The 105,128-nt window shown below is 50.1% G+C and overlaps 2 protein-coding genes across 2 annotated transcripts; both read left to right on the top strand.

Moving 5' to 3' along the window:
- The first annotated feature begins 17,835 nt into the window (after positions 1–17,835).
- ABCC8 (ATP binding cassette subfamily C member 8) lies at positions 17,836–95,830 on the top strand. Its single transcript, XM_043582353.1, has 39 exons — positions 17,836–18,090; positions 19,301–19,442; positions 24,322–24,443; positions 30,085–30,251; positions 31,906–32,148; positions 32,971–33,159; positions 40,308–40,472; positions 43,554–43,709; positions 48,800–48,934; positions 49,289–49,451; positions 59,146–59,186; positions 60,326–60,471; positions 62,167–62,272; positions 62,427–62,543; positions 62,928–63,003; positions 63,653–63,758; positions 72,209–72,241; positions 73,994–74,029; positions 74,735–74,833; positions 75,914–75,998; positions 76,653–76,733; positions 78,617–78,754; positions 80,208–80,333; positions 81,238–81,337; positions 81,572–81,813; positions 81,905–82,071; positions 83,379–83,448; positions 83,950–84,107; positions 85,885–85,977; positions 90,178–90,280; positions 90,850–90,963; positions 91,298–91,418; positions 91,573–91,703; positions 92,673–92,751; positions 92,962–93,070; positions 93,493–93,596; positions 94,374–94,507; positions 94,990–95,052; positions 95,587–95,830. The coding sequence occupies exons 1-39, from the start codon at positions 17,943–17,945 to the stop codon at positions 95,722–95,724; spliced, it is 4,746 nt and encodes a 1,581-aa protein (XP_043438288.1). The 5' UTR covers positions 17,836–17,942; the 3' UTR covers positions 95,725–95,830.
- A 3,501-nt stretch (positions 95,831–99,331) lies between these two features.
- KCNJ11 (potassium inwardly rectifying channel subfamily J member 11) lies at positions 99,332–103,750 on the top strand. Its single transcript, XM_043582352.1, has one exon. It carries the CDS (start codon positions 100,350–100,352, stop codon positions 101,520–101,522), a length of 1,173 nt encoding a protein of 390 aa, XP_043438287.1. The 5' UTR covers positions 99,332–100,349; the 3' UTR covers positions 101,523–103,750.
- The last annotated feature ends 1,378 nt before the right edge of the window (positions 103,751–105,128 follow it).

Here is a 105,128-nt window from a genome sequence, read left to right as displayed (position 1 = left end):
GGCTTTATGTCTCCTCAGAGAAAGATGGCGGGAAATGAAGCCACGAGATAGGGACTTTGCTCAGTTCCAGAAAGCATAGTTGTAGCCAGGAGTCCCAGAGGATTACCTTTAAGTATGGGATGCCCCAGGTTCACTCAGGGACAGCATGACCACAGCTGCTTCTCCTGAAGTCACTAAGACAGGATGCTAGGGAGGGAGGCAGGGGCAGGGGGCCTATTCTGTCCATGAAATTCCATCCAGTGGAAAATCATGGAAGGGGGCAAGGGCTTGAGGCAGGAGGGTATAACTCCACGGGGTTGGCAGGGGGTAAGTCGAGGCCCCCCTGATTACAGGGCCCAGGGATGCTCTCAGACTAGCTCCAGGGAAGAGAGGGGTCACCAGGGTACTCCACAACCGGGAGACATGGTGTGCCCAGGTCTCCTGAGAATTGGAAATGGAAGGTGGTTCTGATTCAAGGTGTTTCGGAGCAGCAGCATTCTCCATTGAGGCCTTCTGTCTCTGCCGCCACTTCCCCTATGTCCTCAGAGCTCAGCTTGAGCTTGGCCATCGTCACCTTCCACCTTTTAGCTGTAGCTCCACCAAGCCACATCGGTCCCCCCTCCCCCACCCTAATCTCCATTTCCCAATTCCAGATTCCCCAGGCAGAATCTTATTGGGCCGACTTACCTGAGTGGGTGACCCTGGGGCCAGGGACCAATCGTAGTTCCAATCAGCTGAGGTTGGGCAGGGAGTGGGTCGTGACCCACCCAACATGACTGCTGAGGCGGCAGGGACTATGTGTAGCGAGTCATGTTCAATGGAGGGGGCAGAGAGAAAAAGAGAGAGAGAGAAACTGCTGGCCTTTTTGATCTTAGTGGAGACAAGGCCACAATGACCTCCTAATAGCTGGTTTCCAGAGACAGCAATCACACTGAGGAATTCTCCGTTTTTTCTTATCTGGCCTCTAACCTGGCTCTGGAGACAATTCCAAGATGAAGGTAAAAGGAGGGGGTTCATCTCTGCTGACATCTACTGCGTGCTGGGCCTGGGCTCGACCCTGGGGTCTGCCATCTCAAACTGCAATGACTGGAATTGATCCACAGCCCCCCCTGAGGAGCCTAGAGATAACAGCCAACACTTAGATGGCATTGACTGTATGTCACGGACTGTTCTAAGCACTAAGTTCATCTGCTCCCCTTAACTCTATGAGGTAGATACCACTGTTGTCACCAACTCCATTTTATTAAGAGAAGACTGAGGGACGAAGAGGTTAAGTGACTTTTGTTAGGTCACATGGGAGGAGGTAGTGGAGCTGGCATTCCAAACCCCGGCGCTCTTGCTCAAGGGACCGTACCTTTCTCCACTGTATGTTGTATGGGGCCGGGCAACCCTCACTGGAACATATCAAGTTCTAGATTGTTGTTAGAACAATTCTCCCCACACGTGAAGAACAAATAGCGTTTTGCTGTTCAGTGATGATTACTTCCTCTTGTGACCCGCAAATACTGCTGTAGAAACCTTTAGCTTGTTGATGCCCGGGATCTCAAATTCATCTCCCGCTATTCTTAGTTACTGGTACCTTAGAGTGAATGAGTTTATCAGAGCTTATCAGGACTTGATGAGTGACACAATAAAGAGGGCTTTGAGCCCCTGGTGAGAGGAGCAGGGTAGGAAGGTATGCCACTGCGCAGGGTGGGAAGAGACAACGAAGGGAGGCCGGGGACTTGGGTGATCCAAGCCCTAAGCCATAGGTTTGTTTAGAGCAGGGAGGGTGCGTGGGCTACAACGAGCTTCAGCTTCCGTTTTTACGAGGCCTGACTCCATCTTCATTATCATCAAGCAAATCAATTATGCATTGGAAAGTGGTTCCATGTTAAACCCAAAGCACTCAGCTCTCCCCAGCAGACAGTGGCATTAACCAGGTAAGAAGTGGGAAGCTCCAGAGGAAGTGTATCGAGGTGGGATCCTAAAGCAGCTCCCGACCTTCTGTGGGGGCCATGAGGAGCTCCGCTGAAGCTAGAGTCCACCAAGGGGACTGGGCCGGACGTGAGATTCCACGTCAGTGTCCAGACAAACCCATCCGGGCCCAGGACCATGCACGGCCTACATTGCTACTTCTGTCCCGGGGCTCTGGCCAGGCAGCCACTAATCACTGATCAAAGGTGGCCCACAAGGGGAACCCCATTTGCCACCTTTGAATCTAACCCGCATCATTGGGTATTTGGGAAAATTGAGGCCAAGGAGGGGATGACTTATCCAGGGTCCGCCTAAGTTGGTGGCACAGCTGCCATTTCTACTACACTGCCCGGTGGGAAAAATAACTAAAAAGGCTGGGAATTCAGGGATGCCTTTTGACTCTGAACTTTTAGCATTTTATCCATCTCATTGAAGTTGCTTCCCACAGCCAGTCTCTGGGGATACTAAGCCGGCTTTGAGCCTCTCACCTCTGCATCTGGAAGTCAGAGTAAAAGGGTCAAGTTTACAGCCTCTATGCTTCCAACACTCCCCTTTAGGGCCTGTGCGGGGCTGGGAAGCTGGTTTTCACCCATTCCAGCCTAATTCCCCAGGCTGAGATGTGGATAAGAATCTGTTTCCAGGGTTGAAAGCCCTTTTCTCCCCCTGTCCCTTCTATGACTCTTCCCAGCTCCCTGGGGCCCGGACTGGCCATGCCTCTGTGAGAACGGGAGGGAGCAGGAATGACCCCCTGGGAAAGTCAGGTGGGGCTGGCAAAGGGAGAGGGCAGAGGGCCAGAGAGCCTGCCATAACTGTCCTCATGGGACCTAGGATTTGCAGCCTATGGACCTACCCACAGGCCTCGGTAGGAGTAAGATTGCTACTAACTTTTAGGTGTTTACTATGTGTCGAGCACTAAGTGTATAGTGATGTTTAATCATTGTAAGACATTACTAAGAGGTAGACAGACCGTGATGTTCTCTTCACTGAGGATACTGAGGCAGCAATACTTAAGTTACATGTCTGAGGTTAAATAGACAGTAAGTGGCAGAGCCAGGATGCAGACTAGGCTCCAGAAGTCCGTATCATTAACCATCATGCTATACTACCTGATGAGAAAGAAACGACACACGGAATGTGGTTTGGGGAGGATTAGGGAAAACTCCAGTCAGAAAATAATTCCTCTATGCTTCTAACTTCTCTCTGCTTCGTGGTGTCCTTCACACTGCAGAATGAACCCACCAAAACCTGGCTCTCCTTCAAACTCTCCACGGCTGTCCATGCTGTCCTCAGGACAAGGTCACACCCCTCTGCCTGGCATTCAAAGTCCTACATTACCTGACAACTTTTCCACTCTGGTCATTTGCTACTTGCTTCTTTCACTGCACTCTGGTTTCCAGGGCCGGTCACGTTCTATCCCTTCTCTGCGTCTCTGCACATGTTCACTCTACCTTGTCCTCCTCGTGCCCAGGTGAACTTCTATGCATCCTCCAAAGCCCAGGTCAATTGTAAAAGGGGAACACTGGGCCTGGCATCGAATAAGAGCTCAGTCAGGGTGAGCTCCTGCTTCCTCCTGAGATGGACCCGTTGGGTTGTGACAGAAATCCAATTCAAGATGATCACGTCAGTGAAAAATCTAAGAGTATTTGATGTCATGTCTGGCTGGATCAAGTGTTAAAGCAGTGACATCAGGAATCTGCTGGACCATCTGAAATTGTCTGGGATCTTCAGAGAAACACACACACACATGAGAAAACATGAGAGAAAGATTTTAAGGAATTGGTGCACACAATTGTGGGGCTTGGCAAGTCCAAAATCTGCAGGGTAGGCCAGTAGGCTAGAGACCCAGGGAGGAGTTGATGGTGCAGCTCAAGTCCCAAGGCAGTCTGAAGGCAGAATTCCCTCTTCCTCAGGGGATATCAGTCTTTTTTCTATTAAGGTTTTCAACTGATTAGACCAGGCCCACCCACATTATGGAGGATAATCTTCTTTACACAAAATCTACGAATTTAAGTTTACTTATTTATTTTGAGAGGGGGGAGGGGCACAGAGAGAGGAAGAAAGAGAATTCCAAGCAGGCTCAGAGCTGTCAGCGCAGAGCCTGACGTGGGGCTCGATCTCACGAATTGTGAGATCATGACCTGAGCAGAAGTCCAGAGTTGGGTGTTTGACTGAGCCACCCAAGCACCCCAAAATCTACTAATTTAAATGTTAATTTCATCTAAAAAATTCCCATACAGCAACATCCAGATATATCTGACCAAAATGTCTGGGTGCTGTGACCTAGCCAAGTTGACTCATAAAATTACCCATCATACCATTCCTTGTCTCTACCCTCCTCTGGTTTGCTTCATTCTCAGATGAACTCTTCCCATGTGATGTCAAGATGGCCCCCAGCATTCAAAACATATTCTATAGCTGGTACAACCTCAGTGGAAAAAGCACATTTAGTTAATAGTCTCCACTCAATCCTGAGGTCTTATTCTGGTTAGCTTGACTTGGTGGTAAGGCCTTCTTCCCTAATTGGCCAGGCCTGAGTCACATGTCCACCCATGTAGCCCCACCAGCGCCCCAGAGTCTGAGTGAAGGGAAAGAGGGGTTCCAAAAGGAAAATTAAGATAGGGAAATAGATCTGGGCAGGCGCAAAGCGGAGTCCACTAAGGTCTCCCAAATCTCCCTTTCTCTTGCTGTTTTCCTCCTGTTCTTCCCTTATCTTCTCCCTGTGATCTATTCTAGGAGCAACTGTGGTTCAAGAGGCCAGAACCCTCCCATGGTATGTGGAACCCTCATTAACTCCCAGCTGCCCGGCTGGTTCCTCAGCCACCACCTGGGGACAAGAAATGCAGAAATGAAGGGTCTTCTGTGACCACAGAACTCCCAAGGGCTGAAAAACAGGGATTCCAACACTTGCTTCCCAATGTCCTGGGAAGTAAGAACTGTGTTATTTTATTTTATTTTTTATGTTTCTTTATTTTGAGAGAGAGAGAGAGAGCGTGCGGACACGTATGGGGGAGGAGCAGAGAGAGAAGAGGGAGAATTCCAAGCTGACTCCACACTATCAGCACAGAACCCCTGATGCAGGACACAATATCATGAACTGTGAAGATCATGACCCAAGCCAAACCATGAGATCATGACCTGAGCCAAAATTAAGAGTCAGATGCTCAACCGACTGAGCCACCCAGGTGCCCTGAGAACTGTGTTATTTTAGCTTTACCTCCCTTTCTTCAATTATAAAAGAGATATAAATACTACCTGCTACGTACAATTATACAAATCAAAAGAAATATAGATAAGGTGCTTAGAACCAGTTCTTGGATCCCAAATTACATTAATTTTTTAAAAATCTGGCATAGATGCTGTAGAAGAGGAGTTTGGGGTTCATTTTACCCCTCGAGGATGGGGCTTCCCAAAGGTGGGCTCTTTGTTCCTTACTCTGCTTCTGTGCCCCCCCCCAACAACTAGAGCAATTGGGAAGAACTATGGCCCCTCTCGAAATGTTAAGTGAAGAGAGCCCTCCATGCACCTTCCCTTTTTAGGTAAGCAGCACTTACTCCCCCAGCAGGCCACTAGCTGAGTGTGTGTGTGTGTGTGTGTGTGTGTGTGTGTGTGTGCAGGTTGGGTTTTTAATATGAATCTTTATTAATTTTATCCTGAGTGTGCACAGGAGGTATTCTATAACAGAGACTGATTTCCTATCAATTACTTTATAGTAAATGACAAGTGTGTTGTGCCCCCCTCCCCCTTGGCTCCGGGCCTTACCCCAGGGTGATGTGATGAAAATGAGATGCAAAAATCTCTACATGAGTGGTGGGGCATTCCATAGGCAAGGGATGGAAAACAAGGGATTTTCCCCACGTATAGACAGGAGAGAGGTGGCCATCCCGCTGCCCTCCAGAAAAAGGAGGGCAGAAAAACTTCATTTCTTTGAGAAGGGATGGAAAGCATCATGGATTCTCACCCTAGACTTTTATTTTTTTTCAATATATGAAATTTATTGTCAAATTGGTTTCCATGCAACACCCAGTGCTCATCCCAAAAGGTGCCCTCCTCAATACCCATCACCCACCCTCCCCCTCCCTCCCACCCCCCATCAACCCTCAGTTTGTTCTCAGTTTTTTTTTTTTGTTTTTTTTTTCAATGTTTATTTATTTTTGGGACAGAGAGAGACAGAGCATGAACAGGGGAGGGGCAGAGAGAGAGGGAGACACAGAATCGGAAACAGGCTCCAGGCTCTGAGCCATCAGCCCAGAGCCCGACGCGGGGCTTGAACTCACAGACCGAGAGATCGTGACCTGGCTGAAGTCGGACGCTTAACCGACTGCGCCACCCAGGCACCCCTGTTCTCAGTTTTTTTTTTTTAATTTTTTTAACGTTTATTTATTTTTGAGACAGAGAGAGACAGAGCATGAATGGGAGAGGGTCAGAGAGAGGGAGACACAGAATCTGAAACAGGCTCCAGGATCTGAGCTGTCAGCACAGAGCCCGATGCGGGGCTCGAACTCACGGACCGCGAGACCATGACCTGAGCCGAAGTCGGCCGCCCAACCGACTGAGCCACCCAGGCGCCCCTGTTCTCAGTTTTAAGAGTCTCTTATGCTTTGGCTCTCTCCCACTCTAACCTCTTTTTGTTTTTTTTCCTTCCCCTCCCCCATGGGTTTCTGTTAAGTTTCTCAGGATCCACATAAGAGTGAAACCATATGGTATCTGCCTTTCTCTGTATGGCTTATTTCACTTAGCATCACACTCTCCAGTTCCATCCACGTTACTACAAAGGACCAGATTTCGTTCTTTCTCATTGCCACGTAGTACTCCATTGTGTATATAAACCACAATTTCTTTATCCATTCATCAGTTGATGGACATTTAGGCTCTTTCCATAATTTGGCTATTGTTGAGAGTGCTGCTATAAACATTGGGGTACAAATGCCCCTAGGCATCATCTCACCCTAGACTTTTAGAAGGTACACACGTAGGGAGATAAAGCTCTAACCATCCTGGCACCTTAGGGGCTTACCTTAGGGACCTGGTCCTGGCTGCAACACTTTGGCCCTCTTGGGGAGATAAGAGAAGTTTTATTATCTTTTTTTGTTTTAACGTGGTAAAATACACAGAAGATGAGTTTACCATCTTAGCCATTTTAAGTGCATGGTTGACTTATTCAGCACATTCACATTATTGTGCGGCCATCACCACTACCCACTTCCAGAACTCCTTTTCTCCTGCAGACCCAAATCTCTGTGCCCATTAAACGATAACTCCCTGTTCTCTCTTCCCCTCAGCCCTTGGCAACCACAACTCTTTCTGCCTCTGAATTTGACTCTAGGTACTTCACCTAAGTGGAATCATGCAGTATTTGTCTTCTTGTGACTGGCTTATTTCACTTAGCATGATTTTCTCAAGGTGTTCCCACGTTGTAGCATATTTCAGAATGTCCTTCCTTTATTCAGGCTGAATCATGCTCCATTGTGTGGATACACCATATTTTGCTTATCCATTCCTCTGTAGATGGATGCTTGAGTTGCTTCCACATTTGGCTGTTGTGAGTAACGTTGCTCCAAACATGGGTGTGCAAATATCTCTTTGAGACTATGTTTTCAATTACGTTGGACACACACCCACAAGTGGAACTGCTGGGTACATCTGATTATCCTTTTGGATAAGAGCAATTATTTGGACAAATGGCTACAGATCTAATTCTCATGGTACATAAAGAGCAAAATGCTTCCAGGGAAAGTGAGAACAAAAATTCCCTGCCTTTATAACTTATACATTTCCGAGTGTCAGGAGGGTAGGGCATATTCCAACAGCACTGAGAAATCAAAGAAATTGTATTTCCCCACAGTCCACATGCTGGTCACAGGTGGGCAGGAAATGGAGGTTCTTGGCAAGCATCACAGGCAAGTGATGTAGGCAGTCACCCGAGGAAGTAGAACTTCTCCTCTCTGCCTAGATGCTGCAGAGCTGACCACTCTGGCCACAGACTCTTCATCAGTCAAGAGCAATCCTGAGAACAGCAAGTCAGCTCCGACTCTACTATTAAGGTCCCATCACTTACTTGACAGATATCATGGAGCAAAATTCTAGCTGATGTGGCCCCAAACCCTCAGCATAGTCCAACAGCCACCCTGCAGCAGCCAGTTCCTAATTCGGTGTCCACAGATGGACTTACGGAGAGTTTATGAACACCAGCAATTAAATCTCCTTTTGAAGAAGTGATCTAAAGCTTTTATCGTTTTCAAAAGTGTCTGTGACCCAGAAGAGGCTAAATCCACTCTCATAAAAGGGTGCCAATGAAAACAAAAAGCAAAAATCTTAATAGCAAGGTCTTAGGAACTCCCGAAAGATTGAACAGCGAGCTCCTTTTGTGTAAGCCCTGTATTCACCACAACTAGTAAGGTGCCCAGCACACAGTATGTGCTCAATAAAGACACACCAACAAATGAATGAAGAATCTGTCAAAGACAAAGAAAATGCACCTTAATGATGTAAGTCAATGAGAAAGTTGAATACAACTTACAGACATCAATTTTTCACCTAGCTGAGCAAGCACACAGCTGGTTTGTCCAAGGGTAAACATTACCACTGATTGATTCTTTCGCTCATTCGTCCGCTCATTCATTCATTTAGCAAATATTTATTGAGGTTGAGCACCTGCTCTGTGCCAGAACCAAAGCTACATGAGACAGTCTCAGCTCTCAAGCAGCCCCCAGCATAGTGGGGCAGGCAGAACCACAAATGAATCATCACAGTACTGGGTGGTAAAGGCAGTGACACGGACTGCACAAGGGGCTGGGAGACCCAAGGCAGGGACCTTTTAGTGGTTGAGCTTGGAGGAGGCTCAGGGAAGGCTTCACCAAGGGAGTGACATTTGAGCCCAGTGCTGAAAGCTGAGAAGCAGGTAGTCAGTGGGTGAGGGAGCCTGTTTTTAGCCTCCATGGCCGGTGCTGGGCACACACAACAGGTCCTCCCTTACTATGGATTGTCAAATGAAGAGTGCCCATCTGTAGGGGAAAAGTCTATGCAGGGAGCTCCTGAGCTAAATTCCATCACTAGCAACCCAGCCTCCATTATTTTCCACGACTCTTCTCAATGTGCCCCCGCCCAGCAAGACTCACTGGTTCACTCACTGCATCTGGGAAGTCTTCTTCCAACCCTCCCACCTTTACACACTGATATCCCTCCCCAACCAGAGTTACCCCTACTTCTTCACCCACATAGGCTGGACCATCCCTCAAGACCACCTTTTCCCCCAAAGCTTCCAAGAGTCTACCTCTCCAAGATCAGTCACCTCTTTTTTTTTTTTTTTTTTTTTTTAATAAATGTGTTTATCTTGTTTTCCCAGCCAGACTGGAGGCCCCTGAAGGCAGGGACAATCTGTTATTATTCTTTATCAGGAGACAATGTAGTAGAGAGCAACGGTTCTCAAATATTACACACACCAGAATCACATGGAAGAGTCACTAAAATAGACTTCTAAACTCTACTTCCGGAGTTTCAGATATAGTCAATTTCTAACAAATTCCCAAGTGATGTGGTCCAGGGACCGCACACTCTGAGAACCACTGGTATGAGAAGCACATGGGTTCCACACCCAGCTGAACCCGGATTTCAATCTAGGCTATGCATCTCACTGGCTGTGTGAGTTAGGGCAAGTCCCTTAGCCTCTCTGGGCCTCACTTTCCTAAGGACACAATAATACTTTGCAGGGTTACAAAGGAACCCAGCTGGCACCCAATGGACACCTAATAAATGCCTGTTAATTGATTGGCTAATTGCCTCAGTTACAAATCAAAGCATCCCTTTTTAAAAATGCTTTTTAAGTTTGTTTATTTTGAGAAGGGGGGAATCACAGAGAGGGAGGGAGGGAGAGGGAGAATCCCAAGCAAGCCCACACTGTCAAAGCAGAGCCTGAGATGGGGCTCAATCCCAAGAATTGTGAGATCATGACGTGAGCCAAGATCAAGAGTCAGATGCCGGGGCACCTGAGTAGCTCAGTCAGTTAAGCATTTGACTTTGGCTCAGGTCATGATCTCACAGTTTGTGAGTTAGAGCCCCACGTGGGGCTCTGTGCTGACAGCTCAGAGCCTGGAGCCTGCTTCGGATTCTATATCTCCCTCTCTCCCTGACTCTCCCTGACTTGTTCTCTCTCTCTCTGTCTCTCTCTCTCTCAAAAATAAATAAAATGTAAAAAAAAAAAAAAGAGTCAGATACCTAACCAACTGAGCCACCCAGGTGCCCCCAAAGCACCCATTTTTGAGCCAGGTTATTTCTCCCAATTAGGGGAGCAAGCAACACCTCAACACTCTCCTCCCCAACTCTTTTCCATCAGGGCCTGACCAGCAGAAGAATTTGATTTAATTTCTCCACTTCCAGTGGAAAAGGTGATGCTTCTCTCCACACCACTGGGCTCACTTTTTTTTTAAACAAAACTTCTCTAGGCTCTGTCCTTTGCCCAAGCCCCAGATCACCCACATCATTAAATGAGTATCTTCTCAAGGATGCACGGACTATCCAGAAAGCTTAAAATTAAATATATTCACCATTTTAAGTTTTTAATACATTCATGTTAGCTAAAAATAGATTTTGACTATGTGGGTCATGAGGGGAGTACTTCAGCAATGTTTCCTTCAAGCACGTAAATGTTAGGTAGTGGCTGTGTATTTCTGTCTCTCTCATCCCTAACTCTCTCTCCCTCCTCTCCTCCCTACTGTTCTGGTCTCTGCTTGCCTGAATGGAGAGGTCTTTCATCGCCCAAGCACCAGTGAGAAGGGTCTTCCTCCCTCCTCCCTGACAGAATCATAGCCGTAGGCATGACCCACACTTACTTCCATTTATGTGTAGAGATTCACCCGTGCACAAGGAAGTCAGCCATACACATTAAATACAGGCACATGCTCGGGGCGCCTGGGTGGCTCAGTCCGTTAAGCGTCCGACTTCAGCTCAGGTCACGATCTCGTGGTCCGTGAGTTCGAGCCCCGCATCGGGCTCTGGGCTGATGGCTCAGAGCCTGGAGCCTGCTTCTGATTCTGTGTCTCCCTCTCTCTCTGCCCCTCCCCCGTTCATGCTCTGTCTCTCTGTCTCAAAAATAAATAAAAAACGTTAAAAAAATTAAAATATATATATATAGGCACCTGCTCAAGCAGCCAAGTCTCAATAAGGACTGTGCGCTTGCTCTACAGACGCCACTGCCAGAGAAGTCCCCACGCACCACCTTGCACCCCTTTCCAACTGGATAACTTCCAATGCCCTTTTTTGCCTTCCTTGTTTACCCCACCCCCACCCCCAACTCACCCATTTCTCAGCAGGATGCTCCAAGTAGGAACTGGGCTCTGCTACCCAATTTGCTGGGGGTCCTGGGGCAAATGAGTTTTCCTCTCTGCCTTCTCACTTGAGTAATGACAAATATACCACCTGCCTTAAAGTGAGATGACAATCAAGCCAGATAATGCAGTAAAGGGCTGGGGCCCTTGTTCCGGCCCATTTAAGTTTTAGGTAGGAAATCAATTACTAAAAATCAGTAAGCATTGCAGCATTATTCACAATAGCAAAGACATGGAAACAACCTAAGTGTCCATCGATGTATGAATAAAGAAAATGTGGTACACACACACACACACACACACACACTTGCACAATGGAATATCATTCAGCCATAAAAAGAAGGAAATCCTACCCTTTGTGACAACCTGGATGAAACTTGAGGGCTTCATGCTAAGTTAAATAAGTCCGAGAAAGACAAGTACTATATGATCTCACATGTGGAATCTGAAAAAGCTGAACTCGGGGTGCCTGGCTGGCTCAGTCAGTTAAGCTTGCTGCTTCGGCTGAGGTCATGATCTCAGGGCAGTCCGTGAGTTCAAGCCCCACATTGGGCTCTGTGCTGATAGCTCAGAGCCTAGAGCCTGCTTTGGATTCTAGGCCTCCCTCTTTCTCTGCCCCTCCCCTGCTCGTGCGCCTTCTCTCTCTCTTTCTCTCTCCCCAAAATAAATAAATATTTAAAAATTATTTTAAAATTAAAAAAATTAAAAAGCTGAACTCATAGAAAAAGAGAACACATTGGTGGTTACCCGAGGTAGGGGATGGGGTGTGACAGGTGGAGGAAGTGTGTAAAGGTGGTCGAAAGGTAAAAACTGTCCACTATAAGAAAAATTAGTTTTGCTTAGGGAATGTAATATATAGCATAATGACTATAGTTAACAATACTCTATTGTATATTTGAAAGTCTCTAAAAGAGTAGGTCCTAAAAATTCTCATACAAGGAAAATATTGTATGTAAGGTGATGGATGTTAACTATAACTATATAACAATATATACATAGTTGTACCTTATTTTGTACATCCTAAACATATACAATGTTATATGTTAGTTATACCTCAAAAAAAACGGGGTAGGGGAGAAAGGGGGAAGACATCTTGGGATTTGGGGCAAGAAGCCCTCAGCTGGTCTGAAAATGGAAAAGCTTGCCATGAGGTCTAGTGTGTGCCAGGCTTTCTCACCTTCATGATCCACGAGGGAGGGATTATTCCTCCTGTCTTATAGTTGAGTGTCCGGAAGGTAGACTTGCCTAAGCTCACAAGTCTGGTCAGGGGTGGAGCTGGGACCTGAACTTCCCCTCTGTTCAGTGGACAGGAGATGAGATGCCTCGAAGGTGAGGAGGAAGCTGAGACCAAGACAGTTTGTCCAGTGGCACCCACCTCACCTGGCCTCAGCCCCAGCTCTGGCAGGCCCTCCAGGCCCAGGCAGCTGAGGCCTGCTGTGCCTGCCAGAGGGCACCTGTCAGGGGCCAGGCTGTGCCAGAGAGAGGCATCCTTTTTGGTGGAGCCCAGATGGAGATTCTGCTGCAGTGTGGCCTCGGGTGAGGACAGAAGCAGGCCGGCACACCTCATGGGACCCCTGTGATCATTCCCATTGGTCACTAATAGAAGTTGTCTCCAAAACAAATCACTACAGAGTCATTTGTGTGCCCGCTTCACCCACAGAAAGAGGCCCCAGTCAGCAGGGCCCCTGGCACTCAAGACCTCCCATCTGGAAGCAAAATGTGCAGATGGGCAGGTTTCACAGAGAAAAGGCAAAATGTGCAAATGGGCAGGTTTCCCCAAAGGTCTGTTCTTTGGTGCCCACACTCCCTCCTCAGGAGATAAAGTCTCAGGAGCAGAAGAATCCTCAGCAGCCCCAGCATCCCTTTGGGAAGTGGTTAACAGCACAGTCTTTGAAGTCAAGCATGACTGGATTTGAATCCTTTCTCTACCAATTCCCAGCTGTGTGATCTTGGGAAAAGGGCTTAACTCCTCTGACCCTCAGTTCTCTGCTAACAGTAACTACTAGGCAGTTATTCTGTGATGTAAAACAGGTAAAGTGTGTGACATGCACTAAGCACACCCAACAGATGTTGGTGAAGCAAAAAGGAGATAATCTTATTCTCTCTCTCTGTGCCGCTCTCCACCATCTGTCCAGAAAGGCAGCAGGTTTGAGGATGGTCAGCAGCTCAGGAAGGGAAATGAGGCATGCTTGAGAAACCCTGAGTGCGTACACAGGCTGAAAGCAAATGCTGAAATGCTCTGGAAAAAAAATGAGGCGTGTGTTTTTTCAGAAAGTCTGTGTGGAAGAAAGGAAGAGGAGATATAAGATATACACAAGGGAGAAGACCTTTGGGGGTAGAGAAATGGTGGAATTTTACTAAGTTTCTTCTGGGAGGTACGGGAATCATGTCTTTCCACCTCCCCTGGAGAGTTTAGTAAAGCCTCCACGTCTAAGCCATGCGATGGGGAGCTGGATATTTGGGGGGATGCAGTGAGAGAATTAATGTGACCTCAAGGGGCCTCAAGGATATAGAGCAACCAGGCCACGAATGGAGTTGCCCTTCTGGGTTATATTATTATAGTGAGCATGATCCTGGACCGAAACTTCAGTGGGCAAGAACAAAAATGTTACTGAATTTCTACTTCAAGCCCCCACTCCAGCAGGCAGGTAGTTAACATGGGGCTTTCTTGACATTTCTTCCCACCTCCCTGCCTGGTTCTGTGGTGCCAAGAGACTTGGGGAGGCTCCATCTTGTTTCTGTAGCAAACATCCATGTAAGTACTGCTGAGGGTCCCCTGCATCCTTCAGGCTGGTGGCTGTGCCCTGGGGCAAGGGAAACTTTCTTCAAAATAGTCCTGGTATGGATTTTCTAGCACAATCTACACACAGCCTTTCCCTTGCTGGGTAGCTTTCCCCCCTACCCTGTCCTGCCCAGTATACACACATACACAGCAGGCAGGCAAAGAGGCTGGGCACAGGTTCCCGTTCTCAAGAGCTCCCTCCCCTCCCCTCCTCTTGACAATGGGGCAGGATGGAGGTGAAAGGGGAAATGACTTTTCCCCGTCCAGGTTCCAGCCCTGACATTTTGTCTATAATTCAATTCTCTCTTTTAGTGATTTTACAGTCTTCTAAGTTTCCCTGCAGACACAGGCTTTGAACACACCAACTGTCTGCTTTCTGCTCTATCTCAGCTTCACAGCCACCTGCCCGAAGGGGGATGGGGTATGGAGGGGAGGGTGATGATATCTTCTCTACAGATACCCCTATTTTATTCTTACTTGTTGCATAGTATGGATGATAGCATAATTTTTGTTTTTGTTTGTTTTTAACCAGCTCACTGTGGATTGGGATTATTGAAATGGTTAATTTCTTGAAATATCCCCCCATTCTATTATGTCACCATTATTAACCTGATGACCCCCACTGCCATGGTCACCGACATACCTGGTCAGCCAGATAGAGACAAGGAACTAAAGCCTGAACAACATCAGGGCTGGAAGGGACCTTTCTGAAGGTGTGCACCAACCCTTTCCTGGCACAAAGGAGGGGAGGGGCCCTGCCTGCGGTCACACTTACCCAGTACACCAGTGGGCACAAGAATCCAGGTTTCTGAAATCCATCCCAGGTTTTCCATTTTGCCAGAAGGAAGGCTGAGAATTCTCAAAGGGGAATACCCTTGCTGGTAGCAAGCTTTTGGTGCCTGCCCTTCTTCTAGTCCTCCTCCCCCCATTCAGAAGCCTGCTACCTTGTTGGAAGTGGGAAAGCAGGAGACCCAGTGCCTCCTCATAGAGACATGTGTAGCTCTGTGTCTCCTTCTGTTGTAGAAATAAATGGTTTCATGTCACACAGGCTGTTCTACATATAGGCCTGGGACATCTTTCCATGTCAGAATATATATCCCTACTTTAGTCTCTGGACTGTCTCAGTATTCCACAGTATGGATAATACTATGTTTTTCGTTTGGTTTGTTTTAACCAGCCCTCTATTGATGACCAAAATTGTTTCCAAACAATTGTTTCCAAAATTATAATACATACTACAGAAGTCCTTCCATGCCTCCTTGTGCACCTGACTTTTGGAAAGTTACTTTCCAAAGTAACTCTAGCACCTACTTGGTGGGCAGTGCGATGAGCATCCTCTCCATACAGCTAGGTGTAGGAAGGTGGGAATTTGGTCACAGTCGCACAGCAGGCTTGTGCTAGAGACGGCAACCGTGGCGCCCTCTTCAGTCCCCAGACCCAACACCTGTAGTCCCAGCTGATGATCCCTTAAGTCCTTTACACTTGGGTCCAGCTTGGATTGAACTTGGCCTTCTGTTTATTTCAAATGGCCGGGAAGACCAAAGTGTGTGGGTTGTGCCAAGTACTGCATGCTGAATGTCAAGGAAGAGAAAGACTACTGGATAACCTTCACTGACTGAAGGAGTCCCATGGGTGGGCCCCTAGAAGATGAAGTAGGCTGGACTATCTTCCTGATCTACAAAGCATATTTATGCCCATGATCTCATTTTACTCCTCTGGAGTCTGTATTATTATCTTCTTCATTTAGAAAGGAAAAAAATGATGCACAGAATAATAACTTGTCCAACATCACACAAACGAGTAGTAGCAGAGCCAGGACTGGGGACTTGTTCTTTAAAAATTCATATATTATCAGCGCTAAAAGGAAAAATAGCGTTCCTGAAAGTGTGAAAAACTGAAATTGCAACTACAAAAATAAAATGGCGACTTTCAAATAGAAAGTTTGAAGAAAAAAAAAAAACTTGGAACAACAACAAAAAAGCTTTGAAAAAAAAATCTTGTTAGGTGACCGTGGGCACATCATCTCATCTCTCTGAACCTTCGTTGTCCTGTTTTCACAGAAAGAGAATGGTAGTAACAATAATACTAAGCACGGGAATGGGAGCTAATATATACTTCACTCTGCTCTAATGCAACAGTCGTTTCCAAGTCTGAGCTTCCCCTGCAGACTTGCATTCAAACACACATATTTAATATGGCTATAATAATATAATAAATCTTATAATCCTATGATAACACACGATTTTGTCTCCTAGTTTTTCACGTGACGTCATAAGTTTTTCCCACAGCCTCAAGCAATCCCCTTTTCAGTGGCTATTATCCCCTGGATTAATTAATTCCTGCTGCTGGTGCCAGAAAATTTACTGCCACCAAGTTTTCACTATTTTGGCGGATACTGGAGGAAACCTCTTTCGGCTTCAGAGAGGTTCCAGAAAGTCAGAGACTGAGGCTTTTGGACCCTAAGCTCCTGCCCTCCCCAGGCTGTTCACCCAACCCCACCGGCCCTCTGCCAGGGTGCCTGCTCCTGCCCTCATCTCTTCCAGAGCCTGAGGCAGAGCTGAGGCCTTGCCTGACAGCATCCTATAAAGACTCAAAGCAGCAGCCTCAGAGCAGGCGCAGAGAAGCTTCTAGGGAAAAGGCCTGGAAAGAGCTTCCCTTGGTGTCCCCCACCCCCTCCTGAGAACTGTGTATTTATGCTCCATACCTCTAACTCAGAGAATGCTTTTAAAATTCAACCTAAAATCCCATTTTCCCTTATTTCTTCTTACGACATAAACTTTTTTTTTGGTCAGGGACCTGGGGAATTTCTCCAGAAGTGTGGGACTGCATTGCATTGTCTTTTCAATTCCCCCAGGTCCTTTAACTCATCAAGCCTGTTGGTACCAGGTTAAGAATACATCCCAGTTGTAGGGGGCTGGGGGAGGCATTCTCTCTTTCCACCCGTCCTGGCTGCCTCCCACTGTTTTCACTGGGCTTAGTTTCATAAGTGCCCCTTTTTCAGTCTTGAGCAGGTACCCATTCACCTGACAGTCACTGGAATGTTTTAATGTATTAGAGGCATGCCTGACAGAGATGAGTGGGGGGCGAAAGAAGGGATCTGAGGAGCTGCGCTCAAGTTATGGTTCCTTAACTTTTTGGCAGTGAGACCTTGGCTCAATCATGTAACCTCCCTGAGCCTCTACTGCCTCATCAGGAAAATAGGAAAAATTATAACCTGTACTTAGCCAGAGTGTTGAGAGATCTCGTTTGCGAAAGCGCTGGATACACTGTGAAGCACCTAGGAGCGCACGGCACCTGGAACCACTTTTGAAAAATATTTGAAGTGTTTCCCAAATCTTCCCTGCTTTTCTTATCTTTGTGGGGTGAGGGCTTGCTCCACTCTGCCCCCACCAGGACCCTCTGATCTAACGACACCCACCCTCGCCAAGCCCAGGTGAACCCACATCTCAGCCCAGGGGCAGTGAGCTCGCCCTTCAGGCCCGAAAGCGCGCACTCAGCACCCATTCGGATCTTCCTCCTTTGTGCACCCCGCATCCCTCCCACCTAGATTCGAGCGTGCCCACCCACCCAGCCTGCTTCCCCCCTCTCCTGCAGCGCACGCGTGGAGCGGGGCACTCAAAGCGTCCCCGGTACATCTGGGCGCGCAGGCCACCACAGCTGGAACGCCCGGCCGCTCAGGCGCCTGGCCGCCCCCCGGCCCGGCAGGTAGTGCCGCGAGGCGGGGTGGGGGGAGCGGGAGCGCCGGCGGGGCGGGGCCCGCGGGGGTGGGGCGGGGGCCTGACTGCCGGGTCGGACCGCCGAGCCGCGAGGGACAGAGGCGCGGGAGGCGCGTGGAGCCAGCCGCAGCCGGAGCCGGTGCCGGAGCCGGAGCCGGAGCCCCAGACCGCGCCCGCGCCCGCGCCGCCATGCCCTTGGCCTTCTGCGGCAGCGAGAACCACTCGGCCGCCTACCGGGTGGACCAGGGCGTCCTCAACAACGGTTGCTTCGTGGACGCGCTCAACGTGGTGCCTCACGTCTTCCTGCTCTTCATCACTTTCCCCATCCTCTTCATCGGTGAGCGCGCGGGGAGCGGCGGAGGAGGGGAGGGTACAGGCGGGGAGGGAGGAGGAGGAGGAGGAGGAGGCGCCGCCGCGCACCACACCGCTCCCTTTCCCCCCTCGGGCCCCGAGACCGACCGGCAGTCGCCTCCCTCCCGGGGTCCCCTGCTCTGTGTTGTATCCCGCGGTCCCCGCACTCGCCGGCCCTGCCATCCCCTCCCTCCCTGAGGTGCACCAAACACAGGACGCTCGTGACTCAGGGGACCCCCAAGTTTTCCACCGCAGAGCCGAAGCTGAAATGGAGAACAGGAAAAGCAGTGTGGGCGCTGGAATGTTTGGGAGGGGTTCGGGCTGTACCCCCAGTAGTACAGTGTAGGGAGACAGGGCACCCCTCCCCCGAGGTACTCTCCCGGTCAGCCGAGACTGGGCCCAGGGAGAAGGGCAGCCTGGCCTCGGGAGCCGGAATGGAGGCCCTGTGAGCCCCTGTGTGTTTTGGGGCTGCGCCAGACAGTGATCAGTAGCCTCTGCAGGTCCCTGGGGGTCCCACGCGCCTTGGGGGAGAAGAGGCAGGAGCTAGGGACTTGGGTCCTCTCGTCTGCTACTCCATCTGGACCAGCGTCACCGCTTGAAAGCCCTCTGCAAAGTTGAGCACCACCGTTAGGACCATCCTGCGTGCCTTTTCACTGTGGTCCTCTTTGTCTCTCTTCAGAACCTTGAATTTTCCAAGCTGGCTAGAGCTTTGTCAACTCACGGGGTGTTCCCCATCCCCCCACCCCCCCCCACCCCCTGCATCTGCAAAACTTGTTAATTCACTCTAATGTTTTTAAAGGGCAAATTTTAAAATTCATATACAGCTTTTGGGAAGAAAGGAAAGATTGTCACAAAATTAAGAAAGGAAGGATGTGGCAGAGGCAGAGTTGCTAGTTATTGACAACTAGAAATAAGGAAGAAGCATATGTTCTCAAACAAATGGCTTATTTACATGATAATTTGTCATACAAGAGGTTAGTATATAAAATGAGTACCTGCATAGGAGGGCCTGCATGGGTCCAGGCTTCACGCTTGGACACTTAGGTCACAGGTACCAGACTCGGGCATTCTCATGCACAGGTGTACAGATGGTTACACTCCCCACTGTGGGCTCAATACCCAAGCACTCACCTGGGGTTCATGCACCCTCTTCCTGGTGAGCCAGGCTTCCCACCTCTCCATGGCTCTCCTTGCAGGATGGGGCAGTCAAAGCTCCAAGGTACACATCCACCACAGCACATGGCTCCACTTCCCTGGGCACAATCTGCGCTGGATCCTGACCTTCATGCTGCTCTTCGTCCTGGTGTGTGAAATCGCAGAGGGCATCCTGTCTGATGGGTGAGTACTCAGGAGAGTGGATCTGTCCTGAGGTGCTTCCCAGAAGGCCCGAGGAGACCCCAGCTCACCTGTATTCCATGAGACAGTAGCATTTGCTAATAAATCCAGCAACCATTTATCCAACATGTCCTGTTGGCTCTCTGTGCCAGATGCTGGACACAAGTGAGACCCAGGCCCTGGCCGCAGGGTAGAGGGAACATGGATCTGCATGCCAAGACCTGGAGAAATAATCCTAGAGCCTATTAGAATGCCCCAACGCCTGTGGAAGATGCCCTGCCTCTTCCTCAAGCTGCTAGAATTCCCTTCTTGGGAAGAATAAAAATCACTCTTGCTTAAGACTTTCCCTTGGTTCCCAGTTGTTTCCAGGTGCTCAGCCTAGTATCTGGGGTTCTTGCAGTCAGCACCCCCCACCGTCTCTAACTTCATTCCCAAGGCCTCCCCTCGCCCACCTTTCCTCTGGGCCTCACAGAACACTACTTACCCCTGTCACAGCACAGATCATACCATATTTTAAGTTTCTGTCTATTTGCAAAACTGTCTCCTCCTGAGTGAGAAAGTCTTCAGAGTTGGGTTTTATCCATCTTTATAGTCACAGCACAAGGCATGTGACAAAGCCGCATAGATATTTATTGACTCCTTAAGAGAAGAAATGAAATAATGGTACAAGTAAGAACTCTGGGAGGAGAGAGGAAGGCAGGACTGGGCAAGCTTCGTGACTGAGGGGCTCCTGAGCTGAGTCTGGAGGTATGACAAGGTCTGACAGCAGAGGAGTTCCGGAGAGGGAGGGCCGGTGAGTCAGGAGGGAGGGGGAATAAAGGCACTGAAAGGGAAGCAGGTTGGGGTGAGAGTAGTGCTTGGGGGCTGGAGCATGAAACACAAGCAGGGGAGTGATGGATGCTGGGGCTTGGAAATCAGGGTGGGGGCCTCTCCAGGAGGGCTTGGAATGCTAGGCTGTGTCTGGGTTGGGTTTTGTCAGCAGTTTGGAACAGAAGAGACACATGGTCGGCACAGCATTTTGGGGTGAGGACCCTGGGAGGTGTCCAGGGCAGCCTGGAGGCAGGGAGAGGCTGGAGGTAGAAACAGCACCTAGGAGGTGATTACAGTAGTCTAGGTGAGAGATGACAGTGCCAGAAATGGTGTGTCAGCAGCGGGGGTGCAGAAGGAGGAGATGAAGCAGCCATCTCATGGAGGAAGGCTGAGCGACTGCCTGGGTGAGGGGGTGGTGGAGGGTGGAGGGCATGTGGCTAAAATATCAGAAGTCCAACCACTCTGAGCTGGAATCAGACCATGTCCAGATTCCACTCCTGCCAGCCAGCAGCAGGGGGATGGGATCCCCCAGCCCATACACACTACCTCACTGTCCCACCCCCAGTGTCCCTGCATGCTGGCTCCAGCAGAAGTCTCTGGGACAACTGCTTGCCTTGGGGCTCCTCCCGGTTGTCAGAGTCCCCCAGATGAGCAAGAAGACTGGAATGCTTGCTGCCACATAACTAGCAGGTGACAAGTCCACCTCCCATCCCCCATCCAGGTACCCCTTCCAAAGCAGCACAAATGTTCAAAAGGGGAAGGATGCTTTGTGAGCCCCCGGCCAGAAATTCTCACTAGGTTATAATCAGTGTAGTGGCAGAGAGGAAAACACCCTGCCTGTGGAGGAGGTAGACCTGGGTCATCGGCTGGTGCTTCTGCTGCATATCAGCTACAGGACTTCAGAGCAGTCACTCAGCCTTTCTGGGCCTCACTTTCTCTACCTGTGAAATGATCATAATAATCCCTGCCTTGCCTGCTTCACAGGGCCATGGAGGATGAAATTAGAGTACAGACAGGGTGCAGAAATGGAGTAGCAGAGCACTGGGCAGATAGTACATCTCCCAGAATGAGGGAGACCAGAATGAACCAGGTCAGGGACTCCCTCCTGCCGGCTGCCAGCAGCCCCTCCTGTGTGGGGCTGCATCTGTATCCCCTATCTCCCCAGCTCAGTGCAAACTTCCATTTCCTCCCCAGGAGGCAGGCTGGCTCCTGAACTGGACACTTGCCACCTGGTCTTTGCTGGCCTCCATCTGTGGGCCCATACCCCTGGGCAGGCAAGCATGAAGAAAGGACATAGAAAGGGAGCAGACAAGAGGAGAGGCCACAGATCCTGCCCTGTGGGACCCCCAGTCCACCCTGGCCTGGGTTTGCAGACCTACCTGGGAGTCTAGGGGCAGGGGGCAGTGGAGGCTAGTTAAAGCAGTAGTCTTCAAACCCTGGCTTAGTTTAGGGTAAGCACATTTAGTGATTAATTAAGGCATCGTAAACCTATAGGGCTTCCTCTCTTCCTTTGGGTTTTGTTTTTGTGTGGAGCTCTGAATTTAGAACACCAAAAGCAGTACAAGTCAGGGAGGAAATACTTTTTTTAGCAATATAACTAGAATGTTTTCCTAGATCACGATACACTGGAAAAAACCCATATATAAAAAACTTTTACCTAATTTCTAACCTAATTCAGTGTATATTATTCAGGAAAGCAGCCAAAGTCTGTTTTGTTCAGTTATGTCATGAAATATTTATTTCAGTTATGGTTAATCTTCATCTTATTTACTTATATCAAATGTTTATCATTTCTACCTCCTATTGCAAAAATGAATTTATTTAAACTTATGATATAACATTTAACTTAAAAATGTGTGGAGTATAAGTTTTTTCAAAAACTTATTTCAAGGAGTACAAAGGCAGGAGTTTTGAAGACCCCTGAACAGGGTGTTGGCTGCTCCCAGTGACCCCATTAGTGACTGCCCTGTGCCTCCTGTATAAGTCTTTTGCTGAGAATATCCACTAACTAAGGTTTAAAAAGTATCAACATTTATGGTCTCATTTATTAAGAAATCTGGAGGCCACCTCTCTAGTTGGTTTGGTGACTTAGTGATGTCATCAGAGACCCAGCCTCTTCCCATCTTTCTACTTTATCCTCTGTGTGTCTACTGAATCTTTCCCCATGGTCACAAGATGGCTGCCAAGCTCCGGATATCACTTAGGAAGGCAAGGGCACGGGTGCCTGGGTGGCTCAGTCGGTTGAGCGGCTGACTTCAGCTCAGGTCATGATCTTGCAATCTGAGTTTGAGCCCAGCGACAGGCTCTGTGCTGACAGCTCAGAGCCTGGAGCCTGCTTCAGATTCTGTGCCTCGCTCTCTCTCTGCCCCTCCCCTGCACGTGCTCTGTCTCTCTCTGTCTCAAAAATAAATAAAACATTTTAAAAAATTAAGAAAAAAAAAAAGGAAGGCAAAGGCAAAGGGGACATGCTCTCATATGTCTCTTCCTTATGCATGATATCTTCCTCTGCAGACTTTCCTTTGCATCTCATTGGCCAGCATTGGGTTATATGGCCACCCTTAGACCAATCACTGGCAAAGGAGTGTGGAATTGCATGGCTGCTTGAACCAATCACCATCCATTCCCTAGGGCTGGGCCCACTGCTGCTAGAACAAACTTGTGGTTCTTTTAGCAAAGCAGGAGGAGAACATGTTATTTGATAAACAGCCCATAGTGCCTCTACACCCTATACACTAGTCTTACCAGACTACTTAGGGCCCCCTCATGGCTCTCCTCATGTCCTCCCTCCTTCTCTGTTGAACTCTAGTTCCCCCTTCAAAGTCCAGCCTGGTGCCACCTCCTCTGTGAAGTTCTCCTTGGTTGTCCACCTACTCTTGCGCTCTCAACCTTCAGTCCATCTGCAATATCACTTCCCTAGACTGCCTAGTCAGGAGGTTAGGTTAGTGACTGCCTAGTCACTTCCCTAAACTGCCAAGCATGGTTGCCCTCTCCCCACGGTCAGCTTCTTGAGGGCAGGGATGCTTGGCATGCTGGGCAGAAGGAGCAACGCAAGCAAGAGCAGCACCGAGGCGGGAAGTTGGAGGGGGCCTTCTGGGAATGGAGGGGGGGGGGTCTCAAAATGGCCTCAGCAGAAATAACGGGCTGAGGAGTGCTGAAAAAGTGGCTTGAGGCCATGTCACCTGGACCTTTGGTGCCAGGCTGAGCAGTGTGGGTTTTGCTTTCTGTAGGACGGAGCTGTGGAAGGGCACAGTTAGGCCAATTAAGTAATGAGCTTCCTCACCAGTCATGGGGAAGCCTGAAATCTGAGAGAGCTCTGGCTCCCTACAGGTCTTGTCACCAGACCAGAGTCCACCCACCACAGAGACCTCTGTGAGTTACAGTGGGGAGGGGATGAGCTGGTATTGGCCTCCATCACCATCCCAAGGGAAGAAACCAAAACTGTGACCTCTTAGCCTCTCTATGCCTCAACTGTAAAATGAGACTAAGGGTATAGACTTCGTGGGATTTCCTGAAGATTAAATGAGTTCATATACATCACGTGCTTAGAACAGTGCCTGGCACAGGGTAAATGCTCAATAAATGTTGACTATCAGTGTTGTCATTGCACCACCTGGGGCTGGGTCCAATGCTGATTTATGCTGTTCATGCTAAGTGGGGCTGTCACTAACAGGTGTACGGGTCCCTGTACTGCCCAAGGGACCCCAGGGACAGGAAGCCAGCTGTGTTCACTCCCAGAGAAGTGGTTCCAGGCTGAAGACTCTCCAGCTGTGACTGCCAAAGCTGGCTTCCCCATGGCAGGTTCTATAAGCACGAACCCAGGGAGAGAAGGTCATGAGTTCCAAAGCCTGGATACTGAGCCCTCATAGTCTCATTGTGTGGACTCGGGGGCCCCTAACTAAAGAGCATGTTTGGGATCTGTGTAGGCTGGGCAGAGCTGTCAGTATAAGAGGTGGAGCTGTGTGTATGATCCAGAGGCCCTACTGTGTGCTGAATCCGAAGCGTAAAGCCTGGGCTGCTCTATTGGCCCATCTACCTCCAATCTCTCTCTCTTTCTCCCTCTCCCCCATCCCAGGGTGACTGAATCCCGCCATCTCCACCTGTACATGCCAGCCGGGATGGCATTCATGGCTGCTGTCACCTCCGTGGTCTACTATCACAACATCGAGACCTCCAACTTCCCCAAGCTGCTGATAGGTAGGGGAGAGGGAGGGGAGGGGAGAGGGATGGTTACCTCCATTCATTCCTTCAGATAACGTTTTCTGAACACTGACCATGTGCCAGGCATTGTTCTAGGTGCTAGAGGTTCAGAAGTGGAGCTGAAACAATCCCTGCCTTCTGGTGTGGGAAAAGACAGACAGGCAAAGAGAGTGAATAAGCAAATAGGGAGGAATGATGCTGTGAAGAAAAGAAAGCTGAGCAAGTCTTTGAGTGTGATGGCTGTATTGCTGTCTATATAGGGTGGTCAGGAAAGATCTCTGATGAGGGTAAGCGTGCGGGTATTTAGGGGAAGAAATTTTCCGTGGTTTGGAATAGCAAGTGCAAAGACCTTCTGGTAGGAACAAACTGGCAAATAGTCCAGTGTGGGCGAAGCCAAAAGAGGAAGAGAAAGAATGGCAAGAGAGGAACAGAGAAGACACCTAGGCTTTGGGTCTGAGCACCTGGGCAAGTGATGGTGTTAATAACTGACATGGCAAAGGAGCAGGGGCTGGGGTTTGGGGAGCTGGGGCGGGGTTGGGACATGTTGAGTTTGAAGCAGCCAACCCATGTGTCAAATGAGCAGTTGCATAAATGAGCCGGGCACTTGAGGGAGGTCAGGACTGGAGATGTATACGTTCAGAGGTCACAGGCTTACAGGTGGCATCTAAAGCTTGAGTGTGGATGAGGTTACCTGGAGAGAGAAGACACAGAGCCCAGGACCCCAGAGTTAGAGCCTGCAGTTTGTGAACATTTAGAAAGATCCAAGAAGGAGTGCTTACTTAGACCTTCTGACACTATGTGGCTGGGGTCCCGGGGAATGACTATTGATGTTTGTTGAGCATGTACTGCGTGCCGGGCTTACATGCATTATTTCACTTGATTTCCACAATCTCCATATGGGTATCATTGCTATCCCCATTCTACAGATGTGGACACTGAACTCAGAGGTTACAAACAATGACAGCGAACATTCATTTAACACTTGCTATGTGTCAGATATGTCCTAAACATTTTACATATATTAACTCATTTGATCCTTATAACAACACTAAGAGGTAGGTACTATTATTATCTCCCCTTTACACAACAGGAAATTGAGACTCAGAGCTTAAGTGATTTTACTAGTCTGCCCTACCGGTCAAGGGGCAGAACCAGGTCTAGATCCCAGGAGTCTGGCACCCAAGGAGGCTCTTAACTGCTTCTGAGACTGTGTGTCTAAGGCTAATCAAACCACTTGGGCCAAAGGTATAAATCTGGAGGTCTACCTCTGTGTTCGGCTCAGTCTGCATGTCGAAGGTCAGGGCTGTACCTCTGACTGTTAGGCTGTGGTCAGACTGTGTGTCATTAAGTCAGGCTATGATTTTTAGGAGTCACGACATCTAATTGGCATCTGGAGTCTGGAACACTCTGTGCCAAGCCAGAGACAGCACAGTGTCATGAGGGGGCAGAGGGTATTTTCCCATGTAGGGTGGGAGCTGGACTCTGTCAGGATCATCCAGGTTAACCCCCTACCCAGGTGACCCCATAAGAGTGTGGTCGGGAGACTAGGGGGCACAAGTTGAGAGAGAGAGATGTTAAGTACAGACTTCAGAGATCCTCCCTCTTCTGAAGATTCAGAAGCATCTCCTCATGCAGAGAACCCCTCATTAACCCCAGTGCCTGATGGACCGTTGCCCCCAGAAACATCCTGTCTGGTCATTGGCTGAGTTTATTTTCTCACTCTCCGGAAAACATGTAATGTTCTTTCCTTAAAGCACAAATTACCACCTATCGATGGACCATTCTTTCTCCAAAGAACAAGGACTAACTCCCTCCACTCCCTTTTGGTAGAGCTTTGCTCTGCGGAGCCAGAAATTCTAGAACAGGGAAAAGAGGAGAGGAGTACCCAATGCCTGAGCTGCAGGCATTGAGGACAGTGGGTATTGGGGAGCAGCTGGCCCTCTGAGAAGACTCCTGTCTGCTCACAGGTCTGGAATCCTGCAGAAAGATGAACCCACAAAATGACCTTGGTCCTGAGGCACCAGATGAGATCAAGGAAATGTTCTATGAAAAAGTCACATTTGAGCTGAGAACTGAAGGATAGGTAGGAACTACCTGGGAGAAGGGAGAGGAGACCATTGCAGGCAGAGAGAACAGCATGTCTTGAGACAGGAGAAGCACGTTAGGAAATCTGGAAGAAAACCAGTGACTGGAATGCAGAAAGCAGAGAGAGCTGAACTTTGAAGGCTGGAGTGGCAGGTGGGAACCATACCAGGCAGGTATGCCTATCCTAATGCCCTCACCCAAGGATAGATGGCATTTGTCCCTCTCTGGGAAGGTTCACCATCTTGGCCTAGTTCCCAGCCCAGACTCAGGCTGGGGCAGACCCCAGGCATTAGCCTTTATCCCATGGCATTGAGGATTAGGGTGTGTGAGGTGTGTGTGTGTGTGTGTGTGTGTGTGTGTGTGTAACTTATACATGAAATTTATTACTTTAACCACTTTTAAATGCACAGTTTGTGACATTAAGTACATTGACATTTGTGCAGCCATCATCATCCATCCATCGAACCATCCATCTCCAAAACTTTTCATCTTCCCAGACTGAAACTCTGTATCCATGAAACAGTAACTCCATATTCTCCTCTCTCCCCTGTCCCCTCATCCTCTCAAAACCACCATTCTACTTTCTATCTTTACAAACATGACTACTCTAGGTACCTTGTATAAGTGGAAGCATACACTGTTTTGTCCTTTTGTGACTGGCTCGCTTAACTTAGCATAATATCCTCAAGGTTCACCCGTGTTGTAGCATGTAGCAGGTAGCATTCTGACGAATGTTCTTTCTTTTTAAAACTGAATAACATTCCATTGTATGGATATAATGCATTTCGCTTATCCATTCATCCGTCAATGGGCACTTGGGTTTCTTCCACCTTTTAGTTACTGTGAATAATGCTGTTAGGAACATGGGTGCATTGAGATCATATTTGATCACATACATTGCTTTACAGAGGCAATTCTGGAAGTGGGCAAGAGGGAAAGAGGAGAAACCATGAGAAAGCCCTCCAGGTAGTGCAGGGGACATATGATGGTGGCCACCGAGGAGATATGATGGTGACCCAGGTGGCCCAGATATTTAAAAGTAAAGTAGACATGGGGCGCCTGCGTGGCTTCGTCGGTTAAGCGTCCGACTTCGGCTCAGGTCATGATCTCACGGTCTGTGAGTTCGAGCCCCGCATCAGGCTCTGTGCTGACAGCTCAGAGCCTGGAGCCTGTTTCAGATTCTGTGTCTCCCTCTCTCTCTGCTCCTCCCCTGTTCATGCTCTGTCTCTCTCTGTCTCAAAAATAAATTAAAAAACGTTAAAAAAAATAAAAATAAAAAAAGTAAAGTAGACAGAACTTGGTAATAGGTGGGGTGTGGAAAGGGACAGGGAAGATGCTGGGGTAATGAGAATTCAGAACCTAAAACTTGCCCACAGCCCCCCTGTCACCACTGTCCTTTTCTGCTTTTCTCTCAGTCAAGCCCTAAGCTTTGGCTGAGGGCTGCGACGTCCAGCACTGTGGAAATAACCCTTGGGCTTAGTCCTGGATCCACCACTAACTCCCTGTGTGACCTTGGACACGACCTCAGACTCCATGAGACTCAGTTTCTGTATCTGGACAGGAATTGTAAGTCCCTGTCTAAGTCACAGGATTTTTATGAAGAGCAAATCAGACCACATCTGTTAAGACCCATGTGAGGCATATTTTCAAGTCTTGACTCCCAAAAGTGACCTTCATGAAGGGCCAAAGAGGTTCTGATGCTCAAGTCTTGTCTGGGGAGTGTAGGTGTGGGGGCAGGGTGATGGCCTCCAGCTGTGGGATCCCTGTGACCTCGTCACCAGACCAAGGTGAGGGGTTTATCATCCCAGTCCTGTCAAGAGGCGGGTAGCACGCAGAAAGCAGACACTTCTGCCCCCTATCCTAATGCCCTCACCCAGGGACCTGAGATAGATGGCATTTGTCCCTCTCTGGGAAAGTTCACCGTCTTGGGCTAGTTCCCAGCCCAGACTCAGGCTGGGGCAGACCCCAACTTTTGTCTCTAAGAGATGCCCTGGCATTTGTGTGACCAGGCTCATCTAGGGATGGAGGGCAGCTTGAAGGTGTCTCCTTCTCTGTGACCCCACTAGAGAGGAGCTCTAGGGAATGTAGGCTGACCTTATCTGCATAGGACTCTAGGGAGTGAGGGGGAAGGAGCTGCCTACGCTAAAGCAAGCATCTCCTAAAGGGGGGCTTATTATTGTTCCTTCCTCTGGTTGCCAGCTGACAGTGGTTTATTGGCAGGTGGTGGCGGTGAGAATTTAGAGATTAGAATCTACTGATAGCTTCTGATGATTATGGTCCCAGGTCTGAAATCTGGAGATAATAAAAATATTAACAGCTGATGTCCAAAGAGCACCACCCGCTGTGTACCAGGCCCACTGTGCTAGATGCTCACAGCAACCTTTGAGGAAGTGCTGTTATCATCCCCATTTTTATGGGTGAAGAAACAGAGGCCTGGATGGGTTAAATGATTTACCCAAAGTCACATAACTATTAAATTACAGGATCTGAGCCCAAATATATCTGGCTGCAAGGCCCTGTTCTAACCACCGTACACACTGCCTCACAGAACTGTGACTTCCTTTTTCTCATCCCCCAGTCCCCCAGGCTCCATGAGGAGCATCATCATGCTGTATGGAGTGGGCTCTATCCTGGGGACACTCAAGCTTGCAGTGAGCTCGGGCAGGTCACAACCTCTTTAGGGCTCCTTTATAGAGGAGGACAGCTATTAAATGAAAGAGTGGGTCGAAGGATCTTTAAGATTTTCCAGGCTTAGAAATTCCACAAGCAAACCACTATAGGACGGAGGCTCTAGGCATGGGCTCTGCATCAGGCTGGGCCAGTTCCACCTCCCGACTGAGCAGTTACTTAACCTTTCTGAGCCTTAATTCCTTTGTCTGTTAAATCAGGGGTGATGGCGCTTTTCCCCTCACAAGGTTGTTGTAAGGAATAAGTGAGATAATACTTAAAGTGCTTCCTTGGCATGGCGCCTACAACTTAGTTAACTTCAAGACATAATTTTCCTATTTTTCTTATTAATTACTGTAAAGGGAAATTTGGCTGACCAGCTTGACTTACAAAATTAAAAAAAAATTTTAGTGTTTATTTTTTTATTTTTGAAAGAGAGAGAGAGAGAGAGAAAGAGAGCGAGCAGGGGAGGGGCAGAGAGAGAAGGAGACACAGAATCTGAAGCAGGCTCTAGGCTCCGAGCTGTCAGCACAGAGCCTGACGTGGGGCTCGAACCCACAAACCGTGAGATCATGACCTGAAGCGAAGCCGGATGCTTAACCGACTGAGCCACCCAGGCGCCCTTTGACTTACAAGATTATTAATGTTTTGAACATACCTATCATGAATGTTTTAATGTATGTATACCATCTGAAAATTACACACATATATTCACACACACAGCCTTTTCCTCAGAAATGTGCTCTCACACCCATAACAGTGGCTTGTTCACACAGATACGTCCTCCCTGACATACTTCTTTTCTCTCCTTCTCTCCCACACACTTGCACACTCATGACTGCACACACATGCAAATCCACACACACACATGTCCTCTCCCCTGCAGCCCTGCTAGTCTACTGGACCCTGGCCTTCATCACCAAGACGATCAAGTTCGTCAAGTTCTATGACCACGCCATCGGCTTCTCACAGCTGCGCTTCTGCCTTACGGGGCTGTTGGTGATCCTCTACGGGATGCTGCTCCTGGTGGAGGTCAATGTCATCAGAGTGAGGGTAAGCAGACCACTCCTGAGCCACCCCAGCACCCATCTCAGGACACACCTTAGCCAGGGCGGGGCTTCTGATGTGGGCCTTCCCCTGGATGTGGGCCCCCACCCTGCTTCTTAGCCAAGCCCTAGAAGCAGTCAGCCTCCTTTACCCACCCCCAAAGGAGAGTTGAGGCTGGTGGGGGAGTTTTGAGAGGAACATTCCATCTGATCCCACTGCCCTCTACCTGAGGATCCCAGAGGGAATGGAAGTGATAGGATGTGTTAGCCAAGGTTGAAGGATTCTGAGTTTAATCCCATAGAAGAGGGAAAAGAGCTTCAAGTACTGGCTTCCCCCGAGCTCTGTTGTTGTTTCTGTTATTTTGGGGGAAGGGAGTTAATGTATTCATCATAGTTTCACATATACCTGAATGAGTAAATGTGGCTGCATACATGTCTTTGGTCTTGTTTTGTTATCATTTTTGCTTATTCCCTTTACCTCTTTCCTCTCTTCCTACTCTATGCTCCCCGGACCTTCCCCCCCTCCCCAAGTAACCCAGATAACAACCTAATATGTGCACTTCCATTCTTGGTTTTTATTAGTATAATATCATATACTTGTATCTACTTAAGGTTCTTTTTTCTCAACACATGTAAGAGTAAGGTTTTTCCTCTCAATATTCATTTTATAAAAATAGGATCATATTATACACAGTTTTCTGCATCTTGCTTTTCTCACCCAACAGATATCTCTTAGGACTCCCTCCAAGTCTGCTATGGCTAATTTAGTTTTCTTAATGGCTGCATAATATTCCATCATGTGGATGAGCAATAATTTATTCAGCCATTACCCTATTGATGGGCATTCACTGTGTTGCCAAGTTTCTGTCTTCACAAATAATGGTGTATTCAACATGCTTCTATCTTTATGTATTGCTGTTTTTATTTCTTTGGGATAGAGTCCAAGGAGTGGAGTTGCTAGTTCAAAGAGTCTGTGTATTTTAAATTTTAATCAATGTTGCAGATTGCCTTCCAGAAAGACTATAATCTACTAGCAATGAATACGACAACCGTCTCCCTTCCTCCAACAAGCAATGGGCCAGCCCCATTTGGGTGATAAGTGTGAAGTGCTCCTTGCATTTGCATTTCTCTGATACCCCTGTTTAGTTGGTGATTTACAGGGTACAAAGGCCGACCTCACTCCCTGCCTCAACTGACCCTCACAGCACCCCTGGGATGCAAGTACCACCCACATTTTAGACTTTCTAAAAAGGAAACTTTTTAGAGGAGACTTGTCCAAAAACACCTTGCTAGTAAGTGGAAGAGGCAGGTCTGCAGGGCTCCATGTCCTGCAAACCCGACATGAAACATGGTAATGTCCTCAGATCTGTGGGGAAGATGGCATACGGGAGATTTCTGTTCTTTCTCAGTCCGGCTTAGATCCAACCCAACCCAGCCAAGGGGATACAGAGCAGACCTCAATGAAGAGTTATAAGCCAGGAGGCCCTGGCACTGATGGCCAGGATGTGTGGAGGGACCCATTTCCTGGGAATAGGCAAGAGATGGCCTCCTATGTTAGAGGTCAAGGGTGGGGTGTCACAACCCCAGATCTTTTCTGGGGCAAAGTGGAGGGTGGTGAGAAGTTGTACTTACCTATCCCCTGTGACCCATGTGCCCCACAGAGATATATCTTCTTCAAGTCGCCAAGGGAGGTAAAGCCCCCTGAGGACCTACAGGACTTGGGGGTGCGCTTCCTGCAGCCCTTCGTGAATTTGCTATCCAAAGGCACCTACTGGTGGATGAATGCTTTCATCAAGACTGCCCACAAGAAGCCCATTGATCTCCGAGCCATTGGGAAGCTGCCCATTGCCATGAGGGCCCTCACCAACTACCAGCGGCTCTGTGAGGCTTTCGACACCCAGGCGGTCAGTGGGGGCCCTGCCTCACCATCCGTCCCCCTCCCTCTAATTTACAGTCACAGATGGGGACCTCAGAAGGCATCAGGTCAAACCCCTGGTAGGCCCTATGGAGGGGAAGAGGCTTGCCCTGAGTGACACAGTGAACCAGGGACAAGTCCAGAACTAAAGATTCATAGGACTGTCACAGCTAGAATGGCCCTTACACCCTTGTTGTCCACATGGGGGAAACTGAGGTCCTGAGAAGGGATGTGACCCCACTGCATTCCCTCATGTCCTATGTTCTTCCTTCTGGAGTTCAGTGACTTATAAAGGTGGGAACGTTCACCCATATTAAAGCAGAGATTTAGTGGCCTGACACTTGCACAAATTCTGTAAGTTGAGCCAAGTAGGGGTCTCCCTCTATCACTACCATGGAAACGGAGGCTCTGAGAAAGGCGCAGAACTGGCCCACAGCTGGTAGGTGGCAGAGCCAGTGTCCCAACTCCCAGTCCAGTGTTCCTTTGCTGCCTCTGCCCTAGCATAGGGAGGAGGGGTGGACACTGAGGCAGATGCAATGCAGGTGGTGACGAATGAGTGTGCCACGTGCTGTGCTCATCACATGGTCCCTGACCGGCTATGTGACCTTGATCAATCATCTGGCCTCAGTTTCCCCATCTGAACTGTGTTGGTGTTGGGAGGGCCCACCTCACCATGCACTTGATGGTTCAGTGATTTCTTCCTGGAGTTCACCTGTCTGCAGAAAAGTTTCCCCAGGCAGCAGGAACCAGGGACTTCCTGGGAGGCCAGATTCTGCCATTCTGACCAGGCCATCGGTCTCTCTCTCGGCAGCAGAAGGACTCGCAGAGCACACAGGGTGCCCGGGCCATCTGGCAGGCACTCTGCCGTGCCTTTGGGAGACGCCTGGTCCTCAGCAGCACTTTCCGTATACTGGCTGACCTGCTGGGCTTCGCCGGGCCGCTGTGCATCTTCGGGATTGTGGACCACCTTGGAAAGGAAAACCGCGTCTTCCAGCCCAAGGTAGGCCATCCCAGGGGTAGAGCAGGGCATCCTTTGGAAGATTTTCCCTTGTACATGAGAACGTGCAAGGGGCCAATGTGTGTGCACTTTGACTGCACTGGGTCAGCTCCTCACACACGCACAAAGCCCTTGGCAATATCTCCCTCTAGAAGATGCTCTGCATCTGGTTAACAGAAATGCCAGGGGGCAAGCTTGTGCCCCAGGAAGATTTATGATGCCCTTGCCATCTCTTCACCTTGCCATCATTGCCATAATTCCTCTCCCAGTTATTACTCATTCAGAAAGTTGTAGGAAGTACATTTGTTTACTCAGTGTCTAGGGCTTCTGTGATTTGTTGGATATGTTGGCTTAAGTTTACATCATCCTAATGGACTCTAAATAACTTCACAATCTGTCTTCTTCAGTTCTGTATATCCTGGCATTCAAGGCTCTACAGGGACATCTTGGAGGTTGCTGCTGGGGGTGACAAGAGGGAAACCTCCATGAGTTTCTCACCCCCGCCCCCAATTCCAGATTTCACTCAAAGCTGACCCAGTTTTATGAATATGTGGGCCTTTCCCATCAAAAATTCTTTTTACAAAAGGATTCCATGTCTTTTTTTTTTTAACGTTTATTTTTGAGACAGAGAGAGACAGAGCATGAACGGGGGAGGGTCAGAGAGAGGGAGACACAGAATCTGAAACAGGCTTCAGGCTCTGAGCTGTCAGCACAGAGCCCGACGCGGGGCTCGAGCTCACAGACTGCGAGATCTTGACCTGAGCCAAAGTCGGCCGCTTAACCGACTGAGCCACCCAGGCGCCCCAAGGATTTCATGTCTTAAAAGTACTTGAAACTCATTGGATTAGACAATATCCAATGGCCTTTGCAGCTTTAAAGATGCTACAGACTGAAATCCATTGGACGAAAGAAGCAGGAAATCTTTGTGGGGGTTGATTTTCCCTGCTAGGACAATGGCATCCCCTCTGGGGATGAGGGTGGGGTACTACTTTATTCCTTTATCTGTTTCTTTGCTGCCACTTAGGTTTAGATGGCCACAAAATGGAAAACTTTTCACGTGTAACAAGACTCAGAGTTTTATTTTCCCAGCAGGAATATCATTGTAAACTTTTAGCCACAGACAGTCTGAAAATGGTGCTGAGAATTGCTAATTAGGGACCTTAATGATTTATGACATTCCCTTGTGTAACACTATTCATCTCCTTGGCTCTAAGATCGCAGAGGGCATTTAATCCTCTGGAGGTTTATATTAAGTTTTTTAAGAGATATAATTAATCAGCTGAGCACTTCTGATCAGCAGTATGAAACACTCCAAATCTGTTTGTCTGATTTATTCAGCAAATATTTATTGAACCCTACTCTGTGCCAGGCCTGGTTTGGGCTGTGGGAATCCAGAGGCAATGGTTATGATGAGGACCATTCACAATACTGACAACCACGTCCTGACCACTTAACGCATGCACGGCTGCTTGTGGGAATTATGCATGTGTTGTCACATCTCATGCCCAACACAACCTTTCAGGGTAAATTTTTTTTTTTTTTTGGTAACAGCTTTATTGAGATATCATTCACATACCATATAACTTACGAAGTAGGTATTTTTATCCCCATTTTCAGATGAGGGACTTGAGGTGTGGAGAGGTTAGGTAACTTTCTTTAGTGTTTCTTGGTTACTTAGCGACAGAGTTGGAATCTGAACCCAAGTCTCTTTCACTCCATAGTATATATCCCCTACTATGAGGGGGTGTATACAGGGAACTGTAGGAAGAGGGAGTGACTAACTCAGCCAGTAGTCATGGATAGCTTCATAAAGGAGCTAGTATTTGAATGGGGCCTTGACATATGAGTATGAGTTGGCCAGGCTAAGATGGGCAGATTTCTAGTTCAACACGAATGTAAGGACTCTTCTTGCTTATTTCGACCTTGATGGCTTTTGAGCCTCTGAGGTATACTTGGCCCCAAAAGAGAGAGGAAGGGCCATCTCCTCTTGTCTACAAGAGTGTTACCTTCAGTTCTAGTCTGACCATAGATGACTCCAGAATACTCTACATTGATAACCCTGTAGCAACAGGGCCTGTTGTTACTATTGGGGTGGGGGGGGGGCGTGTCACAGGCCAGAGCCCTTGTCAGCTTGTCCACATTGTTGTCTTCTTCCTGTGTTTCCCAAAGCTCTGGTGGGCTTCTGCTGGTGAGAGAGCTCTGAGGCAGGATGTGCCAGAGAGGTAGTGAGAACAGCACTTAGAATTTTAGCTCATCTGAACGTTAGCTTTGTGGTCTCTTTTCTCTTTATTTGTATACCAGCCCTGGGATTTACCGCCCTCTCGTTGGAATGCTCTTGTCCTGGTTACTCGTCAGTACATAAATCCCTGAGACAGATGGCTCTGCCTCAGTGGCTGCAGGCCTTATCAGATTTAATATTTGTTCCCTGCAGCCCAAATACAATCAGCAAATTACAGACACTGAAACAAGAGGTGAAAGTAAATATAGTCTCCAGTGTCAGCAGCAAAGAATCCTCAACCGTGTGGTTGCCTGGGATATGGCTTAATTCTCATTTGGGCTTCTGGACCCAGAAAATGGGGCAGAGGGGTCATTTATTGAGGTCATTCGGTTCATCCCCCTGCCTCCCAATGGCTCTAACTCAGAGAGACAGGTGCTGTTCTGGTCTTTATGAACCTACAAGGACAGAAGCTCTCTAGCTACGTGTGCCAGCATTTAACAACCCTCTCTGTGAGAAAGCCCTTCTTTCCACTCAGCCTCGATCCACACTGCTGTAGTCTGCACAGCCGGACACGACTGTTTACATCATTGTCAGTGGCTGCCCTGTCCTCCCTTCCCTTTCCGGGACACTCACAGTTGGCAGGAATCACACCGCCCTTGGCATCTGCGAGGACAAACATTATCTCTTCTTTAATTCCACACTCCTGCCCCGTCTGCCACACCCCGGGGAAAGCTGGGACCCTGGCTGGGAGCAGCCCATGACCTCCCCCTCTACTGCCTCCTCTCCCACCTAATCCCCACCCACAATCTGTCACCTGCTGTGGATGCCACTGATCTGGCTGCAGGGCAAGGGAACTGGATTCATAATGAACTGCCAGCATCTGAAACCTGCCAGCGCTGCCCTAGGCCATTAGTTGAGCAGAGAAAGAACAGTCTGGGTTTGATCTGAGGGCCAAAGCTTCAAACAGCCTCTAACCTCAGAGGGGAAATGTGTGTAAGTTTGTGAGTGTATGTGTATTTCTGAATGAGTTCTCCTGGAAACTGTTTATGATTCTGTATGTATGTCCTTCTATTTGTCCTGTGTCTCTTGGTTTATCTCTTTCCATGTGTGTCTGTGTCCCTATTTGAGTACACGTATTTGTAACTATTGTTGTGGGTGACTGTGTAAATTTATATGCATTTCTGTGACTTTGTGATGTCAGTGCGTGGGCTGGTCTCTTCATGGCAATGCCCATGCAGCTGCTCTGGCCTGGCAGGACTCCCTTCCTCTCACTAACCCCTCTCAGCCACCAAGACTCAGCTCAGATGTCACCTCCTCCAGGAAGACTTCCTCTAATAGGGTTAGATTCCCCTCCTCTGTGCTCCCATAACATCCGGGGCTTGCACCATCAAAAACCCCTTGTCTCTTTCCCAACTTGACCCTGAGTCCCCTATGACAAGAACTGCATTATCTGACCTCCGGGTGCCCAACACCCAGCTCTATGCCTGACATTCAGGAGGCACAGGAGAAATGATTCTTCAGGGAATCATATAGAAGTTGCCACATATTGAGTGCTTATGCTTACTAGATATTTTTAGCTGCATTGTTACGTTAAATTCTCACAACAACTCTCTGAGTAGAAACCCTTAATGGCTTCATTTTACAGTGAGGAAACTGAGGCTCAGAGAGTTTGAAGAACTTACATAAAGACACAGTGGCTAATATATAATGATCTAGGACTCAAACTCAGATGTGGCTAACCTCTAAATCCAGGCTCTAAATCACCATAACTGGTTATAGATGGATGGTTGGGTACACTGGTCCATGAGTGTTCAAAGATAGTTGTCACTGTTTTCACCCAGGGTCTTCCAGGGCTGGGACCTATGGGCAATGCATCTTCTGGTTCCCGCCAAAATAAGAAGCAAAAGCCCATGTGATCCCTCTCCATTAAGCTCTAGAGAACAAGGGAAGGAGGGCTTTCCAGTCATATCTCTGGCCAGACAGGGATAATGAGGGTCAGAACTATAGAGTCAAGGGTCCTAGGTTCTAGTCCTACCTGTGCAATGAACCCAGCTCAACTGCAAAATGGAGAAATGTAGGGGCGCCTGGGTGTTTGTTGAGCTTCCAACTTCAGCTCAGGTCACGATCTTGCGGTTTGTGAGTTCAAGCCCTACATCGGGCTCTGTGCTGGCAGCTCAGAACCTGGAGCCTGCTCTGGATTCTGTCTCCCTCTCTCTCTGCCCCTCTCCTGCTCACACTCTTTCTCTCTGTCTCTCTCAAAAATAAACACTTAAAAATGGGAAATGTATAACTTCTATAACAAGTAGATGGGAAGGAAGAGCATATACATTGATTGATTTAAAATATGTATTGAGCACCCCCAGAAACAAACACAGTTTCTTTCCCTGAGAGCTTGTGAAAATGTGGGATGAGGGTATCTGATCTTCTGAAGCATTTAACTCCCACCAGATGTCATGTTGCAGGTCCTTGGCCTTTCCTCTCTAGCCTTCAAGGTGCTGGGCAATGTCAGTGCCCTCACACCCATTTAAACCTCCCCAATGCCTGCCTTCCTTGGGTAGTAGTGCCTCAGGTCTCTTTGGCTAGTTTAGTTCCCACTTCTTAATAAAAACTTAGCTATTCTGGGCTCCATATCTTTTATGTCTCTCTTTGAAGAGAGATCAATAATGTCCTAATGACTTATACCTACAGGAAGATTTTCATTTTAATAGGCCACGAAATTCTTGATCCAAAGAAATATAGTTTCTGACCCTGTGGTGTGTGTGTGTTATGGGGGGAAGGGGTCAAGGTTTTGCCTTTAAAGCTGCAAAAAAAGAATTTGTTGTTTTGTTAAAAATGTGAAAATGATGAGTGTATTTAACAAATGCCACCCGTATTCTCACCAACATACGTGATCAGTTGACTTTTCTAGTCCTCATTTTCCAGCCTATGTGTTTTCCGATCATTGTGACATAGCACATGCATGGCAGTCCTTGCTGCTTGAGAGCTTTTGTGATGATCAGTGTTCTTGAGTGTGTGGTATTCCCATGAGCATCATACCATACCTAACCATTCTCTGTGGTTGGACATTTGCATGGCTTTTCAGACTCTCCCCTTGCTGTAGTCCAGAGATAGAATACTTTTTTCACATACAGCTATTTCCTGGTGTGAAATTATTTCCTTTGGGGTAAATTCCCATGATGTGCTTTGTTGCTTTAACATAATGGACTCCATTCTCCAGAGCTGGGTCTCTGCAGAAGATGATAGAACCTAAGAATTCCAAAATATGTTGGATAGGACCAGGCTTTACCAAACCCACATGCCTTCTTTTTTGACTGAGAACCAGCTAAGTGGCCATGTTTCTGTCCCCCACAAGTCATAAGCTTGTAGCTGACAATGGGAGACTCAAGGTCAAAAGGCTGGATAAGGCTTTGGTAGTACATCTAGGGTCGTAGTTTTGGGATCACACAGGTTCATGTTCACATGTTGTCCCTTATCAGTGTGTGACCTTGAACCAGCCACATAGCCATGCTGAGACACCATTTCCTCATGTATAAAATTAGGCTCATAATGGCATTCTTCTCATTAGTGTATTATGAGAATGGAGTTCTGTACCTGGTAAATATTGTATCCTGCCTGTAGGATACGGGTCTCAACCCCTGCAGCCTAATTTTAAGGTCCATTTTGCTGCCTCCAGCCCACCCCCACCCTCTACCCTCTCTTTTCTCCTTCTGCCTTTCCCTCTGGTTCTTTGACAAATGAGACAAGAGTCAGGGGTTCAGGCCTTGGTAGGGCCTTCCTCTATGAGACCTCAGTGGTCTCTCTGTGTCTGCTTCCTGCTTCCTCTCTCTGTGTCTGTGAAAAGCCTCCTTTCCCACAGATCCAGGGAGAGATGATAGACGTAAGCTCCATGAAGCAGGGCTGGTTTAGAAGGCCCAGATCTTTTCTACTACCATTCGATAGCCCTGTATCCGAGACCCAGGAATTTCTGACTCTAGGAAAAAGACTCCTTTTAGAGTTCTGACCCCTTGGACCTGATCCTGGCCATAGACATGCCCTCAGCCTCCTTCTCATCACTATGTTCCCACCACCCTTTAGCCTGCAGCAGCTCCTGTCCCCTTTCAAATGGCTTTTGGAGTTCAGGGCAGAGTCTCAGAAAGGGGAGAGAGTGCTGTCTTCATGGAAACATTGATGTGGTTCTGCTGGGGAGCAAAGGTTTAATCAGGATCAAAGTTTTCCTGGGAGTTATTGATGCTGAATTTGGAAACAGGCATGCTGTTGTTTCCTGGTGTCTTTAGCAACAGAATCAAAATGTTTGGTTTTTCCCAGTGCTTATCATCTGAGATCTTGCTAGAGGTGCAGCAAGAGGACCTTCGATTTAAAAGGACGTCCCGGGACCCCACGAGGCTCAGGGGCTTCTAAAATCTTCTCCAGCCTATTATAGGTGATGACTTTCCATCTCGCCTGGGAGCACTACAGTTTTCCCATTGGTCTTTCTTCCCCAGAAATTTCTACAGGGCAGGCTGTCGGTGAGTGTAGGACAAGACCTCAGCTCATTCGTTTTTTTTTTTGTAGCAGAGAACACACGTTGTGGGATTTGTTCAGGCCGTTCTGGTTTTGGCTGCTCTGTGATTTGCTCTATTTATTCTTGTTCCATTCAGGGTGATCTCCCCTGGGCCCGGTGGCCACAAAGCTGAGAGTCATATTTATGGGCACGAGGTTAGAACTGGGCCACATTCTGTTCTCCTAAGTAGGATGATAAAGAGGGGATAGGCACCCCTCCCTGTGGCTAGAAGAATGTTTAGTTGGATTTATTAGTCTAATTTCCCTCATAAACAGCTGCATAAAGCTTTGCAAGCATGGAGGGTCTTATAGTAATGGCCACTGTGGCACAGTAACAGGTGCTAACGGCGGTCATTTTGCTAGCAACGACAGCCACCTCTGAATTCTCTTTCAGACGCAATTTCTCGGGGTTTACTTTGTCTCATCCCAAGAGTTCCTTGCTAATGCCTACGTCTTGGCCGTGCTTCTGTTCCTTGCCCTCCTACTGCAAAGAACATTTCTGCAAGCATCCTACTATGTCGCCATCGAAACTGGAATTAACTTGAGAGGAGCAATACAGGTACTTTTTGCAATACAGGCTAATTATGGTTTCACTTAGCAGTAAGAACCGCGTTATTCATCCTCATGGGCACTTAAGAATAATTCCGGTGTGAGTTTATCTTTTTGTTGCCCTTTAGCAGTGCTTTGAAACAATAACCATTGACAAAGAGGTGTAGGAAGAGTGGAAAGTGCCTTGGGCTGGACTCAGGGAGTGCAATAGTTCTAGCCCTGGTTCTGCCTTGCACGAGGTCTGTGATGTCACCTGCTTGGCCTAGAATGGGACAGATGTCACTAATGGGTCACCACATTCTTTCCAGCTGAATGCACATGCAGCGTCAGACTCCTTCCCCAGATTCTGTCCCAGGGGTCTGCTACCAGTCTTCTCTGGGTGCAAAAAAAAAAAATAAATGAGCTTGACTTACTGGGACTAGAGAGCCTCTAATGTCTATTTGAGCTCTTAAATCTTGGCCCAGCAATATTTATTTGAACTCTTAAACCTTGGACCTAGTCCCTTGGATCTAGGTCCTTCTTCCTTCCCCCTGTGGTTTCCTTCCCAGAGTGGGTTTAAAGGGTGATCAAAATCAGGAAGGATTCAGGGCACTTTTAGGCAAGGCAGTGACGAGAGTTGTCCAAGCCCTAGTATTCTCTTTAGAATTTTGGTTCAGCCATTGGAATGGGGAGACCCAGTGAGATGGTGGTTTAAGTAGGACAAAAGTTTGTTTTCCACACACAGTCAGGGCTGCTGTGGCAGCTGCACACTTGTCAGAGACCCTGGCTCCTTCTGTAAGGCTGCCAGCCTGCTCATGTGCCTTCTGCCCCATGGCTTCAGATGACTGTTGACATTGCCAATGCTGGGCCCACACTTAAACCAGCAAGAGAAGAAAGATGGGACAAAAGGAGGGAATGCTGCCTTCTTTTAAAATCATAACGCAGAAGGTACACATGTCCTTCTTCACCCCATCGATGAGAAATTGGCCACGTGGTCACACCTAGAGAGGCTAGAAAGTGTGGTCTTTGTTCCTGACAGCCATATATGCCCTGCTAGAAATTCTTCTCGTGAAAAGAGAAGAATGGGTCTCTCGTGAAAAGAGAGAATGGATATTGGGAGACAACTAGCAGATTCTGACATACCCAGAAATTCCCATGAAGTCAGTAGAACACTCAGAAGTTGTGACTACATCCCAAAGCCACATCACACTTCAAGACAGAAATATTTCTCATTTCATTATTAACATTGACTGGTCCTTGGGAGCCAGGATCAGAGGCTTTGCAGAAAAGGGACTGAGAGGAGAAGGGTATGACCTGGGCTGGGGATCCTGTCAGAGTCCAAACTCTGGTTATCTTAGTACAGGCCATGTGAATGGTGCCCCCTGGAGTTGTGCACAGATTGTGCATCTGTACATGACAACGCTGCCCATCCCCAGTGGTTTTTCACTGAGAAAACAGAATCATTTCCTCATCATGTGAGAGTGGTGGAAAGAGCCCAGGAAAATACAAGACCCTCTGAGATTCACAGGGGCTCAAAGCTAGGAAGAACAAAGTCATTTCTCAGTTCAGAAAACCTGTCTGAAAATCCCAGCCTCTGCACAGACTCTTCCATTGACTGGCAGGCACATACCACCATAGACAACAGCCAATTTTGTAGTCAGTTTGGTAATTAAATCTTTCTACTTGTAGGTCATAAATTACACACTAGCCCAGTATTTTCCAATTACGCTAAAAGAGCCAAATATGGTTTTTAAATGGATTAGCATGTAATTGTTCTTATCAAACTGTCTGAATCCAGGAGAGATAAATTCATATGCCACAAAAAGAAACTGCTGGTATTAATTATAAAACAAATTAGAAGAACAAACCTTTTTTTCAGAGATTTACATAAAATTGTAGATAAAGGTCTACATCTTCATGGGTTTGAGAAGAATGACAGTTCTTGAATAAAAAGTTATTAAGCCCCATGCTTGTATTATATATATAATTTGTGGACATAAACCAGCTATCAGTCAATTGTGGGTTTCTGTGTATCCTAGTCTTTACTTAATAATGCTTTATTTGATAGATTACTCTATGTTCCTACTTCACTAAAACTAAATTTACTATTATTCTTTGAAGACTGATTTCACATAACCTGGGCCGTGCCTAGATCTGTCCAAAAATGTCATTGCCATTATTTTAAACTGTACCCATGGTGTATATAAACTCAAAAAAGACATATGATAGGTTCATGCTTTAAGCAGACCTGATCCACAAGAAAGCTTGGGTTTCACAAAAGATGAATTTAGGACTGGGAGTCCACCTGACAACAGACTGCCCAATAGAATTTCATTTAAGAGGAGGCATCCCTAGGACATTGAAGACAGAAATGCATTTCTCCTTGTTTAAGAGCACATAACTTGAAAATTGCCATGTTTCTAGGAGGCACGATCACTCTGCACACAGAGCTTTTAGGATCAGAGCCCACAGGGAGCCATTTCCATGGCTGCTCCCCATCTGCCCTGAGGAGACAGAACAAGGTCCTCTGGGGGCAGGACTCCCATGGTGGTGGGGTTGATCGATACTTGTATGTCATGTCTCATGAAAGACCTTCCCAAGCAGATCCCTTGTTTTGTTTCAAGGCTCAGTTAAGACAAGACACGGCCTCCAAACATACCCCTCCCCTGGTTGAAGACAGCCACATTAAAACAGACAGCTGCCCCACTTTATCATTTTTATGAAGTGTGTTCTCCACTGGCCTCTGGCAAACCAAGAATACAACAGGACACGAAGATCACTTTTAAGATTTAAGAGCTAATTAAGTCCTGTCCCCAAGGGAGAGGTCTTGCTTTGCTGGGGAAGTAGCTTGCCATGCTGGCAAGGATTCCTCATGTGAATGCTGCCTTTCTGAATTGCTTGTTCTGTAATCAAAGGCCTTTGCCTCTCTGAGCCTCAGTTACCTCATTTGTAAAATTGGAACCACTAATGCAGTGCCCCCTTACAAAGCTGCTCTGGGGGCCCGTGGAGGAATGTCTGAGAAGGCACTGGCATATTGTAGACACATGGCATCTGGGAGACGGATTAGAATGATGATGATGACAAATGTGAAATACTCTGCTCTCATTTCCAGACCAAGATTTACAATAAAATTATGCACCTGTCCACCTCCAACCTGTCCATGGGGGACATGACAGCCGGGCAGATCTGCAACCTGGTTGCCATCGACACCAACCAGCTCATGTGGTTTTTCTTCCTGTGCCCAAACCTTTGGGCCATGCCAGTACAGGTAAGGGATGTGTGTCTGGGGTGGGGGTGGGGGGCACAAAGTCAGAATCTGCTGGTACATGCCCAGTGACTAGGGGCTCACCATCTTCCATTCCATGTTTGCCTGCACCTTCCACACCTTTGGGGTCTCCATGGTGTGTAGCCCTGGCTTCCAATACTCGCTCGCACTCTGTAAACAGTCTAGCTATCTCTCTTGTCATTTAGGCTCTCAAAAAGCAGCCAACCTTAAAAAAAAAAAACTATGGGATAATCATATGTGGAACATTTTTGCAGACATTAAGTTATGTTACAACAAAGTACTTAATCACACTGAAAAGTGTTCATGATGGATGTTTAAGCCAAAAAGGTTACAAAATAGTACATGCAGTGAGCTTCACGCTAAATTGAAATACATGTACGTGTGCACATTGGCACAGACTCACCCAGAAAAAAGAACTAGAAGGCCACATGGTGGGGTTACAAGTGACTTTTATTTTCTTTATGCATTTCTAAATTCTCAAGTAAGCAAGTGTTGTTCTTGAAGATCAAAAACATGATTATTTCTAAAGCCAAACAACCTTTGGGGATGGTTCTGAAGGAGGTGCATTCTCCCCCCAACGATAGCAGGAGAATCCTTGGCGTGGTTTTCCTGACTCCTGGTCTGGTCTGCTCTGTCTCTCATCTGGAGCTTTGACCATGGACTTGGCTTCACTCTGGTGAATCCCAGAACCCCTGCAGGCTCCACAGAGGCTGCCTGGTATAGAGGAAAGTGCCTGGACTTTGGTGAAACCAGTTGATTCAAATACTTAACCTGTCTGAGCCTCAATTTCCTCATTTATGAAAAGGGGATGATTCCTACCCTCTGGTGTTGCTATGACGAGTCAATTAGACAATGTAAGTAAAGCACCAAGCAGAGTGCCCGGCCCAGAGCAGTCACTAAGTAAATATCAGATCCCTGGAAATTGCAGACTTTGGTTTGAGTGAAGACTTTACCAGTTCAGAATCGATTGCTTCTTAGGACGCAGATTCCACAAAACTTTATCTCAAGTGATTTTTATTGGTCCTTCTTACCTGTAAAACTTATATTTGAGAGACTTTAAAGGAAAATAGAACAGAGAGTCAGCTAGGCATCTTGATGGGGACGTAGGACAGGGAATCTGATGGTCCTTTTTATGGGGACAGCCCTGTATGCCATCCCCCATTACCACTGATCCATGTCTAGACCACCGTCCTCCCCCCAGCTCTACCAAGATGGATTGGTGACTACAGAAGCTATAGAAAGGGGCACCTGGGTAGTTCGGTTGGTTAAGTGTCCTACTCTCAATTCCAGCTCAGGTCCTGATCTCACAATTCATGAGGTAGAGCCCCATGTCGGGCTCCATGCTAACAGTGCAGAGTTTGTTTGGGATTCTCTCTCTCCCACCCTCTCTGCCCCTCCCCCACTCATGAGAGTTCTCTCTCTCTCTCAAAATAAATAAATAAACTTTTTTTTAAAAAAAGAAGCCATAGAAGGGCCTGGAGAGTTCATCTAATATAGTTACCAGTCTTTTATCCACAAGAACACTTTCTATTATGTCCCCTTAAACAACCTCTTTTGAAAGATTTTGTCCACCAAAATCTTCATTAAGATTTCATTTGTCCACCAGATTATCATTACTACTATTTATAATGTTTATTGCACGTACATCATTGCTAACAATGCTAATACTAATAACCCTTGCCCCAGGGGCACCTGGGTGGCTCAGTCAGTTAAGCATCCAACTTCATTCAGCTCAGGTCATGAGCTCTGCTTCCATCACCCTACCCACATCGGGCTCTGTGCTGACAGATTGGAGCCTGGAGCCTGCTTCCAATTCTGTGTGTGTGTCTCTCTCTCTCTCTGCCCTTCCCCCTGCTTGTGCTCTCTCTCTCTCTCTCTCTCTCTCTCTCAAGAATAAATAAACATTAAAAAAATTAAAAGAAAAAATAATCCTTGCCTGCCCCAGCCTCTGTCACTTATGCAGTTAACCCTCCCAACACCCAGGGGGTGGTAGTTTTTATCTCCACTACTTACCTTTGTTTATTTATCATGAAGTATCATTTGGTTTTCCACTTTTAATTCCTTAAAGGCTGGCTATACCTTTGCCACTTAGAGCTTTAACCAGCCCTCAAGACCCAGTGTTCCCATGTGGAGTTGATCCAATCCTTTCAACCTAGCCAGGATCTTGTGTGCAGCCTGGGTCGCCTTTGGAAATACTGAAACTAGCTCAGGAGCCCCTCTCCTTTATCCCCGGGAACTCTCCTTGATTTGTAATCTTTTTTGGTCACATATACTTTTTTTGATAAAAGCTTCATTAAGATATAATTCACCCATTTAAACTGTATGATTCGGTGAGTTTTAGCATATTCAGAGTTGTGCGACCATCATTACAATTTTATTAAGTTTATTTATTTATTTTTGCTTAATGTTTGTTTATGTTGCGAGAGAGAGAGTGAGCCAGGGAGGGGCAGAGAGAGGGAGAGAGAGAATCCCAAGCAGGCTCCGCACTGTCAGCGCAGAGCCCCACACAGGGCTCGAACTCACGAACGGTGGGGTCATGACCTGAGCTGAAATCAGGAGTCGGTGGCTTAACCGACTGAGCCACCCAGGCGCCCCTAGCATTGTCACACTTTTAGAACACTTTCATCACCCCAAAGGGAAACCCGTACCCATTGGTGGTCACTTCTCATCCCCTCCCCCAGCCCTAGGCAACCTCTGACCTTCACATACTTTTGACAGTCTAATAAAAGCTTCTCAGAAAAACAAATGTGTGTTCACACATTTTGCCCATGATTTCAGGGGCTGGACTGGCCCCCTGAAGCTCTTGGATGCCGTGTTAAGGAACTCGGCAACAGTGGGGACTTCTTTGATTCCTCATCCCATGGGCACTGGAGGGGTGGGGCACACAGTGAGCCGGTAGCTGTGCCATATACCCAAGTATCTCCTTTCCGTGCTTCCCTAGTGACAGAGTTCCCATGAGGCCTGTTTGTTTGTTTGTTTGTTTAAGAAAAGGGTTGCCGCCTGGTTTGATCTCTATGGGCCAGGTATTATTCTAGGTGCTTATCATATATATTCATTTAATATATTCACAGAAGTCCTGCTAAGTGGGCATTAAAATCACCATGGTAAGGATGAAGAAGCTGAAACTCAGAGAGGTTAAGTAACTTGCCTAAGATTGCACAGCTAAGTGCTGAGACTGCATTCAAACTCAGGCTTGCAGACTCCGGGGACAATGATCTCCCCACTATTATACTAGATCACTTTCCTAACTTGTAAATAGGAGCTAACGTAGCCCTTGTATTCCCCACACTTGCTTTGCGTACTCAGAATCGCTGCTTTCTGATATATTCTCCTGTAAGGTCCACTCAGACCCCTCAGAATAGAAGAGTGGACAGAAGAATTTAGGGAGCATGACAAGGGGTGGGTGGAGGAGGAGGAGGAGCCTGGCATCAGCAGCAGCTGTGTCTCCAGGTCTTGTTCCAGCAGCTGCCAGCACTTGGACGTGGTGGGGGTTCAGGCACCGACCCCCAGCAGGTGCCATGGTGGTGACTCTGGGAGTGCTCTTGGAGCTTCCTTGGTGTCTGGCTCTACCCAAGCCGCTGAACAATATGCCCTGATGGCCTCCATCTGAGGACAGCTAATGAAAACACTGGATGCCAGGGATAATTTTTGGGTAGGGTGATGGAAGCGGAGCCTGGCAGGAGTAGGAGTTTCTTTATTTCCCAACGTGCTTCTCTGCACCCCCGTGTCAGCATTTAACATCAGTGAAACACTGGGAGGCAGGTGGTAAAGGGGTCACTTACCAGCCCCTAAGATCCTGCTAATACAAGAGGCATTCTGTGATTAAGAGAAATTACAAAACCGCCCACCTCTGCCCTCGAGGTAGTGCAAGGAGCTTAGTGCCAATTTGGTGTAGAGTGTAAGGCCAACCCAGGCAGACTTTTTTTTTTTTTCCAATTAAGGAAGACAGCACATCTGTTCCTCTAGAATAATCCCTGAATTTAGAGCTGTCTGCCTTTGAAGGCAACCTGAGAAATTGTCAGCTTGATGCTTCAGGGGCTGGCAAGAGTAATTTACACTTCTCATAAATATTCAGAAGTAGGCAGTCATTTGCATAAAGCCAGAATAATTCTCTTTTCAGAGAATACTTGCCAGATTCACTAAAACATTGAAGATACCAGCCTTCATGTACATATATGTATATGTATTATAGATTATAAAATGTATATGCCTCTAAGAATTATAAAAACTTGTATTTTCATCCAAAAACCACTCTATACGATGTCATAAATTTAAGAGATCATTTTCATTTTCTTATATATGTAATAATTGGTGTAATAGAAGACAGTTCATATTTTATTTTTAAAAAGATGCCAGGAGGGGCGCCTGGGTGGCGCAGTCGGTTAAGCATCCGACTTCAGCCAGGCCACGATCTCGCGGTCCAGGAGTTCGAGCCCCGCGTCGGGCTCTGGGCTGATGGCTCAGAGCCTGGAGCCTGTTTCCGATTCTGTGTCTCCCTCTCTCTCTGCCCCTCCCCCGTTCATGCTCTGTCTCTCAGTGTCCCAAAAATAAATAAAAAAAACGTTGAAAAAAAATAAAAATAAAAATAAAAAAGATGCCAGGAGCCTGAGAATGAAAACTGAACTCTCAGACCCTGGACCGGTTTTGTCTGGCATGGGTACGGCAGTGCTCCTTTGCTCATGTGTCACTTTTTCCCCAGTGTGAGGGAACCGTCAGCCTTGCCAGCCAGCCAACAGAACAAAAGGTGCTGTTACATTCATTGTGCAACCTCAGCTCTGAGACTTCCATCTGGAAGGTGGATTTGGAGAGAGTTAATGGTTCAGCAGGCTTACAGATAAATGCAGTTTGTTATCAGCCCAGAAAGCCACTGCTTGCATGAGAGCCCATCATGTTAATACCTCTTTCTGAAATTGCTTTGTCACACCTCCTCCTCTGGCCCCTGGGGACAACTCGGAAACCTGGGCACCAAGGCATGTCCCTCTCTAGGGGCCTGGGGAAAGGGGCTGCCAACACCGCTTCCCCCAGGGCGACTACCAGGTCAAAGGAAACTCACCCCCATGACCCTCCCTCAGATCGTCGTGGGTGTGATTCTCCTCTACTACATCCTTGGAGTCAGTGCCTTAATTGGGGCAGCTGTCATCATCCTACTGGCCCCCGTCCAGTACTTTGTGGCCACCAAACTCTCCCAGGCCCAGCGGAGCACACTGGTGAGTGAGCGTCCCCAGGGTGCTCGCGCCCCTTTTCCCCATCCTTCCCCCATGCGGCTGCTTGCTCCCTTTCCCTGTACATCAGCGAGGCTCCTCACTCTTCCCCCAGATGCCACCAAACAGCCATACACACATATATCCACACTATCGTTGACCTTAAGCAGGTTACTTGATTGTCCAGGCCTCCGTTTCTTTATCTGTGGGAGGGGATGAGTGGAGAAAGCAAGGAAGCGTCCCCATGGGCTCAGGAGCTGGGCATTGCCTGTGAAGTGATGAGGGCATTGACTTGGCTCCTTCCTCTTGGCTGGGTCAGGGGCAAAGGAAACCCCTCTCTGACTTGGTGACCCCTGGCAGGAGTATTCCAACGAGAGGCTGAAGCAGACCAACGAGATGCTCCGTGGCATCAAGCTGCTCAAGCTGTACGCCTGGGAGAACATCTTCTGCACACGTGTGGAGATGACCCGCAGGAAGGAGATGACCAGCCTCAGAGCCTTCGCTGTCTACACCTCCATTTCCAGTGAGTCTACCCCACCAGCCAGCCCTGTGTGCTGGGTGTCCAGGCTCGAGGGAGGGAGCAGAGGTGGCCGAAGCTAGAGTCTTTGTCATCATCACCCAATCCAGGCGAGCCTCCAGCTTGGAGCAGAGCCCCCGGAAGTCACAGTGTCCTCAGTCACGTGCCCAGCAAATGTATATCGACAGCCTGCTGCGGGCAGGACACTGTCCTGGCCCTCAAGACACAGTGATGACAGAGACAAAGAAGGTCTTTTATGCTCCATTGAGCTGATCTGTTATGGGGAGGCTGCAGTAAATGAATATATAGCAACAGTTTTGGATTCTCCGGAGTGTGAGGACTTCTTTTTTTTTTTTTAATTTTTTTTTTTAGCATTTATTTATTTTTGAGACAGAGAGAGACAGAGCATGAACGGGGGAGGGTCAGAGAGAGAGAGAGACACACAGAATCTGAAACAGGCTCCAGGCTCTGAGCAGTCAGCACAGAGCCCGACGCGGGGCTCGAACCCATGGACAGTGAGATCGTGACCTGAGCCGAAGTCGGAAGCTTAACCGACTGAGCCACCCAGGCGCCCCTGTGAGGACTTCTTTAAGTAAGTCAGACTGAGCTTCCCTTCCCTGCCCTGGATTCAGCTCCAAGGAAGCTTCTAACTACCTGGGGTATGAGGAGGAGAAAGATACTCACAGATGTAGAGACTGAATCTGTATTAACCAAGTGGTTAGGAAACCCCAAGCCCAGAACAGAGAGAAAGGGGGGAAAAAAGACCAAAACTGGTAAAAAAAAAAAAAAAAAAAACAACAACAACAAAAAAAAAACAAAAAAAAAAAAACCAAAAACCTCTTAGGGTCCCAGCAGACATATGTATTAAAACCACTTTCCAGAGAACATGGGGCTCTAGTGGCAAATGCTCCTGTAGAACAATAAGCTAATAATAAAGAAACAAAAATCCACCTGAGAAAAATGTACCAGCAGAGTAAGAGTCAGCAAGTACAAAAAAAAAAAAAAAAAAAAAAAAAGGAAAATTATTTCCTCAAACCTGGAAATGATAGAATAGTATGAAAGAGTTAGTAAGTATGTTTAAAATAATTAAAGAGCTAAAGGAAGGTGTAAAACCCACAAGGTAAAACAGATAAGTATCAGGGGGAAAAGAGTCAAAGGGACTTCTAGAAATCAAAAATTTAGTTATCGAAATTAGTTTGGTGGACAGTGGTCCCCAGGTCAAGCCAGGGCTTATGGAGATCAGGTGACCGATGGAGTCCTGGCCCAAGTTGATCTTACAGTTGGTCTAGTGGCTCCGTGGCCCCACCCTGCGGTGGTGGCCCCCGCCCAAGTGCATAATTGGGATGGAAGTAGTTAGCAGCTGCTATACCTCACCCTGGTTCCCTGGCCTGTCCAGTTTAAGAGCCAGTATGGTAGGAAGGGCCAAGTAGAAGCCCCCAGAGAGAAAAAACAAAAAACAAAAAGGAAACAAAACAACTCAAGTGTAAAGCTTAAATGAATTAATATAGCTGAAGAGGACATTTGTGAGTTAAAAGATAGATCTGTGGAGGGGCACTTGGCTGGCTCAGTGGGTAGAGCAAGTGACTCTTGATGTCAGGGTTGTGAGTTCAAGCCCCACATAAAGAAAATGTTTTCTGCCATTTGGGAAAACCATTTTACAGATGAGAAATGGAGGCCCAGAGGGGGTGTCCTCCTGAGGTCAATCCTGAGGTTAAAAGCATGGCTCAGACAAGATTCTTTGGCATCTTGTGCTATTTTTCACAAAGGGCTGGGCACCGACGTGGGGGTGAAAAAAACTTAGGACACAGTGGGGCACCATTACAGGCTATTTTCTCTGAGTAGAAGAGAAACAACCAAGAATGGGCTTTGATGGGAGTGGGAAACAGAGAAGGAAATTAGGAGAGATGGACACTACTGACAACCTCCGCCAGTTGAAGTTGGTTCTTTTGGTGTGCCAGGAAGAAGCGCAGCTGTGGGGGTCGCCAGTGGTGGGCCAGTAGTGCAGGGTGCACTGGCCACGTCTCCCAGACAGGGTCATGGAAAATAAGATAGCCACTCGGGTCATCTGTGTGTTCCTGGTGTTCATATTGCCTAGAGAGAGGGTCCAGTGGGGCCAGGTGGCCAGCACCCAACCTGAAGGTTCTCGCAGGGCAGGGCTTACACTGAGCACCCCAAGTGTCCCACTCTCCTGTGCCCATCCAGACCATGGTGCCCTGTGGCTTACCACGGTCAACAGTGACAGACCATCCACCATCCGTGGCACCAATCACGGCATCTTTCTGCAGAAAATCCTGCTAGGAACTGCTTTTCTCAGAATGCAGCTATGAACGTGGCAGGCAGTGGTGGCTTCCTGGATTCCTCACCAAGACACGCAGGTTACTGGTCTCTCCTCTTTACCCTCAGTCCTGAACACAGTGCTCAGGGCCTCTGAGCACTCTCAGGCTGAGTGCTCCACAGGATAGGAGAAAATGGGAAGGAACATCTCAAGAGGTCAGAGAAACCAGCCCCTGCAGCCCAGGCCCTCTTCACCCTCCTCTCTGCCACCCTCCTGCTCTGCCTGCCTCTGGGCCTGGTTGTGGTAAAAGTAACACCACACTGTGTAAAACCAATTAGACACCTGGCTCCCAGACATCTCATCAATGGGAACAGCTGCTGAGGTGGAGGAGGATTTCCGGCCACAGCCAGGTGACTTCTCCCAGCAGCAGCACAGCAGGGCGGGGTAGGGCAGGCTCCCTATTGCTGCGATGCAAGCTAGGGAAGGGAGGCAGTAAGAAAACGGCACTAGGCCCCCAAGATTCCTGGCAGCAAACTAGGGGCAGCCTCAGGTCATATAGTTGAGGGCAACTATATTTGCCCAACTACTTTGCTCCTAGGAGATGTATGCTCGATTCCTGCATTCCACACTATAACCTGGGATGTATTGCATATCAACAACATTTTACGATGCCTAGGTTCCCAGGCTAGCCTGCCAAAACCTGTCTAGTAGGTGTTCTTTGTCCCATGGGGCCCTCAGAAGCCAAGCCATGGCTTCGTGAAGGTCATGGGGCCAGGAGGACGTGGGGGAAAGGAGATGCCATGTTGTCAGGGGCTGAGATGACTATTTAGGAGTGAGGGACTCTGGAGCCAAGCAGGGGTTCTGTTCAGGGTCCCTCACCTGTCTGGGAATCAGTGACCTAGAGGGATAAACAGAGCATCCCAGGCTGGTCCCTGGAAGAGGACAGTGGAGGGAAAGGGAAGAGCCCTCCAGGAGAGCGTTGAAAGCTAAGTGCTATTTACTTGGTATTTGCCCTTCCTGGGATGGGTTTGTTAGTCAGCAGCAGGGAGGGCGGGGTGGGGGAGGGCACCTCCTGGCTGTGGGTATATGCTTTCAGTGTGTTTTCATTTACCTCCTCCCGGACTTCCTGCCTTCTGCTCCCTGTCACCAGGGATCAGGACACAGGTCATTAGGCTTGAGGTAATGGGGCATCTTTCATTCTCGTCCCTGGCGCCAGCCATGGGGTCCTGGCGCCAAAGAGGAACCCAAGAGTCATGTTTTCTGATGGTGTCCATCTCGGTGCTGCCTGCTGGGCTTTCAGTCTGGTCATCGAATGCCAGGCAGTCAGAGTAGCTCTGGTACTCTATCTGATGCTCCTGCCATCAGAGCCCCAAGCTGGGAATGAAAAGGAAATGGCTACAGTTTCCCTACCATCAAAATCCAGAATTGAAGGAAAAGAGATGAAAGTCACTCGGTCGGGGTTGAGTGAGCCCAGCCCCGTGCTAAGCACTGGGAGGGATGCAAGAGACAGTTAAGTTGTGCTCCTCATTTTCCAGGAGTTTTTACTCTGCTGAGATGTCAGTGCTGATGTACATGAAGCAGTGATGTACACGAAACTGTATGGACCTGCTCTGTGCTGGCTGCCTAGCGAGCTACGTGCACTTAATCCTCACAACAGCTTTGTGAGGTGTGTGGTTCCACAGTCCCATTTTCTTTTTCTTTTTTTTTAAATTTTTTTTTAATGTTTATTTATATTTGAGACAGAGAGAGACAGAGCATGAACAGGGGAGGGGCAGAGAGAGAGGGAGACACAGAATCCGAAACAGGCTCCAGGCTCTGAGCTGTCAGCACAGAGCCCGACACGGGGCTCGGACTCACGGACCGTGAGATCATGACCTGAGCTGAAGTCAGACGCTTAACCGACCAAGCCACCCAGGCACCCCACACAGTCCCATTTTCATGCGGCTCAGGAAGGTGAGAGGACTCTCCAAGGTCCTCAGCCAGGAAATGGCAGAGAACAGAGAAGAAGGAAGCCCGTGGGCTGGGAGTTCATGAGAACTTCACTCGAGAGGTGGCTTGACCTGCACCTCAGAGGAAGGGCAGGATTTCAGTGAGTAGAAGCTTAAATGGGGAAAAGCTGGAGGTAAGTGCTTTGGCCACTCCCATGAGAAGTCAGTTCAATCCTTATTTCCTTGCAGAAGCAGGTGATTCTAGATGTCCAGCCCGGCCATGAATTTGAGGACAAGCTTTGCAAGAGTGACAAAGGGGTTCTAGGCCCTACCAGTCAACCAACAGACATGCCACCAGTTCATTCTGTCCTTTGTTCAGCATCCATCCCAAGGCCTTCTCTCTGTCAGACTGTACCGAGGACTTGCGCATTAAAGAGGAGGCAAGCATGATCCTCTCCCTGCCAGTCCTGAGAGAGACCATGCCATGAACAGTGAGGCCAGAGATATGGGTCAGTTCCAAATGGACCACTTTTGTTTTGTTTCTTTCATCACTTATCTGATAAATATTTGGTGAGCTCCTACTATGTGCCAGGACCTGTGCTAGGTATGGGGGTGCAGTGCTGAGAAGAAATAGTGGTCCCTGCCTGCAGGTTCCTCACAGGCTGATAGGGAGGCCAGACGTGCAACCGTGTTGTGAGAGGAACAGAAAGGGGTATTCTAGATGCCCATAAGAGTTCTACCCAACCTAATCTCTAGGGGTCATGGGTGTCAAGGAAACCTTGTCAGGATGACTACAGGTTAGACAGATGAGAGGAAGAATGTTCCAGGCACAAAGGCCTAGAGGTGAGAAGGATGATGGTGTGTTCAAGACTTGAGCATAATTCGGTGAGGAGAGGGTAAGAAGACCAGATCATGCAGGACCCTGTGTGCTGTGTTCAGACCCCTAGGTTTTCTCCCAAAGCAGGAGAGCCACTGAAAGAGTTTGAGTAAAGGACAGGTATGTTTGCTGCCTCTTTGAGTATTCTGGGGTCAAAAGTCTTCTTTCTTCCCAGCTGGTTTGAACCACAGTCAGGTGGACCCTCCTGGGAGGGATGTAACCGGCCTCAAACCATGCCCTGCAAAACAAAAAACGTATCTCCAAACCCAACTCTGCCACAGACAGAGTTGTGGGGCTGGACAGGATGGTGCTGGTGAACCCCATTCTCAGGCCACCCCGCACCTGCCAGGGCCTGGCGATTCTTGGCAAGTCTTGCTTCTGTCTCTTCCGTGGAGGCCCCGGCTCAGAGCAGCCAGTGTTGCAGGACAAGGTGACCTCCGCACCTGGTCCCCCTTCCTCCTCCAGCTTCTGTGAATTTCTTCTTCAGTATCTGCCCCTCCTCCCACTAGCTGGGGCAGCCGATGCATATCCTGGCCTGCTTGGGCAGAGAGGTGGCTGAGGGAGAGCCAGGCAGGTGCATCTATGAAGGGGCAGAATCGGTGTGGCCACAGGGTCTCCTGCCACACTTCCTCCACTGCCAGCAGCCGAGCCACCTTTCCCTCCCCTCTGTAGACTTCAGACTGACTATCCTACTGAATGGGAAATAGCCCTGTGCACCTCAAAATACGCTTCCCCCTCTGGCAGGTGCAACCTGCATTGAGGCCTGGCTGTGAGCCCACAGCTGCTCCCCTGCCCTCCGTGGAGACAAAGATGAAGTTAACCAGAGGCACAAATGGCTGGCTGTGCCTCCAGACACATGGCTTCTGAAATATTTATCAAAGCTGTGGAAATAAAAAGCTCCTGGTATTGCGGTGCAGGCTGGCACCCACAAGGCCGGGCAGCATTCCTTGAGCAAAGCCATGGGGAGCAGCTGATCTGAGCCCTGCTTTGGTTTTGGTTGATTTGTTGTTTGCTTTGTTTGGGGAGGAGGGGGTATGAAAAGTGGCACAGCTATTCACTGCTCTACCCCCAGAACCCAGCACAAACACCTTTTGTGGACAGAGGAGATCCGCAAAAAATAATTTTTGAAGGAATACTTCCTTTTTTACATTTTTATTTATTTTGAGAGACAGAGAGAGTGCATGCAAGCAGGGGAGGGGCAGAGAGAGAGAGAGGGAGAGAGAGAATCCCAAGCAGGCTCTGTGCTCTCAGCACAGACCCCGATGCGGGGCTTGAACTCAGGAACCGTAAGATCACGACCTGAGCCGAAATCAAGGGTTCAACGCTTAACCAACTGAGCCACCGAGGCGCCCCTTTGGAGGAATACTTCTTAAAGGATAGTTGGAGAGGAGGGTGTTAAAACGACACCTACCCATATGTCTACACCATTACAGAAAGACTTTTACTTTCGAAGGTGGCATGTCAGGCCTGCCTACACGCAGCTAAACTTTTCCATAACAGTGCCACACTCACACATGATTTTCTACTCTTTTACTTTCGCTTAGAATTATTTCACAGTACTTCTGGCTCCCTAGCACTCAAGATTCGAGCACCATCATGTTCGTGTCCCCGCACCACCCCGCCCCTGTCCGGATCAAATCAAGATGAGTCAGCCCACCCCATGCCAAAGTTGGAGAGAAATGAACTTTCGGTCATATTTCCCACCCCTCCACCACCTTTAATGTCTTACAGGGCCTTATGTGGTTCAAGAAGATGGGTGCAGGGCCTCTGGTCTTCAACTTGTGACAGCTGGGACACCCTGCTCCCTTCCCCCTACCCTCACTAGGGTACAGGAGTGTCTGCTGAGCTCAGAGACCTCCCAGCGCCTGCGGCATCCCAGGCTCCTTAGTCTCAGACACTGACATCCCCAGTGCCAGCCATGTCCACCCCAGGGCCCAGGGGGGTGGTCTTCAGAGTGGCCTTGAAAACAAGCAGCTAGTGATTCCCTTCATCCATCTGCCACCCTGTATGGCACCCAGAGCTCCCTGAACAAAGGCTGTCCTTCCAGGAGAGGATGAGGGAAGTGGAAAATTACATTTTCACTGGCTAACATCTCCGTACAACAACAGAACAGGACAGAAATTAATTATGTCATATACATTCTCCATGGTGCTGCATCAGCATTGGAATACTCATTTTCAAATTTATTTATAGCTTGTCTCGTTCCTCAAAGGACTTCAGGCAGCTACAAGAATAAAGACAATAAAATAGGGAAAAAATAAATTTTAAAAATCACGACCAGAGAAAACATGCAGAACAAAATACCCATTATCACACATTTCTGACTGCAAAATCTCCCCCAGAGTCGATGTACCACTTTACTAAAACAGCCACTCCTGTTGGATGTTGCCAGTTTATTTCATTTTGGGTGGTTTACGGCTGTGGTTGTGGTTTTGTTGTGACAGATAGCGCTGCAGCTAACACCATCTTGCTGAGAGCTTCGTGCTTCTGTTAAGTGATTTTTCAAGATAAATTCCCGTGAGAGAGATTACAGGATCAGAAGGTCTGAACTTCTGCGGGGCTCTAGCTACGAAGCACCAGATTGCTTTCTAAGCACAGTTGAGCCAATTTGCAACCTAACTTCGAGCCTATTCTAGAGCTGGGAGTTGAGCCCCAGAGGTGTGGGAGGGGGCCCAGGGGTGGTGCACAGGTGCCTTTTCTAGCTTGAACCCCTCCTGTCTGGTAATTGATGGAGATGGGAAAGGGAGAAACCGAAGGAGGCTCCTGCCCTAAAGGAGCTTTCTGGAATAACTGGTCCTCGAGGGGATGGACGTGGCTACTCCAATGTTCAGAGCTATATGGTTGGTGATGGTCAAGGGCCCAGGCCTACTGGTGTCCTCCTCCCCCTCCCTCTTCACAGCCCACGATGGCTGTGCTATGTCCTACATCCCTGATCTGGGTTCCTTATACTGTAGGAAAACTGTGTTTAAAGTGCCCCCCCGCCAGAGACACAGAGAGAGCTGTAGCACTGTGCAGGGTACCTGGAGACCATGGCGCCTTCTTCAGGAAGGGTGGCTAAAGGTCAGGTATGATATTAGTATTGGTAAAAAGCCTTTTGACCAGAGAGACTAGCAGTAGCCCCAAGACCAGCTGTGTCTCCTCCATGAGATTGGGAGCTCTCCAATGCCTGGGGCCGTTTCCCTCATCAGATTAGGAATTCCCCCCAAATGGGCCCAATGTCTTTCCTGTCTGCTGGGGAACTCCCCGGGGCATGCTCCCTCTCTCCCCATCTTAATAGGGGTTTCCTGAGAGCATAGCTCTGCCCCCTTCCTCAGACAAGGACCCCCCTGTGGGCAGAGGCCATATTCTCCCACCCACTTGGGGTTCCACATCTCCAGCATACACTGTGTATGTACTAGCTGGTACATACAGGATTCTTGGAATAAGTGGATAGTCTGCTTCTTGGAATGGTGTTGACCATTTGTAATTCTTCAGTGTCTCCAGAACCTTTGCCATTCATTAGATAGGGGCCATGTGCACAGCAGGCTGATCTGGCTCCTGGCTCCTTCTGCTTTAATTTGGCTAATTATACAACCAGACTCTTTTCTGGGCTGGTCTGGAAGAGGCTCCTGGAAGGAAGGAGGAGGAGATGGGAAGGTGGCAGCAAAGATAGTCATCTCTTATTCCAGGAAGGCTGCTCTCTGGAAGTTTAGGCCCAGGGTTAGGGCTCTCTCCAGCATCTCACACCTTGGGCTAGAGGAGCATGACCTGTGGAGCAGAGCTAAGCTAGTAGCCTGTGAGGTCTGACATTCAGGCAGCATCCAGGTTCACAGAGCTGTTCCTTACATTATCCCCTCTTATTTGGAGGAATCCAGAGGGTGTGAACAAGTACACATTTATAAAAATCGGGTAAAGAAACCAAGGAATGGGAAAGGTAAATGACCTGCCCAAGGTCAGGGACTCCACCCTTCTCTGACTTGAAGTCCAGCTCCCTTTGCTCTCTGGGATCCCTATGAAGGGTCCGAGGGCCACACTTTAAACAGAACAAGGAGGGGACCTCTGTTGCAGCAAACCACCTGCCCCACCTAGGCAGGGACTCTAAACCTTAGAGCCTAGGGAGACCCTCTTTTAAGCTGTCCTTAGTTACTAATACCTCAGTGTGAATGAGTTTGAAATCCTTCCCAAGAGCCATGAGAGATAAGGAATCCTCTAAGCCTCAGAGAGAACCTGGCTTGGGGGGATACAGGGACCAAAGGCAGAGCAAGGGGTAGCAACCTAGTGCCCCCCAGGAACACATGAAGCTGACCTCACAGTTGGCCAAGGGCAGCCAATGCTCCAATCTCTTCTCTCACCACTTCTCACGGGACTTCCTTCCCGCTGACCACCTGGAGCAGAATAAAAGCATGTAAGCTTTTGTCTAAAGGCTCAGGTCTCAGACACATGGGGCAAGAGTCTTAAGGGAAGCAGGGTAAGGAGCTGGAGGGACCACAAGGCTAGAGTTCTGCCCCTACTCTGCCCAGCTCCACCCTGGTGGCTGGAGAAGGGAGCCCATGGGCTGCACTGCTTCCGGACCATCCTGGGCAGCTTCATTTTTAGCTATCTCATCCCTCCCACTAAACTTCCCTTGTGCTTCCTCCACAGTTTTCATGAACACGGCCATCCCCATTGCAGCTGTCCTCATTGTAAGTGGATCCCTTCTCCAGCTCCGGATGCGGTGGGTGGCAGAGAGTGTTTGCAGTGAGAGGCGGCCCAGGGTTTGGCCTCTCTGCACAAGGCCTTCGGATGATGCACTCAGCGGTGGGGCTGGAAATAGGGCAATAGATTGAAAGCCTGTAATGCCCAGCAGTGCCTCCCCGACCCCAGGCAGACCGGGGCCTCTGCCTCTGGGCCCAGAAGACCTGCGGCTTCGTCTTTAAAGAAATCTCACTTTCTTTTAAAAAGAGCTATCAAACTTTTTAATTATAAAAGTAAAGACGTGTTTATTGCAGACATGTTGGGAAATTAAATCACCCACAGTCCCACTGGCAACATCTTTAACGTGTTTCTTTCCAGTCTCTTTTTAAGGCACATAATGTGACATTTTTACAAAAATAGGATTGTGTCGCACATGCAGTTTTGTAACCTGCTTTTTAAAGTTTAAGAACACGAATAATTCTCCACATCATTAAATGTTGCAGTGGAGGTTTCCTAAAGCGATTTTGGCCAAAGCTGTGTGTGAGCCCAGCAGTGGGGGCCCGAAGTAGACCCCTCCAGAAAGGCCGAGCCCCCACTACCGCCCAAGGCTCCCATCCCTGGCGTCTGTGGCGGCCACAGTTCTTTAAAAAGATGCATTTTTTTCCCCTGGGGGCCAGTGTCCCTGAGCTGTGGCGAATTTACAGCCGTCAGACACACTTGGGAATTCACTTTTGACATGATTTATTGGGCTGGTTCTGGCCTGGCTCCTTGGGGAAGCCTGGGTCACAGAGGCTGCTGAGCCAGCCAGGTAGCCGAGGGTAGAGAGGAGGTGGTTTGGGAATGATCATGCCCACATTTTCCCTGACTGAGGACTGCTGTCTGAGGGGGCAGAGCTGACCTAAGCTGAGGGCTTCCCTCTGGTCATTCCCGGCAAGGAGGGGGCAGGACAGGGTGCAGCAGCCCAGCCCTCCAGCGTGAAGTCCTGAGCTTGCTGGAGACGTTTCCAGGAGGTGATTGAAGATGATGAAGGTGTCTCTAACAGAAAGCTCTCCTTGGGTCCCCTGTTCCAGCCCAGGGGCCGAGTGCTGCCAGTATGGGAGAGGGCCATGCTCTGAGTCACATACCTCGCTTGTCCTTCTATCCACAGACCTTCGTGGGCCACGTCAGCTTCTTCAAAGAGGCCGACTTCTCGCCCTCGGTGGCCTTCGCCTCCCTCTCGCTATTCCACATCCTGGTCACACCACTGTTCCTGCTGTCCAGCGTGGTCCGGTCGACAGTCAAAGCTCTAGTCAGGTGAGAAGAGGGTCCAGCAAGGACACGGGACAGGCAGCTCGTGTGGTGGCCCCAGGGCTTGCTCCAGCGACCCCTACAACTGCAGCTGTTTGGTCCAAAGTCATGCTTCCCCGTTGATCTGGGCCTCGCTGAAGGCGGTCATAGTTGGCCTGAGGGACATAGCCGTGTGTGGCTCCCCTCCATGCCATCCCTGAGAAGGGATTACCTAACTGGCTTACATACCTCCAAGGGGAGGAAACTCAATGGCACCTGCAAGACAACTCTATAAAAAAAGAAAGAAATTCAATGTTGAGCCAAAATTGGCACCTTCTCATAAATTCTGCCCATTGGTACTAGTTCCACCCTCCAGAGCCACCCAGAATGAGCACTGTTCCTCCAGCTCCTCGGATTTCAGAAGGTATCCACTGAATCTTTGTCTTCCTCAGGCTGAACATCCCCTCTTCTTTCCACGGGTCCCAGAGCCTTCCCGACCCTGGTCAGTAAAGCAGCTTTCCCTAAGTGCCTGCATGTCCTGTCCCCCCCTTAGCCTGCAACTCTGGGAGGCCCCTACGTCTGAGCTCTAGAGCCCCGTGGCCACTCTCCCAGAGACATCACCCTCTTGGGAATGAAAACCTGAGGGTAGAGCGTTGAGGTTTTGGCTGGGGAGTTCCATACCTGGAGTGAAGATCTCCTTGGACCACTGAAAGAGCTCCTTGAAAGCTAGGTCTTGGCATGCCTCTGGGGAGAGCCAGCTATGTCCTTTCCCACCACCAATGGGACCAGACAGTACCCAAGCCCCTTCAACCTTGAGAAAAGTGGGACCCTGGTCTCATGAGACCCTAGCATGTCCTAGACAAGCTGGCAAGAGGAAATCGCTGTTGGAACAAAGTCGCTGATGGAAGGAACAACTCACACAAGGAAGCTCTGGCCAGGGTTCAAGGATGGAAGGGGGCATAACTCAGCAGAATTGTGGTCAAAGGAGTATATAACCAGGGAGTAGTTAAACCAGGGCTGGAAGAAGATTAGCTCCTGTTTCCAGGCTTGGCTGTGCTGATTCAGTTTAATTGGCCATGGCATTGTGACTTCTAATGATCACCCTTCTACCCCCACCCCCACCCCAGCCCAGCTCTGTGATTCTGTATAGAAACCCAGGTCCAAGGATGCTGCAGCTGTTGGGATTCCCTTGTGCTGACCCAGAAGCATTTCCATATGCAGACACTCCTAATACCACTGTCACCAGGGTAGCTGAGGCCTTCTCCTCCTTGAATTGGGATTAATAACACCTCCCCCAGCAGGACTTAATTATATGCTTATAAAGCATTAAACACAGTGTCTGGCATATAGTATGTGCTCAGTAAATACTAGCTATTATTAATAACCAATCCCAACCCTAACTAAACTTAACACTGACCAACCTTAACTCTAACAGTAATGGATAAAGCCCTACACCAATGAACCAGCTTTAACATTTAACTACCCCTAAAACTAATCAATCTTACCCTAACCCAGACCCTAATTCAGTCTAGCTGACTGATAACATCAGCTGCCCACCATGGATGCCCACTGATCTGTCTCCCTCCAGTGTGAGTTTTGTGGGGACAATACCGCAGGACCCAGAACCTTCTCAGAGCCACTCTCTCAGGCTGCACCCTCCTCTCTCTCCCCTTCCCTCTGCCCCTGGCAAGGGTGAGAGGTGTCTCTATGCTTCCTTTGCAGTGTGCAAAAGCTGAGCGAGTTCCTGTCCAGTGCAGAGATCCGCGAGGAGCAGTGTGCTCCCCGGGAGCCTGCGCCCCAGGGCCAAACCAACAAGTACCAGGCAGTGGTGAGTGCCCGGCTTCCCCTTGCCACCAGTGTTTTTCTCTAGTGCCTGTAGCCTGTGCCCTGCTGTGTCCTGCCTCAGCTTCTCGTCATAGGAGGGGGGACTCCTGCACAGCTTCCAGCCCTGTGGGCCCTCACCTCCTCCTGACCATTCCCAGCCCCTTAAGGTTGTGAACCGCAAGCATCCAGCCCGGGAGGACTGTCGGGGCTTCACGGCCCCACTGCAGAGGCTGGTTCCGAGTGTTGATGGGGATGCTGACAACTACTGCGTCCAGGTGAGTCCTAGAACCTGCACCCCCACGTCTGGCCCCCCAGCACCATCTCCAGGAGGGAGCTTAGCATCAGAGACCTATATGCTGAGTCCTCTGCTCTGGAGGTCACCCTGCCTGCCTGGAGGGTCCATAGCAGTCCCAAAACCAGGGACAAGTTCTCCTTCTCCATTGAATGTGGGACCCCGTGACTGTCATCTCAGAGAGGGTGATTCAGGCAGGGGTCAGCAGGAGAAGGCCATTCCCCCACTCCCCTGCCCTAGAAGTGATCCAGGGACTGAAATCAGGGTTTCTAGCTTTCAGGGCGGGAGGGGAGGCAAGAGACCATTCACACTGAGAACCCAGCTGCCTTTCTATTCTTTTCCGGGCTGTGGGCTACCACCAATAAAGATCATTGGAGGCTTCTTCACATGGACTCCTGATGGAATCCCCACACTGTCCAACATCACCATCCGCATCCCACGAGGTACGGCCCGGCTCATGTCTCTAGCATGGTCTGGGAGTTCCCCTCAGGGTCATAGCTGAAGTGCCCCCTCCACATGTCCCACTGAATGACAGAGAGAGAAAAAGAAAAATCTGCATGTATTGAGCACCAGCTCAATGCTCACTCTTGGTGGGTACTCTGGGGTATGAACACTAGAGAGAGGTGGGCTACCCATGCTGGTGGGAGTCAGCAGCAAGGACAGGACAAGACAGCAGGACCTTGATGTCCAGCCACCTGCTGCAGACATATGGGTGCTTCACAGAAAGAAAAGCAGTCCCCAGTAGCCAGGGAATGTGCCATGAAGAGGTGGGGCTCCTGAGAATGAGCAGGGTCCCTCAGGCCATGAGGCAGGGTGGGTATTCTGGCAAAGACAGCAGCATGAGCAAAGCATGGAGGTGGGATGGAGATGGGACCCAAAGTGGCCTTTGTTGGGACCATAAAGAGTTGGGCCCACACTGGGGAGTGAGAAGAAGGATCTAGAGTTCCAGAAGGGAAGGCTCAAAGGGAGATTCTAGGTAGGAGGAAAGCAAATGGGGGTCCCAGGGTTGCATGTATCTGTCTGTCTTTCTGGGTGATAGTCATTCAGACTCCCTGGTGCCCTAGTCCCATTTGCCCCCCGCCCTCCCTGCAGGCCAGCTGACCATGATCGTGGGGCAGGTGGGCTGTGGCAAGTCCTCACTCCTCCTAGCCACCCTAGGAGAGATGCAGAAGATTTCCGGGGCCGTCTTCTGGAACAGGTACTAAATGCACCCTCAGGGCTCAGCTAGTGGGGAGAGCTAACAGTGGGCAGGCGGGCAGCCTTTCTTTCAGCCATCCTTCTCAGTTAAGGACGTGTCATGCCCATATTGAGCACTTGCTGTGTGTTCAGTGAGTACTCAATGAATGCTGTTAATTGTTATTCTTGTCAACATCTGTAGTACTTATTCAACCCTTACTATGTGCTGAGTACTTTGCTAAGTCCTCTGCACTCATATTTCATTTAGTCTTTATGACAACCAGCAAGGTAAGGACTGTGAACAGTCCTTGTTTTATAGATGAGGGTTCAACTATTTGCCCTAATTCACTCAGCTAATCATCGGCTGAGCTGGAACTCTAACTCAATTCTGCTTGACTCTAAATCCCATGCTCACTCACCTGCACTGCGTCCCTGTGTGGGGAACTGGAACACAAACATTGGTTTCCGGCCTGGTCATCAGCAAAGCCGACATAGACCATTCAGTGGGTGTTTTGAGGAGCCAGAGATAACCCAGACAAACGTGGGTTTCTGGACAAAGATCACTATCTTAATTAAAGAGCCAGAACCCCAGGCTGAGTCAACCATGGATCTATTATTTATAGCCAACTACTTCCAAAAAGCACTTGAAACTAGTTGATAAAAGACACATAGAAAATAGAAGCTTTTTAAAAAGGAAGAAAGGAAGAGCTGAGAAATGAAGAGGGTGGGAAAGGTATATAGAAACCTGGGCGGGGCCTGGCTTGGAGCTCTCCCCCATTGCCCCCCCCCCACCCCCCAGTAGCTGAGGGCAAGGGGGGCCTGAGAGGTTTGTAAAGCACATTCAGGGATAAAGTTTGCAGCCGATTCAGCAGAGGACAGGCTTTCCCCACAGCCATTTCTAGGGGGAAGTGGCATTCAAGAGGCCAGGTTTTTTTATCAGCCTGAGTGCAGAAAGACCTTGGGCCCAGTGTCTGAATACCTGTGTGCACCTCCACTTGCAGGACATTTTCCGCAGTGTCCCTGACTGGTGCATCCGATGGCAAGTTTCCCTCCTCAGTGATGCCATAGACTGGTAGACAAACCCTTTGGGATTTGTTCCTGTGACCTCTGTCTCTGGAATCTTAATTCCACCAGGGATTGTGGTGTGTTTGGGGCAGAGGGGTGTCTGCCTCCATTCCCCATCTTATTGGGGGAGTTCTCAACACAGCCTGACTGGCAAGGCCAGGCATTGGGGTTTGAGGTCACTTTGTCAGCCTCTTGTATCAATTGGCCCTTAGGGCTCTGAAGGGAGGAGCCCTTGCTTATTGGCTGACAGTGTGTCTTTGTGAAGGGAAGATGGGATTACAGAACCCAGACATTGGGGTTGCCCTGGTTTCCTGGGTCTGTGTCCCACTCAGCATGAGTCAATCCCCCGCTGGGTCTGGTCCCGTTGCCCCACTTTCTTTATCTCTTCCCCCAGCCCCCATGCTCAGGTGTCCCCACACCAGCATCAACACCTGTCTGTCCTCTGCAGAAGCGCTAGGCACACTTGGCAGAGGTGCAGCCCTGCCCTGCCTTGGCCCCCACCTCTTCTCCAAGCTTGGCCAACCCTCAGGGTCTGACTGCTGCCACCTCTGTCTTTGGAAACCTCTGCCCCAGCCCAAGGGATACAAGGGGCCTTTCTAGAACAGCTAACATTAAGCAGCTCTTATGTGCCAGATACTGTGCAAGGCACTTTATTTACTTCATTGTCTCAGTCACCAAGCTCTGTGAGGTAGGCATCATTCACCCCACTTAACAGTTGATAAGGAGATTGAGGTGAAGCAAGTTTTACCCAAGGCCACCCAGCTCTCAAACGGCAGAAGTGGGATTTGCACCTAGGTGCTCAAGCACATGGGCTTTCCACTGAGTGCTGAGAGAGAAGGGGTTCAAGAGCATGTGAACAAATAATTAGCCTGATAGTCCAAAAGCCAGCAGTCCCTACGGCCGTGACACCTACCTCCTCAGTGGAGCCACCACCCAGGTGCTCACAGCTCTGTCCTCATGGCACCACCTCCCAGCTCAGTTCAAGTCTAGGGGTAGGAGTGATGATGAAGAGGTTCTCACTCCTCCATTTTGCCCCCCTCCACGGTGTGGCTTCCCTCTCAAGCATAGCGAAGCACATCCCGGTAGCCTGCAGCCAACCCTCGGAAGTTGTGAGTCTTTGTTCACAACTCCACTCGGGCTCCAATCTCTCCACCTTGATGTATTCACTCATCCCCTGTTTACTGAACATCTGCTGGGTGCCAGACACTGGGCACAGCGACAGAAATGCAAAGATGATTAAGACATGGCCCCTGCTTTTATGGGAGGGGAAGGAGATCAGTGCCATATGATCAAGCATAGAGGAACAACATGGGCCTCTGTGGCCAAGGAGAGAAGGGTCATGTGGATGTGGTGTTTGAGCCTTGAAGGATGAGTGTGGTTTCATCAGATGGAAAAGGCAGGGGTAGGAGAGGAAGGTGTTCCAGGCAGGGGTATCGCCATGGGCAAAGGCTTGCTGATGTGAAAGAACATGGTTCTGGTACCTGGAGCACTGGCGGGGGGGGGGGGGGGGGGGGGGGGGGGGGTAGGGCGCGGTGGCAGAAGACAAGACTAAAGCGGTGGGCTGGGCTCAGTTCAGACACCCCTATATACCAGGTCCAGGAAGTAAGATATAGCCTGAAGGCTGTAGAAGAATTATGCTGGTGATAAAAGAAAGGGGTGGGGGGGTACTGGAGAAAGGGAGACCAGTTAGGAGCTCATTATAGTGGCTGGGAGGAGTCTGGACAGACATGACTCAGTTGTCTTCATCTGCCGTGTGCCTCTCAAAATCCTGGACATGTACAAGTTCTGTCCGGCTCAGCTCTCCTGGGCAATGTGTTGGTTAAGTGTGGGGGCTGTGTGTTGAGGGACCCTTTTCTTACACACAGGAGCTCCATGCCTCAGACCCGGGGCCCAGGTCTGCATGGGGGTGATGCACTTGCAAAGTGAGCCAAGAGCAAAATAATGAGCAAAATAGCATTTAACCTGGCAGCCTCTCCCACAAGTCTGTCTGTCTGCAGCCAGAGGCCAGGGCGATGCCAGGCCGCTCTGATGTTTTCATCCACGCCACGGCCAAGGCCGGGTGACCAGGCAGCCAGAAGGAGTTCAGGAGGCACAAGTCAGGGACCTGGGGGATTAGGAAGTGCAGAATGGAGAATGCTCTGGAGAGATTGGTTTCTATAGCCATTCATTTGTCCTTTCAATGAACAAATGAGAAATATGGCTAGGCAGATGAAAGCAAAAAGCTCTGGAGGCAGGCTTCATGAGTTCAAGTCTGGGCTCTGTGTTTTGGGAAATTCCATGACCTTTCTATACCAGTTTTCCCTTATTCCCATGGGGTTGATGTGAGGCTTAACCTAGCATGTAGTAAGTGCCCTATAAATATTATTATAAATATTATTGTTTGAAAATGTACTTCTATGCCAGGTTCTAAATCCCCCTGTTGCTCTTGAATTGCACTCCAGCCTGTCGCCCAGGAGAGATGGCAGTGACCTCCTTGGGCACAGAAACCATATATTATTTGTCTCTCTGTATCCACAGTGCCTTTGCTAAATGCATTCATTTGTTAAATGAACACACAACCTGGAACAATTTATGACATCCAAGAGACTGCCATCATAAATGTGTCTTTACATCTCCCTCCTACCACATACCTAGACCCAGGCTGTTCTCCTGACTCAGAATTCCACCACCCAATTCCCCACCAACGTTTGGAAAATGGGAATCCCCACTCAGACGTGGAATTTAAGAAACAAAACAAATGAGTATATGGGGGGGGGAGGGGGAGAGAGAAACAAACTATAAGAGACTCTTAGAGAACAAACTGAGGCTTGATGGATGGAGGTGGGTGGGGGATGGGCTAGATGAGTGACGGGTATTAAGGAGTGCTTGTTAATGATGATCGCTGGGTGTTGTATGTAAGTGAGGATCACTAAATTCTCCTCCTGGAACCAATATTGCACTGTATGGTAACTAACTAGAATTTAAATAAAAATTTGAAAACAAAAACAACAGCAAAAAAGGGAAGTAGGAATCCTATTAGCGCATGTCTCACAATGCATTATGATTACCTGCTGGTGTGCCTGTCTCTCCCATGACACTGAGCTCCTTGAGGACAGGACTGAAGAATTCCGTGTTGTACTCCAAGTGCCCAGCAAAGCATGTGCCTTTTGTGAACTTCTCTGTGCAAGTTACAAAGGAGAAGACCTACCCCCGGGGAGCTCACCAGTGCCAGGTGGACAGAGGCATGCAGACAGAGCCCTGGTGTGGGCGTACAGGGTCCATCGGGTGAGGTCCTGCATTCTGAGATTTACTGCAGCAGATTTACTGCAGCAGCCTTGGGCATATCCGGCACATCAGCCCCCAGCCCCTGGTCTCAGGGAGAACCACGTGGTTACCAAACATCCACTTTAGTTAAACAGTCACCCACCAGTGCCTGGCTCTCTGCTTCAATGCACTATCAACCCAGGAATTTGCAAACTCTCTCCTTAATATCTAAGAAGAAAACATTTTTATGAAAAGCTAATATTAGTAGATACACTCAAGTGAAATTCTTTCCCTAGAAATAAGGAATAGGGCCATTAATGACCACAGTAGAATGATTTTAAATGTCCCCAGGGAGCCAGCAAGAAGCAGGGCCCCAGAGAAAGCACTGGGGTAGGGAAGAGGGTTCCACTTCCTGATGAGCAACTACAAATCAGCCTCCCTGGAGCTCCCTGTTGCCTCTGCTCTCACCACCTGCTGAAGCTTCCGCTTGAACCATTTATTATTTCTGTTTGTGCCCACTCAGGAGGCCTGGGCCTTGCTTGCCCTGGGCCAGCCTCAGAATGCTGTCGCCTTGTGGTGGTTGGTATGAAGGCTGCTTCCTGAGACCCTTGATTCCCCCAGGAGATGAGAAACAGTCTCCTTTCATGACTACCCTGTGGTCCAATCTGCCCATGTAGATCTTGAAGCCTTTGGGGAATAGGGGTAAGGTGCTCAGGTAACCCCAGGTTTCCTGGAGGAGGCAGGTGTGGCAGTATGGTAAGCAGGCAAGACAAGGGGCCCTGCATGGAGGTGATGAGCCAGACTTGGTCTTTTTTGTAGTCCTGAGTCTGCCACTCACTTGCTGTGTGGCCTTGGGCAGGTTATTTTACCTCTCTGAGTTTTAGTTTCCTCATCCGGACAATGAGAAAAACCCTTTCCTCTCTCAGAGACTCGGCATTAGGACCCAATGACATTAATTGGAAAGGGCTCTGTGGTGAAAGGTAACGTTTCAAGATAGCTACAGGCCTGTCAGGGGCAAGATGAAGGGACCGTGGGGGCCCAAAATTCTAAGTTCCTCTTCCAACCCCTTCCCACCTCTTCCCTTTTTATTGGTTGCTGGTGTCCTAAATGAGTGGTGAGCTGTTCAATTTCTCCTCTGTGTGCATCTCTGGGACCAAGGATGATCCCTCCAGGTCTCCAACCCCACGTCCTTCCCTCCAACCGGCTATGAGCTGTTTTTATAATATGTTCTCCCAGTGTCACTGAGGTTTGTGCCATGACCCCAATTTTATACACAAGGAAACAGAGGCTCCCCTAAGGAAAGGGACTTGCAGAAGATTTCACAACCAGTGAGTAGAGAGGCTCCTCAGATATGAACTTCGGAGCCCATATTTTTTTTTTCCAGTTCTCTGCACTGCCTGCCCGCAGTTCCTGCCTCTTCCTCCCACCTAGAATTCCCTCCTTCTGTCCGCACTCTGTCATCCCCTCCCCCACCCTTGAGAGTTCTGCTCAACTCTGACTTCTTGGAGCCTTTCCTCACTTTCTCACATTTCTTCTCCTCCAAACTAAAATTTACCTTGTTCTCCCATTCCAGAAGATTGTCCATAAATTAGAAAAGATACGCAAGTATAAAGAAGGCAAAACCCACCTAATATCCCATTACCTAGAAGTTTCCAATCTTCTTTCTAAGCATTTGCATATGCATTTGTGGGTCCTTTTCCCCAAAATTTATATAATACTTTCTTGCTCCTACTTCTTTTTCTGGCCCTCGTGACTTTCTGACTTCTGTACCTGTCTGATTCCCTCTACCAGAATATGAGCCCTATGAGGGCGGGCTCTGTGCCTTGATTTCAGCTTGGTGTGCACACACCTGCCCTGCCCAGCACCTAGCTCGTTGGAGGGAAGGACGTGGGGTTGGAGAACTGGGGAGAATTGTCCTTTCAGCTCAGTGCCTGGTTTCAAAGGTACAGGCAGAGGAGGGATGGAATCACCCCCACACATTTAAGACCCCAGTAATCAATGAGAGAAAGTGCACGCCACATGTACCATTTTGTACTTTTCAGATGGAAACATCTACACACAAAGCCTTGAGGAGGTTCGTTCTAGGGAGGCTGGGGCTACACTGTAAAAAGGTAGAGATGAACCTGGATCCACACCCCAGCTTTCTTCCTTCCTAACTGTAACATTGGGCGCATTATACAAACTCTGAGGCTCAGTTTTCCCATCTGTAAAAAGGGGACAGTAACACCTCTTTAAAGTATATGGGGCGCCTGGGTGGCGCAGTCGGTTAAGCGTCCGACTTCAGCCAGGTCACGATCTCGCGGTCCGTGAGTTCGAGCCCCGCATCAGGCTCTGGGCTGATGGCTCAGAGCCTGGAGCCTGTTTCCGATTCTGTGTCTCCCTCTCTCTCTGCCCCTCCCCCGTTCATGCTCTGTCTCTCTCTGTCCCAAAAATAAATAAACGTTGGAAAAAAAAAATTAAAAAAATAAAAAAATAAATAAATAAAGTATAGTCCTGCGGATGACATGGCAAATACAAACAACTTCACACTGTGCCTGGCATGAGGACAGCCCCCACTGAGTGCTAGTCTCCCTCCCTCCCTTCTTCCCAAATGATTAAGATGTCAGTTAACAGCCTCCCTTTATTACATGTCTGTCACGTGCTAAGCAATGTAGGGGTTGGAAAAGATGCTCTTCCTGCCTTAAAATCCCACTGGGGATAAAAGACTTACACAGGAGCTGATTAGAGAGTAAGGTAGTCCATTATGAGGGCTAATTGAGCAACCCAGACAATGATACAAAATGAGTTAGGACCGGGCACTGGGGTCCACAGGGAGGCCACAGATGCACTTTCTTCCAGATAAATAACAGTCTTTGCAACTCTGGAAGCAATCAAGGCAAGGAAGCAATCAAGGAAGACTCCAGAGATAAGCTTATCTGGGCCTCGGCCGCAGAGTTGGCATTTGTAAGCTTTGGTTTTTTTTATCTGTCTCATGTTACCAGCTGTCCAGAAAGTCCAGCAATCTGATGGTTGGGAAACCCAAAGTTAGGTTGGGTTGAGAGAACGAAATGAGACCACAAAGATCAGAGAACAGAATCTGAGGGGACCTGTAACCACGTATCCATCAGGATCTCCTCTCAGTTCTGCTCCTCAGCAAGGGACAGAAAGGAATTCATCAGGTTCCTTGCTGCCTCTGTTTTTTTCCATCCCGGTATTCCTGACAAATCACAGTGGAGTGGTGTAACGTGGTCATTAAGAGCATAAAGCTTTAGAGTCAGATAAATCTATTTTCTCTGCTATTTGCTGGCTGTGTGGCTTTGGGCAAGTTACTTAGCCTTTCTGACCCTCACTTTCTTTGTAAAGTGGAGACAGTCAAAATAAACCTCTTTCGTATGATTATTTTAAGCTTTAAGAAAGATGATACTATTACGATACTTATCACAGTGCTTATGAAAGTTCAACAAATGTTAGCTGGTTTTAGTATGCCTAAAGTCAGATCTGTACGAAAACAGAGTGGATTATTTTTCCCCAAATGTGCATGTCAGAAGCACGCACTTTATTGGCAGAGGGCTACTTGTGGAAGGTTGAGTGGTAGTCTGGAACAGAAAAGAGTGCTGGCAAAGTTGGCCACAAAATTCAGGTCGCCTCACTCCGTGCTTTTCATAATTTTTTTTTACTATAATCCACTCTACATCACAGTCCACTACATTCATGCATTGATAGATAAGGGGGGAAAAATCCCAAGAAAATACACGTTAACCACATGCTGGGCACACTTTTTTTTTTTTTTAAGTGCGGTCACAGTTCACTTACTTTGGACCCAATGATTGGGTCCCAATCTACAGTTTATAAAATGATCCTGACCTTGGCAAAGTCACTTTCCCTCCCTGAGCTTTAGTTTTCCCCCGTGTTAAACCATCGTGACACCCAGCCAGCCTCACCACTACTCTGAGTCAGGGGCACAGATTTAGCTCTTGCTATTTGGAGGTGCTCATCTAGGTGCTGTGGGAGGGGCAGTGATTGAGAAGAGAGGTTTGTGTCCCTAAGGAAGCCACTTGGGGACACTGGGGAGGGGTGGGAGGGGTGGGGATTGTGAGGATCTCTCTCTCCAAAGACCTTTGTGATGGAGAGAAAGGCAATGGAGTGAGAAGTAACTGGTGTTGATTTTTCCCATTTGTACCCCAGCAGCCTTCCTGATGAGACGGGAGAGGACCCCAGGTATAGCCTTGGAACTGGGTTGGAAGTGGGTCCCAACGAAGGGAAGGGGCTGGGGGGCTGGGAGGGCTTGTGGGGTTGGGATACTGAGTGTGGACGGCAGGGTGCGCAGCCTACATGATTTCATCGGCACAGAGCCTTATAACAAGGCATGCTTTCTCAAAGACGGCAAAATCTGGTTCTTAGAGAAAAAAAAAACTTAGATGTTCCAGTCTGTGGCTCTTCAAAGGGCCTTATAATATATAAACAGATATACAATATATCTGTGGTTTAAAAACTTCATGGTGGGTGGGGCACCTGGCTGGCTCAGGGCTCAGTCAGTGGAGTGCACAAGTCTTGATCTCAAGGTTGAGTTCAAGCCCCACACTGGGCAATCAATCAATCAATTAATCATGGTGCATAGTCAAAAAGTAGTTTACTGCTTGCCACGGGTTGGTGGGAAAGAAGAAAGGGAGTAACTGCTAATGGTACAGGATTTATTTGGGGGGGGGTGATAAAAATGTTGTGGAATTAGTGGTGATGGCTGTACAACCTTGTGAGTATACTAAAAACCACTGATTTGGAAAAGAAATACACTAAGGAAAGGACAATTGAGGGAGGGGGGGATGTGTATAAAAAGTCCCTAGGGGATGATCCTGAAAAAAAAGTTGAGAAACAGGGCTATAAGAGAGGTAGATCTTCCCCAGGCCAGACAGGAAATTTGGCCTTATTGCTTTATGTTCAGTGTTCAGTCTAAAAAATCCAAGTGAACTAGATTAATGAGGCTCTGAGACACTGAAAACCTTCCCGAACCTCACATCTCCCAAGAACATTCAAAACACACTGGAGGTGGTATGAAGTCAGGGCTGGGAAGGGTGACTCAACTTTGTAAATACCCCTAAGTAGTTTCATAATTACTGGCCTTCCCTCTAATACCAGAATGTTTCACTTCCCCATGTTTTCTTTGCCCTTTCTCCCACCTTGTCCCTAAGTGCCGGGGTGTGATGACAGGCCCAGCCTCTCTCGCCATAGTAACCATGGTTCTTGAGCCAAAAGGCAGAGCTCATGGTATGTGACAAGTATGACCGTGTGGATGAGAACAGCGGTACAGAATAGCTGACACTAGAGCTGTTCCCGGCCATCCAGGGCATGCGGTCACTGCAGCTGACACATCTCTCCCAGCAGATACCCCAGATTCCACTCTTGTCTTCTGACAGGGCCACATGAGGCTTCAATTCATGCCTGGAGCCCTTCTCGGCCCTCTGGCTGCCACCCCGAGAGTTCCATGGGCCTTAGGTTCCCACGCACAAGCTGTGGGCCTGGCCTGGCTCCTGCCAGACAGCCCTCCCAGCCTCGGCTGTTTTTGCAGCCATGTCTGCCTGAGACCCAAGTCTGTGCATTTGAGCCCCAATGCAGAGGCTAGGTCTGGAGGAGCCACATGTTGGCCTTCATAGTCCTCTGACACAGAATTCCCCCCAACACACAAGATTACACCAATGCTGCCTTTCCCTCATTCTCCCTCTCAACTGGGGCCTGGGGCCCTCCGCACACCCTCCCCACACACACACTGGGGACGCTACACAGTGTAGGGCAGAGGAGGCTCCCCCAGGATGGCCGCTCCCCACTCTACACCCCTCCGTGCAGCATGTGGCTGCACCCCTGGTCACAGGGGCAAACAGGCACACTCATGCCGGGTTTGAGGGAGTTCAAAGGTCTGTGAAGAAGTTGGTCCACACACGTGAGCCCTGAAACTGTGTCTTTTCTTCCCTGCTGCAGCCCAGAGCGGGAGACGGTGGCCGATTCGGATGTGAGGTACTGTGACCTGGAGCACCTGCCCCGTGGGCAGACTTCCTCAGAGGGGCTCTCAGGCCCAAGGGAGCCACAGAACTCTTGAGGGCAGCCCCACACGTCCCAGCTCTGCTGTAGGGAAGAGGCCCAGGAGGGCTCTGTGCTCCATCAGATGGTTCAGAAGCCACTGCTGCTTCTGTGCATCAAGCGGTTCCCTTCACACCAGATCACTTTTATCTGGTGGTCATACCCACCCCCCTTTTTTTTTTGGTCTTCAAAACCTGTATCACACTACATGTGGTTTCCTTGGTTCTGCTTTTTTAAAAAGTTCCACTTGGAGAGTTATCTGCTAACATCAAAATCAAGTGATTTGAGGGCCACTCGGGGAAGAAGGAAATTAGGGGTCAAGTGTTTACTTGGTTTGGTCACACTTCAGGCTCCTCCCAGCTCTGGGTAGAGACTCAGGAAGAATAGACTGCAGGGGTGGGACAGGCTGTATGCAGGGCAGGGCAGGGTTGAGGTCCTGTCCCCTCCCCCCCCCCGCCCCGGTCTGCTAAGACCCAGGCACCCAAGCCTGCCTCTGGCCCTGGGGAAAGAGAGGCCACCAGGGGCCACACGAAGCTGGCTTCTGCCAAGTGCCCCTCCCCAGTCTATACCATCTGCTTGACAACTGCCTCTGAGAATGAGCCCCCAAGAATGCCTCCCCTACTCCTGCCTGCTTTGTTCTAGGAAGAGAGGCCCCGTGGCGTATGCTTCTCAGAAACCATGGCTGCTAAATGCCACTGTGGAGGAGAATATCACCTTTGAGAGTCCCTTCAACAAACAACGGTAGAAGCCTCTTGGTGGGAGGTGGGCTGCGGGGGCGGGGAGAAATTGGTCAAGGGCAGCATTAGCCAGCCCTCCCCAGTGCCCAAGCCCTAGCCAGCTGCCCTGCCCCTCCATCGATCACCCACAACCAGCCATCCTGCTCTCCAAGACGCTTATCTGAATCCCAGCCTGTTCCATATGGCCCATCTGGAAATGATCCAGATGTGCCTGGGCATCAGGGCAATCCAACTCCTGTATGTATGAAGGCAAGGCGGGAGGGGAGCGTGCGGGGGGAGGGATGTTGTGTGGAAGCCCCGATGGCCTTCTCTTGAGGCTAATGGCAAGACTGACCCAGCTTTCCATTATTCCCTACCCTCGCTCTGCAACTGATGTATTATTTTCCCTCCAATGATAATAATAATTGCTACCATCTATTGAGCTCTTAGGTGCGAGGTGCAGCATCACGCTCTTTATATGCTTGATTTCCCCTAATGCTCATAACAACCCCAGTAGGCAGCTACTATCATTATCGCCCCCAAGGCTCAGAAAGGTTAGGTAACCTGCCCGAGGCCACCCAACGAATAAGTGACAGAAATGGGTCTCAAATCCAAGGCTGCCTGACACCCAATTACATGTCACCGAGACACTCTGATGCCTCCATGCACCCTGGCTGGCACCAGCTAAGAGCTGACCAGGGAAGTATGAGAGGAGCAGGCTGGGCAAATATTTGATCAGCCATCATCATTACTGCCTAAACCAACCAGCAGTGATTTTTCCTGGCAGTGCCCCAAGTGTGGGCTCTGGCTGGAGCTTCTCCCACTGCACAAGGGCCATGGGCCCCCTCTTGTCATTTACGTGGCATATTTACTACTATCCAATTTCATCCTTCAAATATTTAACTGGCCCCAAGACTCTGTGAGGTGCTGCCCTCAGCTCTTTTCAAGCTCACATGGTGTTTGCTTGTACCCAGGCAGAAGGCCATTAAAGCCAATGCTCACCCTGAGCACAGCTGCCGGGAAGCTAATGATTCTCTGTCAGTGCTCAGGCCCAGCTCTGGCCAGGCCGATCAGCTGTGTCCGTCCCCACCCCCAACCACTCCAGGTACAAAATGGTCATCGAAGCCTGCTCCCTGCAGCCGGACATCGACATCCTGCCCCATGGAGACCAGACTCAGATTGGGGAACGGGTTAGTAGCAGCCTCTATGGGGGTTTTTCCAAGGCTGGGGCCCTCAAGCTTCCCTGATCCCCACCTATCACCACCAGCATGCTCTGAGCTCATTCTCAGGGAGAGGAGGTGACTGGAAAATAAGAGGGTAAAGGTGGAAAAGCTGCCTGCAGTGGGGACAAAATGATCTTGAACCTTGGGCTGCTGGTTGTCCTTGACAGCTTTGCCACTTAGTGCCTCCCTAGGCTGGAGATTTATTCATGCCCCATGTCTATACTCGGGGCCCACATGACACTGTGCTAGGCCTAGGGTTATATCCTTCATGTACACTGTCCAGATGGGACCCCTCCTCCATAAGCTTAGACAAATAGGATTCTCCCATGATAGCCCTCCTCATGTATGATTGAAATCCCTACTTCCTCTGTCTTGGTTGTCACTGGTCAGATGGTCTCTAACACCTACTTGATGAATCTTCAGAGTCATGGGGATCATGCTCCCCACCTCTGAATGAATTTAGTAAATATGTATAAGTTCCTCCTCTCTTCAAGGTGAGGAGGGACAAAGCGACGGGTAGAGCCAGGCCGCTATCCCAAAGAGCTCACAGGCAAGTAAGGGCCAGGACGGTCTTTCCTGAAGGGCTATGAAAGCATAACGTTTCCTCTCCTTTGGTCACAGGGCATCAACCTATCTGGTGGTCAACGCCAGCGAATCAGTGTGGCCCGAGCCCTGTACCAGCACACCAACGTTGTCTTCTTGGTGAGTGCATTAGCTGGTATCTCCCTTGTCTCTGGCTGCCTCCCTGGCTCACCGCCTGTACACAAACCCACACAACACCACCCAGCAAGCTCCCTTTCCAGGAGTAAGCCTCTCCTGCCAGAGATATTACTTAATCATTGATGGGGAAACTGAGGCAAGGGTAGTGCAAATGACCCACTGTGGACTTCACATGGAACTCTGCAGTAGCCATGAGGGAAGGCAAGTAGTAATTACAGGCTGCCTCCCTGTAGGACAGCCTTAACCTATCAACACTTAGCCCCACTACAATAACGGCAGATACATGGAAAGTATGCTGTCACTTCCAATCCCGTGTTCCGAGCAGACATTGCTAGTTGGTCACAGCAGTGGTAATAGAAAATTCAGTATCATCAATGAATGTAGTTCTGTGAAACCCCACATTAACTAGATAAGTTTCCCACAGAAACTTAACCTGGCCTCAGAATCCTTGTCACCACCCCACTCCGAGTAGTCACTAGCAATCAAACGTGAGATAAACTAATTAGCTGTGCCTGCCCTATTTCATGCCAAGTTCTGTGTGAGGTGTCTTAGTTGATACTGAAGAATTCTGAGGGCCAGGCCTTGGCCTCAAAGATTTAGAATCTGACTAGGAGATAGAGCTCACCCACACTCAAGAGCCACGGCCCAGTTGAAAGCCAAACTGTGCAGCACAGTCTAGGAGGAGGCTTGTCCAGGGAGACGACTATGAGGGCTAGAATAATCAGGGAGAGCTTTCTGGAAGAGTGAGTCAGGTAAACAGAAGGGAAGAGGAAGGCCATTTGGGTGGGGAGTCAGAAGAAGGAACCAGGTCTCTGATCCGGCTTTATGCGCTCCCCCTGTTCCCAACACACGTAAAAGCTCTCCAATAAACACACTTCAAAATGTAAAGGTTCATAGTCTTTGTTACCATCCAACATAGCACTTTACAAAGTACTAGCTTATTCATGATCTTTTTTTTTTTAATGTTTATTTTTGAGAAAGAGAGAGAGAGAGAGCACACAATCAGGGAAGGGGCAGAGAGGAGGAGACACAGAATCCGAAGCAGGATCCAGGCTCTGAGCTGTCAACACAGAGCCCGACACAGGGCTTGAACTCACGAGCGGTGAGATCATGACCTGACCCAAAGTCAGTCGCTTAACCGACTGAGCCACCCAGGTGCCCCTAGCTTATTCATGATCTTATATGAGCTTTAAACAACCTTGTTAGAAAGAAGTCAAGTGGATATTTTAGATTATTTCAGCAAATGTGTATTAAGCTCCTACTGTGTACCTGGCACAGGCACAAGGGGTATCAGTTCCTGGGGGCCTCACAGGAGCGGACAAATAGTTATCACAACTGGAATCGAGAGGAGGGGGGATTAGGCAGGGAATCAAGAGAGGACACAGGAAGAGCTGGGATGGAGCACTGAAGGATGAGTAGGAGTTCACCAGGCAGACAAGAGACAAAATGGTGCTTCCGGCAGAGGAAACAGCATAGGTAAAAACCTGGAATGGCAAGTTCTCTGGAATCCTGGAGTACAAGGAGATTGGACAGGACAGACAAGTGAGACCAGAAAGACAGACTGAGCAAGTAACAATGGGCCTAGATCACCGTGCTAAGAAATTCAGACTTGGTAGGCAGTGGGGAGCTATTGAATGTTCAAGAGTCAGGAAGTGTATGTGATTAAATTGAGAGCCATATAACTCATAACTGCCTCATTTTAAGATGAGGCATCTAAAGCCCAGAGAGGTGAAGTATATTATCCAAGGACATTCAGCTAACTAGTGTCAGTCCCTAGACCAGAGCTGGTACAACTCTTGATGGTTTTTATACTCACTGTTACCCCCTCTGCCCACATTTGCCCCCACCTTCTCCCCTCTGCCCAGGATGACCCCTTCTCAGCTCTGGATGTCCATCTGAGTGACCACCTGATGCAGGCCGGGATCCTTGAGCTGCTCCAGGATGACAAGAGGACAGTGGTCCTAGTGACCCACAAGCTACAGTACCTGCCACATGCAGACTGGGTGAGAGGCCACAAGGAGATCAAGCTGTGGAGGGCTGAGGGGGCAGAAGCAGTAGAACATCTTCAAAGGAGTCAGTGTCTCAGTAGCCATTGCTAAGGGCCACAAAGCAGAAGAGATCCACACTGAATGGCTTCCTGCAGGCTGGGTAGACCCTGCACAGGCCAAGGGTTTCACATCACCTACAGCTGCAGACATTCCATCCTCACCTGGGGCCCCTGTGGTACATGCAAGGCTGGCACCAAGAAGTCTCAGAAAGAAGCAGACACTCGATTCCTATCCTCTGTTTATGGCCCGGGTTGATGACTCATCCCCCTGGCCTTGGGACTGCCTATTTGGATGGGAAAGCCATCTGCCCGTCCACCCTCTGACCCACAGAAGGTCGGACGGATTCAAGTCAGAATCAGACGGAAATATGGAAACCAACAATACAAGCAGTCGCAGAAGCTTCAATATTAGAATGCGACTTGGTGAACCCCCACATTGACCACATTTCCATACTCCTCAATCTGTAGATAACAGTTACTTTTTAATTAATTGGAAAGCATTTAACATTTAAGGTGGAAATCATGTGACTTTTAAAATCTGGACCTTGCCTGACTCCTGAGGCAAAATTTGCCCCTGAAAATTAAGGGCGTCCTTGAGCTTCAGGCCTGTGCTATATGGCCCTAGGTCTTCCTTCTGCATGTGGTGAAATCCTCTACTATGAAAAAAGAAAAAAAAAATCTGGATTAAAAAAAAAAAAAACTATTAAAACAGGTGCAGAAGGTCTGTGTCTGAGTTTCCAGGGTGACTGTGGCAAGGCAGTTCAGGACAATCTTTAGTCCAAAGAAGGCTGTCACAGACATGCCTGGTCCCTTGAAGCGTCAGTGAACAGGACTCCCAGGCATCGCTCCCTACACCCCAGCATGGGCTCGGTAGGGGTAAGAGAACAGAGGTGGGTTTCTGAATTAATGCGGAGTGTCCATGGGTGTGAAACATTGAGTGTTTCAAATGAAATCAGTTTTATTGATTTTAAAGAGGCATGGCCACACACACTTAGACCAATAGGTGCTTTGTCAACCCCCGGTGGAACCCACCAGACCTGCCATTAGGAGGAGCTAAAGGTAGCATGCAATTGGCTGTTAAGTGTGGGTAAACGGCAGCCACGGATGGAATCCTTGCAAGGAATCAGACACCTGGACCAGGAGCTAATTTGTTCTGCAAACCCTCTTAGCAACCATGGGGCAACCACTGAGAATTACCCCCCAGAAGTACCAATCTCTCAAGCTTGGGAGTGTGTTGGTGGGGATAGGTTATCACTACCAGCTCACTGCAGTGGGAAAGCCAGTGGCCAGTTGTGGTGGGGGAGAGAGTGTGTACATGTCCATCTCAGACTCCTTAGCAAGGTAGGGGTGTGACCGCCACTCCCCTTTTCCATTCAGCCCCCGGGCCGGGTCTGTGTCTTCCTTTCCAGATCATTGCGATGAAGGACGGCACCATCCAGAGGGAGGGCACGCTCAAGGACTTCCAGAGGTCTGAGTGCCAGCTCTTTGAGCACTGGAAGACCCTCATGAACCGGCAGGACCAAGAGCTGGAGAAGGTGAGTATGTCCTAAGGGCCAGGCAGCCACCCTCTGAGGAGAAGGTTCTGGTACAATCTGAACACATAAAGGCCTTCCTGCCCTCATTGGCCTAGGAAACCCCCCAAAGGACAGATGTGGGAGCTGAGCATGAACTTCCTCCTGCCCGAGGAAAGCCAGTACCTGTGCCAGCTACCCAAGGCAAAATCAGGTGGACACCTTCCACTTATCTTCAAATAATCAGAAACCATGTAGTTATAAAGCTTCAGAGAATCAACTCAAACTGGCTAAGCAAAGAAAAAGAGGGAGGAGTTAAGGATTGTTCGGCTCATGAAACTAAAAAGTGTCGGCTTCAGGTGAAGCTGGATCCAGGTAGTTAAAGAATGTCATCAGGAACCTGTTTCTCTCCCTCCTTGGCTCTGCTTCCCTCAGACTGGCTCCATTCTTGTGGCAGCAGAGAGAGCGATCAGCAGCCGTAGGCTTACATTTTCCCAGCTCCACACCTCTGCCAATTTGAGAGTGCCTCTTCCACAACATTTCAGCAGAAGTCCCTGAACTGACTCTCCTTTGTCCACTTTGGTCATGTGCCCACCCTGAATAAATCACTGTGGCCAGGGATGTGGAGTGTGAGATTGGCCAGTCCTGGGTCTCATGCCCACCCATAGAGCCAGGGAGAATGATCAGCCCACCTGAGTCACGGAGACTAAGAATAGGGGAGAGATGGTCTCCCACAGGAATATCGGGGTATTTTAAGCTGATAAACAGGAGGAGTAAATTCTGCCAAGACTCATGTCCATCTGGACCCTCCCCCAAGTGGGGCAACCTGGAAACCTGACACTGGTCATGGCCAGGGGTGGCTGTCCCCCTCCCTCCCTTTCCCCTCCGCACATTCTGAGGAATTGGCCAGGTCCCATCTGTCTTTCAGGAGACTGTCATGGAGAGAAAAGCCACTGAGCCACCTCAGGGTCTGCCCCGGGCCATGTCCTCAAGAGACGGCCTCCTGCAAGATGAGGAAGAGGAGGAAGGTACCGACAGTGGGACTAGGAATGAAATCCTGGCCTGAGGTCTGACTGACCGTGGGGAGACTAGGGTTTGGGGTTCTGGGGTGGTGAGATAGTGTGACCTTCATCAAATCCCTCTCCCTTGGTGTGCCTCAGTTTTCCCATCTGTAAGTGGGGATAACATGCCCCCCTCCCACCGGTTCGCCCTCAGAGGGATGTGAAATGTGAAGCCACAGGGTGGGTTCTTGTGGCCTGCAGAGGAGGCAGCTGAGAGTGAGGAGGAGGACAACCTGTCTTCAGTGCTGCACCAGCGTGCCAAGATCCCGTGGCGAGCCTGTGCCAAGTATCTGTCATCCGCCGGCATCCTGCTCCTGTCGCTGCTGGTCTTCTCCCAGCTGCTCAAGCACATGGTCTTGGTGGCCATTGACTACTGGCTGGCCAAGTGGACCGACAGTGCCCTGACCCTGAGCCCAGCAGCCAGGAACTGCTCCCTCAGCCAGGTGTGGCCGGCAGCCCCAGGGCACGGGCTGGGGGGAGAGGGCGGAGCCATGGACACCCCCGGGACCCCGCCTCATTCTCTGCCCGGCCCAGGAGTGCTCCCTCGACCAGACTGTCTATGCCATGGTGTTCACGGTGCTCTGCAGCCTGGGCATTGTGCTGTGCCTTGTCACATCTGTCACCGTAGAATGGACCGGGCTGAAGGTGGCCAAAAGGTTGCACCGCAGCCTGCTGAACCGGATCATCCTGGCTCCCATGAGGTACCCTGCTCCCCCCAACCATGCTGGGGCTGTGGGCAAGTCACTGTTCTCCTGGCTTCAGTTCTCCCATCTATTAAATGGGGATATGCAACCTCTGTCACAGGCTGCTGGGGGTGACTCAAGGAGACAGTGTGTGTAAAAGTGCCTTCCTCAGAGCAGAAAGCAGAGGAAAACCAGCATTTATTCAGCCACACCTGGTGCTAGGCATTTTATATGATTAGCTCATCTAATTGTCACAACAGCCCTTCAAACTGAGCGTCTGCAGGCTCTGCATAGATATGAGGTTCCCTTCCCTAGACAGATGTCATCTGCCTATCTCCACCCACAGATTCAGCTCTCCCCCTATACCCTCAGCCAACCTGCGGGTTCTGACACTGGGGACATAGGGACATGTTTTCATCCCCTGTGATGGGCTGGATAAAAACCCCAAAGTCTGCTTGGTGGGAAAGAGGTTTAAAGTGGTCACTGCCCAATAGACTGGCTGACTCAGTCCTTTTTTTTAATTTTTTTTAACGTTTATTTATTATTAAGAGACAGAGAGACACAGAGCGTGAGCAGGGGAGGGGTAGAGAGAGGGGGGAGACACAGATTCCAAAACAGGCTTTAGGCTCTGAGCTCTTAGCACAGAGCCCGATGCGGATCTCAAACTCACAAACTGCAATATCATGACCTGAGCCACCCAGGTGCCCCGGGGCTGACTCAGTCTTAAAGCACAACAGGCAAACAGGTTATCTGGGCCCCAGTCAGTGCCAGACTCACCGTCTGACTACACTTTTTACTTTTTGGTCTTGTGAGCTCCCTGTGGTCCACAGACATGACCTCAAAGTTTACTTACCCCCTATTTGTCCCAGATCTGTGCTTCTGAAATCCTCTGGTTGGGGTTGGGCTGATTCTGGGTCACAGCCAGAGTGATGACAGGCAGAGTAGCCTTGCAGGGTCAGCCAGCTGACAGACTGTCCAAAGGGCCCTGTTCCCCCTGGCACATCATCCCTCTGGAGAAGACTATTTTTCCCCAGGATAGCTGCTGAGTGAGTCAGGCTGAGCAAGAGCTGAGGAAGGTGGCAATTGTCATACATGGGCTTGAGAGCCAGAGAGGTTAGTGAGGGGCCAGCACCCCTGTGGGCAGCTGCAGAAATTCTCAGGAACGCAGGCCAGATATCTACAGACTTGCAAAGGCAACCGCCCCTAGAAAATCAGACTCAGGGATGACTCCAGAGACACCAGAATGAAAGAAATCACTACCCTCACTCGATAAACAGGAAGAAAATCAATAAACGAATGAGTAACTTCTTCTGGTTGCCTCTTAGGTTTTTTGAGACCACGCCCCTTGGAAGCATCCTGAATAGATTTTCAGCTGACTGTAACACCATTGACCAGGTACACAGGACTGTGACCCATTTCCCCAGTTCAGAGAGAGGCCAGACCCCTAGGAGGTTTTCCTCTCTGGTGCTGGCTTCCCCAGATCTGGTGATCAGAGCCCTGTGGGAGGAAGCCAGGGGCCCCAATCTGATTATAATGCTGCCTCTGTGAGACGCTTCCCCTGTGAGATCTTCATGATAAGGCTGAGGGAAACCACATCCCTTTGGCTTCCATCCAATACCCTCTGGCTCACTTCAGTAAGGTTCCAGCATATTCTGAACCAAGGTGACTGATTCTGTGAAGAATATTCATTTCAATTCAGCTTGTGTTCTTTATTTGCCATCGTACTAGATGGTGAGGAAACAAAGTCCTGATTCCTATTCTCAGGGGGCCTACAGTGTAGCTGGAGATATGAGACGTGTGCCTGTAATAATGTGAGAGAGAAAAACATGGCGGCAGGTAACGCACTGAAGAGAAACACCAAAACTCACCTCCCTCTCTCACCCTCCCCTCCGTCAGCACATCCCATCCACGCTGGAGTGCCTGAGCCGCTCCACCCTGCTCTGTGTCTCAGCCGTGGCTGTCATCTCCTATGTCACGCCTGTGTTCCTCGTGGCCCTCTTGCCCCTGGCCGTGGTGTGCTACTTCATCCAGAAGTACTTCCGGGTGGCATCCAGGTGATGGCAGTCTTTGCCAGCCTCAGGGGAATGAGGGATGGGAGGTGCTTTGCAACAGGCAGTTTGGTACTCTTATTAGAGTAATCATCAAAAAGTAGTAGAGTCCTCTCCCCCTGAAAAGGAAAATAGAAATGAAGGAAATAGATTCATCTCCCACTATCCTGATGTAACCATCTCTTAGCACATACACACACACACACACACACACACACACACATCGCCATTAATATTTCAAATATTGCCTTAAAAGATATGGTCAGAAATGGAATTGCTAGGTCAGGATGTATACACATGTTAATGCCCTTCATTCATTTTGCCAAAATGATTCTCAGGAGGGTTCTATGAGTCCAGTGACCAGGCTGATTGCTGATGCATGAAATCGGGGGGGCACCTGATGGGAGGGGTGTTATGGCAACCATACCTCCCAGCTCGCAGGGTCCAGAGCCTTGACTTAGAAGCCTTGACTTGAGGAAGCCTTTCACATTGATCGTATTCTCCCTCAGGAACCTTGGAGCCACACAGCCTTTTTTTCCTACTCAACATTTTCTAAGAAGATGCTCTAGAAGTTCTTTCTGGGAGTGATTCTGTTAAACTCTTAGGTTCAAATAATTTTACGAAAATTTTGAAAAAAATCTCTGGACCAGTGTTTATCAAACTGCCCATTACAACCTGTCCGTGGGTCATGAAATCAATATCATAGATCACAGCCAGCATTTTTAAAAAATGAAACTGAACAGATACTCTCAAACCATATGCACACAGTAGCAGTAAGTTTTGCTTCATAAAACCTTTGTTGGGGTCACATAGGGGTGTGTGTGTACATGTGCGTGTGTGTACGTGTGTGCGCGCACATGCGTGTTCACACACACACACACTGACTTGTGATATAAAATGCATTTCTTACTGCAGGTTGTAGTCAAAAAGTTTAAACACCTTTCCCAAGTGCACATAGTTGATAAGCAACTGGAGTCAAAATACTGATTATCAATAAAAACGATTAAATTTAGATACATTCTGACCACAATCACCTTGCCCATCAGAATCAAGATCTGTGTACTGGATGACCTAGAATCCCTTGGCACCCATGAGGAGCATGTTGGTATTCACAAGTCACAGTGGCTTTTTAAACACTGTACAAGATGTTTTACAAAGTTCCTTTCTTCTGCCAGAGAAACCACCCTGTTCCCCTGGCATCCACTCTGCCTTGGTGACAGTCTGTCCAGGAAAGCTGCTTCCTGCATCCCAAGCTGGCCTCCCTGGCACTAATGTGCTTGAAAAGGTGCAGCGGTGAGGAGCAGGAGCGATTCTGTTGCCTTGGAAACCTCTGGCCTTTCCCCCTCAAGGAGCTTTTTAGATACTGGCCTGTGTTGTGCCAAAACCTATTGTGGTTCCTGGGAAGGGATGGAAAGCTTTGAGTTAGGTCTTTCAGTTCCTTTCACGAGCCGTCTCAAGGTTCAAGTTGTTCACCTGTGAAAGGGAACCGACAGTGCCTGACCAGCCTCACCACACGGAGAGTGAGGCTGTGCAGCGGGGCAGGGACCGTGCAAGGTGGATGATGCCCTGGATGACAGTAGCTGCACCGGCATGCTGTTCAAGCATTTTCCACAACAGCTTGCTGGGGTGGTACCGTTATCTTCCCTCTTTACAGGTGAGACACTGAGATCTGAAGAGGTGAAGCCATTTGCCCAAGCAGTGGTGGGGGGTGGAGGTAGGATTCAGACCCAGGCTGAGCCGCGAGCCTGCCCTCTTAACCGTTCTGCTCCTCTCCCCTGCACAGGGACCTGCAGCAACTAGATGACACCACCCAGCTCCCCCTGCTGTCCCACTTCGCTGAAACCGTGGAAGGCCTCACCACCATCCGGGCCTTCAGGTACCAGATGTACCCCGAGGTGGGGGTGGGTGTGGGTGGGGCCAGGGCCGCAGGTCCTGCGATTTAGTTCTCAGGGCTTGGCCTAGGAAGGCCCAGGACACATGTCTCCCAAGCCCTCCTCAGGCCCCAAGGCCCAGATGACGTCCACCAGAGGGGTTAGGTCCAGTAGGCTCCACTGTATGATACAGAGAGGAAAATCTCAGCCCTGCAGCCAAGTCCAGAGCCTCTGTGAACTAAGGCAGGGTATGAAAAGAAACAAGGCTGGGACATATCCTCGCATAGCAATGCTATTAAAGATTTTTACATCATGTGGGCCGGCCCTGAGGCCGTCTTTTGAGAACCTTCAGTGACTCAAACACTATGCCGAATACTTTACATGCCAATCTCATTCATTCTGCCCTGCAATCCAAGGCAGTTAGCATGATTATTCCCATTTCCCAGATAAGGATATTGAGGTTCAGAGATGTTATGTAACCACTCTGTGTGAGGTCCCATGAAGCCCAGATTTGAACCTACTCATTCATTCAATAAACATTTACTGAGCTAAAACCCATGCCAGGCACTAAAAAGACAGAGATGAGTCAGATGAGTCCCTGCCCTGAAGGCATTTACAATCCAGGATTATCAATATAAACAATTAAATTTAGATGCATTTTGACCACCATTACCTTGCCCACAAGTATCAAGATCTGTATACTGGATGACCTAGAATTTCCTGGCACCCATGAGGAGTATGTTGGTATTCACAAATCACAATGGCTTTTTAAAAAAATGTTTATTTATTTTTGAGAGAGAGAGAGAGAGAGCACAAGTGGTGGAGGGGTAGAGAGAGGGGGACTCAGAATCCGAAGCAGGCTCCAGGCTCTGAGCTGCCAGCACAGATCCTGATGCAGGGCTCGAACTCACGAACCGCGAGACCGTGACCTAAGCCAGAGTCAGATGCTTCACCAACTGAACCACCCAGGCGCCCCCACAGTGGTTTTTTAAACACGGTACAGGCTGTTTTACAAAGTTCAGACCAGGAGAAACCCATGTGGCAGGTACTGTGAAAGAAAGGGGAACACAGGCTGTGGGGACAGAGAAGGGAGGCAGTCATGGAAGGCTTCATAGAGGAGAAGTCATTGGAGCTAGCATCAAAGGGTAGATAAAAATTCACCAAGCTGGAGGAATTCCCCCCAAAACTTCAGTGCCCCTCCTCTACATCCCCAATCATGGTGTTGGGCTGGACAGGAGTGTCTGAGGCTGCCTGGGGAGGGGAGGGGGCTATTGCTCCCTGCTCCAGCCTCTGCCTGATGTATTAGGGCATCTCTCCTCCAGGCAGACAGGCCAAAGACCCCTAACTCAGAGAGTTGGACTCTGGTCTCTCAGCCTCACCTGGAGAGCGATTCCAGGTTATTTTTAGGATGGCACAGCTGTGCAGGGTGTGACAATAACCATGCAACACCAAGTCCCATGTCCAGGAGTAACCCTAGGGCTCAAGGACCAGCCAAGAGGATCAGAGTGGCTTGTATCTCCTCCCTCTAAGCCCCAAAGCCCTAGGAGACATGTCTAGGCCCTGGGTACAGCACTGCAGCCCCCCCCCTCACTCCCTGGGGCATCTGGGGCCAGTGACAGGTCATCTGCGGGGTCTTGTCTGAGTAAAGGAAAGCAAAGCAGAGCTCTGCCCTGGCCTTGGCTCTGCTTCCTGGACATCCTGTGCCCCTTTACAAGCCTGTGACATCTTCCACAAAGAAGCCCCTTGAAACCTGGCATGACTCTAAGGTCTCCTCTGAGTCCCCTTCCTGTCTCTAGCCTGCATCTCCCCAGTTCCCTTGACTTCCAAGGCCCTCAACACCCCTGGACCTGGCCTCTTCTCAGTCTTAGCAACGTTCCCCTTACACATGGTGTCCTGGAGGCCTTTGGGCTGGGCCACGGGCAGATAGATTGTGGCTTTCCTCAAGAGGCCAGACCCCCTCAGTAGGATCTGAGTGGATCCAGCAACCAGCTTCAGACCCAGCCTACCCTCCGGCAGAGGAACTACTGCCCAGTGAAGCCCCCCACACCCTCCACTGACACAGCGGGTGAGTTTTACATTTGAATGAAGGGCTTTGTAGTCATCCCTGGATGTGGTCAATTCATTGGCTTTTGCCCAGCAGCCTGCCCTGTTGAGCGCTAACTAGCATTTATTGATTGTGCGCTCAGCACACGCCAGGCACTGTGCTAAGTGCTGTGTGTGGATTATTGCATTTCATCCTCTCCAGAGCCCCAGGACATGGATACGAGCAGCCACGTTCAACAGATGAGGCTGAGTAACCCACCTGAGGCCACACACATGGTTGAGAGCCAGTGCCAGGCTTGGAACCCAGGCCTGTTGGACCTTCTGGTTTCTCTAGGAGAAAAAAGTTTGCTTTTTCCCCCAAAAAAGCTTCAAGAGTTCCCAGCCCTGGACTCAGTGTTGGGCTCAGACGTTGTTTCAGTCTAGGCAGGAACCATTACTGTCCGCGTTTTACTCATGAGGAAACTGAACCTCGGTCCTGACACCCAGCTAGTGGGTAAGAACGCTCAGAAGCCAACGTGGGTGTGCGTGGCCCTGAGCTGGACCTCCTTCCACATTCCTCACACCGCCACACACCTGTCCCACAAGCTGCATCTCCCACACACCCTCACGCACACCCACCCCTCAGGCTCTCCCGTCTCACATGCACACGCGCACATGCACACACACAGACACCCTCGGTGCGCGCTCAGTCACACCCGTCAGACGTGGGGTCGCACATTTGCCTCAGCCGCATCACCCACCCCCACACGGCCACCGTGGCTGTGCAATCACACGCTCTCTCACACCTCAGAGACTCGCTTTGCTCTCCTCAGACACACAGTTCAGGCACGGCCCCTCTACCCAGAAATAATCAAAGCAGAACAAACACCTGCCAGGAGTGAAAAGCAAATGCCCAGTAAGACTTGTTTTGAGTCCCTCTGAGTCTCCTCAGTTGTTTCCTTGAAACCAGTGCTAAGACGGCTTCCATTCCTTCCTTGGCTCATCATTAAACAAGTGCTCCGCTCCCTCCTCTGGGCCTGGCCAGGCCAGCCAAGTGTGAGGGGGCGGTCAAGAAGAGTGAGACCAGGAGTCCAGGCTGGTCAGAGAGAAGAAACAGGTCTATTTGAAGTAATGCAAGGAGAAATTGATGAGGGTGCAAAGGCAGGGAAGAAGCCTCCAGAGTTCCTTGTACAGAGAGATCCCATTTACCTTAGAGGGTCAGGGAAGGTTCCATGCATTCATTCAACAAGTATTTATTGACAGTGACAGGTGCTGGGGATGCACTGGTGAACAAAACAGCCATGGGCTCCAGTCTCATGGAGTTTAGTCTCATGAGGGAGATAAGCGACTAGAGAAATGAATATATGAGCAAAGATTATGAAACAAACAGGCTGCAGAGATGGAGAACAATAGGTCAGGAAAGGCCACCCAGAGGAGGTGCCACTTAAGGTAAAGCCTGAATGCTGAGAGGAGTCAGCTTTGTGAAGAGCAGAGGAGAAAGCATTCTGGGCAGAGGGAAGAGCATGTACAAAGGCCCTGGGGTGGGGAAGACCTCGGGATTATCACAAAACCAAAAAAGGAAAAGTAATAAGTTACTTTATTGTAATTTCTGTGGCTGCAATGCAGTGAGCAAGGGAATTTGTGGCATGGAAGGTTGCTAGGTTGGCAGGAGCCAGCTCAAACAGGCTCCTGGCAAGGAGGTGGTTCTTTAGCCTCAAAGCCATTGATATTCTAAGCAGGGGAGAGATGGGACACAATGTATAATTTACAAAGATGATGCTGGCTGCTGTGTACAGAGTAGCCTGTGGGGAAACAGCAGGCAGACCTATGGGGAAACAGGCAGGGAGAGGGGCAAGCAGAGGCAAGGGCGATTTTGGAGGTAGAAATAAGACATCTTGTGGAGGGATTGGATGTGAATCCAGGCAATTCCTTCATTTCTGGCCTGAACATCTAGATGGGCAGAGGTGCCCTTTACTGTAAAGGGGATGCCCTGGAGAGAACAGGTTTTGGGGTGAGAACAGGAGTTCGAAGGAGGCAGGAGGTAGCAAGGAGCTGGAAGGGCAGTCCAGAGAGGAATGGCATACATAAGGTTAGATATGACATGTCTCCCGGCTGCTTCTCTGTAAGTGAGGAGAGGCCTGGGGGCCATGTGGACCCTCAGACCCTCTTCATCCTCCCTCCAGGTATGAGGCTAGGTTCCAGCAGAAGCTCCTTGAATACACAGACTCCAACAACATTGCCTCCCTCTTCCTCACCGCTGCCAACAGATGGCTAGAAGTCCGCATGGCAAGTGCCACCCCCCTCCCACCCCGGGCCCCGGGAAAGGGGCTTCTGATAGGGCGGTGGAGCCAGAGCAAGGGCCAAACATGGACCAGAGGGCAGGAAAAGAGGATGGAATACCAGTTTGTGTGTGCATACAGGGTGGGCACCGAGCCCTCCTGCTTCTCCCAGCCCCGGCAACCCTCCTGGTGTCTGAGCGGAGCCTCCTCTTCCCCGTCACTGCCTGGGGGCTTGTGTACCTGGGGTGTGTGCCAGTAGCCAGAACAGTTGTGTGTTGAACTGTGATGAGTGTGTGTCTGAAGTGGCTCATATGACCTGTGTGGGCCAGCTGGTGGGGCGTGCGTGTTCAGGCATGTGCAGATGGGTAGGGGGAGCAGTGTAAGCTGTGTGCACACGTTGTCTCCTGGGGCTCCAGCCTTCAAGGCCTCCTGGGTGTCTGATGATGTGCAGGTGTCATCAGGTGACGTGCAGAGGGTGAGCCGCCCTCTGCCCTGAAGGGAGTGAGGTGGGTGGGGGGACACTGTGGCTGTGGCTTCAACCCCTGAGGGCCCAGGCCGGCTCCCCTCCCTCCACAGGAGTACATTGGTGCATGTGTGGTCCTCATCGCAGCCGTGACCTCCATCTCCAACTCCCTGCACAGGGACCTCTCTGCTGGCCTGGTGGGCCTGGGCCTTACCTATGCCCTAATGGTGAGTGGCAGCAGACTAGGGCAGGGGAGGGCTCAGATACCAGCAGTTGGGGAATCTCAGGCACCTTCCCCAACTCAGACACCCTTCAGGCCTTACCCCAAGCTACCGTGAGTCCAATACAGGACGGACCACGTGGGCAGGAGGGCTAACCCAGGACTGGGGCCCCAGACAGGTGGTGGGTAAGGATCCACATTCATTATAACCCTCCGGTGCCTCCAGGGAGGGCCCACCCTGAACAGTCAGCAGAAGGCATCGAGGACCTTTGGCCCCTCAGCTGTAAGATGAGGCATCCCGGTGGCCAGGGTTGCACCGAGTGACCACTGACTCCCCACAGGTCTCCAACTACCTCAACTGGATGGTGAGGAACCTAGCAGACATGGAGATCCAGCTGGGAGCTGTGAAACGCATCCACGGGCTGCTGAAAACCGAAGCGGAGAGCTACGAGGGACTGCTAGGTGAGGGGCCAGAGGAGAGGGCATGCCAGGGGAGAGGCCCGGAGGAGGGGCATGTCCGGCTTGAGGGGGCCACAAGCGAGGCTGGGGTAGGCTGGCCCTCCTGGATACCAGCTGCGGCTCCCATGTGCTGCCTGACCCCCGGCCTGGCCCTCAGCACCCTCGCTGATCCCGAAGAACTGGCCAGACCAAGGGAAGATCCAGATCCAGAACCTGAGTGTGCGCTATGACAGCTCCCTGAAGCCAGTGCTGAAGCATGTCAACGCCCTCATCTCCCCAGGACAGAAGGTCAGTGGGCTGGCAGGACATAAGACTGGACGGCCTCACAGAGTCACCTCATGGCCCCCCGGGGCCTTCCAGGGTTCACACATAGTCAGACGCCCCAGTCTCCAGCCTGGGCTCCTCACACTGACAAGGCTCAGGCCACCTTTCCCCCACCCCCTCTTCCTTCTCCTTCTGCTGCCCTCACTCACCCACTAAGGAGATGGACACGCCAGACTCCCCTGGCTTAAAGGGCTTTTGTCAGCCCCCCTGCAAATGGTCGGGGGATCTACCAGGGCACTGCCCCCTGAGTTTCAGAGCAGGTCATAGGGGCAGAGAGGGAGGCTGCACTTGTCCTGGGGAGGGAGCCCCTGCCTGGCCCTCTGACCCAACTCTCTGATTCCCTCCTCGCTTCCCCTCTGCTCTGACGCTGCCCCTCGCCTTCTGTCTCTTTGTCTCTGTCTCTCTGTCTTTGGCTGTGACTGTCCGTCTCATTATCTAGGACCTTTAGGTGTACCTCTGTCCCTGCCTCTGGGTCCTCCCATCTGTCCCTGCCTCTCACATCCTTCTCTGTCACCATCTCTGTCTTTGTACTCATCCCTTATTGTCACTTCTGTGGGTACCCATGGGCCAGGAAGCAAGTGGGTCAGAGATGACTGCAGTTTAAGGTGGGGCACCCAGATACATCCCTGCACACCACACTCAGACGCCCCATGCCCTCCTACCATACCCGTCCACACAGAGTATGTACGAGCGCCCCCAGCATTTCCCCTGCAGCCGCATACCAGGCACAGCAAGACCTACGCCCAAGCCCAGGAAAATGGTCCCTGTGGGAGGCCCCTCTAGACCCCTCTAGACTGCAGGAAGCAAGCCCAAACTTCGGCCCGGGCCCGGCCAAAAAAGAAACTGGTCAGAAAGCCAGGACAAAAGAGATGCTGTGACCTCCAATGCCTGCATACCCCACAGCTACTCACAGTGTACCTCCCCTCTCTCCAGATTGGGATCTGTGGCCGCACAGGCAGCGGGAAGTCCTCCTTCTCTCTTGCCTTCTTCCGCATGGTGGACATGTTCGAAGGTGAGTTGTATGACAGGCACCCCATGTGTACCCACAGCCGCCAGATGGGACCTCAGTCCTGGTGTGTGGTCAGATTCATAGGAGGCCCAGCAATCACTGCCCCCCCCCCCCGCATCCTCCATGGGACCCATATCCCAGGCTGACCCTGCCCCCAGCACCGCCAGCTCCCTCACTCCCTGGTGCCCCACCTGAGACACTATCCCCACACAGGGCGTATCATCATCGACGGCATCGACATCGCCAAACTGCCGCTGCACACCCTGCGCTCACGCCTCTCGATCATCCTGCAGGACCCCGTCCTCTTCAGTGGCACCATCCGGTGAGCCCCACCACTCCACCAAGCCCACCCCGGGCCCAGGCCCCGCACCTCGGATCTGGAGCATAGAGAGGAGGGGGGTGGGTAAGGCCAGGAGCGCCCGGCTGGGTACCCATCATCCTGGGCAGGAAGCCCTGCTCAGGCTCTGGGCACCATGGCTGACCTGGTCCCTCACAGTTTTACCCCCGTGCCGTTCTTTTTCCCCGTTAGGCCTAGGCAGGCACTGGAGGGGGTAGCCTAACCATCAGGCTGGGAATACTTTCCTCCACCCACTCACCAGCTGGCTGCCCCCTGCCAGCCAGGCCCCCGAGGCGATCGGTTCTGGCTCCCTGTTCCCTTCACCAGCCTCGCTCTCTGCCAGTCCCCAGGGACGGAGCCAGGCCCCTGCTCCCTTCCCTAAGGGGACTTTCTGTGTCACCCTCCAGATTTAACCTGGACCCGGAGAAGAAGTGCTCTGACAGCACGCTGTGGGAGGCCCTGGAGATAGCCCAGCTGAAGCTGGTGGTGAAGGCGCTGCCGGGAGGCCTGGGTAACTATTCATGCTGGAGCAGCCGGAGGCACGCAAGGACGTCTGGATGGGCTAGGAGGCAAAACTCACACCCATGTTTTTGGTTTGCCCAGAGTTTAGTTTAGAAACTGTTTAGTTTTACCTTTTACCTTATGGGAGCTCAGAGAGGTCAAGTGAGTTGTCCCAGGCCACACGACTGGTCAATTCAGGGGCTAGCTCCTCCCGCAGGGCCCAAGGGGGACAGCTGTGAGACACAGCTTGCAAGTTCATCGTATCATGGCAGTGCATTCAGCCCTGCCCGCCCCGTCCACCTGCCTGCCCAGTTCTGCCCCAAGGAAGGAGAGGACAGACTGGGAAATCACAGGTACAGGTCACTCTTCAAGGCTGCAGGGAAGACCCTCCCCCACCCCAGATGTCAGCAGAGCCTCGGTGTATTCGCTACAACCCCTGGGGCAGTGGGGGCTGGCCAAGCCTTGGCTTCAGAGAATCACCCCACCAATGCCCACACACATGCGGCACATACACACTCAGTGCACAAGCCCCCTCCTGGAACTGCCTGGGGCCACAGCAGTGCAAACCTGCAGAGGGCGCTCTTCTCTTTGAAAATCCACACAGAGAGCATCTGTGTCATTGGATAAGGCGCAGCAACCCTGGGCACACCTGTCCTCATGACATATGCCTGCATATCTGCCCCGGACATACATTTTCCAGCATTCCCCAAGCTGTGCCATCTACTAAACTCCCAATGCGAGATTAACTCAGCCCTGCTCCTCCTCCCTCACCCGGGGCTGTTTTCAGATGCCATCATCACTGAAGGTGGGGAGAATTTCAGCCAGGGTCAGAGGCAACTGTTCTGCCTGGCTCGGGCCTTCGTGCGAAAGACCAGCATCTTCATCATGGACGAAGCCACGGCTTCCATTGACATGGCCACGGTCAGTCCTGAGCACATAAATGGGGTGGGGTCTTGGAGACAGTTTTCATGGGGTGTTAGGGTGAAATTTGCAAGAAGTGGTCCTGAAGCTCAAGTTGTCTTTAACATCAAGGGCCATTTGTGGCAGAAAAGGCAAAGGACTGGGGGACCCTGATTCTAGTCAGTCTTAGGACATGTTTATAGTGTCCGTACACACAAGCTGCACACAGACCCACAGAGACTTCACACTCATCACCCGCCACACAGCACAGCCAGACATACAGCACACATACGTGCACAGAGCTGAGCCCCCAACAGGTTGAGCCCAGCTCCTGCATGCTAGAACTTGGTTGGTCTTGGGAGACAAGGACCAGACAGAGGGAGTGGTGGGCTACTGGGATCACATGGGAGCTGGACCATAAACCTGGGCCCCACATCCCCAAAGCCAGGCCAGACCCCATCCACTAGGCAGATGAGCCAACAGCTGTCGCTCCCGCCTGGCAGGAAAACATCCTCCAGAAGGTGGTGATGACGGCCTTCGCAGACCGCACTGTGGTCACCATCGCGGTAAGGGGCCCCTTGTTGGGGTTTTGGGAAACACCCAGAGAGAAGACTGGCCTCTTGAGGCTGCCATCAGAGGACAGCCACTGGGCTCACCCCCGGGCCTGGTAATCAAGAGAGGACCCTGGAGTAATGCAGAGCAAAGAGTCTGAAGGGCTTGTGGGGAAACCGCATTGTAGGATGTGGAGTGTGGGAGGATTTGCACCTGCACTTCTTCAGATCCTCTCTCTTTCTCCAGGTTCCAAGGCCCCGTGAGCTAGGCTAGGGTTACTGCTCCATAGGAAGTGGAGGTTGGGGTGTGGGGCAATCCTGAGTCTTGAAGCCTAGAGGTGAGGGCAGAGCTGAGATTTGGTAAGGGAAGGGGGGTATCATTAGTGGACAGAGGGCTTGGAGTCACAGCCACCCCAGGAAAAGGCAGTGGCCACAGAGATGGGACATTCCATCCACAGGCCTCCTCCTCCAAACTGCAGGAGGGATACCCCCAGCTGCCCCTTCTTTGCCCCCCCCCCACCCTGACCGGCCCCCTCCTGCCCCACCCAGCACCGTGTGCACACCATCCTGAGCGCAGACTTGGTGATTGTCCTGAAACGTGGCGCCATCCTTGAGTTCGACGAGCCAGAGAAGCTGCTCAGCCGGAAGGACAGCGTCTTCGCCTCGTTTGTCCGTGCAGACAAGTGACCTGCTGGAGCCCAAGTGCTGGCCCATACCCCGCCCTGCCCCTGCCTCCTGCCTGGGCTTTCTCACTGTACAATCACTTGTAAATAAAGAGATTGGTTATTTCCTACCGGAGGCCTTGAGTCTGATGGGCAGGAACCAGGAGTCTGGACCAGCCTGGGGTCCAGTGGAGCCAGCCTGCCTGGCATCAGGCAGACCTGAAGCTGTGTTAGTGTAGGCAAAAGTGTATTTCCTTATCTGTGAAAAGAAGGTTGTATTAGTCTGCTCAGATTGCCGTAACAAAATAGCAGACTAGGAGACTTAAACAGCAGAGTTTTTTCTGACAGTTCTGGAGCCTGGAAGTCCAAGATCAAGGTGTCATAAGTTTGCTTTCTCCTGAGGACTTAGTTACCTCTGCACAGGTCCTATATCCAAATACTGTCACACTGGGGGGCTTCAACATATGAATTTAGGGCATTAACAAATGGATTTAGGGGATGGGACACAATTCAGTCCATGACAACAGTTATAGCATTTTTGTGATTATCTCATCAGACTAAGTGGTCCCCTTCTTTCTCACTTTATTTCTTGGATTAAAATTGTGGGGTACCCTGAATTGGTACTATTTCCAATACAGATGACAGGAATCCAACTCAAAGTGGCTTAACCAAAAACTGGAATGTATTTCCCTAAATGACGGAGAAGGCCAGGAAGTGTACTACTTCAAGCATGGCTGGATCCACGTGTTTGACATCAGGGATGTGTCTCCATTTCTGGGTTCCATCTTCCTCTCCCTCCCTGATGACAAATGGCCACTAGCACCTCCAGCATAGACCCTATCCCTCTGAAGGAGAAATGCTTTTTCCCAATAGTTCCAGCAAAAATCTTGGGAGCAAATCTCAATGGACCAACTTAGGTCATACCCCCACCTCCACCCAAACACTGTGGCCTGAGGGCTAGGATACACTGACTGGCTATGCTTGGATCACATGACCCCATCTGTGTCCCCCATATAGAGGCATTCAGAATGGGAGAAGGGTGGTCCTTCAGAGGGAATCACAGTGCATATACCACACAAGTCGGCCAGGTGTTGGCCAGAGATGCTGAGGCCCAGACACTGGGGAGACCAAAACAACAGATATCCTTTGCTTCTATCAGCATCATGAAACAGGAGTACATACCTGCCCTCAGTCAAGAAATGGCAGGTCCTCATTTACATATCATATTATTATCATTTACATGTTGCCTTCGGTACTGTCTATACCAGACTCTGGGTGTAGACCCAGGAGTCTTGGGCCTGTGTCCCTCTTGGTTGCAAGGGCGTCAGAGCAATGTAAGGGAAACCCACCAGTCACTGGAAAGAGGCCCAATACAGACCTTTTGGATATTCCAGGAGCCAGAGGGAATCAGGAAGTGAGAGCTCTGTAAGGCTTAGCAGACTGCCTAGGGGAGGCAAGATTTGAGTTGGGCGTGAGAGGGGTGGGACTTGGACTGGCAGAGTTAGAGGAAACTACCCATAGGGCAGGGGGAGGGAGCATAATATCAGAGAGCCTTAAATGCCAGGAAAAAGAGTCTGGAATAAGCCTATGAACACAAGGGAAGTAGAGAAGGGTTTTGAGTGAAAAAGGAACCTGACAAGTGTAGTATTTGGAGGAGATGTGTATGAGGAGGTGCAGGGTGGAGCAGGGCAAGAGTCTGAGCTCTTTGGGTAAGCAGCTCACCTTCCTGGAAAGGGTGGAGCAGATAATAGCTGAGGCCTTAGGGCCATACTATGAAGCAGGGCTTTGCCTTTCTAGCTCTAGGATGTCTCTGGGGGCCTAGCAGCTCCCTCCACTGAAGGGCCTCCCAAGAGCAGAGCCTGAGGAGGGAGATTTCCATCCCTGGCCTCACCTTGCACCCACCACACCCCAAGGGATTGAAGGGAGGTAGCAGGGGTGGGGTAAGGCCCACACTGGAGTCTCGCAGGATGCCCAAGGCCATTCTGGCCCAAACCCCTCCATAGTACCCTTGATGGTCTGCCAACTTTGACTTGGATACTCCAAAGACATGGGTCATCTCTGGTTATTAGAACTGACTTTTCCATATGTGACATCACAGCCTGCCCCTGTTCCACTCAGTGTCTATACTGGTTCTATACTTTAGACCACACAGAACTACTATCATTGAACCCCTGGAGTTTCTGCAATAGTGCCCAAACTCCCTAGGAGGTGCTCCATGGCTCCTTTTCTGGTGGCTGAGTGGCTGGTTTCCTGTGTAACCCTGTCTCATTGAGCTCCCCACTCTGATCATCCTGTTCTCCCCTCCCCACCCTAAGCACTGCATCTCTGTTAATGTAGCCCAAGCTCACACTTACCCTGAGTAGCAGTGTTCACTCTGCCTGCAGGTGAGTATGAGAGAAAAAGGAAAACTCATTATGAAAATTACAATCTGCCCCACTGTGGCCCATATCCCCACTGTCCCCATCTTTCCATCCCTGCCTCAAGCCCCCACTCCAACAACTGGACACACATGGGTCAGGGTTCCATAAAGATCTGAGCCCCAGAGAGGGGACAGGGCCATTACTGTCCCCAACAGACCTGGAAGGCTTTCTGTCCCAGCTGAGAACTGGTGTTCCCCACATGAAGCCCAAGCCACAGGGCAATCCGAAGCTGATGCCTGCAGTAGAAGCACCACTCGTGTTCAGGTCAAGAGCTTGAATCCCCCAGTTCCCAAACCAGCCCGAATACAGCCCCTCAGACCCAGGTTCCTCCCACTACCTAAGGTATAAGAAACAAGGCTGCAGGTGTAAGCAGGTGTAAAGCAAGTGTTGATAGCTCAAACTCTCTTTAAAATACAGGGGTTTAGTGGGGTGTCTGGCTGGCTCAGCCAGTTAAGCATCCGACTCTTGATTTCAGCTCAGGTCATGATGTCACAGTTGGTGATATTGAGCCCCATGTAGGGCTCTGCGCTGACAGCATGGAGCCTGCTTGAAGTTCTCTCTCTTCCTCTTTCTCTGCCCCTTCCCTGCTTGCACGCCCTCTCAAAATAAATAAATAAACATTAAAAAATACAGGGGTGTAGTTGTGGGATAATTAAGAAGAGGCAACCACCCAGGCTTCTGGGCTGCAGCACCCAGCATCCCCTGAAGTGGAGGTGAAACTGCGCTCCTACACCTACTAGTAAGGTGCATTATTTTCTGGGGAGGGAGTCAGTGGCTTTCATCAAATTCTCAAAGGATCCATGACTTAGAAAAGATTAAGAGCATCCCCAAAGAGAAGAAGCAGTCAGTAGAGAAATCCTCGGGCCACCTAATATCTCCCGGTCACCAGGCTGGTGACGCAGCCCCTCAGTGCCTTCTTTCCCTGGGAATCCGCAAAGCCCAATCCTGCAGGAGGGGTGGGTATTGGCCCAACTAAGAATGGGAAAATTGGAAGAGGAAAGTCAAGGCGTTTAGGGGCTGCCGTCCTCAGACTGAAAGGCGGGTCGCGACTCCCCTCTGTGTCCCCGCTTGGTCAGGAAGAATCTCTTTTGATCCATCTGATTGGGCAAACCCCCAAAACTAGACTGTGAATCTGGAACAGGAAGGCGGGGCGTGGCGGGGGTGTGAACGGCGAGGGGCGGGGCTTGATCCTGTGCCCGCCCCTCCTCCAGCTCAGGAATAGGTCGGGCTCCCCCTGGCGGCCCCGGGTCCCCACTCCACTCCTCCGGCTCCCCAGCCCTCAATCTTCTGCCCCCACCTAGCACAGGTCGGTCTCAGTGGACCAACAGACACACGGACAGACGGACGAGAGGACCACCCGCTGGGACGCCTGGGCGGCCGGAGGGGCGGAGAGGCGACGGCTGCGGCTTGAGGAGCAGGAGCAGGTGCTGCGGCGACGAGCGGGCGGGGCTGGACGGAGCAGAGCGCCGGGCGGGGGCGCGGCGCGGGCTTGCGTGGGGCCGGCGGGGAGCGGAGAGGCCGCGACTCTGAGTGAGCTGTGCCAGGTTGCGCTGGGGGCGAGGGGATCTGGAGTGGAGTCCAGTGGGGTAGTGACTCCGGAGGGCGCGGGATCCCAAGGAGACGGAAAGGACAAGCGCTTGGAGGGAGATCCCGAACAGCCGCGAGGGGGGGGTGGGGGGGGGAGGGCAACGGAAGGTGAGGTAGAAAGGGGAGCATACGTGGAGGCCGGACTGGGGGTCGTCAGAATATGAAACTGGAGCTTCGAAGGGGGCCGGGAGCAGAAATGGGTAAGGCAAGAGAAACGGTGGGGGTTGTGTGAGGTCTGGTGAGTTGGTAAGATCCGGAGGTGTTAAGTTCCAAGACAGAGGAGGTGGGTTGAGAAGGAAGGCTGGGTGAGGAGAAGGAGTCTTAGGGGGAGCCCAGGGTGGTCAGCGGTGGAAGAGAGTTGAGCTGAGATCCAGGACAAGGTGGGGAACAGGCCGGGTAGGGGGCTTACTAGGCAATGGGCAGGGGGCGCTGAGGTGTGAGGCTGGTTTAAAGAAGCAGGGTTGCCAGATGGAAGTGAGGATGAGTCTGGTTGGGGAGGCATCTCAGAAGTGACACCAGCACAGACTAAGGGTGGTCCCCAGGTGGAAGGGTGCCCAGGGAGGAAACCCCGCAGTGAGGCCTAAGACTTGGTCAGGAGGGTGCCCTCCATGGGGGAAGCCTCTCCCTGGTGGTTGCTGGAGCCATGCTGTCTCGGAAAGGCATCATCCCTGAGGAGTATGTACTGACACGGCTAGCAGAGGACCCCGCGGAGCCCCGGTACCGCGCCCGGGAGCGGAGGGCCCGCTTCGTGTCCAAGAACGGCAATTGCAACGTAGCCCACAAGAACATCAGGGAGCAGGGCCGATTCCTGCAGGACGTATTCACCACACTGGTGGACCTCAAGTGGCCACACACGCTGCTCATCTTTACCATGTCCTTCCTGTGCAGCTGGCTGCTCTTTGCCATGGTCTGGTGGCTCATCGCCTTCGCTCACGGTGACCTAGCCCCTGGCGAGGGCGCTGCCGTGCCCTGTGTCACCAGCATCCACTCTTTTTCGTCTGCCTTCCTTTTCTCCATTGAGGTCCAGGTGACCATTGGTTTCGGTGGGCGCATGGTGACTGAGGAGTGCCCGCTGGCCATCTTGATCCTCATTGTGCAGAACATCGTGGGGCTCATGATCAATGCCATCATGCTGGGCTGCATCTTCATGAAGACTGCCCAGGCCCACCGGCGGGCCGAGACCCTCATCTTCAGCAAGCATGCTGTCATCGCTGTGCGCCATGGCCGTCTCTGCTTCATGCTGCGCGTGGGGGACCTCCGCAAAAGCATGATCATCAGCGCCACCATCCACATGCAGGTGGTGCGCAAGACCACCAGCCCCGAGGGTGAAGTGGTGCCCCTCCACCAGGTGGACATCCCCATGGAGAACGGTGTGGGTGGCAACAGCATCTTCCTGGTGGCTCCTCTCATCATCTACCATGTCATCGATGCCAACAGTCCACTCTACGACCTGGCGCCCAGTGACCTGCATCACCATCAAGACCTCGAGATCATTGTCATTCTCGAAGGCGTGGTGGAAACCACAGGCATCACCACCCAGGCCCGCACCTCCTACCTGGCTGACGAGATCCTCTGGGGCCAGCGCTTTGTACCCATCGTGGCGGAAGAGGACGGCCGCTACTCCGTGGACTACTCCAAATTCGGCAACACCATCAAAGTGCCGACACCACTCTGCACCGCTCGCCAGCTTGATGAGGACCGCACCCTGCTGGACGCCGTGACCCTCGCCTCGGCCCGCGGCCCTCTGCGCAAGCGCAGTGTGGCTGTGGCCAAGGCCAAACCCAAATTTAGCATCTCTCCGGATTCCCTGTCCTGAGCCATGGTCCCTTGGGCCCCCACACTGCATGTGTGCACAGAGGCAGTGTAGTATGGTATGTAGAGTGGACACGGTATGGGCCCCTTGGCCGGGCCAGGATCTGGTGTGAGGCTGGGCCCTCTTCAGCTCAGCCTCCCCTCCTGCCGTTAGCCCCTGGCGTTACAAGGCACTTGTCACTACGCTATTTCTGGCCTCAACAGGAGACTGTACTGGGTTATTTTTGTCTCTGCTCCTCCCAGCCCCAGCTCAGGACCGGCTCACCCCCCCCCCCACCCTCTCCCTCCTCCCCAGACTGGGGAAGCTGTGGGAAGTGTTGGACCCTCAAGTTGGGTCTCTGTACAGTCGTGCATCCCCATGATCAGTTGACCACGAGCTGGACAGATGGCTGGGGAAGAACAGTCCCCAGGTTGGCAACCTGCTGCTCTGTTTCTGTGACCCCAAGAGATGACTGGCCACTCTTGTTCCCTGAAAAAGTGGTGGCTTAATGGGTGGGCCCTGCCAGCTGGAGAGGGCAGTCAATGAAGGAGTACATTCCAGCTGGAGGATTGGAGGTGTGGAACATGCACAGACGGGGAAAGGCTGAGGCTGACAGGGCTCCCCTCCCCGGGGCAGACTCAGGCAGGGAGGAAATGGTGTGAGGACACTCAGCTATGCCGAGCTCTGCTCAGGCTCAGGAAAGAGGAGATGGGCTCCTGTGCCCTCACCCTTTGCCCTGACACCAAGGCTTCAATGGTGAGGGGCTGCGGTTCCTGCCCACCCCCATTCTGCCCCTGCCCTGGGAGGCTGAGGTGGGCTGGGGCAGACAGTGGTATGCTAAGCAGAAAGAGGCTGAAGAGAGGGGGTCCTGGGCCCACCATACAGATTGAGCTCTGGTCCTGGCTCCCCACGGGTGGCTATCGCTCACTCTGTCTGTCCAGAGGGTGGCCGTGGAGGGTCTTTGGATTGGAAAAGGAGATGTTGGAAAGCTCAGGATGGTGGCGGTGAGCAAGGTTCCTGAGGCAAAGAGGCCCTTGGTCCTCATGGGCTTGACCCCAAGTGGCACTCTTGAAGCAGTGCTGCATATACTTGCCCAGGATTCTGCCTTCTCTGTTGTCAACACAACTTCCCTACACTCTGGGCTGCTCTTGCGGGGAAGGGAGAGGCATGCTGCTGGACAGGGAGGGCAGGGGCTGGCAGCTGCCAGCCCACATTCCAAAGGTGCCACAGATCCTAGCCAGGAGGCCAGGCAAAGGACTTGGGGCTGACCCTTGTCACCCAGTTCGGAGAGACTTTTACTTTTCTGCCTCAGGTAGTCCAGCCCTGCCAGCCTGTCTGACCATCTCAATCTCGGAGCACCTACCAGGCTTATAGCCCTGGGCCCTGCATCCACTTCCAGCAATATGCTGGAAGGCTGGATGGTCAGGGCAAGAGGTGGGGACATCATATGCATTAGTGTACAGGCACCTCGGAGATAATCGAGGGCTCAGTTCCAGACCACCACAATAAAGCAAATATTGCGATAAAGAGTCAAATAAATTTTTTGGTTTCCTAGTGCATATAAAAGTTATGTTTACACTGTACTGTAGTCTGTTAAGTGTGCAATAGCATTATGTCTAAAAAAACAATGTACATACCTTAATTAAAAAATATTTTACGGCTGAAAAGTACTAACCGTCATCTGAGCTTTCAGGGAGTCGTAACCTTTTTGCTAGAGGGTGTTGCCTTGATGTTGATGGCTGCTGACTGATCGGGGCAGTGGTTGCTGGAGGTTGGGGTGGCTGTGGCAATTTGATAAGACAACAGTGAAGTATGCCGCACTGACTGACTCTTCCCTTTAGGAACGATTTCTCTGTAGCATGCGATGCTGTGTGATAGCATTTCACCCACAGAACTTCTTTCATAATTCAGAGTCAGCCCTCTTAAACTCAGTCGCTGCTCTATCAGCTAAGTTTACATAATACTGTAAACCCTTTGTTGTCATTTCCACAACCCTCACAGCATCTTCACCAGGAGTAAATTCGATTTCAAGAAATCGCTTTCTTCAGCCCGAAGAAGCAAATCCCCATCCATGCAAGTTTTATCGTGCGATTATAGTCATTCAGTCCCGTCTTTGGGCGCTACTTCTAATTCGAATTCTCTTGCTAATTCCATAACATCGCCAGTAACTTCCTCCACTGAAGTCTTAAACCTTCTATTTGTGAAAAATGCAATATCTGCAAAACTCAATAAAGCAAAGCATAATAAAATGAGGTATGCCTGTAGTAATTGGAGTGTAAGCTCTTAAGCCAACTTGGGTTCCAATCCTGGCTCTGGCTCTAAGGCCTTGAGCAAGTAACTCAACCTCTCTGTGCCTCAGTTGCCTTATCTATAAAGTGGGACTGCTAATAGTACATACCTCATAGAATTGTTATGGGAGTGAGTGAAAGACACATGTAAAAGGCTTCAGTGCCTCATCCATAACAAGGGCTCAAAAAATGTTAACTGTTTTATGCTGTAAATTAGCTATGATGAGACAACTGACCACACAAATGTTAAGGGAGAAATTACACTTCCCCTCGGTGATGAGGTTCTCTGCCCGGTCTTACTTTTACACAGACAGGGGCTACGGCAGACCCTATTACCTGGTCTTTTTGTCTCACCTCACCCCCTGCAGTCCATCTGCCAGGCAGCCCTCAGAGTGGTCCCAGTCAAACGGTTGCAGTCATTTCCTCCCACGTCAAGCACTTTCATTAATCCCCCATCACCTTCTGGGGCCAGGCTAGACCCTGTAGCCAGCCATTTCTGCTTTCCAACCTTGCAGTTTACTGTTCTCTTGCCAGGACCTTGTGCAGCCACCCATCCCCCGGCAGCCTCACTATTCCCTCCTTGCACATAACATTGACCTTCCTACCTCTGAGCTTTGCTTCTGTTATTCCCTTTGCCTGGAATGCCTAGGCCTCATCTCTGCCTGTTGAAATCCATAAAAGTATCTCATGTCACTGTGGTCAAGGCCAAATGATGCCTCCTTGAAGCCTTCCCTGATGCTTCTGAAAAGAGATAGTCCCTTCCCTTCCTCTGTGTTTGTGGGCAACCCAAACTTTTCCCTGTGTTTGTGGCAAACCCACGTTTGTGGTTTCTTAAGATCAGGGACTATATCTGATTCAGCACTGTGGCTGGAACTAAGTGCTGAATGAATGAATAAATGAATGATGAATAGTGTATAGAACAACAAGCCAGCATCACTGTTACAGTTTGAAGCCTGCTGTGAGCTTTAACTGGATCAGTGAGAGTTTGTCCCAGGCTACTCCAGAGGTAGGGTTGAGGGGCCAGGAAGCTGCCACTGATGGTCCAAGCTCTAAGCTGCCTGCTGCCTGCACCCACACAGAACCCCAACATTGACTGGTTTGGTTTGTGGTTTAGAAGGGATGAAAACCTACTCAGAGTCAGCCCAGAGTTCTGGGGACAGTGCCTGGCTCCTGGGACTCAGCTTAGCTGTCCTTAAGGCCAGGAGAGGGGCCAGACTCATTAATGAGAAGCTGCTCAGCAGGACCGTTCTTGGAGCCCCACCAAAGTAACCTTCCTCCACCCCCTCCACCTTAAAGGGCTGGTGACAGAATGGGCAGAGCTGGGGGCTTAGCGCCACCTGCT

Source organism: Prionailurus bengalensis, chromosome D1, assembly GCF_016509475.1.
Source record: "Prionailurus bengalensis isolate Pbe53 chromosome D1, Fcat_Pben_1.1_paternal_pri, whole genome shotgun sequence".
Classification (NCBI taxonomy): Eukaryota; Metazoa; Chordata; class Mammalia; order Carnivora; family Felidae; genus Prionailurus; species Prionailurus bengalensis.
Note: the sequence above shows the minus strand (reverse complement) of the source record. Positions and strands in the feature narration are given on the sequence as shown.

Bases quoted from the DNA above. Each gene is read 5' to 3' on its own strand.
- ABCC8 (XM_043582353.1), top strand. From the start codon at position 17,943: ATGCCCTTGGCCTTCTGCGGCAGCGAGAACCACTCGGCCGCCTACCGG. The intron at 63,004-63,652 runs GTACGGCCCGGC...CCCTCCCTGCAG, and splicing joins CACCATCCGCATCCCACGAG to GCCAGCTGACCATGATCGTG. The intron at 85,978-90,177 runs GTACCAGATGTA...TCCTCCCTCCAG, and splicing joins ACCACCATCCGGGCCTTCAG to GTATGAGGCTAGGTTCCAGC.
- KCNJ11 (XM_043582352.1), top strand. From the start codon at position 100,350: ATGCTGTCTCGGAAAGGCATCATCCCTGAGGAGTATGTACTGACACGG.